The following is a 121,896-nucleotide window of genomic DNA, read 5'->3' as shown; positions in this document are numbered from 1 at the left end:
TCTGTCTGTCCATTTCACACGTTGCATTCTTATCCATATACGCATTTAAAATGCTTCTCTTCACTTCGTCGTAATGTCCATGTTTCTACCCCATACAATGCTACTTTCCACATAAAGCACTTCACTAGAGTCTTCTTTAGTTCTTTCTCCAGAGGTCCGCAGAAGATACTCCTATATTAGTCTTATATCCTTGTGAATATTGGTTATAAATTTTTTCAATTGTGATCCCTTTATGTCATAATTGTTGACTCTTGTTTTTGTAATTTCTGCTACTTTAGCCTATTGCTTATATTAATTGTTTATTTTGTCTTCTTCTTTCAGCTTATCTACAGCGCGGTTTTGATCTCCCGACCATGAGCATTTGCTCATACGAGAGACAAATTCTTTAATTTATATATCTGTTTTTTTTTTTTTTTTTTTAAATATTTGACACGTACATTTTTGTTCGACGATGTAATAGCTCTTTTAATGAATTTTTGTCTTTTGTATTTAACACCTATTTTTGTAGTTTCCTGGTTCCAATAATTGTAATCGTTATTGTAACATGATTGTATCCCAAATAAATTGAAAAAAATTACAAAAATATAATAATAATAATAATAATAATAATAATAATAATAATAATAATAGTAATAATAATAATAATAATAATAATAATAATAATAATAATAATAATAATATTCAAGGAACCCGCAGTTTCATTGCCGCCCTCACATAAACCCGCCATCGGTTCCTATCCTGTGCTAGATTAATCCAGTCTCTATCATCATATCCTACCTCCTTTAAATCCATTTTAATATTATTCTCCCATCTATGTCTCGGCCCTCCCAAAAGTCTTTTTCCCTCCGGCCTCCCAACTAACACTCTATATGCATTTCTGGATTCGCCCATACGTGCTATGTGCCCTGCTCATCTCAAACGTCTGGATTTAATGTTCCTAATTATGTCAGGTGAAGAATACAATGCATGCAGTTCTGTGTTGTGTAACTTTCTCCATTCTCCTGTAACTTCATCCCTCTTAGCCCCAAATATTTTCCTAAGCACCTTATTCTCAAACACCCTTAACCTATGTTCCTCTCTCAAAGTGAGAATCCAAGTTTCACAACCATAAAGAACAACCGGTAATATAACTGTTTTATAAATTCTAACTTTCAGTTTTTTTGACAGCAGACTGGATGATAAAAGCTTCGCAACCCAATGATAACAGGAATTTCCCATATTTATTCTGTGTTTAATTTCCTCCCGAGTATCATTTATATTTGTTACTGTAGCTCCAAGATATTTGAACTTCTCCACCTCTTCAAAAGATAAATTTCCAATTTTTATATTTCCATTTCATATAATAATCTCGTCACGAGTCATAATCATATACTTTGTCTTTTCGGGATTTACTTCCAAACCTATCTCTTTACTTGCTTCATGTAAAATTCCCGTGTTTTCCCTAATCGTTTGTGAATTTTCTCCTAATATATTCACGTCATCCGCATAGACAAGCAACTGATGTAACCCATTCAATTCCAAACCCTCTCTGTTATCCTTGACTTTCCTAATGGCATATTCTAGAGCAAAGTCAAAAAGTAAAGGTGATAGTGCATCTCCTTGCTTTAGCCCTCAGTGATTTGGAAATGCATCTGACAGAAACTGACCTATACGAACTCTGCTGTTTGTTTCACTGAGACACACTTTAATTAATCGAACTAGTTTCTTGGGAATACCAAATTCAATAAGAATATCATATAAAACTTCTCTCTTAGCCGAGTCATATGCCTTTTTGAAATCTATGAATAACTGATGCACTGTACCCTTATACTCCCTTTTTTTCTCTATTATCTGCCGAATACAAAATATCTGGTCAATAGTTGATCTATTACGCCTAAAACCACACTGATGATCCCCAATAATTTCATCTACATATGGAGTTAATCCTCGATTAAATCTTTAAAATTCATTATTCCACATTTCTGAAATTTTCTAGGAACATCAGGAGCCCATGCAGTTGGAAGGCATCGACGCCAAGGAGGACATGCAGCCCATGGAGTGGCAGTCTGCAACTAACCCAGTCGAACATCTGGCTACAACAGAATACCAGACAATGGAATGGGACACCCAGTGGAAGTAATGCTAGTGAACTAATCGTTTCGCCAACAAGGTAAGACCTTGCGGCTTTCATCTTTTTTATTACGTCACATAACTTAATTAGCATGAACTATTACTCCAGCAGTATTTCTGCTCCGCATTGCACTAGCGGGAAACTGAGGGTTTAAGGTTATTTACCTACAGAAATATAAGGCTTTTGTTTTGAGAATTATTCTAATTCAGTGGTGGGCAAAATGAACGCAACCCACAAGACAGGATTTAAATGGCAACTATATACTGTGGGAGGGGTTGCACTCTACAGTGCAGTGACGGATTTACAGACAGTTGCGCCACTACACTCCTACCTACCATACGTAGTTAGAATAGTCCATTCACTTGATATTTAATTAATCATTTTTCAAAGTAATTTCTTCGAAATTGGGATTTATACCTGTGTATGCTATTTTCAGTTGCGCAAGAAGATGAGCATCGCTTAAGGGGAGTCTGTACTGCCTATCCCAAGAATGTAAATTTCATCTAATTTAGGTGCACTTTTCTCAGGACTTACATAAGATACACATTTGAAATTTTTAGGAGTTATTCTTCAAGTATTATTGTATGTAACAGGCTAAAATTACGGTCTTTATCTTTTATTACTCTGCTTTACATTGATGGGATGGCAGTACAGACTCCCCTTAAGCGGGATCTGTGGCTGGACTTTATAAATTTCATTTTAGAAAACAGCTGTTCGCACTGGTAGGTTGATGAATACATACCGTCATTTCCCATAACTATGGTCCTGGAACACAACTATGGTCCACGATACAACCATTCAAAGATCAATTTAGAAGTAACATAGACCGTTCGTAGATAGCTGCAGTGACTTGAATTCGAACTACAGTACAACAAGAATATAGATAAACGGGGTACTATGTTATGGAGTACAAAGTTTGAATAGTTGTATCGTGGACAATAGTTATGTTCTAGGACCATAGTTATGGGAAATGACGGTACTCATTATTTTTGAAGCAAACTGTCTGAGCAGTGGACATGTAGTACTGGACATCTTTTAAAAAAATTTAGCCTTCAGTAGACCTTCACATTCTGCTTTCAAGAAGCTATTATTCTGCAAATCCAGTACCTCTAACTGCAATTCTGGGATAACATTTTCAATTTAAACATGAAAACGAGCGGCAAAAATATTGAAATCTTTCTCCATCCTTTGAAAATCACTGATTCTGTGTTCTTTGAACTCGTATAACAGGTGATCTATTTTAAGAATGTACATATTTAAGTTCGCGTCCTGAATATTTGTGACTAATCCTAAACATGAGAAATGAAAGAACCGCCTTTCTTGCAAGTGTGATATCCTCTCCATTCATATGATTCTGCGAAAGACATTGTATCACTAATGAAGCTCCGAAGTACAGCAGTCCAGTATAATCCGCCACGTACATGCGCAGTATTTTCATGGATTGGGGGAAGGGGAAGGTAGGGGATAAGTTTGATGTTTCGCTGAGATCTGACGTCACTGCGGCAGTGCCGCAGGAATGCCCACCATTGTTCTAGTTAAATGATTGCATTTTCATAACGTCTTGAACGGGCAATTTTAACGAAGTTAGAACACTATGTTTTTTCGTATAGGTTTTGTGTCTTTTGGGATTTAGGCAAAACCAACTGTTACAGATGGCATACAAAAGTATCAATCACAGATCTACGAGTATGTACTGTATAGATATGGAAAAAGATTTGGAGCTCCCTTATTGTTCAAGTTTCGCTTACAACACACTGCACATGTGCAGTAAACAAGTGCCCCTGTAATATGCTACTTGTGGACAGTCGTGCGAAACTGTTGCCTACTTACCAGTGGACTTCCATCAAGACTCGCTCCATGAAAGAATTTCGAGAAAGATAAGTAGTCAGCGCGTATGAGAATGCGCAGCATTTCTGTTTCATTACAATTTTATTGAGACGGGCTGTTCGCTCTTAGCAGCGCCTGTTCGGTCTGCTTAACTATGCTTTTTCTACTTGAATCATCAGAGGACTGAAAGCAAGTAATGGTCTCTTAAACCAAATTATAGTAATTTAGCAATTCCTTCTGATGAGAAAACATAGGAACTTTACCAATTTTAATACCTTGCATAGTATGTATTGAAACAATTAGAAACATAATTCAACCTGGTGTGTACAACAAATACAGAAAGGCGGGAGTAAGATTATTCCAATATTCATGTTAAACAGTGTGACGTACACAAATTTACAATATGAATAACACTGGGCAATTCTGTAAAGCATAGCCCAGTGATGTCAAAGCAAGCGCATTTTTCTGAACTTGATGTCGTGCACGGGCAGCAAGCGCTAAGTATGGAAAGAGGAAGGGTTGTGTATATGAAGCAACCTGTTGGATTAAGAAAACAGTGGTGCACAAACTTCAAACGGAACGTGAAATTTTATGTCGTTATTTTTATATGGCTTCTTTCTGTTTAATGTTATCTATATTGTCTGTGAAACAGAAGTACTAACACTGATTTCTTAATATTGTACTTGTGTCTTACATCTTAATAACATAATAGAGAGTTAAGAAGGAATATTCACTTAAATTCCTTTGTAGTATACTGTATTAAGTGGATGAAACACATCATTCATAAAGAAAGTGATATTCCAAAGAAAGAGACTGAGTATGACATGATAAGTTGGAATTTATATTGATTGTATCTTTAGCCTTACAAAAGTAATCAATAAACTAATCATGTTCAATTTATATTGTGATGAGTAGTCAGACCAAATGAAAAAAATACTGAAGCTCCACTGGCAGTACCTCAGTCTGGTAAGATACTGATTTTACTGCATCTACAAAGTCTGCAAAATCATATACTTTATATCCACGTCTTTTCACTGACTGTTCTACTTTGTGATGAAAGGATCAGAAGCCATTAACGAATGGCCTGGTTCAAAATATCTCATCAAAACTTCATTAGTATTTACTTCATTTGAATTAACAATGTAAATCAAAAATGAAAAGAATGTCCAATTTTTGTTGTGGACCGTGCAGTTGTCCAACCATAGAGTAATTTTGAACAATCTCTCTTGTACTTGAAAAAATTGTAGAAAGTACTTACTATTTCTTCTTTGCTCCTTTTAAAGAGAGCCTCGTGCCGGACAGCTGCAAATGGCTTGCACATTTTTTTCCCCCAACAGGAACGAAGCTCTCATGTAGACAGTCAAACACTTGTGAATATAGCTACCTTAAATGTATCCAGTCTTGGCAACAAGATAACTTTTTGAAGATCTGCATAATAAATTTGTTTGTTAACCTCTTCAATATTTTCAGCATCTTCTCTGTATTTGGCCCGAGATTTTGATGCTTTCTCAATATGTTTTCCACATTTTACAAGTTTAAAAATTAGTGTCCAAATTTTCCTTTGTGTGGCATTGAAGATTTCACAGTTTATCAAAAGATATGTCCAGTTCACTGGCTACCGTTCTGTACTTTTCATATGAACATTTTTAATTAACATTCTGAGTAATAAAATCATGGTGCATGGCAGTTAGATTTATATCACTTGGTAAATAAAGACAATTAGATGCATGTTCCCTCCGGTAATGTACTAATGTAATATGGTAGGATTAAATGAATGTATGTATCTACGAATAAATTCATTGTCCATTTCATTGTCTCTGAACATATGTGCATATGAACTATCGGTCCAATAGTGATAAAAATATATATTATTTTACTTACATGATGATTATAATGGTGTTTCTAAAATAAGGTTGAGTAGAATCAATATTCTGCGTCTTGGCTACATAACAACTAAGAAGCAAATGAAAATTGACATGTTTTCAATAATAAGCTAGAAAAATTAATCGGAAAACACCTTGCATATTAATTTTCATGATCAACAATGAATTAATTATAAGAACTATGTTTAAACTATGGGAACTGAGCATTCGGGTAGTGGCGATTACATGCTGAGAACGGATTAAAACACGAAGGATTTGTCACTAATACAGTTACGTCTAATTTGACTAGAATGGTAAATAGGAAATACTAAGCGAAATGAACGTATGCCTGAGAAACGGCCTTTTTGCTTAGAAAAATGAACTTCCGCCAAATTCGCTTAGGAATTCATATTAATTTTGAGATACGGCTTTCATTAAATCACATCTTAAAGGCACAATTTATTGAGAAACGGCCATTTCCTTTAGGAAATATATATATATATATATATATATATATATATATATATATATATATATATATATATATATATATATTAGCATCAGAACTATCCAATTATTTCAAAAACTGATTTTCAGAAAATCCTTGAGATACGCCCTTTTGGCTTGGGAGGGCAGAATATGCAAGCTTAATAATGAACTGATGGTGTGGCTGTGTTTTCTTTGGGATATGGGATTGAAATTGAAGTAACAATATGTATACTTATTACTAATTTCGGAAGTTTCCTAGTACCCGGTTCACGTTGCATAAGCCATTAAGTCAGCCATTGTTGTATATTCATAAAAAGATGTATATTTTCCCTGGACCAAAAATATTTTACAAACTGACTAAAATCACATCTAGTAACAAACTATTAAAATTCTTTTCAGGAGAAACATTAAATAAATTAGGCGTTACATAAACCCTGATATGAATCCGAAAATTAACCTACAACAAAACTGTTTTATGTGGAAAATGAAGATACTATGTGCTACGTTAGACTTTAATCTCTGAGTATTATGATAATAATAAATCTCTTTTATTAAACCCTTTCATACTCGTAATATGACGGTCTTTCCCCAGTAATTGGGAGATCATTTTAGGTGAATTAAAGGCAAAGCTTTCATTTTATTAGAGTGTAATTATTTTATTTTTTCAGAAAGTAAAATAATTTAATTTGTGACGGTTTTCCACATAAAATTAAAATTATGGGAAAATAAAATATGATGATTTTTGAGTTGTGACTATCTTATTCCAAGGCAACGATTTGTCACCAACAGATGTTTATAACGGTCATTATGAAAATTGTTTATAATTTACATTATCGTTATTTTAAATGTTATGTATTATTATTATTATTATTATTATTATTATTATTATTATTATTATTATTATTATGTTACAGTATTATTTATTTTTATTATTTAGCACTTATGGCCGAATCCAGAAATGCATATAGTGTGTTAGTTGGGAAACCGAAGGAATAAGACCTTTGGGGAGGCCGAGACGTAGAGGGGATGAACTTGAGGGAGGTGGGATATGATGGTAGAGACTGGATTAATCTTGCTCAGGATAGGGATCGATGGCGGGCTTATGCGAAGGCGGCAATGAACCTCCGGGTTATTTAAAAGCCATAAGTAAGTAAGGTATTTATTTATTAATATTGTACTGTTTTAATAGAACATATTCTTGAATATCCTTATAAAATCTTTGAATCGTAATTTTTTCACAGTTATCTAATTTTTAACAAATTTCACCTTCTGTTTAATTTTTATAATAAAAATACTTGTGTTATTATTACACTTACATAAAAAGTTTAAATTAAAGATATGAACTGTCAAATGCACAAAACGTTAAACGAACGTTTCACAGTAAAGTCAGAACTCTAACTAACGAAGGGGTGAATACCACTCTTAAGATTAATTTAAAATCGGCAATGCACAATATTTAAAATCTGCACTGTAAAACTGACAAAACAAGCTTTTCAATATGTTTCACAAGAAGTTAGATTTCATATTGTGTTGGCTTTATTTTATTAGGCTGTAGGTCTCTTTATAATAAAGATAGCATTATTATAATTCGTACGTGCCGCGGCATCAAGCACAGGGATTATATTGAACAAAGGTTAGGAGGGCTATGTCTTATGTCGATGTAGATTTTGTTACTCTGGCAGTGAAAAATTAGACAAAAGAAAACGATTATGGATACAAAAAATACTCAAATCTAAATATGCCATTTTTTAAGTTCAAGGGGGGGGGGGGTTAAAATCCCATAACCCCCTCTTACGTACGGCCGTGTTAGGACCTGATGATGCTCGACATAAGTGAAGACGTTAGTTCAAATGATATAACATTGTATTAAACATGAGTTATTGACGGAAATAAAAACTTGTAAGTAAGATTATTTAAGTTATCGGAACCACAATATCATCAAACTATGACTCATTCATTCATTCATTCATTGTTCTGTCCAAGGGCAGATCTTTCACTGCAAACCCAGCTTTCTCCAATTGTTCCTATTTTCTGCCTTACTCTTAGTCTCCACATATGATCCACATATCTTAATGTCGTCTATCATCTGATATCTTCTTCTGCCCCGAACTCTTCTCCCGTTCACTATTCCTTCCAGTACATCCTTTAGCAGACAGTTTGTTCTCAGCCAGTGACTCAACCAATTCCTTTTTCTCTTCCTGATCAGTTTCAGTATCATTCATTCTTCACCCACTCTTTCCAACACAACTTCATTTCTTATACTGTTTGTCCATTTCACACGCTCCATTCTTCTCCATATCCACATTTGAAATGGTTCTATTCACTTCTCTTCACTTCGTCGTAATGTCCATGTTTCTGCCTCGTACAATGCCATCTCCATGTAAAGCACTTCACTAGTCTCTTCCTTAGTTATTTTTCCAGGGATCTGCAGAAGATGCTCCTTTTTCTATTAAAAGCTTCCTGAGCCATTATTATCCTTCTTCTGACCTCGTGGCAGCAGTTCATATTACTACTTATAGTAGCCTACACTCCAAGTATTTGAAGCTGTTCACTTACTGTACTGCCTCATTTAGAATTTGAAAGTTTACCTTTTTTATTTTTCTTCATTGGTATTTTAAATTTTGTGTTTTGTTGTTATTATTATTATTATTATTATTATTGTTATTGTTATTATTATTATTATTATTATTATTATTATGTTGGTATTATTTATTAATATTGTACTATTCTAATAGAACATATTCATGAATATCTTTATAAAATCTCTGTAACGTCATTTTTTCATAGTCAATTGTTAACAAATTTTAACTTCTGTTTAATTTTGTATAATAAATATACTTGTGTCATTATTATACTTACATAAGAAGTTTATACTGTATTAAAGATATGAACTGTCAAATGCACAAAATGTTAAACGAACTTTTTATAATAACTAAGGAACAGATGAATACCGCTCTGAAAATGATTTTAAAATCGACAATGCACAATATTGAACGTCTGCACTGCAGAACTGTCAAAACAACCTTTTCAGTATGTTTAACGAGTTAAATTTCATATTGTGTCAGATTCATTGTATTACAAGGTCGGTACTAGTCGGTATAATAAGAATAGCATTGTTATAATTCGAACGTGCCGAAGCATCAGCACAGGGATTATATTGAAGGAGGGGTAGGAGGACTATACCTTACGTCGATGTAGTTTTTGTTACTCTGACGTGAAAAATTGGAGGGAAAACGATTATGGATTAAAAATACTCAGACCTAAATATGTCTTTTTCTTTAGTTTAAATGGGGTTCGAACCCTCTCCACTCTTTGCGTACGTCTCTGATAGGACCTAATAATAATGACATCAGTGAAAACGTTAGTTCAAATATAAATTTGTATTAAACATAAGTTATGAAGGAAATAAAAACTTGTAAGTAAAATTATTTAAGCTATCGGAACCACAAAGTTAATCAAGCTTTGATTAAAGAGTGTTTATTGGTGTAATGGAAGCGAGAGGATTACAGGATGATGACTGGGAAGGTAAATTGAATGTAGGAAGAAAATTTCAATAGTAGTATAACAATAAGGCACAGGGAGATGATATATCTGTATATATAATTTGAACTGGTAATGGAAATTACGGGAAAACGGCTGAACGGATTTTAATGAATGACCCCTCATTTGAAGCTTGGAACCCAAAGTTTTTCAGAAAAATATTAGTTTTCAGTGAAATTTCAATTTTCCTACATCATTTTCCTATTTTCAAAAATCAATCTTTCGTCAGTTTTGAGAACTAATTAATTGCATATTAGAATGAAACAAAACACACACTACAATAAACAATAGACTATTACACGGAGGCCATGACCTACAGGATTGCTGACATAGAGTTCAGATGGCTCAGATTATTTCACATCATAATTCAATATGTCTATCTTCATTTGTGTAATTTTTTGATAACCTATAAAAAATAATTTACAGGTCTGATTTTCTGGTCTGTAGTTTTCTGAGTACAGCTGTGTATTGGATATTAAGAACTACAAAACTTAAGAATGTTTTATGACATTATTACCATTAAAATGAAATATTATTATAGTTAATGCAACACATAATGATATACTGATAATATGAAAGTGAATCCTTTTGGGGCTTTAAGTAAGTAGACGCAGAGAGAATATTTTATATTAGATCTTCATTTTTATAATTTACAGAGTAACGGCTATATATGTTACTGAAAACTATAAAACTTACGTAAGGTAACTATATTGTTATTAAAAATGAAATACTTTTATAGTTATTAATCAAGTAGTGTGGGTTTTTTTCATATACAGTGTTTAATGGCAGTGTGGTATAGATATGTATAATTATGATGTCTGATTCTCTAATTTTCCTTGGTAGCTGCATCTTTAAACTGCATAAAAATTAATTTAATATTTCTTTGGTTTAATAGATTAGATTTGTGATCGCTGCCAAGCATATTTTGTTATAGGGAAAATAGAATGCCATTTCACTTCTTGCTACCGTGATGAGTAAGTTTATTTCCCGCAACCAGCAACGAATGAAACACTGAAACTGCTAACGATTTACGATGGACAATTTTATTTAGGGCGCATATAAGATTCTACAACTCTGACATATCATTCGCCTCATTTTCCGCATCTCAGCAATAGATTCCTCACAACAGCCTATATTACAGAAAATATACGGGATAACATTCATTGTTACACAAATTAATCCAGCAGTATTTGGTAGATCAGTATTGTCTGGAGGAAGCGCAAAAATTACAATTCCTAAGAAAAGACCAAAAGGTATTACTTACTGGTAAAATAAGAGGCCTACAAGATTTTATAGTCTCTTGATCACCTCAGCAAGATCTCTTAGTGGGAAAAAGTGATTCTGCTCTCTACATTTCAGGGTAGTTCACGAAACATGCAGTAGCTATACCAAGATGCTAAGTCTTTTGTTCTAAGCATGACAAACCTTACATTTTCTTAAGTTTCACCTACAATCCACAATGACCTGAAACAGCTACTTCATTACTCCCACATGAAAAACTCGCTGATCGTCCTGACATTGTTACTTGCGATTTCGCATTGAAACTCAAGAACTGGAGACGGATAAGTTCAAGAAAAAGTATTTGGTATAAAAAGAAACATTCAGAGGGAGAATGTTTCACTATTATGGAAGGAAATAACTTTCAAAATGTCAAGTATTCTTCACTGAAAATAAATCTGAAAAAAATTTATATGAACGTCTCACGAACTTAGTTTGCAGCAGCATTTGCTGCACAAGCCACTAGTTTACATTTAAACCCGTGTAATGCTGTTTAACATTGACGGTAGTGCAACGACGTGCACTTTCGGGTGGAAAATACATTTGTGTCGACATTTCTTACAATTTCGTAACGTGGCGAAGGGTCGACGACTGCACAGGAAATATACGCTGCAGTCTCGAGTTATCACGGCACTGCAGCTGCTCACACCACGAATCGATTATTTGTGTAATTGTGCGCCAATGCGATATTAGGATGACACATATCTATTCAAAAATCTGTTTTCTATTTATCAGTTTCAACGTTAAAATCTTGCGCTATTTTACATGATTTCATGCAGTCAAAATAAAACTGGAGTTTTTGTTCAGAGGTTCTGCAGTAATACGGAGGTTTGAGAGACACTGGGACTGAGTTTTGAAGCTTTTAATGTTTTTGATTAATTTATTTCAAATTCGGCGGGTTTGTTGTGTCTGTACATTTAAATAACAGTACCAAATTTCATCAAGTTTTATTCATTAGTTACTAAGGGTGCTATGCACAGACATTTCGCTAGCTCGCGCTACGAACATGCTAAACTAGCCCCGGCTATCGACTGGTTACTTGTACAGGATTCATATCATATCATATCCTATCGCTAACACTGGTTTATGAATACGAAAAACATTAGTTCGCTGATCATACACCGGAAGTCCGCGCTAAGAATGTCTATGAATATGACCCATAGACATTAATTTTCATTTATTTTAATAATATTAAATTAATATTAAATATGACTCGGTTAAGAGAGAAGTTTTATATGATACTCTTATTGAATTTGGTATTCCCAAGAAACTAGTTCGATTAATTAAAATGTGCCTCAGTGAAACTTACAGCAGAGTCCGTATAGGCCAGCTTCTGCCCGATGCTTTTTCAATTCACTGCGGGCTAAATCATTGTCACCTTTACTTTTTAACTTCGCTTTAGAATATGCCATTAGAAAAGTTCAGGATAACAGAGAGGGTTTGGAATTGAACGGGATACATCAGCTTCTTGTCTATGCGGATGATGTGAATATGTTAGGATAAAATCCAGAAACTATTAGGGAAAACACGGAAATTTTACTTGAGAAAGTAAAGAGACAGGTTTGGAAGTAACTCCAGAAAAAAAAAAAAGTATATGATTATGTACGAAATGGAAATATAAAAATTGGAGGTGGAAAAATTCAAATATCTTGGAGCAACAGTAACAAATATAAATGATACTCGGGAGGAAATTAAACGCTCAATAAATATGGGAAATGCCTGTTATTATTCGGTTGAAAGGCTTTTGTCATCTAGTCTGCTGTCAAAAAATCATAAAGTTAGTATTTATAAAAGTTATATTACTGGTTGTTCTGTATGGTTGTGAAACTAGGACTCTCACTTTGAGAGAGGAATAGAGATTAAGGGTGTTTGAGAACAAGGTTCTTAGGAAAATATTTGGGGCAAAGAGGAATGAAGTTATAGGAAAATGGAGAAAGTTACACAACACAGAACTGAACGCATTGTATTCTTCACTTGACGTATTTAGGAATATTAAATCCAGATGTTTGGGATGGGCAGAGCATTTAGCATGTGTGAGCGAATCCAGAAATGCATATAGAGTGTTATTTAGGAGGCCAGAGGGAATAAGACTTTTGGGGAGGCGGAGACGTAGATGGAAGGATAATATAAAAATGTATTTGATGAAGGTGGGATATGAAGATAGAGACTGGCTTAATCTTGCACAGAATAAAGACCGATGGCGGGCTTATGTGAGGGCGGCAATGAACCTGCAGGTTCCTTAAAAGATATTTGTAAATAAGTAAGTAATTTTAAATTATGCGTAAATCCTAGCTGACGGCTTCAGAATTGTTTTTGCTTTTAAACATTTTCTGTGAGGGACTTACATTCCATGATAAAGAAAACTGCATATGGATTTTTAAATCTGAGAATTGGTTCACGAGATAAACACTTTCTTACAAATAATAATTTTTGCTTAATAATTTTCTTCAATTTTTTTAAAGTTAAAAATTCATGTTATGAAAAGTTTTCGGTAAAAAACTCATTCCATACACAGCTTTGTGTATTAGACTAAGCTGAGTATTCTTGCATAGTTTCATGTAGATCGGAGCAAACGGAAACCTTCAACATAAATGATCGCATTAAGTTATGCAACTCCTGAAATAATAGCCATTCTATGTTGACCAAAGCCCTAGTTTTGAGAAAACTTTATTTTTAGTGGGTGTGGTAGGTTTAAGAGAGCTGCGCATAGCATCTTAAAAATGGTCGCCAGAGCTTTAAAATTTGTAGGTGGGGGTTAAATATAGGACAGAATGTTAAACAAATTATGTTGTTGTTTAGTCAACTGTTCGAAGACAGGTTTTAACCTCAAGGCACTGAGGCAACTAGACCAGGAGATAATGGGGTAGAGTGGTCAGTTACTTTTCCCCTCCATTGCATACATATTACACTAGTCAGACTTCAGATGCATACAAACAATTATTTTTCCTCTGACACATATCAAGTGAGATGTACTGCCTGATCACTGGTCAACAAAATTTAAACTTTTGTCTGTTAAATGGGAAACATGGGTGATTCTAAGTGACTTTTTTGTGCTGGTTTCAAATCTTTTTACAGAACTTTTCCATCACCCAGAGTTTTAGAGTAATCACATGAAAAACATTTTTCGTATCTATACAATATAGTATTACGATATCTTAGCTGAAATTACATTTATTGACCTAAAATGTATGTGAAGCATATTTTCGGCTGTACTTTGCTTGAGGAAAATCTCTCTCCATTATCCAACAATAGTCTGCCAACATATTTGGACATCATTTACCCTGGTAGCACCTTTCCATTTCCATGATGTCCTGGTGGAAATGCTCCCCGTGTTCGTCGCTCACAGCCCTAGGTTTTCAGGGGAAGAATTCGATATGTGATGCAGAAAGTGTATTTTTAAGATATATTACGTCGCATGATCTTGTAGTTCTCAATCATCTCACTGACAAGTTCTCTATAGTTCTCAGACCTGAAGTTTCCTAATAAGTTCGTGACAACATTTTTTAAATACAACCATGCAGCTGCTTATTGCATATTTAACTGGTTTTCAAATTGCGTATCTTTCATCAGTTTCCTTTTTGAGGCCAACAAATATTCCTTCTTTTAGTTCAGCTTCAGTGATTCTTGGGAATTTATCACAAAATTCTTAATCAAGCCTAGTTTGATATGCAGTGGAGGGAATAAGATTTTTTTTAGAACTTACAAGTTGTGGTTGGTGAAGAACATTAACTTGTCCTGGATTAAATTGACTCTCTCTTTGGCCAGTTCTTTTTTATGTAATGATTACTTTTATGATTGCTATCCAACTTGCACAAGAAGCAGCAAAATTTAGTATAGCCAAGCTGTAACCCAAATGAGATAGCTATTACTTTCAAATCCCCACATATCTGCCAAGAAAAATTGTCACACTTGATAGTGGATAGTAAGAGCTTCATATTATCATAATTTTCCCTCATACCAACTGCATGACCTAAAAGAATGGATAGATATACATTTTTTTCATTATGTAGTAACGCTCCTTTGAAACTTGTTTTTGAGAAGTCTATGAATAAACGCCAATCCTCAGGTTTATGCTCAACACCCAGTGACTCGAACAAATTCTCAACATCATTGCAGAAAACTAGGTCTTCCTCTTTAGAAAACAAATGCTCAAATTCCTTTTGGCATTGGCGAAAGTAATATACTTTGGTGTTACCTGCAGCAGCTTCCAGCCTTTCAATCATGAGACGAGTAATTCTGCCTTGCTTTTACTTAAACCAAGATCCCGAACCAAATCATTTAAATCCTCCTGTGTTAGAAAGTGAGGTTCATTTATAGTATCATCTTCCACAAAATCTGAATCATTTTGTAATTCATTCTGAACGTCAGGAACACTTTGAATTACTTCAGTCAAAGTTATATCATCTGGTGCAGTTGGTATGGGAAGTCCTGGCTCATGAAGCACCGGCCGAATTGCAGAAATTAAAGATTGATATTTAACAGTGTCTGGACTACAAAACTTATTCCAGATATATTTGTCAATCAGAAGTAGCAGTCTGTCAAATGATCATTAGGTTCGCGCCATATCATAGGGACTGCAAAAGACATATGACAGGATCCTTTTAACCAACTAGTTAATAGTGTTACACATTTAGCACAACAGATTTCCAGGGCCCATATCTTGTTCTGGTCTATTTTGTTGTTAAAATAACAGTCATAAGCTCTTCTAACTAGAGGAGTAAAATTTTGCCTCTGCGGTTTTGAAGTGAGCTCACCACAGACTTAACAGAAGTTGTTTCTATCAATAAGACACTTTCAAGACATGTTTCTTATACATTATACTCTTACACACTACTCCTTACAATGCACTATTAGGTATGGTATTATACACTTCTATCACAATTCAATTGACAATGGAAGAGAGCACAGAATAAGTTTACTCATATGTCTTTAAAGAAAGCGCCTATTCATCTGGAAAATTTACCTTACAATCACAATGTTGTGAGGGAAATATTATTGTTGTTATTCTTGAATTCACAGGCAACAATATCAAACGTTACAAGTCAATTTTTGACACAATGTAATGAAATATAAATGTAAAATACGCCTTCTAATCAGCATGTTATATACCACAAATGCTAATAAACAGGAACAATTTTATTTTCAAAATAAAAAAAAATGGTGGGTGATGGAAAATTTCTGACTTCATTTTTGGAATCAGCAGATGGCAATACATAAGAAACAACCGAAATTATTTATTTAACAAAATCATTGTTGACCAGTGTAATAGATAGGCTATACATATCAGCAAAAAATTCAGTCAGAGGATATAAACAATTGTATAAGATAATTATTTATGGAAAGAAACAAAAATGTTTATTTTTACTATTTTGGCCAAAAATTCAGTCCTAGTGTCCCTCAAGGAGGAGTTTTCATGTAGATCCTAAATAAAAAAATAGTGCAATAAATAGTTAAAATATTTTGTATATTTGTTTCATTTCAGTAAGAAATCTTTACCAATATTCCTCTCATAAAACATAGAAAAATTTGTACGGAAGTGTGTTTAAAAATATCCTAATTTAGTCTATTTATATTTTGGTTATAATAAGATTTTCTGTAAGTTATAGAATTGGGAAATTTTGAGAATTGAACTTGGTTCAATTTTTCTATATCTGAGGGAATCTCCTTATATGAACGATATCATGTTTTAATATGCTTATGTACTTTTTGTTTTACACTGAGCTATCCGATGCGCAATATGCTATATTGAATTAACATGATATTAGTGCTATAAAGCAGAATTGATATATCTAAAAGAATATTTGTCTACCTTACACAGCCCTATCGGAAGATAGGCAGAGGTACCTTCAAGCGGCACGTGATGTGTAAGAGATGAATGCCTTGTAACAATATTCGAGGAGAAGAAACAAACCAACTCTTGACTTTCGGTACTTGAAAAGCAATCCTACAAAAAACAATTGCACTTTATCTACGTGGTTGTCACCTGGTTCAAGAATTGTAAATTTGTTTTGTTGGGTTTTTAGCTTTTCAAAGTGTAGGTAAAATGGAAGCTGTTTTGGTTACATTAATCATTTTCAGAAAGAGTGTTGTTTTATTGGAGAGATTATGGATGACTAAAAGGGGAATTTTGAGGAATTTTGAATGAAATTAGAAGAAAATTAGGTGGAAATAATGAAAAACTTCTCATAAAAAGAAAGTGCGGCCGTTTGCAGTAACGACGAAAAAAACACACTATCGTGTAAAAACATCATTTACAGGACATTTCTTTCATAAACGGTGTCAGTGTCCATATAACGATATAAGACCATATGTCCACATCTGTGGAGTAACGGTTAGCGCGTCTAGCCGCGAAACCAGGTGACCCGGGTTCGATTCCCGGTCGGGGCAAGTTACCTGATTGAGGTTTTATCCGGGATTTTCCCTCAACCCAATATGACCATTTGCTGGGTGACTATCGGTGCTGGACCCCGGACTCATTTCACCAGCATTATCACTTTCATCTCATTCAGAAGCTAAATAACCTAAGATGTCGATAAAACGTCGTAAAATGACCTACTAAAAATTAAAAAAATCAATTTAAATATGTAGGTTTGTAGAGCAGGTACATCCAGTAAATATATAAGTGCACTTGTACAAGGTGGAGATAATTATTTTTCTCAGCTAAGAGGTGTAGGGCTCATCAGTAAGGTCTACATTGTGTTACGTTACATAAAGCATTGAAGATTTTACACTATTTTGAATATGGCAAATGTGATACCTTGGGGACAAGAGATGACTACAACAATATAGCCTATCACAAAATTACGATATTCAAATTGTACATTCATTCATTCATTCATAGTGTTCTGTCCAAGGACAGGTCTTTCACTGCAGACTTAGCTTTCCCTAACCTTTTCTATTTTCTGCCTTCTCTTTGTTTCCACATATGTCCATATATCTTAATCATCTGATATCTTCTTCTGCCCCGAACTCTTTTCTCGTTTACCATTCATTCCAATGCATCATCCAGTAGGCAGTTTCTTCTTAGCAAGTGACCCAACCAATTGCTTTTCCTCTTCCTGATCAGTTTCAGCATCATTCTTTCTTCACCCACTCTTTCCAACACAGCTTCATTTCTTATTCTGTCTGGCCACTTCAACCTTCCATTCTTTTCCATATCCACATTTCAAATGCTTCTATTCACTTCTCTTCACTTCGTCGTAACGTCTATGTTTCTGCCGTCAAACAATGCTACACTCCACACAAAGCACTTCACTGGTCTCTTCCTTAGTTCGTTTTCCAGAGGTCTGCAGAAGATGCTCCTTTTTCTATTAAAAGCTTCCTTGGCCATTGCTATCCTCCTTTTGACTTCCTGGCAGCAGCTTTTACTTTAATATGTACAAATTATTTACCGAGTGACAGATTTGTTCCGGTTGTCAAACTGCATGCTGCGTGCCGTTCAGTTTTGCGTCCACTCTGATGTTTTATGAATGAATCAAAAACCTATTTCGTTATTTCATTCAGCTGTGCCCTCCGCTGAGTTGCTGTACAGGAGAAGCTCGCAGTCGCTCCGTTGGCGACTGTAAACTTCCCAAGTTTCCTAGTTTTCACGTTATGAAGTATACACGAATGTGATGTTCATGAAACCTAATGCATTTCCTCAAAGTTTCGTGGTACGGACAAGAGACTTTCACACGGATAGTAGCAGTGCTGATGCCTCTATTCGGTGCTCAGAGTTAATTGGCCTGATACTTGGGAAATACTACAGGCTTTCCTGCAAACATTGCTTTTGGCAGAAAATTGCGGTTAAATAAATAAGAATGTGTGAAATAGTACGTACTTTCTTCTTAAATATTTGGCGAAGTAACTAAAAGTAGCTCTTTAAATAAAATTTTGGTAAATTAATTTTTCACGATAATTTCTACATGCTCTTCTTAGAAGGACAATAATTGTGTGCTATGTATGAGAAGGAACTAGATACATAGGGAACCTATTACAATATTCACAGAGATAATAAATCAAGTCATGCGAACCAGTTTTGACAGATAATTTTCTTGATACGTCAACAGTTTTGGGAGTACGAAACGTAACGCTCCTTGAGGTCATTGCTCCGCAGTGGGGACGAGTGTAACTCCAAGACTTGCGAGAGGAGAATGTAAACAAAAACCTCTCATCACATACGTTTCGATCAAATTACTGTACTATCGTAACACTTAACACATTATTTAACAATACTGTAAACTTAATTTCTTTTCTACGTTAATTTATTTTTAATTCCTTCAAAGATAATAACTTCAATGAAGGTTGAGCTATAGGATGTGTATTCGTAATAATGTTATTTTGAGTTTACATCTAATGCAAAGGAATCTTTAATGGAAATAGAAACAGTGAATGTTAAATTAAGTTTCATGGCACTAAACTTAAAGTTAAAGTGGTTATAGCGTCATAAAGAATATTATTTTGATGTACCGAAGTACGTGCTGTTGGTGACTGGTAAATCCGGCCCTGTAACGAATTTCACCCGCTCCACTTCTAACAGTCCGCAAGCTGTCAACAAACACGTGACAAAACCTAGGTAGAAGGTAGAGAAGAGACTGCCCTGCTACTGCTACTATTGATAAAGAAAACATATTACTCACTGGTGAATCATAATGCTGTTGCTTCAATTACATTAGCCTCAGAAACCCTTTTAGCTGTATTTGATAACAGCCATCCCATTAAACTGAACACATTCACCTGTTCAAATATTATTTACTATTACATATTACATGCTTATTTTCTGTTACAAAATAGGGCGCTGTTTAAAAAAAAACAGCACTATATGAACGGTTGGATACACTTAGATAAATCACACGAGAAATGCCGAAATTCACACATTAACCAAAATGACATATTGCAACAAAGGGATGAATTCGCATTGCATATTTCTGACAACAAAATCAGAAGGAAAATAAGTTTGAGAAGATTTCTGGTAAATTACTACGTGCATTAGTTCGCCGAAATTAACTATTTCATCAAACATTTGTGACCAATGGTAATTAAAACATTATTGGAAACTTAGGACTGCAGTGTCCTAAATGTAATACATCAAATAGCAAATACACATTAAAGCGATCTGAGGGTATTCTGAAAATGACTATAACTACATCTAAATAGTAAATACTAGTTCGCTATTATGTAGTTTAATTAGTAATGGGAAAACGTTTTGCCTATCCAGTCGCAGTCCTTTCAACAGCTGTAAATGAATTAACATACTCCTTTAATAAATTGCGAGTTAATCACACTCTTCAGTAATTTCAAAATTGTTTCGATAAGCTAACTGCAAATTAAGAGAAAGTGCCAGCCAGCACTTTGCTGTAAAAATAGAATAAAATAATACTTTTAAGAAGTCGCGTTGTGAAAGTAGCTAGCAATAAATTTTCACAGGAAAGAAGTGTAGGATCCGCAGTTACGACAGCGTGTGCTTCACAACTAGGCAGTCCGTGGTTCCATTCCTGACGTGGGGTGAAATTTATCTCTATGCCACAGGACTCGGTAGGTCTTGCACTTGTCCTGTAATGTCTCCACTATGGTCCTGTATTGTGAAAGATATGCCATCCCCTACATCTCGTTGGCTTGTTAAGGTGGAGATAAAACAAGACAAAGAAAGAAGTTGTGTACGAAGGCCTGCCAAAGGACAGCGAGACTCCCTCGAATCGTTAAGAAGTGGACAAAGGGCTAAAGTAACGAAGAAGTTCATTACCCATCATCATAAGTAATTATCAAATCAGGCTTGGCATTGAAATCAGATTCCCGCTTTCAAACTAGGCACAGGGAGTCGGATGTTAACACCGAATGAGTAAGTCCAAGGCGACATTTATTATAACTAAAAACTTGAAACAATTATAAAGAAGAACACACTAACTAAACTAAAATGTTATAACAAAAACTAAAGAACTAGTAATATATTACAGAACGCGAAAGCGAAAGATCATCAAACCAAATGTTTTCAACACGTACAACACACAGGCAGGCAGGATGTGACCACCTGACAACCATAAACTGACTGACAAACTCTTGCTACTGAAGCGTGTGGTGGGTGGGGAGCAATTTTCACCCCTAACTTCTCCAAGTTCTAGGGTCGGATTTACCAGTCACTAACAGTATGATATTTCCGTGCAGAAATTCTGCGTTACCACATGATAAAGGATGGATAGAACAGAGAAAAATTCTCTCCGGCACCAGGACTCGAATCTGCGTTTTCAGTTCTACGTGCTGACGCTTTATCTACTAAGCCACACCGGATTATAGTTCCGATGCCTGATCGAATCCGTCTCAGTTAAGTTCTACCTCTCAGTTTTCCATTGGTGGCCTACCCTCATGTACTGTGTCACAGAATATGTGACATTGACATAATGTCCAACGCACTGTGTACAGAGGTGCACTCATTACGAGTGACTAAGTGGCTGGAATCCAATGGGATGAACGCCATCTTGAATCACTAAGTGATTACTTACGCATAACATATTATTATGATGTACTGAAGTACATAATGGTATTTCCATGCAGGAATTCTGCGTTACCATGTGATTAAGTAATAAAGAATGCTAAAACCAAACAATTTGCGTACTTAATTGATTAAATACTTTGTTTTCATCTACAGTAATTTTATTGAAATGTATTTGATGAGACGTTTTTGTTTACATTCTCCTCTCGCAAGTCTTGCGGAGTGGATGACTGCAGTTACACTCACCCACCCATACTGCATAGCAATGACCTCAAGGAGCGTTGCAACATCTCACATTTCTTATTCTCAAAACTATTGGACGTATCAAAAACTTATTTGACAAAACTGGTTCGCATTGACTTCATCTATTACCACTGTGATTTAGTACAATAGGTTCCCTTCCACCCTGTATAATGGTATAATTCGTTCCATGTATGCGAAATATGTATTTTATTAGATGGAATTAGATTTAAATACTACAAATACAGCAGTGTTGCCACTTTTAGGGTAATTCTGTACTACATAGAGTAATTCTAAGGTAAGGTTACTCTTAGGGTAATTTTAGGGTAATAATGAAAAAACTAGAAGCTTTGATATGGAAAAAGAAATTGCTTATTAAAGCATTATTTTACTATTAATATTGAACTATATCGGTCTTATTTCCAGTTCTGCTGTAACAGTTTTTTGCGGGTTCAAATTTAACACAGTCCTGAACACCATTTTTGGTACACATAATTTCACTCATCGTGTCTGTTTTTAGCTGATTTCTGTGACGAGTTTTTATTAGCTTTAGCTGGCTAAAAACTCTCTCTACTGATGCATTTGACGATGGCAGACAGAAAATAGTCTTCAGATTCGGGAACACCTGATGGTCTGCAGCATTTTGCAGAGAAAAAAAAACATTTTCCAATAATCTAAAACACTTATATCAGGGTTTAAACCTAAAGATTTAGGATCAATAAGGCTATGTTGCCTCAATTCATTGAAAGTATTTTGTAATTTGACATCACGCAAATACCGATAAGTGTGAAACTGAGATGAAATTATTCTCTTGTTTTAATATTCATGTATTTCTTTTAATATAGGGTAATTTAGGATAAATCTTTGATAATGTCGGATTACAAGCAAAACAATTTAAGTAAAAAATATTTATTAATTTTGAGAAACGGCGTTTGTATGTTCTTGGAAAAACTGAATCCTCAAAGTATTATTTTTAGTAAGTTGTTCTCTTTATGTGTATATGATTGTTCAATTCTAAGTTTATACACACAGACTGCATTGTGCACATTATATACGCCGTTTTCTCAGAAGTTATATTTTTTACTTAATGTGTTTTATTATTTCAATGTACCGAAGTACATATGATATTTCCATGCAGATATTCTGCGTCATCATACGATGAAAGAGTAATGGAACGGAGAAAAATTCTCTCCGGCGCCGGGATTTGAACCCGGGTTTTCAGCTCTACGTGCTGATGCTTTATCCACTAAGCCACACCGGATACAACCCCGACGTCGGACAGAATTGTCTCTGATTGAGTTCCAACTCTTGGGTTCCCTCTAGTGGCCGCCCTCTGCACTGCCGCCCTCTGCATAGAGGTCTATGAAAATAGGACCGAAGTCCACACATGTGCTGAGGTGCACTTTTTATGAGTGACTAGTTGGCCGGGATCCGACGGAATAAGCGCCGTCTTAAATCACTTCGTGATTTACGCATATCATATATTATTTCAATGTACCGAAGTACATATGATATTTCCATGCAGATATTCTGCGTCATCATACGATGAAAGGGTAATGGAACAGAGAAAAATTCTCTCCGGCGCCGGGATTTGAACCTGGGTTTTCAGCTCTACGTGCTGATGCTTTATCCACTAAGCCACACCGGATACACGTAGAGCTGAAAACCCGGGTTCAAATCCCGGCGCTGGAGAGAATTTTTCTCCGTTCCATTACTCTTTCATCGTTTAATGTGTTTTGCTTCTAAACCGACGATATAAAGAAAACGAATCAGGAAGGTTGTTCTTTCACACATTGTTAATATGATTCTGTAACCCAGTTATGTCAGATTGCATTACTTTCTTACAATATCGGATTGGCACTGCTCCAACCCCACATAATATGAGATTTGCAATATCTGAATTGAATTGCCTCCTTCCAAGACAATTACTTGATTAAATTACGTTAACGCGTCAACCTATAGCCCTAGTACATAGCCTAACACAGCGATCATCAGAACACTGCACTCTCTGGCTAGCGTCTCTTACCCGCGGACAGACACTGCCCTAGCGTGCAATCGTCGCTGCTGGCGGGTATGCTGTCTCCCTATTCCTTGTGCACGACAGAGCAGAGTTCCTTACCCTCCATGCACTCTACCCATTTCAGCGAGTGCTGACGACCACTGGCCTAACAGAATTGGAAAGCCTATACTGTTTGTGCAGCAACATTTAATGGCATCCCTTTGATGATGCGGTTGTTTGTAAATTTAACTGCATTATTTCTCGATATAAGTACTGAATTTTATGATCTTCGAAAATATTCTCGTGTGTTCCACAGTTGTAGTTTGAGTGTTCTGGTTTGAAAAACACTCGTTTTTTTATAATTTCAATATTAGTCTATTATTATTATTATTATTATTATTATTATTATTATTATTATTATTACCTATATACTGTATTTTAATTGGCCAACGGGTGTTGACCAGCACATAAATATAAATAAATAAACAAATAAATAAATAAATAAATAAATAAATAAATAAATAAATAAATAAATAAATAAGTAAATAAGTAAATAAATAAATAAAACAGACGAACGAACGAACCAAGGAACCAACGAACGAGCGAGTGAGCAAGCATTGAGAATATCCCTCACTACAGAGGTTCTTCTCCTGCCAGAACAGTATGACATTACAGCCACACAAGCTTCACTCTTTTTTTTCCATTTATTAACTGCCTCCATCAATCTCTATCTTTAGCATGATCCTCTGTGATCTCAATATTCCTCATAGGTTGCTGCATATTCTGTTTCCAGTAAGTCTGTGGTCGTTGTCTTCTTCTTCCCTCCCACTTCCATTCATACACCATCTTAGGAGTACATGTCTCATCCATTCTGCATAAATGTCCATACCTACCACTTAAATCGTCCTCTTTCAATTTCCACCATTATATCCTCTTCATTTTCATATTTCTCCTTATCTCAGTATTCCTGATGTATTTTTAACAGTGGTTTCCTGCTGATTTTCTCCAGAAGTCCATTTCAACCGTAATTGACTCATCAAAATATTTCTTCAGCATCGTCCAGCTCTCTGTCCTATACAGGGTGAGGCTTATTACAGTATTATTATTATTATTATTATTATTATTATTATTATTATTATTATTATTAGAGATGGGTCGGCACCACAATTTCTCGAAACTCGATATATATATATATATATATATATATATATATTAGAGCTTCCATATACGAAACTCGATAGAACTTTAAAAGTTGGGGGGATTAAAGAACTACAAACAGCATTAGAATTGAATTAAATCCTATTTTTTTAGGTTACTTGTATTGTGAGGTTTTCTCGTCAAAATATTGTTGAATCTACTATCAGCTCGGTTCATATCGTTCGAATCCACTTGAAAAAAACTAGAACGTACTGAATAGCTCTGTCACTTAAAAGCGAAAACTGCAGAAGGATTCTTTAAGCCACAAGTACTTGTTTAAGAATTACTTTATTATTGTTTTCTTTAAATTTTCATTAGTCCCGCATTCAAAGCAACGAAAGGACTTTGCTCGGCGTAATAATAATAATAATAATAATAATAATAATAATAGTAATAATAATAATAATAATTAGGGGGCGGATGTTGATGACCTCAAAATTTACATAAAATGATCATTAAAATGCCCTTCAACTAATGGAAAAATGACATGAAATTAAAAGAAAATGACATTTAAATATTATTCACCGTACTCACACCACAACTTCTTAAAAATTAGTCACTTTGTTTCAATGACTGCCCTGAAAATCTCGGAGAGAGGAGGCAACTTCCTGCAATTTGGCTAAGATAAAGGAAAAGAACATGCAACAAAATGAAAGTTTCAAGGGAAAACTATAGATTTTAATGAGGGTTTACACTGTGTTTCAATCAGGGGTGGTCCATGCCAGTGACTTCATTCTGTCTCCTCCTCCTTCCGCACTTCACTTTTGTTACCAGATCTTCCAGATGAGGGAGTATGAATGACGAAACAAATTGTGGCGCAGCGTGCATTCTTGCAATCTTTGTTTTAAAAATACTGTCTACTACAGTAGACATTCCTTCCGAACCATGTTGAAGACACAGCGTCTTGTTCAGGACATGGTGGAAGTGTCCCCCGTTCCAAACATAAATTCTAAAGACACCCTCGTACCGACAAAAGAACAGTAGCGATCAAAGTCCTCACTTAAACTAAGCTGCTATCAAGCATTTGATATTACTTCCGTGGTGTGAGGTGAAGCCTTCAGTGGAATGAGGGATGGACTTTAGAGTCTGTTCCAAACTATAAAACTCAAACTCCATTGTTATTCACTTATTCAGTAGGTAATTGCTACTGATCTATTTGATTAGAAAATGATATAACAGACTTATCGGTAAAGAAGAAAGTAAAATGTATTCCAAATGATCTCAAAGTTCTTCAAAGTATTAAAAATGACCAAAAATGCCGAAAAAATATAAAAATGACCTGTTAGTTAAAATGGTAAAAAAATGTAAAAAAAATGTAATACAAGAAATTACTTTTTTACGTTGATATTAACATAGTAAGGATTTCTATATTAATAGGTATCGTCCTAATGTGAAAATAAGAAGATGACTTTTCATAACATCGCCCGCCAATAATAATAATAATAATAATAATAATAATAATAATAATAATAATTCTAAACTTACATTAGACATTCACAAATAGAGCCACTCCCTGACGAGGATTGAACCCGTGTCTGCTAGACTTTAGTGAACATACTGTCAATTTAATCATGGCAAAAGAATTCTAATGTGATAGAAGTTCACACTTGACTAAAGACTCGCGTTAAGCAAATGACTGACATCGACTTCCCAAGTCGTTGGAAAGATGAGTTCGTCATACAGCAATAAAACCAAAGACGTTGTAGTTATATATCATAAACTAAGATTCGGCACCTGCGACTATTGTATGTGAACAGATAAGCTATTCTTCTTGCGAGATAGACAGTCATGCTCCACTCCCTGCAGAGATTTTCCACGGAACGTGCCATCCAGAACGACTTAGGAATTCTAACGGATCAAGAGACGATGCTGAGTGACCTCGTTAAATAACAGACTTACAAGCTGCCGGAAAGAAAGAAAAAAGTGGATACATTTTATCTTTCCACGTTCGAATGTAGAAAGTTGCACTGTCTGTACTGCATTTTAGGCACTGCCTCTGAGAGCGTGGAAACAAAATATAGGTTATGCACATAATTATAATCAATCAGACGGAGTGTAATCTAACTCACATCCCAGTACACGAGTCTCTTTCCTAGTCCATCGATGCCGATTGTCACTAGCTGTATTACATTAAATTAAAAATTTTAGGCGGCTTTTACAAGTCTTTCAGAACTTTCGAAACAATTCCAGGAATTTTCAAGTAATTCACTGATTCGATTATTATCGAAGTTACTTGCAGTATTGTAGGTTTACAGAGATATCTGCTTGCGACAGAGAACATTTTCAGACAAAGTGAACTCTAAATCTTCCATAGAATCCTCTCATTTAGGTGAGACTAGTCTAATGTAATTGCGTCAATCTAAATCATGGGACACATCACTTTACTTTTGTTCTAAAGTGAGACAAATTACGCCGTTTATAGTCTTTAAAACTTCACCATCGTCGATTAAAATTTTAACATTTATTATTCCACATTTCTGAAATTTTCTAGGAACAACAGGAGCCCATGCAGTGGGAAGGCATCGACGCCGACAGTGACATGCAGCCCATGGAGTGGGACCCTTTAACTAACCCTGTCGAACATCAGGATAACAGACAATGGAATTAATGATGGTGGACTAAACGTTTCGCCAACAAAGTAAGGCCTTGCGACTTTCATCTTCTTTATTACGTCAAACAATTGAATTAGCATGAACTATTGCTCAAGAAATATTCCTGGTCCGCATTGCAGTAGCAGGAACCTGAGGGTTTAAGATTATTTACCTCTAGAAATGTAAGGCTTTTGCTTTGAGAAATATACACGTTAAATTATTGCATGTTCATAACGTATTGAACGGGCAATTCTTCTTAATTCTTGAAATTAGTTTGTAGAGATTTTTTGATAGCTTCTATGTTCAAATGTGTGAAAACATGTCCATTTCAACGACGATAAAAGAGTATGTTCTTCCTTATAGCGTTTTGTGTCTTTTAGGGTTTAGGCAATACCAAGACTCAAGGGGTTTTAGTAGCACAATAAAAATTATCTCATGCATACCTGTGTGTCCGCCACTCCACAAGAATATGAAAATTAAAATTAAAACTTTTTTTTTAGAATTATATCAATCCTATAGTTATTAATTTAATAAATTGTATTCAGTTCACGATTTTTCCTTTGTATGTTTCACAACTTTTCTTATCACTGCATAAATGAATAATATTGAAGTGTTAGTTTGCTTAATCTTGATAGACATTTGACTTCATCTTGTTTCTGCTTCGCATCTAGGTAATGAGCAAACTAAAAATTCATTAATAGTATTTGTGAACTTAAAAATGGTGTCGTTCTAATAACAAATAAATTATGTTTTATTTAACGACGCTCGCACTTGCAGAGGTTATATCAGCGTCGCCGGTGTGCTGGAATTATGCCCCGCAGGAGTTCTTTTACATGCCAGTAAATTTACTGACATGAGCCTGTCGCATTTAAGCACATTAAATGCCATCGACCTGGGCCAAGATCAAACCCGCAACCTCGGGCACAGAAGGCCAGCGCCATACCTATACCGCTTGCGCCACGCAGGTCGACCGTTCTAGTAATCTTACCTATTAATGTAGACAGAACTTCACGTTTATTTCTTAGTATGTATGTATTTAATGTCTACCCACTTCACTTTACGTGATTCGGGTTTCACATATTGCGGATAGATGGCAGAACTGTGTCCCATTTTCTAGTTGCACACCACTTCGGCGGGTCACGCTGTACATGATGTGTATCTGTTGAGAGTTATGTCTTGTACTAGGGTGAGTGTATATGTAAGTATAGTATATGGAATGAGTGATAATGATGAAGATGAGAAAGAGAGAAGGAGAATCCCGGTGCCGGCACGTAGCCTACTCCTGTCAAATAGCACTAAGAGGGCCGTCAAGCTTAACGCCCCTATCCGACAGATGAATCCCTAACAACAGTGACATATGCCTTCTCTTCATATGCACTGCGGAGAGATTTGAGATTTAAGATTTATTTCTTGTAATAATGTTAATTTTACATTCAATGTTGTAACTTTAATCTTAAATCCTGGAACACTAACTTTCTTGGTGTTATGTTCGATAAGTATCTTAGTTATTCTTTCGCATGGATGACCTTTATGGGGGGCAAAGGCTAATTGGGATTTCCTGGTCTCTGATCGGGTCAAAAACCCTGATGGAACTGATATTTAACCCTTGTGGAAAATTTCGGTGAAGTCCGGAGGGCCTAATTAGTCAAATCCACTCTCCTCACCTTCACGCTGGGGCCCCCTGGGATCTTTTAAGATGCGAAAGAGAGAGTGGTGTGCGGATAGCAATGGGAGGCTACCGCATTTATACATATCCCAAGAAGATAGTTTATGATATGATAAAAATGCCATGATGAGTCTTTCCCTGGTAAAAAATTCCGGACGTAAACTATCCCCCCAATCGGATGTCCGGGTGGGGGATACTGGGGAAGGACATGTCATGACGAAATCCAACGGAGAGAAGAAAAGAAGATGGACAAGAAGATGGACAAGATGGACAAGAAGATTGACAAGAAGATCGACTACAACCTGGCATGTGAAGACTCCTCCTGTACCAGGTAAGTTGGAAAACTTGAAGGAAACAGTGAGAGGAATCAGAATGGATGTGATGGGAATATCAGAAGTGAGGTGGGAAAATAGTGGTGAGTTGATGAGTGATGAATAGGGCTTGGAGTTATGAAATATCATATTTTTCCTTAGACATCACAAACAATGCAGGATACAGTATAAACTCGTTTCACGTCAACATAAACCAATATACTCTACTTTTACTTGCGTTTATTTGTATTTTTTTGGTCTTTAAATGTTTACTGGCCATATTTACGAAATGTTATACTTTTTGTTACATTAGTGCCATTTTCTTCTTTTTAACGGACTTTTTTACGATATAATCATAGTCTACATTCCAGAATCGAATCAATTTCATTTTTTAATACAAGTCTAAACTTGATTTCAGTTCCCTGAATTTATCTTTCTTTGAGGTTATACCTATATTAGAAGTAACCGTTACTACGTGCTTCATCTTTTGATTCGTTTTCAGACTTTACTCTTATGATTAAATTTGAAAGGCATTTGGTCCGACAAGTTAACACATTTAAAGAAACAAATATCAAAAGTCCTTCAATAACTGTCTATTCAAAATACAAAATATTACATAGGTTACATGAACATATTCTGACTAGTGCTTTCGCTATTATAATAGCATCTTCAGGTCAGACTTGCGTGATATTAAGCTTTTCATATAAAGACATAGATGGACAAGTAACGTCGAAATGTGTTAAGGTACATGACGTGAAGATATAAAAAATACAATGGTAAGAAAAACAAGAAAAATTTGACTTATGAACAGTCTAATATATATATATATATATGACAGTAAAACCTTCATGAGGTCTCAAAAATTAATACATAAAAGTTTTTGACATGAGTGCAGCTTATAGATCAAAATTTGTTTAAAAATTGAGGTCTGCAAGATATATATGCAGCTTAAAATAGAGACACAGACAGATTAAGTTTTATTGTTAATAGCTTGGTGACGTACATGTTGTCATGCTACTGTCCGTCCGATTGGTTATGTCACATGGCCGTCAAAACTAGGAAAATCATATGACAGGCCTACTTGTTTAACGGGGCCCTTTTCTTTAAATTATTTAAAACAGTTGTATAATATTACGTAAACTTCCAATTCCGTAGAGCAAATATTTTGTAGAGAAGAGCCCAACACCTCAGCAACTAGCCCTTACAGAGGGGACAGGAGGAACGAGTGTTACAAACCGGGATGCGATTTAACCATTTGGCTGGACAGTAACAAATATAAATTATACTCGGAAGGAAATTAAACACAGAATAAATATGGGAAATGGCTGTTATTGTTCGGTTGAGAAGGTCTTATCATCCAGTCTGCTGTCGAAAAATCTGAAAGTTAGAATTTATAAAACAGTTATATAATCGGTTGTTCTTTATGGTTGTGAAACTTGGACTCTCACTTCGAGAGAGGAACATAGGTTATGGGTGTTTGAGAATAAGGTGCTTAGGATAATATTTGGGGCTAAGAGGGATGAAGTTACAGGAGAATGGAGAAAGTTATACAACACAGAACTGCACGCATTGTATTCTTCACGTGACATAATTAGGAACATTAAATCCAGACGTTTGAGATGGGCAGGGCATGTAGCACGTATGGGTGAATCCAGAAATGCATATAGAGTGTTAGTTGGGAGGCCGGAGGGAAAAATACCTTTAGGGAGACCGAGACGTAGATGGGAGGATAATATTAAAATGGATTTGAGGGAGGTGGGATATGATGATAGAGAATGGATTAATCTTGCTCAGGATAGGGACCAATGGCGGGCTTATGTGGGGACGGCAATGAACCTCCGGGTTCCTTAAAAGCCAGTAAGTAGTAAGTAAGTAGTATATTTGTTTTATATACAAACTGAATACGTTGGTAGAAGGGGAACTACACCTTAAGGGTGTGTATTTAGAGAAAAATAAATAACTTTTCTTCTATCTAACAGATTTTCATGAAAAGTTGTACAGTAGTTATAGGCTGTACAATTGGTTTTGTATACAGACTCCGATTATGCTTGTATAAAGGAAACTGCCCTTTATAGGGGCTAAATTTATAGAAAAATTAACAACTACTCGTATTATTAATTTTTCTCCTATTTAAGAGATTTTCATGAAACTTTGTACAGTAGTTACAGGTAGTATATTTGTTTTGTACAGCAACTCTTGTTACGTTTGACGGAAACTACCCCTTATAAGGGGCGCATTTAGAGGAAATTAATAACGTTTCTTCTATCTAACATATTTTCGTTAAAATTTACACAGCAGATATAGGCAGTATATTTGTTTTATATGCAAACTCTAACTATACTTGTGTAAAAGAAACTGTCACATTGTAGGGGTGAATTTAGATAAAATTAGTACCTTTTCTCATACGAAACAGATTTTCATCAAAATTGTACTATAATTAAGGGTAACATACTTGTTTTGTATACAAGCTCTAATTATATTTGTGTAAAGCAAACTACCCCATTATAGGGGTGAAATTAGATAAATTTAATAAGTTTCCTTCTATCTATCAGATTATGATCAAACTTTGTGCAGTAGTTAGAGGTAAAATATTTATTTTGTAACAAGAGGCAAAAGTTAGTGGAATAGACTTTATGGCAGCTGACATGTACGCTCTTTTTATTTTGTGGCATGTTTCGGTGTAGTAATTGTAATTTTCTTGACAAAATTAGCAGTGTCTCTCTTTCTCTGATCTGTCAAGCTTATCTGTGTAAGAAAGAGAAGTTACTCCGTTTTTGGGACTGCAGTGTATGTGGTAATTTAACGACGCTGTATCAACCACGAAGTAATTTAGCGTCGATGGGATTGGTGGTAGCGAGATATTATTTCACGAGATGAGACCAAGGATTCGCCATAGATTACCTAACATTCGCCTTACGGTTGAAAAACCTCGGAAAAAATCCAACCAGGTAATCAGTCCAAGCGGAAATCGAATCCAGGCCCAAGTGCAACTCCAGATCGACAGGCGAGCACCTCAGTCGACTGACGCCTGGTCACTTTTTCCAACAGATGATCGAATGATAACCCTGACATTCTGAAATAGTGAAAAAAATTATCTCCATAGGCACGAAGCTCGTGAAAAATACAGTGAAATTGGCCATACTGCGCTCAATGAATGAGAATCCGATGTATCCTATATTTTCTATGTTTAACAGGTATTTTTCTAGGACGGATAAGAAATAATAAAAGTAGTTCTTCCTCGGCGTGCATTATTATAATGCGAGTGAAAATGACACACCTTTTGCAGTTCGACTGCCGCCGGAACCGACGACACACAACGCCCGTATCGACTGTAGAGTTGCTCATGTCAACTGTGTCTGCCGTCGAAGAACAGCTCATGTCGGCGGCAAACCCACTGCTTTTTGCAGTCGACCTTGGTGGCTAAAAGTCGCTCGTGTGTAAGGGCCCTAAGGAACGATCAAGGGATAAACACTTAGCTCAGTTGCCAATTCTTGAAGTTATTGTCATATTTCATTTCTGCCACGTGCCTAAGACTTGAGGAGAAGACGGGAATTTACCAATTTCAGGAAGAAAGGCCGTCATGTTTTGGAGCAAGATATCCCTCATCATTATTAAAATCTAAAAAGCGTCACATTCCAGTAAAATGCCCCGAAATTTTCGCATATTATGCATCGTGTGAATATTGGATGAAAGAGTTATAAGAGTTATAGTGACAAAATTTTCTCCGAAGAACTTTTAATTGCACAACTGAACAACACTGCACAACACAGCATGTCTTAGTAGTCTACTGTAGTGTAACGTTTATTGTTATAATTGTTAGTGTAACGTTTATTGTTATAATTGCAACTAGCAAACAATAAAATTACAAGAAATGGATAAGAAATAAAGAAAACTGAGCGACTTGGCTCAAACGGTGGTGTTTGAAACTAGTATTCGGAAGGCCCCGGGTTCAAATCCCGTGCTCAGTCAATCGTTTTTCATGCTTTTCCCTCCGTCACGAAGGCACATGCCAGATTGGAAATTTACATAGGCCTGCCATGATTCATGATCTCCTTAATCACTAATATTATCAACATTAAAACAAAATGTAAATCAGTTACATGAACATAAGCCATCTATAACACACGACAATAAAAACAGACACAGAACAAAAATCCACGAGCTACTGATATAGCCAAACATCCTACACACGCGATATGACGAAATTAACACAGGAGTAAAACAGGATTGCGGCCTTTCCCACCTTCTGTTTATAATGCACAAGAATGAAATTCTTCAGGAATGGAGACAAATGCGACATGATCAGTTGCAGATACACAGGAATTTAAAAATAGGTTCATTGATATTTGCAGTATTTGCAGATGACCTGGTTTCAATAGCACCTACAGAAAATGATTTACAGTATTCAGTGCATAATTTAAATATAATTGCAAAACAATATAACATGGAAATAAATACAGAAGAAAAGCAACAAAATTATGGCCTTCTGGGAAAAATATTCTCTTCCACGTAAAATACGTTTAGAAGGCAAAATGTTAGAAAGACTTAAGGATTTTACATATCTTGGCTACAAATTAATATTTGATATTGGTTTGAATATGACCAAATTTGTAAAATACTCCAAAAGTATGGGAATAATCAACAGGGTAATGAAACCTTCCATGGCACAGAAAATCACTAGAATACGCCTTTAATAAACCTTGTGCTCTGATATAGCAGTGAGGCATGGGTATTAAGGTGGGTGGCTGAAAGCAGAATAACAGTAACTAAATTAGGCTTATGCGAAGAACAGCCTGATGTACAAAATGGAACCATAAACGCAACGACAAAGTATGGAATAACTCGGTCTGGAATCAGTATTCCATTTCATACAGAAATAACAGAGCTGGATGAGCCATTTGCGATGAATGAGAGCCACAGAATGCGAAAAGCTATACTTCACTATCAGTCCCATGAGAAGAGATCTCTGAGACGTCCCAAAGAGTTGAAGAGGAAATTCCTGTTTATTATGAGATCGTAATAGGCCACATGGCCTAATAGGCTAAATTTTTGGATGAATATGATGATGATGATGATGAAGTCAGGTAGGTAGTGGTGTTTGGGAATGTTTCTTGTTGTACAGTAACTAAATGGAACAAAAGCATAGTGTGATTGTTTCGGTTTTTCCACACCCACATTGCATATGCAAGGAATTTCCCGTCATCGGGTACGGTTAAGAGAAAAAATATTATGTGATTACAAATAATTTAGAATATTGTTGTTTTTACAAAATATTCTAATTTGAGGCTTCATGCCACAAAAATCTAAAAATACGTTACATTGCATGCTCATTAGTGTATTATATACAAGATCGCCTGAAATATGCAAAAATATGTACAATTAATTTGGAATATTCGTCATTACAATCGTTCAAAATGTGTATAAATTGATTTTGTATTACTTCCAAACGAACAGCAAAAATATACAGTTGCATACGAATCCTCGTCCTATTAATAAGCCATTCACTGAAAGCCTGTGAATACATTGACACATGCTTAACGATCACATTTATTTTGCTTCTTGCAGAGATGAAGGACGCCACGGATGACTATCGAAATATCTCCATCCTGAAGGCCATACCATCCATGCCAAATCTCATGGCAGCTCGCATGCCAGCACTATCATTGGAACACCTACCAGCAGAAGAAGAAAAAGAAGAAGTAGAAGCTGAGGAAGGAAAAACGAAGATTGGCTGCTGGTCCTTTTTAAGAAATGTATTTCGGAGACTTCGTCTTTTTAGGCGTAAGTAAATATGAATTTTATGTCTCAGAGCCATTTTCAGATTGATCGCCCTCGGTGTCTTCCTTTGTTTCCCTTATCACTTGTTCACAGTGAAGCAATTCTGTTACAGTAATAGTACTTACATTATGTGCACTCCTTAAAGTTACCAACAATTAAAACTTTCATTTTGTTTGAATATATGAGTCATTCCACGTCAAATCGCACAGCCATAAAACACTACCTTCTCGGAAATGGTCGAATTTTTTTTCATGAATTCCAGACATCAAATAAAGAGACCCGTATTGTTTTATTTTCACAATTATTAATTATTTGTGTAGTTATGACTATCTGAAATTACGCAAATTATGCGCGCACTGTTACATAAACTCACTTGGAACTCTGTGTCTACAAAAAATTGAGATTTGCGGTTTGGCGCATTTTAAAGACTAAATACAACACTTTTTATTACTTTAGGCCTATCACTAATAAATTTAAAATTTGGCGTATTTTTTTAATCATTTCTTTTTCAAAGCATAATTACTATATTAAATAGCCAAGTTAAAAATCTGAAAAAATTATAGACTTTTCCCCTGATGTATTATCTGTAAACTACTGCATTTAGAAATGTGGGATCTCCACACATACATTTGTAACAATTTATTTTCGCGAGCATGCACGCGCTCGCGATTCCCAGCTAATGTACTACTTGCAGCCATACATAGACTAGAAGGCTGTTGGCGGAAATTTTTACGAAATCCCCCGTTGGATGTAATATCTGATCTCGCAACACTACGAAAGAAATGCATTCATTCATCAAATGATCAATACCTTAAAGGAGCAGTCCGCGATAAAATTAAGTTGGCTTTAATCAAACACATTTTTCAATCTAAGTAGAATGTAATTTGCCGTATGTCAATGCGAGGCATGGTTCTTGACTTACTGACTCCGCACAAAAACTTATGACGTCACAGCCACTGAACTGGTGTGATTGCGTAATAGACCGAGAACATTGGAGAGTGCAGCGCAGTGCTTTGTATTAAAATAAATAATCCTCTCTCGCCGTAGTAGACGTGAACAGAATTTCGGACTTAATTATGATTGTGTGAAGTCATGTTTTGCTTTTCATTTAATCATAAAACCAGCACATACCAATGTTGTAGTTTTATGTAGACGTATTTTCTTTTATATGAACGATATTGAACTACAGTAGACTAAACAGAAGAAATTGTATCGTAATACAGTTTAAAATGCCGTGGTGTTGTATTTTTTCGTGTTCAGAGGGAACAACAAAAACAGAACATGAAGAAGGGGTATCATTTCATGTATTTCCGAACAGAGAAAAGTTACTGCAAAGATTTAAAATATGGGTGAAGAAAATCAACAGAAAAGGTTTTACACTATCGAAAACTACTGTTGTGTGTTCCAGTGATTTCCGTGAAACTGATTTTGAAGAATCGTCTTTACTAAAAAGACGTTTAATGAAAGACAATAGAACCCCTGTGAAAATTGAGAAAACTTCTGTCCCTTTCCTATTTTTGAAAGGAGAATCTCCCCAAGACAATTCTGATCTACGCGCTCCTCTGCTTATAAATGAAAGAAGGTCGTTGAAGAAGCAATAGCAAGTTGCAGTGATGCACCTATAGCTGAAAATATTGACGTGTGTAGTTCTTGATGAGGCTGAAAATTCACAGGAACCTAATATAAACAAAGCTGTGCAGTGTGAGATAGGGTGCGAGACGCTAAGAAATGTGTGTAGTGAATCAGATGTGGGGGAGCAGAAACTGACTTGGAGACATATTTTCAAATAGAAGAAGAAACTTCAAATTCTAATTCATCAGGTTCCGAGGACGCTGCACATGAAACAGAAAGTAAATAGGAAGTCAAAAAGTTTTTTTTTTCCTGGTCAGCGTTACAAATTTTGTTTTTCTTCTGTAATATTTGTCATTCCTCTTTTACAAATATTTGGTAGAAACAATAGGATCATTGCTGAAAGTTAATTCAGTGTGCCAGAATGCCCGTAATTGGGAGTGGAAGTCCTAACAGACGTGAAGCATAGCAGTGAGTTCTGTGTTATACTTGTGCGATATAAGATACAAATTGTTTGAAAAATTTTCAAAAACTTTACAACTATGTTTCATCGGCAAGACAACATTTTATAAAATAATTTCAAAATTCGTAGAACCAACAGTCAGATGTACTTGTTTTCAGATTCATGAACAACTTATCAATTCCCTAAAAGATAAAAACGTGCGAATCGCAGTGATGGCCAATTTGACTCACCAATTACAGTGCAAAATATGTGACTTACAGTGTAATGGACCTCGATTCAGATAAGATTATAGACTTCGTAGTTCTGCAAAAAGGTCTAATTGTAGGCGAAGCAGCATGCGAAAAAGTTCTAGATCGCCTAAAAGAAAAAATTAACATTACCCTCTTTCTATCGGACCGCCATAGAGGAATTAGGAAATTGATAAGGACCAAATATGAATGGATGGGCTATCAATTTGACATTTGGCACATAGCAAAAAGCTTAAAGCCGCCGCACAAATGTGGAAAGAGAGCATCATAAATCACCTATGTGGTCTTGTGCTACATGTGAAGGTGATTCTGATGACTTAGAAGACAGATTCATTTCTGTATTAAATCATGTTTGTAATATACACTAATGGGGAGAAACAGAGACATAATACAAAATGTGCACACATTCACCCATGCAATAGTGAGAGGGAATAGATCGAACCTGGATCCAGCGATTACAATGCTCTGAAAAAAGTTGTATGTAACCCTGACCTAAATCAGACTAATCAATTTTGTCACACCAGCAAATTTGATCATACCATAACGAGAGATTGCTTTACACTCCTAAGAGAAAACACTTTCCATATGGTGGAATGGTAACAAGAACTATGATTGCGATAATGGACCATAATTACAACGTGAAAAGAGATGTAACTGGCTCCAGACTCCAGTACTCTAGAGCCACTAAACGATGGGTGGAAGACAAAACATACAGCTGGAAGAAAAATGCGTGGAGAGAAGATACTATACAGAAAAATATCTTGGAAGTAGTTCTGGTTATCAACTGCCGCAATTCGATGATCCACATGTTTTAGAGGTTCCCCCAAACATAGCTTCGTGCCTAAACCGTGTGACTCAACAACTATGACGCAATAGAATAATATAAACCCTGTACTAATTTATTGCTGACGTGAGATAAACACGTATTTACAGTCCATTTATAACGAATATTTCACGTCTCACATACATTCACTCACGCAGTGAAGGCGTTGAATTAGGTTATAATGGATCGACATATTAAACCTTTTCAGCTTGAACCCTTGCCAGACCCAAGTTGTTCTAATCACTATGAGTACGAAATTCAAAATGGGTAAGTTATTATTATTATTATTATTATTATTATTATTATTATTGTTATTATTGTTACAGTATATGCATGTGATAGGTCCTAAGTGTGTAATAACTGACTGTAACGTATGAATATATATTTACTTGTTCTGCGCTGTATATCAAACTGAACTACAACGCAGTCTTATGAAGCGATCAGTGGTTATGACGTCAGAGCCTGCTGTAAGACCTTTAATATTTCGCAAACTAAAAGGCGTAGAGCGATGCGACAAACGCCGTTAATCCAAGGATTACTTTGGTAAACATCCTATAATATAATCGAAATATGGAATTTTATCGCGGACTGCTCCTTTAAGGAACAGTAAATATCTAAAGTTATCTTATTATTGTCAGAACAGATAAGAGGGGGTGCCCTTCACAATGCTGTATGTTTATACTGTAATATAGCGAAGTGTTTAAAGATAGCAAGGCTGGGTAAGGCAGTAAACTTTGTGGCAGTAAGCAGATGGCAGGAGACAAAATATAGAAGAGAAAAATAATCAGTCAGGCTTTGAATTTCACGGAGTAACGTGACTTCTATACAACACCAGTGACGGTAAAGAATGCGTAATATATAACAAGTGTTTAAATCCATTTGACCTTTCTAATCACGCTTTTAAAAAGAAAACACTAAGACGCATAAGTCGCGATTTATTGATAAAGCTCAATTTAAAGGAGTCTTTGAATGTGCGAATATGTGATTCGTTCGGTAAAAAATCTATCAACTTCCAGATAGGTCAGATGAAATTATATGTGAAGCCGGTAGTTCTTGTGATATTATTAAACATGAATCAAATAAAAGTGCGGGTAGAGAGAGTGATTATCCCAGTTCTTATTCTAGCAGATCTATGGATACAGCGCTAGAAATCACCAATATTGAGGAATTAAACAAGAGTTTGATGTCAATAGAATCCCCTATCAAGAAAAGAAAACTACAACGAAAACGATACCCCCATGAAAAGTTTAAAAAAATAAAAGGCTTCCAAGCAAGTAAAGTTTTTCATGTAGAAGAAGCATCGTCATCCCTTCAAAAGTCGCCATATTTTATTTTTGACGGAATGCAAAGAAAATGTACAACCTGAAAATTACATAGTTAGGCCTATTGCAGACTTTTCTGAAAATTATTCATTTGTAATACAAGATTGAGTACAAGGTGTGCATTGGAAAAAATGCCAAGACACAATACATCCTTTCGTAGTATATTTAAAAGAAGATACAGAAATTCGTCACAAAAATATTGTCATCTCAGAAAGCATGAAACAAGACACCGATTCCTTTAATTGTTTTCAATCCGAAGCAATCAACTTCTTAAAGCAAGAATTCAACGATATGAAAAAAATCATTTACTTTTCCGTAGGATCAAGTTAACAATACAAAAACAAAAAGAATTTTTAAAATATAATTGCTTACATGAAGACGATCATGGAATTAGTGCTGAATGACACTTCTTTGCAGCGTCGCATGGTAAAAGTCCATGTGGTGACATTGGGGGAACTGTTAAAAGACTTGCAACGAGAGCAGTCTATACAAGATCCTATAAAACAACATCAACAAAAAAAAAAATTTGATTGGTCACAAAAAACATTTCTAACGTGTCATTTATATTTTGTCCATTGAATAAGCACAGAAACCACACTGAAAATTTGCAGGCCAGGTACCACAATCTTAAACCAATAACTGGTACATTAAAATTACATTCTTTCATTCCGTTGTCAAAAACTGAAGATTTAGGCCTAGTAAAACAATTTTCTTTCAAGAAAGAAAGTAGGCGAATGAAAATTTAAAGTGTAGTGTGAATGAAAACAAACGTTTAAAAAGCATAATCTACAAATATTTGAGGATATCATAATAAGTAAATTAGCAGTGTTTTCTCGAGTGACTTGATCCGTACTGTGTGTAATCTTGCAACGTTCAGTCGATCATCCAGCGCCGATAAACCTCCCACCGCGCTTCAACGCTTCCCGTCCACTGCTGCTGCACCGACCGCTACACATTGCGTCGTAAGTAATTAAATTTCCATTAAACTATTGGAGATCCCATTGTGATTTTTTCTGGAATTATTAAGAATACTTCAGTGCACCTAGTAGGCATTTTTTTTTTTTTTAGATTTTTAATACGGCTATTTCACATTGATATCTAACTTTTAAAAATTGAATCATAAAAAAATATTTGTAATAATTATATTAAAATTAGTTAGTAAATATTTAACAAAAGACAGTACTTTAAGCTTTTAAATGCATTTTTTTTTTAAATTTAACATAAATATCCTCGGATATATGACGCTTTAAATGTTGAATTGTGCGACATTTTTAACGAATTTTAACATGCAATATTTTAAAATAATGTGGACTTAGAAGGAAATAAAAATACACTTGTTGGTTTATTATACCCATAGAGTGGTAAAAAAATATAAACGCAAACAGAAATATGAAGGTCAAAATTTGTATAATTTTGTGCGATTTGACGTGGAATGACTCATATCTGAATCTCACACTCGGTCCCTTCATTTCACTCAATGTGGCGACAATTAAGCACGTGTGGTTGTAATTTTCATTTAATTCATTCGTTTCCAAACAAGTACATCATGCTTAGAAATATTTGGAGCTGTATATTGTGAATTAATCATATTTTTATTGCTAAGCAACAGGAAAGGGATGTTCTTTCTTCTGTTCTTATTTTTTGACACTTTCGTCGCAACAAATCTCTCGTAAAATGTTTAGACGGTAAAATTTTAGAAAGACTTAATGATTTTACATATCTTGGCTAGAAATTAATATTTCATTTGAATATGAGCAAATTTGTAAAATACTCCAAAATTATGGGAATAATCAACAGGATAATGAAAACTTCCATTTTACGAAAGTCCCTATAACACGCCTTTAATAAACCTTGTTCACTGTTATGCTAGTGAGGCATGAACATTAAGGCGGGTGGATGAAAGCAGAATAACAATAACGAAATTAGATTTATGCGATGAAAAGGTTGCTGTAGAAAATGGAACCACAAACACAACGACGAAGTATGAAAGAGCTTGATCTGGAATCAGTATTCCATTTCATTCAGAAACATCAGAACAATTGGAAGAGCCATTTGCGACGTATGAGATCCCACAGAATCCTGAAAGATACACTTCACTACAAGTCTATGGGAAGAGATCTCTGGGACGACCCAAAAAGAGGGGGAGGGGGGAATTCATCTTTATTGTGAGATCGTAATAGGACACTTGGCCTAATCGGCTATTTGTATAGCTGCTGATGATGATTAATTGAGGTAAGTAGAGGTGTTTGGGAATGCTTCTTGTTGTGCAGTAAAAAAGCAGTGCGGTTGTTTTGATTTTTCCACACCAACATTGCATATTCAAGGAATTTCCCGCCACCGAGTACAGTTAAGATGAAAATATGTGTTAAACATTTCAGAATATTTTTTTTACAAAATATGCGAATTTGGGGCTTTGTGCCACAAAATACTAAAAATATTGTTTGCTTATCAGTCTATTGTGTACAACAACGCCTGAAATATGCAAAAATATGCACAATTAATTTGGAATATTCGTCATTACAGTAGTTCAAAATGTGTATAAAATTATTTTGTATTACTTCCAAATGGTCAGTAAAACTATGTAATTGCATACGAATCGTGGCCGTATTAATGTTATTCCTGAAAGCCAGTGAATGCAATGACACATGCTTAACGATCAAGTTTATTTTTATGTTGCAGGGTTCTCGAAAGCCAGACCAGCTCCCATACCACCCATGCCAGCTGTCACACCACACCCACGAATTACATTTAAAAAATTCCATCTATTTCCCAAAAATTCTCCCATGCCAACTGGCCAGCATTATATCATGCCAGATAGCATTCCACCTCCCGTGCCAGATCGCGTGCCATATCCTTTGCCAGATCGCATTCCACCTCCCGTGCCAGATCGCGTGCCATACCCAGTGCCACATCCAATGTCAGTCCCAATTGCAAAACCCACCTCAGCTCCCATACCAGATCGCATTGCCAGCTCCCATTCCAGATCCCATGCCATTAATCCCATGCGAGCTCCCAATGCCATATCCTTCGCTTGCGCTCCCATGTTAGATCCCATTCCAGATTCCTTGCCTGCTCCCATATCAAATCCAATATTAGCTCCCATGCAAGCTCTCACTGCTAGGTCCCATGTTAGCCCCCATGTCACCGATGTAAGTTCGCATGACAGCTTCCATGCCAGATCACTTTCAAAGTCTCAAGCGAGCTCCCATGCGAAATCCCTTGCGAGCTGCCATGACAGCACACCCGTGCCAGCTCCCATGTCAGATTCCTTGACAGCTCCCATGCCAGATTCCTTGCAATCTCCCATGCAAGCTCTCATTTCCGGCTCTCTTGCCAGTGATCCCAAAGTAGATGGCTTATCAGATTCTATACCACCTCCCATTGCCAGTTCCCATGCCTTATCCCATGCCAACGATCCAATGCCAGATCCTATGCCTGATTCCAAGCCACGTCCCATTACCCGTTCCTATGCCAGATATATTGGGAGGAACCATGCCAGATCCTTTGCAAGTTGTCATGCGAGATCTCATGCCAGCGATTCCATGTCACCTACCGTGCTAGGTCTCATGCCAGCTCCCTTTCCAGCTGACATGCCACCTGCCACAAAATGTATCATGCTAGATAACACACCACCAGCCATGCTTGATGCCATGCCAGCTGACATACTAGCTGCCATTCTAGTTAACATACCAGCCTCGAAACTAGATGCCGTGGCTGCTCCCATGCTAGCCCCCATGCCACCTTCCATGTTAGCCCTCATGCCAGCTATCATGGCAGCTCCCACGCCAGCCCCTATTCCAGCTCCAATGCTAGCCCTCCTGCCAGGTCCCACACCAGCCCCAATGCCACGTCCAATGAAAGCTAATCTGCCACTTGACATTCAATTTGCCATGTTTCGTGTCAGGATAAGTGCCTGTATCAGTACCTTAGATGTCATGCGTGGTCCCAAGCCATCCCCCCTTTCAGCTCCCATGCCACCCTCCCTGCCAGCTCCCATGCCAGCCCCCATGGTAGCACGCCTGCCAAGTCCCATGCAAGCCCACTTGCTAGGTCCCATGCCTGGCCCCCTGCCACTTGAAATTCAATTTGCCATGCTTCGTGCCAGGATAAGTGAGTGTATAGGTGCCTTAGATGTCATGCTAGGTCCCATGTCAGCTCCCATTCCATCTATTATGCAAGTCCGCACGCCAGGTTCCATGCCAGCCCACATTCGAGCTCCTATGTCAGCTCCCATGCCAGATAAATTACCACCAGCAATGCTGGATGACATGCCAGCTGACACAACAGCTGCCATTCTAGTTAACATGCCTGCGTCGATCCTAGCTGACGTGCCAGCTTCCACGCCAGCAGCCATGCCAGCCCCCCTGCCAGGACCCACACCAGCCCTCATGCCAGCTCCCACGCCAGACACCATGCCACTTCCCATGAGAGAACTCATGTCTGCCCCCATCACAGGGCGCAGGCCAGCAACCCAGCCAGGTCCCACAACAGCCCCCTTGCCAGCTCCCACGCCAGTTCCCATGCCAGATAACATACCACCTGCCATGCCAGATCCCATTGCCAGCTACCATTCCAGACACCTTGCCATTGCTCCCATGCGTCCTCCCAGTGCCATTACCTTCGCTTGCGCTACTATGTTACATCACATTCCACATTCCTTGCCAGCTCCCATATCAGGTCCAAAATTAGCTCCCATGCAAGCTCTCACTGCTAGGTCCCATGCTAGCCCACTTGTCACCAATATTATTTCGCATGACAGTTTCCAAGCCAGATACCCTAAAATGTCACATGCGAGCTACCATGCGAAATCCCTTGCCAGACGCCATGCCATCACACCCGTGCCAGCTGCCATGTCAGATTCCTTGACTGCTCCCATGCCAGATACCTTGCAATCTTCCATGCAAGCTCTCATTTCCGGCTCTCTTGCCAGTGATCCCAAGGTAGATCCCTTATCAGCTCCCACGTCAGATCCTATACTTCCTCCCATTGCTAATTCCCATGCCAGCGATTCCAGGCCAGTTCCCATGCCTGATTCCATGCCACGTCACAATGCCCGTTCCTATGCCAGATATATTGGGAGAAACCTTACCAGATCCCTTGCAAGTTGTCATGCGAGTTCTCATGCCAGCGATTCCATGTCACCTACCATGGTAGATCTCATGTCAGTTCTAATTGCCAGCTTCCATGCCAGATCCGATGTTAGATCGCATGACAGATCCCATGCTAGAACGCGTGCCAGATATCATTCCAGTTCGGATGACAGCTTCCATGCCATTTCTCTTAAAAGGTCTCATGCCAGCTCCCATGCGAAACCCTTTGCCAGATGCCATGCCAGCACACCCTTGACAGCTCCCATGCCAGATTCCTTGCAATCTCCAATGCAAGCTCTCATTTCCGGCTCTCTTGCCAGTGATCCCAAGGTAGATCCCTTACCTGCTCCCACGTCAGATCCCATACTACCTCCAATTCCCAGTTCCCATGCCAGCTATTCCATGGCTGTTCCCATTCCTGAATCCATACCACGTCCCTTTGCCCGTTCCTATGCCAGATATATTAGGAGGAACCATACCAGATCCCTTGCAAGTTGTCAAGGGAGCTCTCATGCCAGCGATTCCATGTCACCTACCATGCCAGAACTCATGTCAGTTCTAATTGCCAGCTTCCATGCCAGATCCGATGTTAGATCGCATGCCAGATATGGTAGATCGCATGACAGATGCCATGCCAGATCGCAAGCCAGCTCCCTTGCCAGATGCCATGCCAGCGGTCCCATGCGAAATCCCATGACACCTTCCATCCGAGATGCCTTAACAGCTTCCATAGCCACCTCCCATGCTAGCACCCATGCAAGATTCCTTGCAAGATCCCATGCCAGTGCCCCCATGCGTGGTCCCATTGTCATATCCTTCGCTTGCGCTCTGATGCTAGATCCCATTCCGGATTCCTTGCTAGATGCCATACCAGTTCCAATATTAACTCCCATGCAGGCTCTCACTGCTAGATCTCATATTAGCCCCCATGTCACCGATGTTAGTTCGCATGACAACTTCCATGCCAGATCCCTTACAAGGTCTCATGCGAGATGCCATGTGAAATCCCTTGCCAGACGCCATGCCAGCACACCCGTGCCAGCTCCCATTTCAGATTCCTTGACAGTACCCATGCCAGATTCCTTGCAATCTCCCATGCAAGCTCTCATTTCCGGCTCTCGTGCCAGTGATCCCAAGGTAGATCCCTTATCAGCTCCCACGTCATATCCTATACTACCTCCCATTGCCAGTTCCCATGCCAGCGATCCCATGGCAGATACCATACCTGATTCCATGCCACGTCCTATTACCCCGTCCTATGCCAGATATATTGGGGGGAACCTTACCAGATCCCTTGCAAGTTGTCATGCGAACTCTCATGCCAGCGATTCTATGTCACCTACCATGCTAGATCTCATGCCAGCTCCCATTCCAGCTCACATGCCACCTGCCACAAATTGTATCATGCTAGATAACACACCACCAGCCATGCTGGATGCCATTCCAGCTGACATACTAGCTGCCATTCTAGTTAACATACCAGCCTCGAAACTAGATGCCGTGGCTGCTCCCATGCTAGCCCCCATGCCACCTTCCATGTTAGCCCTCATGCCAGCTATCATGGCAGCTCCCACGCCAGCCCATATTCCAGCTCCAATGCTAGCCCTCCTGCCAGGTCCCACACCAGCCCCCGTGCCACGTCCAATGACAGCCAATCTACCACTTGACATTCAAATTGCCATGTTTCGTGTCAGGATAAGTGCCTGTATCAGTACCTTAGATGTCATGCGTGGTCCCAAGCCATCCCCCCTTTCAGCTCCCATGCCAGTCTCCCTGCCAGCTCCCATGCCAGCCCCCATGGCAGCACTCCTGCCAAGTCCCATGCAAGCCCACTTGCTAGGTCCCATGCCTGGCCCCCTGCCGCTTGAAATTCAATTTGCCATGCTTCGTGCCAGGATAAGTGCGTGTATAGGTGCCTTAGATGTCATGCTAGGTCCCATGTCAGCTCCCATTCCATCTGATATGCAATCCCCCACGCCAGCTTCCATGCCAGCCCACATTCGAGCTCCTATGTCAGCTCCCATGCCAGATAAATTACCACCAGCAATTCTGGATGACATGCCAGCTGACACAACAGCTGCCGTTCTAGTTAACATGCCTGCGTCGATCCTAGCTGCCGTGCCAGCTTCCACGCCAGCTGCCATGCCAGCCCCCCTGCCAGGACCCACACCAGCCCCCATGCCAGCTCCCACGCCAGACACCATACCACTTCCCATGACAGATCCCATGCCTGCCCCCATCACAGGTCGCAAACCAGCAACCCTGCCAGTTCCCACATCAGCCCCCTTGCCAGCTCCCACGCCAGTTCCCATGCCAGATAACATACCACCTGCCATGCCAGATCCCATTGCCAGCTACCATTCCAGACACCTTGCCATTTCTCCCATGCGTCCTCCCAGTGCCATTACCTTCGCTTGCGCTACTATGTTACATCACATTCCACATTCCTTGCCAGCTCCCATATCAGGTCCAAAATTAGCTCCCATGCAAGCTCTCACTGCTAGGTCCCATGCTAGCCCACTTGTCACCAATGTTATTTCGCGTGACAGTGTCCAAGCCAGATACCCTAAAAGGTCTCATGCGAGCTACCATGCGAAATCCCTTGCCAGGCGCCATGCCATCACACCCGTGCCAGCTGCCATGTCAGATTCCTTGACTGCTCCCATGCCAGATACCTTGCAATCTTCCATGCAAGCTCTCATTTCGGGCTCTCTTGCCAGTGATCCCGAGGTAGATCCCTTATCAGCTCCCACGTCAGATCCTATACTTCCTCCCATTGCTAATTCCCATGCCAGCGATTCCAGGCCAGTTCCCATGCCTGATTCCATGCCACGTCACAATGCCCGTTCCTATGCCAGATATATTGGGAGAAACCTTACCAGATCCCTTGCAAGTTGTCATGCGAGTTCTCATGCCAGCGATTCCATGTCACCTACCATGGTAGATCTCATGTCAGTTCTAATTGCCAGCTTCCATGCCAGATCCGATGTTAGATCGCATGACAGATCCCATGCTAGAACGCGTGCCAGATATCATTCCAGTTCGGATGACAGCTTCCATGCCATTTCTCTTAAAAGGTCTCATGCCAGCTCCCATGCGAAACCCTTTGCCAGATGCCATGCCAGCACACCCTTGACAGCTCCCATGCCAGATTCCTTGCAATCTCCAATGCAAGCTCTCATTTCCGGCTCTCTTGCCAGTGATCCCAAGGTAGATCCCTTACCTGCTCCCACGTCAGATCCCATACTACCTCCAATTCCCAGTTCCCATGCCAGCTATTCCATGGCTGTTCCCATTCCTGAATCCATACCACGTCCCTTTGCCCGTTCCTATGCCAGATATATTAGGAGGAACCATACCAGATCCCTTGCAAGTTGTCAAGGGAGCTCTCATGCCAGCGATTCCATGTCACCTACCATGCCAGAACTCATGTCAGTTCTAATTGCCAGCTTCCATGCCAGATCCGATGTTAGATCGCATGCCAGATATGGTAGATCGCATGACAGATGCCATGCCAGATCGCAAGCCAGCTCCCTTGCCAGATGCCATGCCAGCGGTCCCATGCGAAATCCCATGACACCTTCCATCCGAGATGCCTTAACAGCTTCCATAGCCACCTCCCATGCTAGCACCCATGCAAGATTCCTTGCAAGATCCCATGCCAGTGCCCCCATGCGTGGTCCCATTGTCATATCCTTCGCTTGCGCTCTGATGCTAGATCCCATTCCGGATTCCTTGCTAGATGCCATACCAGTTCCAATATTAACTCCCATGCAGGCTCTCACTGCTAGATCTCATATTAGCCCCCATGTCACCGATGTTAGTTCGCATGACAACTTCCATGCCAGATCCCTTACAAGGTCTCATGCGAGATGCCATGTGAAATCCCTTGCCAGACGCCATGCCAGCACACCCGTGCCAGCTCCCATTTCAGATTCCTTGACAGTACCCATGCCAGATTCCTTGCAATCTCCCATGCAAGCTCTCATTTCCGGCTCTCGTGCCAGTGATCCCAAGGTAGATCCCTTATCAGCTCCCACGTCATATCCTATACTACCTCCCATTGCCAGTTCCCATGCCAGCGATCCCATGGCAGATACCATACCTGATTCCATGCCACGTCCTATTACCCCGTCCTATGCCAGATATATTGGGGGGAACCTTACCAGATCCCTTGCAAGTTGTCATGCGAACTCTCATGCCAGCGATTCTATGTCACCTACCATGCTAGATCTCATGCCAGCTCCCATTCCAGCTCACATGCCACCTGCCACAAATTGTATCATGCTAGATAACACACCACCAGCCATGCTGGATGCCATTCCAGCTGACATACTAGCTGCCATTCTAGTTAACATACCAGCCTCGAAACTAGATGCCGTGGCTGCTCCCATGCTAGCCCCCATGCCACCTTCCATGTTAGCCCTCATGCCAGCTATCATGGCAGCTCCCACGCCAGCCCATATTCCAGCTCCAATGCTAGCCCTCCTGCCAGGTCCCACACCAGCCCCCGTGCCACGTCCAATGACAGCCAATCTACCACTTGACATTCAAATTGCCATGTTTCGTGTCAGGATAAGTGCCTGTATCAGTACCTTAGATGTCATGCGTGGTCCCAAGCCATCCCCCCTTTCAGCTCCCATGCCAGTCTCCCTGCCAGCTCCCATGCCAGCCCCCATGGCAGCACTCCTGCCAAGTCCCATGCAAGCCCACTTGCTAGGTCCCATGCCTGGCCCCCTGCCGCTTGAAATTCAATTTGCCATGCTTCGTGCCAGGATAAGTGCGTGTATAGGTGCCTTAGATGTCATGCTAGGTCCCATGTCAGCTCCCATTCCATCTGATATGCAATCCCCCACGCCAGCTTCCATGCCAGCCCACATTCGAGCTCCTATGTCAGCTCCCATGCCAGATAAATTACCACCAGCAATTCTGGATGACATGCCAGCTGACACAACAGCTGCCGTTCTAGTTAACATGCCTGCGTCGATCCTAGCTGCCGTGCCAGCTTCCACGCCAGCTGCCATGCCAGCCCCCCTGCCAGGACCCACACCAGCCCCCATGCCAGCTCCCACGCCAGACACCATACCACTTCCCATGACAGATCCCATGCCTGCCCCCATCACAGGTCGCAAACCAGCAACCCTGCCAGTTCCCACATCAGCCCCCTTGCCAGCTCCCACGCCAGTTCCCATGCCAGATAACATACCACCTGCCATGCCAGATCCCATTGCCAGCTACCATTCCAGACACCTTGCCATTTCTCCCATGCGTCCTCCCAGTGCCATTACCTTCGCTTGCGCTACTATGTTACATCACATTCCACATTCCTTGCCAGCTCCCATATCAGGTCCAAAATTAGCTCCCATGCAAGCTCTCACTGCTAGGTCCCATGCTAGCCCACTTGTCACCAATGTTATTTCGCGTGACAGTGTCCAAGCCAGATACCCTAAAAGGTCTCATGCGAGCTACCATGCGAAATCCCTTGCCAGGCGCCATGCCATCACACCCGTGCCAGCTGCCATGTCAGATTCCTTGACTGCTCCCATGCCAGATACCTTGCAATCTTCCATGCAAGCTCTCATTTCGGGCTCTCTTGCCAGTGATCCCGAGGTAGATCCCTTATCAGCTCCCACGTCAGATCCTATACTTCCTCCCATTGCTAATTCCCATGCCAGCGATTCCAGGCCAGTTCCCATGCCTGATTCCATGCCACGTCACAATGCCCGTTCCTATGCCAGATATATTGGGAGAAACCTTACCAGATCCCTTGCAAGTTGTCATGCGAGTTCTCATGCCAGCGATTCCATGTCACCTACCATGGTAGATCTCATGTCAGTTCTAATTGCCAGCTTCCATGCCAGATCCGATGTTAGATCGCATGACAGATCCCATGCTAGAACGCGTGCCAGATATCATTCCAGTTCGGATGACAGCTTCCATGCCATTTCTCTTAAAAGGTCTCATGCCAGCTCCCATGCGAAACCCTTTGCCAGATGCCATGCCAGCACACCCTTGACAGCTCCCATGCCAGATTCCTTGCAATCTCCAATGCAAGCTCTCATTTCCGGCTCTCTTGCCAGTGATCCCAAGGTAGATCCCTTACCTGCTCCCACGTCAGATCCCATACTACCTCCAATTCCCAGTTCCCATGCCAGCTATTCCATGGCTGTTCCCATTCCTGAATCCATGCCACGTCCCTTTGCCCGTTCTTATGCCAGATATATTAGGAGGAACCATACCAGATCCCTTGCAAGTTGTCAAGGGAGCTCTCATGCCAGCGATTCCATGTCACTTACCATGCCAGAACTCATGTCAGTTCTAATTGCCAGCTTCCATGCCAGATCCGATGTTAGATCGCATGCCAGATATGGTAGATCGCATGACAGATCCCATGGCAGATCGCAAGCCAGCTCCCTTGCCATATGCCATGCCTGCGGTCCCATGCGAAATCCCATGACACCTTCCATCCGAGATGCCATAACAGCTTCCATAGCCACCTCCCATGCTAGCACCCATGCAAGATTCCTTGGAAGATCCCATGCCAGTGCCCCCATGCGAGGTCCCATTGTCATATCCTTCGCTTGCGCTCTGATGCTAGATCCCATTCCGGATTCCTTGCTAGCTGCCATACCAGATCCAATATTAACTCCCATGCAGGCTCTCACTGCTAGATCTCATATTAGCCCCCATGTCACCGATGTTAGTTCGCATGACAACTTCCATGCCAGATCCCTTACAAGGTCTCATGCGAGATGCCATGTGAAATCCCTTGCCAGACGCCATGCCAGCACACCCGTGCCAGCTCCCATTTCAGATTCCTTGACAGTACCCATGCCAGATTCCTTGCAATCTCCCATGCAAGCTCTCATTTCCGGCTCTCGTGCCAGTGATCCCAAGGTAGATCCCTTATCAGCTCCCACGTCATATCCTATACTACCTCCCATTGCCAGTTCCCATGCCAGCGATCCCATGGCAGATACCATACCTGATTCCATGCCACGTCCTATTACCCCGTCCTATGCCAGATATATTGGGGGGAACCTTACCAGATCCCTTGCAAGTTGTCATGCGAACTCTCATGCCAGCGATTCTATGTCACCTACCATGCTAGATCTCATGCCAGCTCCCATTCCAGCTCACATGCCACCTGCCACAAATTGTATCATGCTAGATAACACACCACCAGCCATGCTGGATGCCATTCCAGCTGACATACTAGCTGCCATTCTAGTTAACATACCAGCCTCGAAACTAGATGCCGTGGCTGCTCCCATGCTAGCCCCCATGCCACCTTCCATGTTAGCCCTCATGCCAGCTATCATGGCAGCTCCCACGCCAGCCCCTATTCCAGCTCCAATGCTAGCCCTCCTGCCAGGTCCCACACCAGCCCCCGTGCCACGTCCAATGACAGCCAATCTACCACTTGACATTCAATTTGCCATGTTTCGTCTCAGGATAAGTGCCTGTATCAGTACCTTAGATGTCATGCGTGGTCCCAAGCCATCCCCCCTTTCAGCTCCCATGCCAGCCTCCCTGCCAGCTTCCATGCCAGCCCCCATGGCAGCACTCCTGCCAAGTCCCATGCAAGCCCACTTGCTAGGTCCCATGCCTGGCCCCCTGCCGCTTGAAATTCAATTTGCCATGCTTCGTGCCAGGATAAGTGCGTGTATAGGTGCCTTAGATGTCATGCTAGGTCCCATGTCAGCTCCCATTCCACCTGATATGCAATCCCCCACGCCAGCTTCCATGCCAGCCCACATTCGAGTTCCTATGTCAGCTCCCATGCCAGATAAATTACCACCAGCAATTCTGGATGACATGCCAGCTGACACAACAGCTGCCGTTCTAGTTAACATGCCTGCGTCGATCCTAGCTGCCGTGCCAGCTTCCACGCCAGCAGCCATGCCAGCCCCCCTGCCAGGACCCACACCAGCCCCCATGCCAGCTCCCACGCCAGACTCCATACCACTTCCCATGACAGACCCCATGCCTGCCCCCATCACAGGTCGCAAACCAGCAACCCTGCCAGTTCCCACATCAGCCCCCTTGCCAGCTCCCACGCCAGTTCCCATGCCAGATAACATACCACCTGCCATGCCAGATCCCATTGCCAGCTACCATTCCAGACACCTTGCCATTGCTCCCATGCGTCCTCCCAGTGCCATTACCTTCGCTTGCGCTACTATGTTACATCACATTCCACATTCCTTGCCAGCTCCCATATCAGGTCCAAAATTAGCTCCCATGCAAGCTCTCACTGCTAGGTCCCATGCTAGCCCACTTGTCACCAATGTTATTTCGCGTGACAGTGTCCAAGCCAGATACCCTAAAAGGTCTCATGCGAGCTACCATGCGAAATCCCTTGCCAGGCGCCATGCCATCACACCCGTGCCAGCTGCCATGTCAGATTCCTTGACTGCTCCCATGCCAGATACCTTGCAATCTTCCATGCAAGCTCTCATTTCGGGCTCTCTTGCCAGTGATCCCGAGGTAGATCCCTTATCAGCTCCCACGTCAGATCCTATACTTCCTCCCATTGCTAATTCCCATGCCAGCGATTCCAGGCCAGTTCCCATGCCTGATTCCATGCCACGTCACAATGCCCGTTCCTATGCCAGATATATTGGGAGAAACCTTACCAGATCCCTTGCAAGTTGTCATGCGAGTTCTCATGCCAGCGATTCCATGTCACCTACCATGGTAGATCTCATGTCAGTTCTAATTGCCAGCTTCCATGCCAGATCCGATGTTAGATCGCATGACAGATCCCATGCTAGAACGCGTGCCAGATATCATTCCAGTTCGGATGACAGCTTCCATGCCATTTCTCTTAAAAGGTCTCATGCCAGCTCCCATGCGAAACCCTTTGCCAGATGCCATGCCAGCACACCCTTGACAGCTCCCATGCCAGATTCCTTGCAATCTCCAATGCAAGCTCTCATTTCCGGCTCTCTTGCCAGTGATCCCAAGGTAGATCCCTTACCTGCTCCCACGTCAGATCCCATACTACCTCCAATTGCCAGTTCCCATGCCAGCTATTCCATGGCTGTTCCCATTCCTGAATCCATGCCACGTCCCTTTGCCCGTTCTTATGCCAGATATATTAGGAGGAACCATACCAGATCCCTTGCAAGTTGTCAAGGGAGCTCTCATGCCAGCGATTCCATGTCACTTACCATGCCAGAACTCATGTCAGTTCTAATTGCCAGCTTCCATGCCAGATCCGATGTTAGATCGCATGCCAGATATGGTAGATCGCATGACAGATCCCATGGCAGATCGCAAGCCAGCTCCCTTGCCATATGCCATGCCAGCGGTCCCATGCGAAATCCCATGACACCTTCCATCCGAGATGCCATAACAGCTTCCATAGCCACCTCCCATGCTAGCACCCATGCAAGATTCCTTGGAAGATCCCATGCCAGTGCCCCCATGCGAGGTCCCATTGTCATATCCTTCGCTTGCGCTCTGATGCTAGATCCCATTCCGGATTCCTTGCTAGCTGCCATACCAGATCCAATATTAACTCCCATGCAGGCTCTCACTGCTAGATCTCATATTAGCCCCCATGTCACCGATGTTAGTTCGCATGACAACTTCCATGCCAGATCCCTTACAAGGTCTCATGCGAGATGCCATGTGAAATCCCTTGCCAGACGCCATGCCAGCACACCCGTGCCAGCTCCCATTTCAGATTCCTTGACAGTACCCATGCCAGATTCCTTGCAATCTCCCATGCAAGCTCTCATTTCCGGCTCTCGTGCCAGTGATCCCAAGGTAGATCCCTTATCAGCTCCCACGTCATATCCTATACTACCTCCCATTGCCAGTTCCCATGCCAGCGATCCCATGGCAGATACCATACCTGATTCCATGCCACGTCCTATTACCCCGTCCTATGCCAGATATATTGGGGGGAACCTTACCAGATCCCTTGCAAGTTGTCATGCGAACTCTCATGCCAGCGATTCTATGTCACCTACCATGCTAGATCTCATGCCAGCTCCCATTCCAGCTCACATGCCACCTGCCACAAATTGTATCATGCTAGATAACACACCACCAGCCATGCTGGATGCCATTCCAGCTGACATACTAGCTGCCATTCTAGTTAACATACCAGCCTCGAAACTAGATGCCGTGGCTGCTCCCATGCTAGCCCCCATGCCACCTTCCATGTTAGCCCTCATGCCAGCTATCATGGCAGCTCCCACGCCAGCCCCTATTCCAGCTCCAATGCTAGCCCTCCTGCCAGGTCCCACACCAGCCCCCGTGCCACGTCCAATGACAGCCAATCTACCACTTGACATTCAATTTGCCATGTTTCGTGTCAGGATAAGTGCCTGTATCAGTACCTTAGATGTCATGCGTGGTCCCAAGCCATCCCCCCTTTCAGCTCCCATGCCAGCCTCCCTGCCAGCTTCCATGCCAGCCCCCATGGCAGCACTCCTGCCAAGTCCCATGCAAGCCCACTTGCTAGGTCCCATGCCTGGCCCCCTGCCGCTTGAAATTCAATTTGCCATGCTTCGTGCCAGGATAAGTGCGTGTATAGGTGCCTTAGATGTCATGCTAGGTCCCATGTCAGCTCCCATTCCACCTGATATGCAATCCCCCACGCCAGCTTCCATGCCAGCCCACATTCGAGTTCCTATGTCAGCTCCCATGCCAGATAAATTACCACCAGCAATTCTGGATGACATGCCAGCTGACACAACCGCTGCCGTTCTAGTTAACATGCCTGCGTCGATCCTAGCTGCCGTGCCAGCTTCCACGCCAGCAGCCATGCCAGCCCCCCTGCCAGGACCCATACCAGCCCCCATGCCAGCTCCCACGCCAGACACCATACCACTTCCCATGACAGACCCCATGCCTGCCCCCATCACAGGTCGCAAACCAGCAACCCTGCCAGTTCCCACATCAGCCCCCTTGCCAGCTCCCACTCCAGTTCCCATGCCAGATAACATACCACCTGCCATGCCAGATCCCATTGCCAGCTACCATTCCAGACACCTTGCCATTGCTCCCATGCGTCCTCCCAGTGCCATTACCTTCGCTTGCGCTACTATGTTACATCACATTCCACATTCCTTGCCAGCTCCCATATCAGGTCCAAAATTAGCTCCCATGCAAGCTCTCACTGCTAGGTCCCATGCTAGCCCACTTGTCACCAATGTTATTTCGCATGACAGTTTCCAAGCCAGATACCCTAAAAGGTCTCATGCGAGCTACCATGCGAAATCCCTTGCCAGGAGCCATGCCATCACACCCGTGCAGGCTGCCATGTCAGATTCCTTGACTGCTCCCATGCCAGATACCTTGCAATCTTCCATGCAAGCTCTCATTTCCGGCTCTCTTGCCAGTGATCCCAAGGTAGATCCCTTATCAGCTCCCACGTCAGATCCTATACTTCCTCCCATTGCTAATTCCCATGCCAGCGATTCCAGGCCAGTTCCCATGCCTGATTCCATGCCACGTCACAATGCCCGTTCCTATGCCAGATATATTGGGAGAAACCTTACCAGATCCCTTGCAAGTTGTCATGCGAGTTCTCATGCCAGCGATTCCATGTCACCTACCATGGTAGATCTCATGTCAGTTCTAATTGCCAGCTTCCATGCCAGATCCGATGTTAGATCGCATGACAGATCCCATGCTAGAACGCGTGCCAGATATCATTCCAGTTCGGATGACAGCTTCCATGCCATTTCTCTTAAAAGGTCTCATGCCAGCTCCCATGCGAAACCCTTTGCCAGATGCCATGCCAGCACACCCTTGACAGCTCCCATGCCAGATTCCTTGCAATCTCCAATGCAAGCTCTCATTTCCGGCTCTCTTGCCAGTGATCCCAAGGTAGATCCCTTACCTGCTCCCACGTCAGATCCCATACTAACTCCAATTCCCAGTTCCCATTCCAGCTATTCCATGGCTGTTCCCATTCCTGAATCCATGCCACGTCCCTTTGCCCGTTCCTATGCCAGATATATTAGGAGGAACCATACCAGATCCCTTGCAAGTTGTCAAGGGAGCTCTCATGCCAGCGATTCCATGTCACCTACCATGCCAGAACTCATGTCAGTTCTAATTGCCAGCTTCCATGCCAGATCCGATGTTAGATCGCATGCCAGATATGGTAGATCGCATGACAGATCCCATGCCAGATCGCAAGCCAGCTCCCTTGCCAGATGCCATGCCAGCGGTCCCATGCGAAATCCCATGACACCTTCCATCCGAGATGCCATAACAGCTTCCATAGCCACCTCCCATGCTAGCACCCATGCAAGATTCCTTGCAAGATCCCATGCCAGTGCCCCCATGAGAGGTCCCATTGTCATATCCTTCGCTTGCGCTCTGATGCTAGATCCCATTCCGGATTCCTTGCTAGCTGCCATACCAGATCCAATATTAACTCCCATGCAGGCTCTCACTGCTAGATCTCATATTAGCCCCCATGTCACCGATGTTAGTTCGCATGACAACTTCCATGCCAGATCCCTTACAAGGTCTCATGCGAGATGCCATGTGAAATCCCTTGCCAGACGCCATGCCAGCACACCCGTGCCAGCTCCCATTTCAGATTCCTTGACAGTACCCATGCCAGATTCCTTGCAATCTCCCATGCAAGCTCTCATTTCCGGCTCTCGTGCCAGTGATCCCAAGGTAGATCCCTTATCAGCTCCCACGTCATATCCTATACTACCTCCCATTGCCAGTTCCCATGCCAGCGATCCCATGGCAGATACCATACCTGATTCCATGCCACGTCCTATTACCCCGTCCTATGCCAGATATATTGGGGGGAACCTTACCAGATCCCTTGCAAGTTGTCATGCGAACTCTCATGCCAGCGATTCTATGTCACCTACCATGCTAGATCTCATGCCAGCTCCCATTCCAGCTCACATGCCACCTGCCACAAATTGTATCATGCTAGATAACACACCACCAGCCATGCTGGATGCCATTCCAGCTGACATACTAGCTGCCATTCTAGTTAACATACCAGCCTCGAAACTAGATGCCGTGGCTGCTCCCATGCTAGCCCCCATGCCACCTTCCATGTTAGCCCTCATGCCAGCTATCATGGCAGCTCCCACGCCAGCCCCTATTCCAGCTCCAATGCTAGCCCTCCTGCCAGGTCCCACACCAGCCCCCGTGCCACGTCCAATGACAGCCAATCTACCACTTGAAATTCAATTTGCCATGCTTCGTGCCAGGATAAGTGCGTGTATAGGTGCCTTAGATGTCATGCTAGGTCCCATGTCAGCTCCCATTCCATCTGATATGCAATCCCCCACGCCAGCTTCCATGCCAGCCCACATTCGAGCTCCTATGTCAGCTCCCATGCCAGATAAATTACCACCAGCAATTCTGGATGACATGCCAGCTGACACAACAGCTGCCGTTCTAGTTAACATGCCTGCGTCGATCCTAGCTGCCGTGCCAGCTTCCACGCCAGCTGCCATGCCAGCCCCCCTGCCAGGACCCACACCAGCCCCCATGCCAGCTCCCACGCCAGACACCATACCACTTCCCATGACAGACCCCATGCCTGCCCCCATCACAGGTCGCAAACCAGCAACCCTGCCAGTTCCCACATCAGCCCCCTTGCCAGCTCCCACGCCAGTTCCCATGCCAGATAACATACCACCTGCCATGCCAGATCCCATTGCCAGCTACCATTCCAGACACCTTGCCATTGCTCCCATGCGTCCTCCCAGTGCCATTACCTTCGCTTGCGCTACTATGTTACATCACATTCCACATTCCTTGCCAGCTCCCATATCAGGTCCAAAATTAGCTCCCATGCAAGCTCTCACTGCTAGGTCCCATGCTAGCCCACTTGTCACCAATGTTATTTCGCATGACAGTTTCCAAGCCAGATACCCTAAAAGGTCTCATGCGAGCTACCATGCGAAATCCCTTGCCAGGCGCCATGCCATCACACCCGTGCCAGCTGCCATGTCAGATTCCTTGACTGCTCCCATGCCAGATACCTTGCAATCTTCCATGCAAGCTCTCATTTCCGGCTCTCTTGCCAGTGATCCCAAGGTAGATCCCTTATCAGCTCCCACGTCAGATCCTATACTTCCTCCCATTGCTAATTCCCATGCCAGCGATTCCAGGCCAGTTCCCATGCCTGATTCCATGCCACGTCACAATGCCCGTTCCTATGCCAGATATATTGGGAGAAACCTTACCAGATCCCTTGCAAGTTGTCATGCGAGTTCTCATGCCAGCGATTCCATGTCACCTACCATGGTAGATCTCATGTCAGTTCTAATTGCCAGCTTCCATACCAGATCCGATGTTAGATCGCATGACAGATCCCATGCTAGAACGCGTGCCAGATATCATTCCAGTTCGGATGACAGCTTCCATGCCATTTCTCTTAAAAGGTCTCATGCCAGCTCCCATGCGAAACCCTTTGCCAGATGCCATGCCAGCACACCCTTGACAGCTCCCATGCCAGATTCCTTGCAATCTCCAATGCAAGCTCTCATTTCCGGCTCTCTTGCCAGTGATCCCAAGGTAGATCCCTTACCTGCTCCCACGTCAGATCCCATACTACCTCCAATTGCCAGTTCCCATGCCAGCTATTCCATGGCTGTTCCCATTCCTGAATCCATGCCACGTCCCTTTGCCCGTTCCTATGCCAGATATATTAGGAGGAACCATACCAGATCCCTTGCAAGTTGTCAAGGGAGCTCTCATGCCAGCGATTCCATGTCACCTACCATGCCAGAACTCATGTCAGTTCTAATTGCCAGCTTCCATGCCAGATCCGATGTTAGATCGCATGCAAGGATATGCTAAATCCCATGAAAGGTCCTACGCCAGCTCCCAAGCCATCTCCATTGCCAGATGCCATGCCAGCGATCCCATGCGAAATCCCATGATACCTCCTATCCGAGATGCCATAACGGCTTCCATTGCCAACTCCCATGCTAGCACCCATGCAAGTTTCCTTGCAAGATCCCATGCCAGTCCCCCATGCGAGGTTTCTTTTGTCATATCCTTCGCTTGCGCTCTGATGCTAGATCCCATTCCGGATTCCTTGCTAGCTGCCATACCAGATCTAATATTGACTCCCATGCAGGCTCTCACTGCTAGATCTCATGTTAGCCCACATGTCACCGATGTTAGTTCGCATGACAACTTCCATGCAAGATCCCTTACAAGGACTCATGAGAGATACCATGTGAAATCCCTTGCCAGACGCCATGCCAGCACACCCTTGCCAGCTACCATTTCAGATTCCTTGCCAGCTCACATATCAGGTCCAAAATTAGCTCCCATGCAAGCTTTCACTGCTAGGTCCCATGCTAGCCCACTTGTCACCAATGTTATTTCGCATGACAATTTCCAAGCCAGATACTCTAAAAGGTCTCATGCGAGCTACCATGCGAAATCCATTGCCAGGCGCCATGCCATCACACCCGTGCCAGCTCGCATGTCAGATTCCTTGATTGCTCCCATGCCAGATACCTTGCAAATTCCATTCAAGCTCTCATTTCCGGCTCTCTTGCCAGTGATCCCAAGGTAGATCCCTTATCAGGTCCCAATTCAGATCCTCTACTACCTCCCATTGCCAGTTCCCATGCCAGCGATCCCAGGGCATTTCCCATGCCTGATTCCATGCCATTTCACAATGCCCGTTCTTATGCCACATATATAGGGAGAAACCTTACCAGATCCCTTGCAAGTTGCCATGCGAGCTCTCATGCCAGCGATTCCATGTCATCCACCATGCTAGATCTCATGTCAGTTCTAATTGCCAGCATCCATGACAGATCCGATGTTAGATTGCATGACAGATCCCATGCTAAATCGCACGCCAGATATCATGCTAGTTCCCATGAAAGCTTCCATTGCAGATCCCTTAAATGTCTCATACGAGCTCCCATGCGAAATCCTTTGCCAGATGGTATTCCTGCACACCCTTGACAACTCCCAAGACAGATTGCTTGCAATCTCCCATGCAAGCTCTCATTTCCGGCTCTCTTGACAGTGATCCCAAGGTAGATCCTTTATCAGCTCCCACGTCAGATCCTATACTACCTCACATTGCCAGTTTCCATGCCAGCGATTCCATGACAGTTCCCATGCATGATTCAATGTCACGGCCCAATACACGTTCCTATGCCAGATATATTAGGAGGAACCTTACCAGATCCCTTGCAAGTTGTCAAGGGAGCTCTCATGCCAGCAATTCCATGTCACATAACATGCTAGAACTCATGTCAGTTCTAATATACCAATTCCATGCCAGATCCGATGTTAGATCGCATGCCAGATATCATGCTAGATCGCATGACAGATCCCATGCCAGATTGCAAGCCAGGTCCCTTGCCAGATGCCATGCCAGCTATCCCATGCGAACTCCCATGATACATTCCATCCGAGGTGCCATAACAGCTTCCATTGCCACCTCCCATGCTATCACCCAAGCTAGATTCCTTGCAAGATCCCATGCCAGTGCTCCCTTGCTAGCTCCCAAATTCATATCCTTGGCTTGCGCTCTTATGCTAGATCCCATTCCAGACTCCTTGCGAGCTCCCATACCAGATACAATATTGACTCCCATGCAGGTTCTCACAGCTAAATTTCATGTTAGCCCCCATGTCACCGATGTTAGTTCGTATGACAGCTTCCATGCCTGATACCTTACAAATCTTATGCTAGCTCCCATGTGAAATCCTTGGCAGTCGCCATGCCAGCACACCCGTGCCAGTTCCCATGTCAGATTCCTTCATAGCTCCAATGACAGATTCGTTGCAATCTCTCATACAAGCTCACATTTCCCTTCTCTCTTGCCAGTGATCCCAAGGTAGATTCCTTATCAGCTCCCACGTCAGATCCTAAACTACCTCCCATTGCCCGTTCCCATGCCTTATCCCATGCCAGCTATCCCATGGCAGTTCCCATGGCTGATTCCATGCCACGTCCCATTACCCGTTCATATGCCAGATATATAGAATGGATCCATGCCAGATCCCTTGCAAGTTGTCATGCGAGCTCTCATGCCAGCGATTCATTGACATTTACCATGCTAGATCTCATGCCAGCTCCCATTCCAGCTGACATGCCACTTGCCACACTAGGAATCATGCTAGATAACATACCACCAGCCATGCTGTATGCCATGCCAGCTAACATACTAGCTGCTAATCTATTTAAAATGCCAGACTCGATCTTATCTTCCGTGGCAGCTCTCATGCTAGCCCCCATGCCAGCTCCCATGCTAGCTCTCATGCCAGCTCCCACGCCAGCCCTTTATTTCAGCTCCCATGCTAGCGCTCCTGCCAGGTCCCACACCAGCCCCCATGCCACGTCCCATGCTAGCCAATCTGCCACTTGACATTCAATTTACCATACGTCGTGCCAGAATAAGTGCCTGTATATGTGCCTTGGATGTCATGCGAGATCCCAAGCCAGCCCCACTTCCAGCTCCCATGCCCGCCCCCCTGCCAGCTCCCATGCCAACCCCCATGGCAGCATTCCTGCCAAGTTTCATGCCAGGCCCCTTGCCAGTTGATATTCAATTTGCCATGCTTCGTGCCAGAATAAGTGCGTGTATACGTGCCTTAGATGTCATGCTATTTCCCTTTCCTGCTCCCATTCCAAATGATATGCCAGCCCCCACGCCAGCTTCCTTGCCATTCCCCATTCGAGCTCTATGTCAGCTCCGATGCCAGATAAATAACCACCAGGAATGTTGGATGACATGCCAGCTGACGTACCAGCTGCCGTTCTAGTTAACATGCCTGCGTCGATCCTGGCTGCCTGCCAACTTCCACGCCAGCTGCCATGACAGACCCCTGCCAAGTCTTACACCATCCTCCATGCCAGCTCCCACGACATTTCCCATGACAATCCCCATGTCTACGCCCATCACAGGTCGCACGCCAGCTCCCATGCCAGCCACCCTGCCAGGTCCTACACCAGCCCCCATGCCAGCTCCTACGCCAGTTTTCATGCCAGATAGCATAACACTTGCCATGCCATTGCTCCCATGCGTGCTCCCATTGCCATATTCTTCGCTTGCGCTCCCATGTTACATCCTATTCCAGATTGCTTTCCAACTCCCATATCAGGTCCAATATTAGCTCCCATTCAAAGCTCTCACTGCTATTGTCCCATGCTAGCCCCCATGTCACCGATGTCGGTTAGCATGACAGCTTCCATGCCAGATCCCTAAAAACTCTCATGCGAGCTCCCATGCGAAATCCCTTGCCAGATGCAATGCCAGCACACCCGTGCCAGCTCCCATGTCAGATTCCTTGACAGCTCCCATTCCAGATTCGTTGCAATCTCCCATGCAAGCTCTCATTTCCGGCTCTCTTGCCAGTGAACTCAAGGTAGATCCCTTATCAGCTCCCACGTCAGATCCTGTACTACCTCCCATTGCCAGTTCCCATGCCAGCGATCCCATGGCATTTCCCATGCCTGATTCAATGCCACGTCCCATTGCCCGATCCTATGCCACATATATTGGGAGGAACGTTACCAGTTCCTTTGCAAGTTGTCACGCGAGCTCTCATGCCAGCGATTCCATGTCACCTACCATGCTAGATCTCATGTCATTTCTAATTGCCAGCCTTCATGCCTGATCCGATGTTAGATCGCATGACAGATTCCATGCTATATCGCTTGCCAGATATGCTAGTTCGCATGATAGCTTCCATGCCAGATCCCTTAAAAGGTCTCATGAGAGGTCCCATGCCAAATCCCTTGCCAGATGCCTTGCCAGCACACCCTTGTGAGCTCCCATGCCAGATTCCTTGCAATCTCCTATGCAAGCTCTCATTTCCGTCTCTCTTGCCAGTGATCCCAAGGAAGAGCGCTTATCAGCTTCCACGTCAGATCCTATACTACCTCCCATTGCCAGTTCCCATGCTAGCGATTCCAAGGCTGTTCCCATGCCTAATTCCATGCCACGTCCCATTGCCCGTTCCTATGCCAGATATATTGGGAGGAATCTTACCAGATCCCTTGCAAGTTGTCATGCGAGCTCTCCTGCCAGCGATTCCATGTCACCTACCATGCTAGATATTATGTCAGTTCTAATTGCCAGCTTCCATGCCAGATCCGATGTTAGATCGCATGCCAGATATCATGCTAGATCGCATGACAAATTCCATGCTAGATCGCAAGCCAAATCCCTTGGCAGATGCCATGCCAGCGATCCCATTCGAACTCCCATGATTCCTTCCATCCGAGATGCCATAACATCTTCCATTGCCACCTCCCATGCTAGCACCCATGCAAGATTCCTTGCAAGATCCCATGCCAGTGCTCCCGTGCGAGCTCCCATTGTCATATCCTTCGCTTGCGCTCCAATGCTAGAGCCCATTCCAGATTCCTTGCGAGCTCCCATACCAGATCCAATATTACCTCCCATGTAAGCTTTCACTGCTAGATCCCATGTTGGCCCCCATGTCACCGATGTTAGTTCGCATGACAGCTTCCATGCCAGATCCCTTACAAGGTCTCATGCGAGCTCCCATGCAAAATCCCTTGCCAGATACTATGCCAGAACACCCGTGCCATCTCCCATGTCAAATTCCTTGCCACCTCCCATGCCATATTCCTTGCAATATCCCATGCTACATTCCACGCTAGCTCTTATTTCCGGCTCGCTTGCCAGTCATCCCATGATAGATCCCTTATCAGCTCCCACGTCAGATCCAATAACAGCTCCCATTGCTAGTTCCCATGACTTGTCCCATGCCAGCGATCCCAAGGCAGTTCCCAGGCCTGAATCAATGCCACGTGCCATTACCCGCACCCATGCCAGATATATTGCGGGGTCCCATGCCAGAGCCCTTGCAAGGTACCATGCGAGCTCTCATGGCAGAGATTCCATGTCAGCTACCATGCTAGTTCTCATGTCAGCTTCAATGCCAGATCCCATGTCAGATTCCATGCTAGATCGCATGATAGATCTCATTCAGTGTTGCATTCCAAATCCCTTGTCAGATGCTATGCCAGCGATCCTGTGCGAACTCCCATGGTAGCTTCTATCCGAGATGCCATACCAGCTTCCATTGCCAGCTCCCATGATAGCACCCATGCAAATTTCCTTGCAAGATTCCATGCCAGTGCTCCCATTGCCATATCCGTCGCTTGCGCTCCTATACTAAATCCCATTCCAGATTCCATGCCAGATCCCGTACCATATCGCATTTGCAGCTCCCATGCTAGAACCCGTATCAGCTCCCATGCCAATTTCCTTGTTAGCTCCAATGCCAACGCCATTGCCAGCTCCCATGCGAGATCCCATGCCAGCGCTGCAATGCTATATACCATATTAGCTCCCATGCCAGTTCGCTTGTTAAATCCCATGCTAGCTCCCATTGCTAGATCCCATATTAGCTCCCATATCAGTTTCCTTGTTAAAGCCCATGCTAGCTCCCATTGCTATATCCCATATTAGCTCCTATGCCAGTTTCCTTGTTATATTGAATGCTAGCTCCCATTGCTATATCCCATATTAGCTCCCATGACAGTTTCCTTTTTAAATCCCATGCTAGCTCCCATTGCTATATCCCATATTAGCTCCCATGACAGTTTGCCTGTTAAATCCCATGCTAGCTCCCATTGCTATATCCCAAATTAGCTCCCATTACAGTTTCCTTTTTAAATCCCATGCTAGCTCCCATTGCTATATCCCATATTAGCTCCCATGCCACTTTCCTTGTTAAATCCCATTCTAGATCCCATATTAGCTCCCATGACTGTTTCCTTGTTAAATCCCATGCTAGCTCCCATTGCTAGATCCCATATTAGCTCCCATGACAGTTTCCCTGTTAAATCCCATGCTTGCTCCATTGCTAAATCCCACATTAGCTCCTATGCCTGTTTCCTTGTTAAATCCCATGCTAGCTCCCATTTCTATATCCCATATTAGCTCCCATGTCAGTTTCTTTGTTAGTTCCCATGCCAACGACCATTGCCAGCTCCCATGCTTTATCCCATGCCAACGCTTCAATGCTATATCCCATATTAGCTCTCATGCCACTTTCCTTGTTAAATCCCATGCTAGCGCTCCCATGCTTGATCCCATAATACCTCCAATTTCAGTTTCCTTGTTAGCTCCCATTGCAACGTCCATTGCCAGCTCCCATGCGAGATTCCATGCCAGCGCTGCAATGGTATATCATATTAGCTTTCATGCCAGTTTCCATATTAAATCCCATGCTAGCTCCCATTGCTACATCCCATGCCAGAACCATTGTAGACCTACCAGCAGAAGAAGACGAAGAAAATGTGGAAATTATAACGAAGATTGGCCGCTGGTCTTTTGTGGGGTTCGCCTTTTTAGGCGTAAGTAGATATAAATGTTATATCTCAGAGCCATTTTCAGATAGAGCGTTCTCGGTATGTTCCTACGTTTCCCTCACCACTTGTTCACAGTTAAGCAATTCTGTTACAGTTTTTTTACTTGGTTTTTTAACGACGCTGTATCAACTACGAGATTATTTAGCGTCGATGGATTTTGGTGATAATGAGATGATATTTGACGAGATGAGGCCGAGGATTCGCTATAGATTACATGACATTTGCCTTAAAGTTGGGGAAAATCTCGGAAAAACCCAACCAGGTAATCGGGAATCGAATCCGCGCCCGAGCGCAACTCCGGAACGGCAGGCAACGCCTTAACCGATCGAGCTACACCTGTGGTTCTCTGTTACAGTAATATTGTAGTAGACTACTTATATGTGCGCACTCAACGTTACAAACAATGAAAACTTTCTCTCTTTTTTTAAATTGAATAGGGAACAATATTATTCCATTATATGACTTATTTTTAATGAAAATTGTACACTTATCAATTTGCGTTATATTATTAAAAATGTTAACGTTTTCACCATACAGTATGACATCTTCAGATACGAGTTAGAGATATCTAATGAAAAACAACATAATGCAACACAAAATGTGAAGAAAATACGTGTTACAGTGTGGTTTAGGATTGTCAAGATTAAAATGTTAAAAACCGTGAAACACTTAAGCATACTTGAACAATCAAAATGTTGTAAATTTGCATATTTAATTGAACTAACGATGTTAAATATGTTGAAGTGTGTGTGCGTAAATGCTACTAGGCAAATAGTTATATTTCATAAAAGGACATATGGAAACCTTGAACAAGGTGTAGTAATTTTGTGATACTGAGATAGTATTAACCATAGACAAGTAAATAGAAGTATTAATATAAAACGTATTAAATATGCATATTTAACAAATATATGACACATTAAAAACAACAATAATGTTATTTGAAAAATATGTGATTATACTGTGATGTGAGTGCAATGAGCGATGAAGAAATTTATTTAAACATTATATTAATTTTTCGCAAAATAATCTGCCCTCAATGAGGGTGACCATAAATATCCAGAATAAAAGCACTACAGAATAATTTAGAAAGAAAAAAAGATTAAATACACGCATTGTTCAGTATAAAAAAATCCAGAAAAATATAAACCCAATAGGATCATCAATGGCCAAAATATAAATGGTAATGTAATATTTGGATTGAATCCTTAAAAATATTCAATAAAATTTTTTGAAGATCAAGAAATCGAAGACGGAGTGTTTTCAAAATACTACATGTGAATTTAGGAAGTGTGCTACGTGCTCAATAATTAATTAAAAGTGATCATAAATACTGCATTTGAATATATATTGTGTAATTGAATTTGGTTACCATTTTTTGTAATACGTTGTAATAGGCTATAATGGACATCAACTTAATATGTACATGCAAGAAAATGATTAAGTTTGTTATGCCTATTTCATTTTTTATGTAATTTGATGTATAAATGTATATGCCGAGGGTTGTTTAATGTAAATTGAATAACCAGTAATATAGATTATAAAGTATTGTTTAATATGCCATTACACAAATGAGTGAATGCACTAAATATTATTTTGTATTGCATAAATATCAAATATTTAGTTGAACTCGATACATTACTTACATACGTTGAAGATATTTAGAATTTGCCAGTTACTATTATGATGTGCTTGAAGCTTAGTGAGACTGTTCAAAGGTAAAGTTGAAGATGTACACACGAACTTATAAGAAGCAATTAATTATGTTGATATATTTGATATTGATGTATATCGTCGTTGAGATTGAAACTTTATTATGTATCATAAGCAGGCTTCGAGACTTTGGACCCGATACAATAAGTTTACTGTGCATGCACTATAGGTTGTTGACTCGCTGCAGGTAGATAGAGATGTGTTGAGGTAACAACGTTGCTATTTAGAGTAGAGTACGGTAGTATGGGGAAACACACATATGTACATTCTGTAAGTAAATATACATTAAACAATGATAATGTCAAAAGAATGTGAAAAGCATTTATTCTCCTGTCTTTTATAAGCATTTGTTTAATTATACACAGTGTTAATGGTGGAAATAAGCATGTAGGAATTTCAATTTTTTCATTTATCCTATTGTTCGTCTTTAGGAAGTGCAGTTACGGTACCGAATTGCAATGTACCTACTACAAGATACATTATCAGTGTCTCTAACGCAAATCTTTTTCGGCTATCTGCCAAAGTTTGTACTGTAGAAAGCTGCGCTCTACGTCGCAATGCGTGATAGGAGCAAAGCGAAAAAACCTAACATCATTGCAGTCTCTAAGAGACAGTCCTTTACTGTCGGGTGACTCTATGTCCACTAATTTGCTGTTCATGTTACACAATGTTCCATATCCGTTATTTTTACATAAAATTGATTTCCACTTCTGTTTTAAACGTTCAGTACCGCTGTACTTGATGTCTCATTAATTCTCTGCATTATTTTCTAAATTAATTTGTGGGCTTCCGGCATCTCTTGCTCTGACTTTTCTAACCGTGTAATAGTTCCAGACACAGTTTGTATGAAAACCAAATTATTCGTCAGAACCTTCAAATCCAGAGCGTTTTCCTTTGCGTATTTGTTGGCATTCATTCTACAGTACCCCCACCCACTGTTTGCTTTATCACTATACTCAGTACGCCGTTATGCGGATTTCCCACTGAGCTGCTCTATTGGGTCCGAAGTCTCGAAGCCTGATCATAAGTGATGTGTGTAGCAATGTGTTTCGCGATGTATTTTAAAAGTATAAAATTAATACTTTCCTAATTCTACACATTATATCCATAACTGGATCGAAGAAGATGTATAATTATATACTCCTCACGGAAGTTCATGTAAGTCATGTAGTATCGAATTGGGTTGTCTTGAGAGGCAATGTATGTTGTTACGACGTAACATACGCAATTGTTATATTCTGGATTCAGGATTCTGTAAATATTATATAAAACTAATGAAAAAACTATACCGTTTAAGAAAGAGTGTGTGCTATGTGAAGTTAAGAAAAGTGAAAACGAAGCGAAAATAAAAGCCAGAAATAGGACTACTTTAATTAATCAAAAGAAATTTACATAAAAAATTAATCATATGATGGAATAATATTCTTCTCGTTTTAATTTGATACTTGACGTATTGGAATTCCGAAAAAATGAACTCAAAATCTCAATTTGCTTTGCGGCCTCTTTCGTTATGTGCATAGAAATATGTATCAATCTCACTCTCGGTCCCTTGGTTCCACTCAATTTGGCGACAATTAAGCTGCATTTTCCATTTAATTCTTTCATTTCCCTTTAGGTAAATCATGCTTAGGAATATTTAGAGCTGTATATTATGCATTAATCATATTTTTATGGCCAAACATGAGGAAAGAAGTGTACGTTCTTTTTTGTTTCTATTTTTTTCACACTTCCGTTCCACAAATGTCTTTTTCTCTTGCTGCCACTAGACTGCACTGAAATTAATGTGGGAATGGCAACAGACTTGGTGCAAGCTAAGCTCATGCATTTGATTCGCATGTTGAATGTAGTTAGCAATTAAGGCCAATGCAACTGATTCTGTGAGAATATCAATTCAGTTCCGGAGAGAGACGGAGATGAGAATCACAACTCAAAAGTGGAAATTAAAAAAAAATATATGTTATTAAATACACAGTTGGTGAGTATTTGTGTAAGCGCTTTCGGAAATCACAGCGTAATTAAATTTTAAGCAGAGTGCAGGAAAACGTGTTATTTTAATATACTGATACTTCTTTTAGTTTGGAATATTGAAATTGTTAACTATCTGAATGTGGCTCCTGAGTCGTTTCATTGTAAAAACTAATAGAAAGCAGCAACAATTCATAGTACAGCATAGTATAGTATAGTAATAATAATAGTAATACTAATAGTTATACTTGTAGTTATACTTATAGTTACAGTTACAGTAACAGTAACAGTAATTACTATAGTAATAGTATAGTATAATATAGTAGCCTATAGTGTATAGTATATAGTATAGGCCTACTGTATGGTATGGTATAGTATAGCATACAGTATAGTATAGCATGGCATACAGTATAGAATAGTATAGAATGACATACCGTGTAGAATAGTATAATATGACATATAGCCTGGTATAGTATATGGTATAGAATAGTATATACTATGGTACACAGTACAGTATATAGTAGATTATACATTATAGTATATGGTATAGTATATAGTACAGTATATAGTATAATATATAATATGATATGGTGTAGTATATAGTATGGTATACAGTATGGTAGGCCTATAAGGTATAGTACATAGTATAGTATATGGTGTAGTATATGGTATAGTATATGGAAGAGTACATAGTATAGTATATGGTATAGTATACAGTGTAGTATATGGTATAGCATGCAGTATAGTATAGTATATAATATAGTATACAGTATAGTATATGGTACAGTATATAGTATATTATACAGTATAGTATATGGTATATTACTTAGTATAGTATACAGTATGGTATATGGTATAGTATATAGTATAGTATACATTATATTATATGGTATAGTATATAGTATACATTATAGTATATGTTATAGTATATATTATAGTATACAGTATAGTATATGGTATAGTATATAGTATAGTATATGGTACAGCATATAGCATAGTATACAGTATATAATATGGTATAGTATATAGAGTATAGTAATAGTAATAGTTATAGTTATACTCATAGTTATAGTTACAGTTATAGTTATAGTTACAGTAACAGTAACAGTAGTTAGTATAGCAATAGTATAGTATAGTAGAGTGAACTATAGTGTATAGTATAGGCCTACTGTATAGTATGGTATAGTATAGTATACAGTATAGTACAGTATGGCATTCAGTATAAAATAGTATAGAATGACATACAGTGTAGAATAGTATAATGTGAAAAGTATAATATAGTATATAGTATAGTATAGTATACATAATATTATATGGTATAGTATATGGTATAGTATATAGTATAGTACATGGTATAGTATATAGTATAGTATATGGTATAGAATATATTGTAGTATACAGTATAGTATATGTGATAGTACATGGTATAGTATATAGTATAGTATATGGTATAGTGTACAGTATAGTATATAATATACTATACAGTATAGAATATAGTGTAGTATATGGTATATTATACGGTATAGTATACAGTATAACATATAGTATAGCATACAGTATAGTATATGGTATAGTATATGGAATAGCATACAGTATGTAGTATTGTATATGGTATAGTATTTAGTATAGTATACAGTGTAGTATGTAGTACAGTATATAATATGTTATACTGTATAATATTTGGTATAGTTTATATTATAGTATAGAGTATAGTATATGGTATAGTATATAGTATAGTATATATTATAGTATATAGTATAGTATATGGTGTAGTATATAATATAGTATACAGTATAGTATATGGTATAGTATATATTATAGTATACAATATAGTATATAATATAGTATACAGTATAGTATTTGGTAAAGTATATGGTATAGTATACAGTATAATATACAATATAATATATAGTATAGTATACAGCATAGTATATGGAATAGTATATTGCATATAGTTTTGTATATGGTGTAGTATTTAGTACAGTAAACAGTATACTATGTAATATAGTATATAGTATAGTATATGGTATAGTATATAATATGGTATACAGTATAGTGTACAGTAAGGTATACTGTATAGTATTTGGTATAGTATATATTATAGTGTACATTATAGTATATGGTATAGTATATAGTATAGTATATGGTATAGTATATAGTATAGTATATAGTATAGTATACAGTATAGTATATGGTATAGTATATATTATAGTAATTGGTATAGTATACACTGTAGTATATAGTATAGTATATGTTATAGTATATGGTATAGTATACAGTATAGCATATGGTATATTATATGGTATAATATGTAGTATAGTATACAGGATATTATATAGTATACTATACAGTATTGTATATGGTATAGCATATAGTATAGTATACAGTATAGTATATAGCATAGTATACAGTTTAGTATATGGTATAGTATATTGTATACGTTGTAGTATATGGTATAGTATTTAGTATAGTATACATTATAGTCTATGGTAGAATACAAGATAATATATGATATATAGTATTTGGTATATAGTAAAGCATAGTGTACAGTATAGTATAGTATAGAGTATCGTATAGAATATATAGTATATTATACAGTATAGTATATAGTATAGTATGGTATAGTATAGTATAGTATAGAGTATCGTATAGTATATGTAGTAAAGTATACAGTATAGTATATAGTGTAATATAGTATAGTATAGTGCAGTATAGTATAGTATACTATAGAATATTATAGTACAGTGTAGTGCAGCATAATATAGAGTATCGTATAGTATATATTGTATGGTATACAGTATAGTATAGTATATAATAGATTATAGTATGGTATGGTATAGCATACTATATATAATATATTATACAGTATATTATAGTATAGAATATCGTATAATATATAGTCTAGTATACAGTATAGTATATAGTATAGTATAGTATAGTGTAGTAGAGTATAGTATAGTATAGTATAGTTTAGTATAGTATAGTATAGTGTATCGTATAGTGTATCGTATAGTTTATATAGTATAGTATACAGTATATAGTATAGTATATAACATAGCATAGTATAATATAGTATAGTATAGATTATCATATGTACAGTATATTATCGTATACAGTGTAGTATAGTATATAATATAGTATAGTATAGAGTATCGTATAGTTTATATGGTATAGTATACAGTATAGTATAGTATAGTATAGTATAGTATAGTGTAGTATAGTATAGTATAGTATAGTCTAGTATAGTATAGTATAGTACAGTATTGTATATGGTACACTATAGTATTTAGTACAGTGTAGTATATAGTATATGGTACAGTATAGTATATAGGACAATATAGTGTAGTGTAATGTAGTGTAGTGTAGTGTAGTGCAGTGTAGTGTAGTGTAGTGTAGTCCATGTATTGTGGGTCCCTATCACCACGGCATGGCGCGTCCTCAGGTTGCGGATAGAGGAGACGGCCTCCAGATATGGAGGGTAGCTGCGAATATATTGAATAAGCAGTCGTGGACAGCCGATAAGGGGTGGTCCTCCAGCTTGGGGGTTGGACGAAGGGCTAACAACCCATGTCCGTAAAATCCAGCTTGTTACGAAACCATACAATAAGCCTCGGAAATGAACCTCCAGGTTTTTAAAAGCCATTTGTAAGGAAGCATATTTTTGCATAGTATAAAATAGTTCAGTACAGTATAAAGTATGGTACAGTGTATAGTATAGCATGTTATAGTATATAGTATAATATATTATAGTATATTTTATTATACAGTATGGTATATTATAGTATAGTAGTATAATGTACAGTAATATATAGTATAGTGTGGTATTGTATAACATATATATATATATATATATATATATATATATATATATATATATTGTAGTATTGTATTATAATTAGACATCGGATTTTTAGGCACTAAAAATTGCAGTTTTAGGCGCCTAAAATAAGCTCAAAATTTGTAAAATTAGGCTCTATTTTAATGAAAATAGGCATTTTAGGCACATCAAGGTATCATACTTATTTCTTTCACTGAAATTTTTAGTTATACACTAAAATACGCACAAAAAAGTATGTTTAAACATTAAAAAAGAATACTATATTATATTTATAAACAGAGCTGCACAAATTTAATATATTGAAACTAATGAAATAATGATTATTGATATCAAGATTACTCATTTTAAGTTATTGAAATTCAGTTCCATGCTCAGACTTTATTATAATTATCTGCACAGTACACCACCAGAATTTTTTCTAAATTCTCCACAGTTAACCTTTGCCTTTTGTCACTGAGAATCATTTTGAAAGCAGAAAAACTTCTTTCAACCGAAACTGATGTGAGAGGCGCAAATTTTAAATTAGGTACAATAGAAACATCAATACTTACTGGAACATTTACACTTTCCCCCGATATCACTCTTGATACTTTTTCCAACAATGAAAATCCTACATTCTTATTTAATACGTTGTCCCACTTATTTTTAACTTTTTTCCCAGTTTCGCCCAAAGCAGAATGTATGTTCACTTGGGCTTCCTTTACTATTGCTATTTGGATACAAAGAGATTGTTCTTCACGTTCTAACTGTTCAATGCTTGCAGGTATGAAAGAAAAGTTTGATGTTATGTAGGCAATATCGTTTTTCACTCGTGAGTCATTCAGACAATCTTTCACTGCTTTCACACACGCTGCACTATCAGTTTCAGGTAATTTATCAATAACTGTGACCACTTCTTTAAAATACTTAGAATAATACACCACTGACTGAATCCAGGTTCCCCATCGTGTAACAACCGGCTGAGGTGGGAGTGGGATATCTGGAAAGTTCTCTCTGAATATTGAAATCCTGGATGGGGCTTTACAAAAACATTTTTTTGTGTTAGAAATAAACGAATTGACAAGAGGAAATTCATTCCGGATTGTTTCAGAAACCCTGTGAGGGCCATGTGCTAGACAGGTTACATGCGTGAGGTTAGGATAAAATGTTTTAAGAAGTGGAGCTGCAGCAACCATGTATGAGGCAGCATCAGTACAAAACAACAGAACTTTAGAATCGTCTATATTACCTGAGTATAAAGACTGTAGGCCTTTATTTACAAAATAAGCAATGGCTTGGCTATTCACTTTCGAAAGTTCCTTAACACATACGAGGTGTGGAATCGAAGGTCCATCAGGACTAAGTTTTCCTACTACCATATTTGCTATATACCTATTCATAGGATCTGAGGTTTCATCCACAGAGACCCATATGTAAGAATCACCTATATCCTCCCGAATGGAAGCTAAAGTTTCATTGTATATTCTGTCTAAGTAATTTTTCTTAGGGTCGACTCAGATGGGATATTTTGTTTGCAGTATTTTTGTAAAAACTGTCTTAAAACCGGATTTTCAATTGCATTCCAGGGAATGTTAGCAGCAACAAACGCTCTGGTTAAATCAGCATAGAAATTGCTGCTGATATTGGATGAAGTAGGCTGTGTCAGTAAAGTTTGTTGCAGTTGTTTTTTCTGCTGAGCTTTAGCCTTATGAGCCGCTCCTTGCACATGCTGCTTTAGGTGGCACTTCTTTTCTTGCGAAATCTAAAAATGTAAAGTAAACTGAATTAAAATAAAATTCTAATTGTTGTATTGCCGTATTTCTATCATAAAGTTAGTGGGTTCGAACAATCAAAATTTTAATGACCTGCAAATACTTTAACTATCGGAAAAAAGGTTAAAGTGTAGTGGTCTTAAAAAGAATTATACCTCAGGATAGCTCAGTCAATTTATAAATATTATAGGCCTACTCATTAAAATTAATAGAATTTATATATTTCAACTACTGTTACATACCTGTTTGCTACAAATCTTGCAGAATATTATTTTTCCATCATAAGTGAATTCTGAATATTCTGTTAGCCAGTGCCGGATCAATGTAGATTTTGCACTTATATTTTTCGGCATCATCGCCTTAAACTTCACAGGAAAACGTCCTACCGCTCAAAACTTCTCAACACAAATAAGGTGAGGGAAAGAGCAACTGTTAACGAGCATTCAAATAAACCGTTGTTATTGAGATTCAATTGGACAAAAATACAAATTTCCACTTATTGTTGCATTTCCTGGTAGTGTTAACACTAGGAGGGCCATTCTTTTAAATATTTTGTAACGGTTTACCCTACTAATTCGCAGTTTTACGACTTTTCATAAATATTTCAAAAACACTCTTTCTCCAAAAATTGTGATTTTATGACACTCTGAAGGGCAGTACAGCTAATCGGTTTCAGACCGAAAACAGTCATTTTTATAGTATAGTATATCTCTGAATCGGTAGCAGCACATGTTGTGATTGTTGCCTGCTTCAAAACTAAGGTTGGTTCTTTGTCGGCATTTATGCCTCCAAACATGTTAAATTCGGTGAAATCTATTGCGAGTGTCGTGAGATTCAAAACATTTTGTTTCCTTTATCAGTGGTTTCATGGCCGGTGTGAAGCAAACTTTCCACTTTTTAAATGCCTTAAATTTCGCAGTGAATGCATGTATAAATTATAAAAAGTAAGAGTAAAATGCGAAACTTTACAGTGAATTAGGCATTTTTAGGCGAATATTAACCAATTAGGCTCTAATAACCGTTTTAGGGCATTTTAGGGCACTATAAAACTCTTTGAATACCTTTCAATTTCCATGAAACACAAATATTAATAATTATTTTTACTTTTCTCCTAAAGAAACAAAATAGGCATTTGCCCTAGAATCCGATGTCTGATTATAATATATAGTATAATATAGTACTGCATAGTATAATATAATATAGTATAGGGTAGGATATAGTGTAGCAGTGGCCTCCGCTAATATTTTACCAGGACACAATATGGCAGTAATAATTTCAGCTGAATTAAGATCACATTCAAGTTACAGAAAATGACGAACATTTTTCCTTTTATATTAATTTTACTATTCACTACGACTAAGATGTACTGTAAGTTACGTAAAACCGAACACATCCCGTTGGTGATGCCCGTTCGCTATACTGTAGATAGTACAAATAATTCGTACTGAAAAATAACAGATAGCGCTGTAACCTGTATAGTCGACATCTAGCAGCCTGCTGTGTCTATGCGAGAGCGGGAGAGAGGTGTCGGCTACATGACGCTACTCCCCGGTAACTATGACAACAGCAGTTCAACCAATAAGATAGCTGGTTAGAAGGGTGTTTAAACTTAATAGAACGCGCGAGGGAGCCGATTTGGAGACGTCCTACCCACCGCTGACAACTGTACTGCTTATAGTTACGGCCGGTTTCGACTGTATTGGGAAGCTCTCTCTCTTTCTCTCTTCTTGGTTTTAGAAAATGAGTCACGTGTTGTTAGTTTTCTCCCCTTGCGTAAAAGTTTTCATTTATGTTGTTAGATTTTCTCTTGTTTGTGGGTGTTCTTGTTATTTTATTCTTTTGTGTTACGAGACGTATTTACTTATACAGTATTTTAAATATATCGAGAGTTTAGAAACAAATTCAGATTTGGCTCTAGCTTCTTCTAGTAGCAGTTATTCAGTATATTGTGACCTATTTGATCGGTTGGCGAAGAAAGAGGAACGTCCAGTTAATTTGCTGTAAAATTAGACTATGTAATAGTATTGAGCAAGCCCTGATTCTTAGGTTCGAATCAATTTTGTTGCTATCTACTTACTCTCGAAATATTGCTTTTCTTATTCGTTTTATGTAGCAAAGCCTAACATTCTCAAATTCAAGTCGACCTGGTTGGCGAGTTGGTATGGCGCTGGCCTTCTATGCCCAAGGTTGCGGGTTCGATCCCGGGCCAGGTCGATGGCATTTAAGTGTGCTTAAATGCGACAGGCTCATGTCAGTAGATTTACTGGCATGTAAAAGAACTCCTGCGGGACAAAATTCCGGCACATCCGGGGACGCTGATATAACCTCTGCAGTTGCGAGCGTCGTTAAATAAAACATAACATAACATTCTCAAATTCAATATTACGTAATTGGTAGGTTAGGACTTGGAGTGCCCTAAAGAGAGGCAATCTTTACCAAGCCGTTGTAATATATTAACAGTATGTTGTTTATTTTTATTTTTTTTTCCCGTAAAATCAAATAAATTCCTAAACATAAGATTTAATATCCTAAAGCATAAATTGGAAAACCTAATTTTAATTTCTTAAAATCTATAAATTCTGCGCTTGGTAATGAGGTATGTCACAGGCCTTATATTTTATATTCTCATCAATCACGTCTTGGCCTCCTCAACTTTCAAACCCACCGTCCGCTACTGCTAGTTGATACATTCTGTAGCGCAAAATAAAGTAACAAAATATCTCTCTTCGTACTGTAAAGTTCCGTCACTGAGCTTGTCTTTCAAGAAACTGAGTTCCGGTAGCCTGTACAATAACAAGATTTTGAAAGGAATCCTGAAAATTTACAACACTCCTATAATCTCCACCCTCATTTGAAGGGACTTGGTTTTATTGCTACCGAGACAAGATAAACCTTACCAGGTATACCTCCGAGATCGTGGAAAGATAAAAATATACGCACATCATAATCTATCAGCCGGAGTGTAATCATCCCCAGCACACGAGTCCCTTTCCCCACTCCATCTACTCCAGTTATCACTAGCTGTGTTAAAATAAATTCCAAGCGTTCCGAAAATTTTGGAGGCCTTTTACAAATCTTTCAGAACTTTCGAAACAATTTCAGGAATTACAGGCCTATGTATGAAAGTAATGTAGGCTATGCAGTTTCTTCCAGTATTGTAGGTTTACAGAGACATTTACCTGCGACAGAGAAAATTTTCAGAGAAAGTGACCTCTAAATGTTTCATAGAATCCACTCATTTAGGAATAAGACTAATTTAAACGCGTCAATCTACATCTTGGGACACACAACTTTAGTTCTGTTCTGTAGTGAGGCAAATTACGGCATTTATAGCCCTTAAAACTTCTCCATCCTCGATTTAAACTTTAAAATTCATTATTCCACATTTCTGAAATTTTCTAGGGACATCAGGAGCCCATGCAGTTGGAAGGCATCATTTCAAAATGACATGCAGCCCATGGAGTGGGAGTCTGCAACAAACCCAGTCGAACATTTGGCTACAACAGAATACCAGACAATGGAATGGGATACCCAATGGAAGTAATGCTAGTGAACTAATCGTTTCGCCAACAAGGTAAGATCTTGCGGCTTTCATCTTCTTTATTAGGTCACATAACTTAATTAGCATGAACTATTACTGCAGCAGTATTTCTGGTCCGCACTGCACTACCAGGAAACTGAGGGTTTAAGATTATTTACCTCCAGAAATATAAGGCTTTTGTTTTGAGAATTATTATAGTTAAATGATTGCGTAATAGATCAACTATTGACCAGATATTTTGTATTCGACAGATAATGGAGGGTACAGTGCATCAGTTATTCATAGATTTCAAAAAGGTATATGACTCGATCAAGAGAGAAGTTTAATATGATATTCTTATTGAATTTTGTATTTCCAAGAAACTAGTTCGATTAATTAAAATGTGTCTCAGTGAAACATAAGCAGAGTTCGTATACGTCAGTTTCTGTCAGATGCGTTTCCAATTCACTGTGGGCTAAAGCAAGGAGATGCACTATCACCTTTACTTTTTAACTTTGCTCTAGAGTATGTCATTAGGAAAGTCCAGGATAACAGAGAGGGTTTGGAATTGAACGGGTTACATCAGCTGTTTGTCTATGCGGATGACGTGAATATGTTAGGAGAAAATCCGCAAACGATTAGGGAAAACACGGGAATTTTACTGGAAGCAAGTAAAGAGATAGGTTTGGAAGTACATCTCTAAAATACAAAGTATATGATTATGTCTCGTGACGAGAATATTGTACGAAATGGAAATATAAAAATTGGAAATTTATCTTTTGAAGAGGTGGAGAAGTTCAAATATCTGGGAGCATCAGTAACAAATATAAATGATACTCGGGAGGAAATTAAACACAGAATAAATATAAATGCCTGTTATTATTGGGTTGAGAAGCTTTTATCATCTAGTCTGCTGTGAAAAAAGTCTGAAAGTTAGAATTTATAAAACAGTTATATTGCCGGTTGTTCTTTATGATTGTGGAACTTGGACTCTCACTTTGAGAGAGGAACATAGGTTAAGGGTGTTTGAGAATAAGGTGCTTAGGAAAATATTTGGGGCGAAGAGGATGAAGTTACAGGAGAATGGAGAAAGTTACATAACACAGAACTGCACGCATTGTATTCTTCACCTGACATAATTAAGAACATTAAATCCAGACGTTTGAGATGGGCAGGGCATATAGCACGTATGGGCGATTCCAGAAATGCATTAGTTAGGAGGCCGGAGGGAAAAAGACCTTTAGGGAGGCCGAGACGTAGATGGGAAGATAATATAAAAATGGATTTGAAGGAGGTGGGATATGATGGTAGAGAATGGATTAATCTTGCTCAGGATAGGGACCAATGGCGGGCTTATGTGAGGCCGGCAATGAACTTCCGGGTTCCTTAAAAGCCAGTATGTAATAAGTAAGTAAGTAAGTATGTAAGTAAATAAGTAAGTAAATGATTGCATTTTCCTAACGTCTTGAACGGGCAATTTTAACGACGATAGAACACTATGTTCCTTCGTATAGGTTAATGTTATGTTTTATTTAACGACGCTCGCAACTGCGGAGGTTATATCGGCGTCGCCGGATGTGTCGGAATTTTGTCCCGCAGGAGTTCTTTTACATGCCAGTAAATCTACTGACATTAGCCTGTAGCATTTAAGCACACTTAAATACCATCGACCTGGCCCGGGATCGAACCCGTAACCTTGGGCATAGAAGGCCAGCGCTATACCAACTCGCCAATCAGGTCGACTTTCGTATAAGTTTTGTGTCTTTTGGGATTTAGGCAAAACCAACTGTTACAGGTAGCGTACAAAATTATCAATCACAGATCTAAGAGTATGTACTGTATAGATATGGAAAAAAATTTGGAGCTCCCTTATTGTTCAAGTTTCGGTTACAACACACTGCGCATGTGCAGTAAACGAGTGCCCCTGTAATATGCTACTTGTGGACAGTCGTGCGAAACTGTTGCCTACTTGCCAGTGGACTTCCATCAAGACTCGCTCCATGAAAGAATTTCGAGAAGAATAAGTACTCAGCGCGTATGAGAATGCGTAGCACTTCTGTTTCATTACGATTTTATTGAGACGGGCTGTTCGCTCCTAGTAGCGCCTGTTCGGTCTGCTTAGCTATGCTTTTTCTACGTGAATCATCAGAGGACTGAAAGCAAGTAATGGTCTCTTAAGGTACGTTTTCCTCGGTGCGACTATTTGCGATGATCGTTCAACGATGATCGTGCAACGATGATCGTGCAACGATAATCGTTGAGCACTATTTCTTTGTATTCTCTATGGAGCTGTTTTCCTCCGAGCGACTGCCGCGACTCTAGAAAATACAAAGAAATAGTGCTCAACGATTATCGTTGCACGATCATCGTTGAACGATCATCACAATAGTCGTACCGAGGAAAACGTACCTTAAAACCAAATTATTGTAATTTAGCAATTCCTTCTGATGAGAAAACATAGGAACTCCACCAATTTTAATACCTTTCATAGTATGTATTGAAACAATTATAAACATAATTCGACCTGGTGTGTACAACAAATACAGAAAGGCGGGAGTAAAATTATTCCAATATTTATGTTAAACAGTGTGACGTATACACATTTACAATATGAATAACACTGGGCAATTTTGTAAAGCATAGCCCAGTGATGTTAAAGCAAGCGCATTTTTCTGACCTTGGAAGATGATGTGCGTACTGGTCGGCCACAAACAATTCGAACTGAACGCAAGATCCAAGAAGTTGCAACGTTGGTGCGTGCTAACCGCTCCCAATCGGTAGACGATATCGCTGCAACAGTAGGGGTCAGCCATGGTACTTGCTACAAAATTCTGTCTGATGACCTGAACATGTCTCGTGTTACCCAGCATAGTGTGCCACGAATCCTGTCGCAAGACCAACGTGATGTTCGCATGACGATTTGTGGTGACCTCATCAGTAGTGCTGACGATGATCCGACGTTTCTCAACCGGATAATAACTGGAGAAGAAACTTGGTGTTTCCTTTACGATCCGCAACAACATCAGTTTAAAACTAACCAAAAGATATAATATTTGTTAGATTTCGTAATAATTTATTAGAACAAATGTTACTTAAAGAAACCTCACAAGTGGTACCAAGAAGGCACCAATTATGAGACAACTACGCCAGGAGATAATAGTGTAGGGTGGCCAGTTCCTTTCCCCGTCCATTGCATACATCACCGATTAGCTACATATTACCCTAATCAGACTTCAGATGCATACAAACAATTATTGTTCTTGCCCCTGAAACATCAATGTCCAATATTTTTTTTATTCACAAAAATCATCATTTCAAGTGACGTAATTGTCAGCGTAAATTTACATTAGCCGTCCGCGGTGGTGTACCTATTACCAAGATAGGAGCCGAGGCGGTAGATTTTAAAAGGTGACAAAATCGTAATAATAACTTTTTCTAGAAGGAGAACAAACGCGGAAGATGTATAATAGTAGCTCGTAAGCGAACCCTGCCCTTGTGAAGAGGGCGCCAGACAAAATTAGTGCGTCATTTTCCACTCACACAGAAATGTGAAAGCTGCATAATGACCGATACCAGAAGCCTCAGTTCACATGATTTCTCCCACTCTTCACCTCTCAATGTATTCATTTATAATACAAATTCCTTGAGTGGTTGGCTTAGACTTAACAATATTGTGTTTATGTCAAATGTTTCCCAACCTATAATAATGAGATGCTGTGTACTAAGGTTCGTGACTATCTGGCTTGTTTTGGTTAGAGGTGTCTTTGTTGTGATTTTGGGGAAAATATGCAAAGAAAATAGATGTAATTTTGCTCATAAAAATTTACTTCCCCGAAACGTTGTGTCTATGGCATTGAGGGTAGCTTATTTTAAAACTTGGTACACAAACACTTGGTAAGGTTCATAAATTATGTGTCTATTATTTTATATTCACTACTTGAATGTCCATGAAAAGAGGCCTACCAAGAACGTCCAAATATAGAAATCCCACAAAAGAAATTGGCGGAATTAGGATGTACCAGTTATAACCTATATTTTAATAAGGGTATGATACAATGTATTATATAATATTAACGTACTTATGGAAGTGCAGTAGATTTTATTCAATGTATACAACTTGATGTTCTCTAGCAGTCCACATAAGCGGAAATACTGAAACATTAGTGTCGCCATGAATCGCATAATTAAATCTCTGTATCTTCTATACCCCTATTCCAATTTGTTGTGACGTACCATTCATCACTTTTCTCCTAAGATCAACCTTCCATACAATATCTCTATAGTATCGTTGCAGTTAACTTATTCTATCGGACATAACTTTTAAACCATAGTCATAACATCAAAGTCCCCTCCCGATGCAGTAAGAATCTGCAGCTTTGACCTGTAGACTATATCGCCCACTACTCAGCCGATGCAGAGAATTTGCCGGCACATCAGGGGTTTAGACTATAATATTCCTTCGTCCAGATTACGTTAAAATATTGTGTGAAAGAAGACACCTTTGACCATCTATGTGGTGTATCGTTCAGCATGCTGGTGTCTTACGCAGAGGATCCGGATTCGATTCCCGGACGGGTTGAATTTCCTGCTTGAGGTTTTCCAGGGTTTTCCCTCAACCGTAGGCAAATGCCATGAAATTCAGGCCAAGACATGCCTGAATGTCACCGGTTTCATTATTCACCAAAATCATATTCATTACAAATCAGTAATACATCTACAGACGCCATCTAGTTCACAACAATAGAACCAGACTCAACAGTAGTACACAGGTCTTCGGATTTCACCCAAAAGATTAACTCGCGATTTGATCAGAGAATCTAAAGCGACTAGAAATAACAGCAAAAAGAAAAAAAGCCTATAATCCAATTCACTCTTTTATTTATATTATCTCACTTTCATCATTGAGAATTGAGGGGCTTAGAACAAAAACGAGGTAAGTGACATTATTTAAAAAATGAGGTAAGTGCGTGTTGTGATAGCCCAAAAGGATGTTTCTTTGGGATAAAATCAGGTCAGTGATCACACTGTGCACTGCTGCTATATGGGCATCATTTCACCAAACTAGTGTATAATATTCCATTGCATGTAGAACTTTCACTGTAATTTCCTCAAAACTAGGTTTCGTCACATACCTGCTCTTTGTTCTAAGCCCCTCATTTGTAACCACCGTTTCATTGTTTTAGTAAAGGATATGTATAACATTCAGATGGAATCCCACGATTTATGACTATGACTATTTTTGACTACTAAAAAGTGAGGGTCCTTGCATGCACATTACAAGTCTATCTGCGTCGATATCCATTTATAATCCAATTGGAAAATGCTCGTAATTACAATGTAAGAATAAAATTATACTACTGAACATAACCCAATAGTGTTTGTGTTTCTTTATTAATTTACTAGCCGTACTCGTGCGCTCCGCTGCACCCGTTAGAAATAAATATAAAGTAATTACATAATTGAAATAGGACATTTGATCCAGGGAGCATTCGCGTTTGATGTAATGATAAATCGTTTATTAGGCCTATGTTACTTAATTTAAATTGTATTTGCATAATTAAAATGCGATCATTTTGATCCAGAGACCACTCATTTGGTCATAAAAATTATTTTAGGAAATACAGGAAACGAATGTACAGAATAGCCTATCAACTTTTCTGTGCATAAGAAGATATTTTAATCTTGCCTGTCCTCGATTCACTCAGAAGTTACTGTAATAACATTATAGCATTATGTCCATCTAGAGAAACTACACTTTCCAATGGTGAATTAATAATTAATCGGTTAATTTAGCTTGCGATATTACTTCATACAAACACAGAAACATTATCTGTAGGCTATCTTTCATAGCTTTCGATTGTTGCTGTCCAAGGCCCCTTATAGACGAAGTCATTTGTTTTTTAATTCATTACACGGCCTTAGATGGCAGTTATTTTAATTTTAAAACTCATTTATCTCATTAAATATCAGTCCTATCAAAATGTTTCAAGGAATACAACTTATCGCGAATTATTTTTAAAGAAACTTTTGTTATGTAACATTTTTCACAAAAATCAATAATAAGCGATATATTTCGATTTATTTAATTCAGGCCCCCTTATAGCCCCCCTTTCAAATAAGATATTTTGAATGCCATATAGCCTAAAATCTAAGTTACAACGAATATAATTTATATTCCAATTTTCGTCGAAATCCGTTCAGCCATTATCGCGTGAAAAGGTAACAAACATACAGACAGACAGACAGACAGACATACAAACAAAAATTTCAAAAAAGCGATTTTCGGTTTCAGGGTGATTAATTATATATGTTAGAACCAATTATTTTTGGAAAATCAAAAATTACCAGAAAAATTTCGGCTACAGATTTATTATTAGTATAGATTACAATCTTTTGTTGAGTTTATTTACACACGCTTTAACATCTGTGGCCACATCGCGTGTGTAGGATCTTTGGGTAATAATTTGGTCGTTTTTACTATTGTTGAGTTCCTGTTTCTATTGTCGTGTGTTAATAATGTAGATGACTTGTGTTCGTGTGACTGAATTTAGATTTTGATTAATATTTATGATATTGATGATTGAGACGGTGATAAATCATAGTATTTAATTTTCAATTCGACATTGGCGTTTGTGAGGGAAACCATGAAAAACATCAGTCAATTTGGCTGGTTACGGGGTTTGAACCCGGACCTGCCTGTTGCGAGTCTCAGACGTTAATGTCTGAGCCAACTCGCTTGGTCTAATTTATTATTGTTTTGCATAAAGAATTAACAAAATTGAGGGGTCCAGTCAGATATGAGAATAAACCACAATTAAAATCTATACTAATAATAAATCTGTAGCCAAAATTTTTCTGGTAATTTTCGATTTTCCAAAAATAATTGGTCCTAACATATATGATTAACCACCCTGAAACCGAAAATCGCTTTTTTGAAATTTTTGTTTGTATGTCTGTCTGTCTGTATGTTTGTTACCTTTTCACGCGATAATGGCTGAACGGATTTCGATGAAAATTGGAATATAAATTATATTCGTTGTAACTTAGATTTTAGGCTATATGGCATTCAAAATATCTTATTTGAAATGGGGGCTATAAGGGGGCCTGAATTAAATAAATCGAAATATATCGCTTATTATTGATTTTTGTGAAAAATGTTACATAACAAAAGTTTCTTTAAAAATAATTGGCGATAAGTTGTATTCCTTGAAACATTTTGATAGGACTGATATTTAATGAGATAAATGAGTTTTAAAATTAAAATAACTGCCATCTAAGGCCGTGTAATGAATTAAAAAACAAATGACTTCGTCTATAAGGGGCCTTGGACACAACAATCGAAAGCTGTGAAACATAGCCTACAGACAATGTTTCTGTGTTTGTATGAAGTAATATCAGAAGCTAAATTAACCGATTTGTATAATTAATTATTATTTCATCATTGGAAATTGTAGTTTCTCTGGATGGACATAATGCTATAATGTTATTACAGTAACTTGTGAGTGAATTGAGGACAGGTAAGATTAAAATAGCTTCTTATGCACAGAAAACTTGATAGGTTATTCTGTATATTCATTTCCTGTATTTCTTATAATAATGTTTATGAACATATTCATTTTTATCTCAGAGAATTAACGAACAAGGGGAGTGTATTGATTTAGTATGCAGTAATAGTGCGTTAGCTTAGCAATCCATTATTTTATAATTCAAATTTTAACTATGCTCAATTGAATCGTGTTAAAATACATAAAATACATATGCAATAAATGTAATACAAAAAATTGGGTAATGAGCCAAGCAGATTATGTTGCGCTGTTGTAAAAGTTATTCCTCCTGAGATTCAAAAGCTCCCACAACAAATTAAAAACTTTCTAATTCGAGTACATCCGTTATCAACACACTTTTTCATAATATAATATAATATAAACATAATAATAAATCTGTAGCCAAAATTTTTCTGTTAATTTTCGCTTTTCCAAAAATAATTGGTAATAGCAATTGTCATTGCACCAAATGAGTGGTCTCTGGATCAAAATGATCGCATTTTAATATTTTAAATACAATTTAAATTAAGTAACATATTAAACGATTTATCCTTCTATCAAACACGAATGTTCCGTGGATCAAATGTCCTATTTTAATTATGTAATTACTTTATATTTATTTCTAACGGGTGCAGCGGGGCGCACGGGTACGGCTAGTATTTACATAAATTTAAATATTCTGCCGTCTGTGCTCATAAATTCCAAATTTTACAGATTTTAAATATAAGCTATCATTAGAATAATATATTGTCATAGAATTTAGTCCGGAGAAATTATTTCCTCACATTCAATGAATGTGGCTTTGTGGCTTGTCTCCTCCTTTGACTGGACTTTACGATTTCAGAAGTAACTTTTTTTTAAAGTTATTGGCATTAAAACGGATATCCTGAGTATTTATTAACTGTGTAAAATATGCTTACTTAAATACACATCGGATGCTTCATTACACTGTTAGTACTATTGAATTCCACTGAGTTACGTAATTTATGGTACGAACGAAAAGCCGCCACTGAAATATTGCTTACCCGTCCGCTCCTATAAATGCACTAGCGGGCTCGAGGGTAAGAGACGCTAGCACGAGCGTGCACCCTCCTGACGACCCCTGCGTTAATCGATACCTATCCTCATACGAAACGATACTGAGAATACGAACAATATAGCATGTCAAGCATCCCGTAGGGAGGGGATAGTTTTCAAGATTCGAATCGTGTGCGACGTCTGGCCATACCTGGTGTAGTCTCAAGTTTCGTTCGCGGAGAACACGATTGGACATATTCTCATTCTGCGCATGCGTGAACTCTGCCGTCTGCTAACTCACTGATTTGCAGTATGTCCTGTGTGCGTTATATTCAATGGTAGTATAATATTCTTAAATTGTATATTCGTGTATTTTGTAAGTGAATTTAAAATTTATTTAGACGCAGATACACTTGTTGTTTATGTGCATGCAAGGCATGGAAGGGACAGCATAAGAAGGGCCTAGTACAGAGAGTTCTGTTACATAATATAGCTTGACCGTGTGGCGCGTAACTTGCACGAAGATCATGCAACACGCGACAAACCGTCTTAAGCATTCTCGACAGTCCAGTTGAGTTTCTCTGTAGAGTGGTTGTGTTGACGTTACTTTCCGTGTAATTCTTCTGCTGTGTTGGTGAAGTGTTTAGATTTAGGAGTGGTGTGTTGCATGGCCTTCGTGCCACGTGGAAAACTGGAGAAAGACGGGATAAAAACCCAAACTGCAGTCTTTTCCGCGACAAGAGTTACTATATGAATTTTTCACATGAAATTTCCAAGCCTTACCGGGACTCGAACACCATGACAGGCGGATCTTTAACCACTCAGCTACCTGAGTGTCTGTCTGCACAGGCCGGCCGCCTGCTTGCCGTGAGCTCTATACCAAACTGGGAAAACCACTGCAATGTTCTTTCTGTCTGAAAGCGTGATTGTAGAATCACTGCGACGCCATGTTGGAAGTGGTATTTCTCTCTCTTTCTAACTAATTTGTATCAATCAGTCTTTCATGGAGTTCATGTTTTATAGGCGCAATAAAGATAACAAAAATGCATAGAAGTTGTGTGATATTTGGTTCTTCGGAAAAACAAAGAATCCATTTCCATAGTTAGACCTAAGTTTATTCTGCTTGTGTTACGAGAAAACCGAAAGTAAACGAAGCGATACTGTAGGCCTAGGCTAGTCATAGTTCGTTTAAGTAATTCTGACCAGGTAATATATTCATTCTACGAGGTGTAATTAAGTAAAAGTTTGTCCTGTGAAACTGCCGTTAACTGAGGGAGTAAGAACTTGCCACCTTGCGACATTTTATAAATGCACGAACACTATAAATAGCGTTAGAAATACTTACACAGCTAAATTAAATTTAAAACTAAGCTCAAAATAATTCTACCTCCATCAAAACAAAATAACTACGAAAAGAATAGCCTGACAGAACACCAATAATTGCTGTACCACAGTAATGACGATTCAATTCTTCCGAACAAAACAGCTGCCTACCACTGATAATGTGAAAAAGTCGCTACTTGTCAGGATGTACTCTGGGTGCTGTTTCAGCGGTTGCCATGGTGACGACTTGAAGCTGTTGCAGTAGATCTATACTGTATCCACAAAAACCTGGTTTCTATTCACAAAAACTTGAGGTTTACAATGGGGGTCGAAACACTTCTCTGTACCAACGAAAGTTTTATGAACGCTGTCCTACTTTTCTACGGATCGCATGAAGATTTATTAAGGGTAACTATCTCGTAACAAACACTGTAGCATAGAATCTAAATATTTATACTTCATAATTAGTATAAAATACTAACCAAAAGATAAAATTTAAATAGCTAATAGGCCATCCCCTTTTATAAATAAATAATAAATAAACAGTTCAATAGCTAAATGACAACTGTGAGCAGTTTGAGATGAATATAAATGCAAATAAGACAAAGACCACGGTCGTAGGAATAAAAATAAAGAAGGTAAACCTGCGAATTCTAAATGAGGCAGTAGAGCAAGTGGACAGCTTCAAATAATAGGGGTGTACTACGAGAGATAAGCTGTGTTGGAAAGAGTGGGTGAAGAAAGAATGTGCTGAAACTGATCAGGAAGAGGAAAAGGAATTGGTTGGGTCACTAGCTGAGAAGAAACTGCCTACTAAATGATTCACTGAAAGGAATGGTGAAGAGGAGAAGAGTTCGGAGCAGAAGAAGATATCAGATGACAGACGACGTTAAGATATAGATCATAATATGAGAAGATAAAGAGGAAGACAGAAAACAGGAAATTTTTGAAAAAGCTGGGTTTGCAGTGAAAGACCTGCCCTTGGGCAGAACATTGAATGAATGAAAGAGTTCAATTTGAAATAGACCTTGCATTGCGAGGAATGACGCTTAGTACATTTAAACGAAGTACTTTACTAAGGCAGGTTACCTCTGAGGTACCCTCGGATGTCGAATAACTATTGTATATTTTACAACTGGAATGTTAACTTTATACACGAGTAGTAGGTCAATACCACAAAAAGTATGATAAACTCGTTTGAATTAATGTGTATGTTTTAAAAATATAACAAGATGAAAACGAGTACAAAATAGAGGCCTAATTTTATTATGGCTCCTCTATTTTCGTGATCCAAAAAGATTCCATCACAATCTATCTGAGGAAGCCAAATTGGAACAAAGTGACCAATTAACTAGTATTTCATAATATTATTATCTCTCTTACACAAACGCAGAACGGGTTAACGAAAATTCTTAAACATTTGGTCTGACTGGTTTCTTCCGAAGATGTCCTCAGACGTGGGGCGGAAGCCGAGTGATCTATGGCCTCACCTCACTTCATCCCCGTTTGGTCTGATTACGTGGTTGGATTTTTCCGAGGTTTTCCCCAACCATAAGGCAAATGCCAGGTAACCTGTTTGCGAATCCTCGGCCTCATCTCACATCTCGCCAAAAATAATTGTAATCTTGTAAAATTTTGACTTGTTCCACATCTTATAGCTTCATTTCTAATGTAAGATCCATGAAATAATATATACATACATACATACATACATACATACATACATACATACATACATACATACATACATACATACATACATACATACATACATACATACATACATACATATATGAATGCATGAATGAATGCCACATTTGTATCAGTAACTTAAGCGGTGTGAAAGCTACACTATGAAAACATGGACTGCTATGATCTTATAACCCAACTTTATGCTTTGCAGAATATAGTTTCCAGGCAACTGTACCCACTCAATGTAGTCCTACTTATGTTTGGTTTTGGAAATAACCCAGGCAACTGTACGCACTCAATGTAGTCCTACTTATCTTTGGTTTTGGAAATAACCCAGTCATACCACGTTGCATTTTACCATACACACCCATACATACGCACGCACACGCAGACACGTATCCATGCATAAAATCTGAAACTAGTAAAAATTCGAAGATAAATAAATTTAAAAAATTTACTGTATTATACCTCTTTATTTAACTTCAAAGAGCTTTATTTTTAAACTGTTGTGTTACATGCAAAGAAATGCATACATGATACTGAACTAACATTCTTGTTCTATCATTTATCATAGTTTTAAATAGCTAAACTAGAGCTGAAGTAGTTTTCTTCGTACTCGCGATTAGGCCTATACACTTTGCATATATGAATCTGTGACAAGTTACGTTTGGTTAGTTTATGCTTTTGTTATGTAGTATATACCATCAACCAAATATCCACAAAAATCCCTTCTAAATTCAACGATTTTCACTTCTGAAATCGCGGGTTCAACCTCAACCCTAGTTTCACCTTTAAAATTACCAACGCAAGATTTTGACAAACCATCTAGCCTATAGAAAATGTCAAATATAGTCTAGGCTATAATAAAAGTGCGTAACTAACCTTTCAACTCGTGAAGATATTCTCAGGCCGTACATTTATCCAAAATCTCAATATCCAACACAAAAATTAATTCACGCACACAACACTTCACCGGTTACAAACAACCATGAACTGCACATCTGCGATCCCCACTCGAAATTAAAATGAGAAGCGTTCGGTACCAATAGTGGCATGTTTCTATAAAATAATAAAATTGCACTGCTATGCGCTTAGTACGTCCATGTGAAGCAAATTGGTATATTTAGAACAGTTAATTCCATTTATGTATGTTCCTATTCCTTTACTTATTAAATATTCAAGAAAACTTGAAAATTTACTAAGTGTCTGAATTGTTTTCAAATACATTAAGTTGGGCATATCTTTCCACCCCCTCTACTCCATTCCATCAACCAATGAGGACCAACTTTATACTCGCTCTGTGTTCTTTTTCTTGCAAATAAAACCGTCGCGTTGCGTACGAATAATCTCGTAAGCAACGGGTAAAAACATACACAATGCAATATTAGAAGTGAAGCTTTAGCAAATAATTAACAGATTAACAATATAAATACACAACTTTTTAATGAAAATGTATTTGCTGGGCATTTATTCATTACATTTAGAAATTTAAAAATAAAATTGTTTCGTGGATACAATGAATAACAGAATTATTCGGACACTTAATATTCCAAATTTTTATGTGTATGTTACTAAACATGTTTGCAAAAACGCAGAAATTACGTTTGCGATTACGTCAAATAAATCAATTTGCATAACATGGACATAATAAGAGCTTGCTAATGAAATGGTATATTAATATATTTATACAAAAATAAAAAAATATACAATTTACTAAGTAACATAAATATTCGGACAGCCCTGTTGGGAAAAGCACAGAAAAGTCCCCACAGACAGAGAAGAATCTCTTATTATCAGACAGATTAAAAAGAACCCTCGTATAAGTGCCCCGAAGTTAGCTTCTGAAATTGAATCGGCTACGGGTAAAAAAGTGCATGCCCAAACAATTAGAAGGGCATTACATAAACGGGGCTACAACGGAAGAATAGCACGAAAAAAGTCTTATGTTTGTGAAAGGAACAGACGTAAACGACTTCAGTTTGCTAAGGAATATGAAAATAAAGGCGAAGATTAGTGGGAAAAAGCTCTTTTTTCTGATGAGAGAAAATTCAATGTTTTTGGCAGCGATGGTAGACAAATGGTGTGAAGAAAGCCTAAGGAGAAAATGAAAACCAAGAATTTGCGAGCTACTGTTAAACACGGTGGAGGAAATGTGATGATATGGGGGTGCATGTCAGCTTCTGGGGTTGGTGAATTGGTGTTCATCGAGGATATCATGAAGAAGGAAGACTATCTACACCTCCTGCAACATAATTTAGTGAAAAGTGCAGAAAAGCTCGGAATTGAAAAGGAATTTATGTTTTACCAGAACAACGATCCCAAGCATAACTCCTATATTGTACAAGAATTTCTGCTCTACAAATGCCTTAAAGTGCTTCATCCTCCTCCACAATCGCCGGATTTGAACCCTATTGAACATTTATGGGAAGAACTTGACAGGAGGGTTGGATCAAGGTCTATTTCTTCTAAAGAAGAGCTAAAAGCAAGACTTCAAGAAGAATGGGTGAACATTCCTATAGACATAACAAAAAAATTAGTACATAGCATGCCATGCCGAGTGAAAGAGGTTATTAAGCAGAAAGGTGGTCCTACAATGTACTAATAATGAGCTGGAATAGTATTCTTTGTTTTCAAAAAGTGCCCGAATATTTTTGTTAGTATTAGAAATCAAATATTTTCCTTTATGTTTTAATAATTAGAAGAAAATTAAGTTAATTGGAATTGTTGTGTTGAAAATGTTTATATGAAATGCGATGCTTTTAGGAAAAAGTAAGAAAAGCTTATTTTTATATATTTGTATGATAATATATTATGTCACTGAATTGTTAGTTGACGGATGTCCGAATATTTTTGTTACTCACTGTACCAAAACAAACAAAATAATAAGATTAGTTTAATTCAGAAATTACAGAATACTTAACATATGAAGACCAATTCTCTAGACTACAAAAAATTCCATGAGATTAGACTACGTGCGTGTCTGTGCTATGGGACATGAAGTAACTGGACATGCAGACTTACAAAATAAATAATAAAAATATCAGGCACGTAAACAATGCCAGCACGACAAGATTACAGAACGCCGGCATCTCAAATGGCCAACATTACTCGTCTGACTTGCTGAACATTATTATCATCGCAACTATTAATAATAACGAAATAATATCAGTATTATTATTATTACTATTACTACTCAGAATTAAACTTTCCTCGTTTAAGGAGGCTACCCCAAGATCTTCAAGCCCACTGCTGTGGAGTAACTGTTAGCATGTCTGACCGCGAAACGAGCGAACCCTAGTTCAAATCCTGGTTGAGAAAGGTATCTGGATGAGATTTTTTCCACAGTTTTCTCTCAACCCATTAAGAACGAATGCTGGTAACTCTGGGCGCTGGACCCTGGTCTCATTTCGCTGGTATTATCATCTTCATCTCACTCAGACGCTAGATAATCATAGCAGTGATAAAGCCTTGTAAAATAAACCAATTAAATAAACAGATCCTGAGTCATTTTATACGACCCTCTTCTACTACCAAATCATACATATTAGCATGTTTATTTTTATAGTGGCGCTCCACATTATATTGGCCATGAAGTACCACGTATCATTTATCTCGATCGTTCATCTATTTTAAGAAAGGATTTTTTTCCAATCTATATCCTGGGTAAAGGAACTTGCGCGTCTCCTCTCCAATCTGGACTGTTCGAATCCATGTTATTAGAGCGATCGGTGTTTAGAAAAGACCATTGGGTAATTATATACTCTAGGCGTTTTCTTAGCCAACATCCGCCTCTTTCTATATTTCTATAATTTAAATAAGTTATTTGCGTACTTTCTAACGTTATAAAATGTCATAAGTAAATCTGTTTCATTTATTCGGTTATTGGAAGTACAAATAAAGTAACATATAGGCCCAAGTATATTTATGAACATTATTAAGCGTTTATATTTGAAGCAATGCTTAGAATGTATTAGGTTTACTTCTGTTGTTTTATATAAGTTAGAAATCTCTCAATTAATATCACTCAATAAAACAATTGTATTCCAATGGATACCATCCCATTGTGGAATCCTGGGAAACGAGAATGCGGATGCTTTAGCAAAGAAGGGCAGCACTGCTACTTACAGACCTGTTACTAAATCTACGTATTACTCTGTGAAAAGATTTATTAAATCTACATACTTAGACTTCAACAAACAACATTTGATAACACAATCTCAAGGGAAAAATGGAATTCTCTGCATCATAATCCACAGTTAATTCCCGATTTACCATGAAAATCGTCTGTAGCTGCATTTAGATTGGCAACAGGCCATGATTGTTTGGCCAAACACCTGCATAGAATTGGAATATATCAGTCCCCTAACTGCCCATTGTGCAACTCAAACCAAGAAATGGATTCGGAACACCTCAAAATCTGTGCTTCAGTGGCTGACCATGATAATATATTTGAAAAATATTGGAGTGCAAGAGGTCAAATGACTTTATTGTCAAACGCCTGGCATTAGAAAACAACAACAACAACAACATATACGTTAGAAAATACTTAATCAACTTTTTTAGTTATATATTACAAAAAGAGGGAAAGTCCGTAATGTACTACGTCCGCCACATCACGAATCTCTCTATATTCCCTGGGAGCTGAATGCCCCCAGTAAGCAAGCTTGTTTTAAGGCAGTAGTGTCAGATTTGTAAGCTCCGAAACCGGTAGTGGAGCTAGAGACGTCCAGTCGGAGCGTGAACTTGCTTATGTCTGTGGAAGCACCGGAGCTCTCAACGAGTTATAGTGGAGCGTCCGCTCCGTTTAGGCTGTGTCTGACAACGCTGTTCTAAGGCATCATGCCTGAACTCGCGTTACGGAATGAGCGCTGCGTAGTCATGAAATTTCGGCCAGTGTATGGGACCGGTGCTACCCTGCAACGTGATGTGTTTTGGGAGCAACGAAAATTATCGAAATCCAACTGGTTACGGAAATCAATTATAACAGCTGGTTGAATCTGTGAATTTGGGGACCTATGATAGGTAGCGAAATCCGGTTGCGGAAACTAGCTATAATTGCTGGAGAGATCATTAAGGTAACCACACGACACCTCCGTACTGGTTGCATGATCATCAAGCTGAAGTATGTGTACGTGAGGTCAGCTATCTGCTGATCAGCCTTGGTCCTTCATGGACTATCGCGCCCAGCATAATTTTTTTAAATTTTAATAGAGATATAGGCAAAGTATGTAATAAATAGACTTCAAAACTGAGGTACATTATCTCTTAAGTTATATGCACACAGGATAGAACAGTGTTTACAAAGCAACTGGTAAGGCAGTCATCTGATCTCATAATAGCTATACATACCATGTCAGCTGGAGTTGGTGCAATACGTAATACAGGACACCAAGAGGAAAAAATAAACTTTCGCATAAATATTATGTTGGAGAGAATACGATCCATTATCGTTTGTCAGGTCTAGAAAAATAACATTCTGCTTAGGTCTATAAACAGTTATCTAGAACAATACTATTTAAAATAAATGGTACTTCGTAATAATAATAATAATAATAATAATAATAATAATAATAATTATAGTAATACTTCATTATCTAACAAAATATTAGAACATGCATTTATAATGCACATGAAATGTTAAAAAGATTGTACTATTAAAAACCATGTAATGTTTAAAATAATAATAATAATAATAATAATAATAATAATAATAATAATAATAATAATAATAATAATAACACTTCATTATCTAACAAAATATCACAACATGCATTCATAATGCACATGAAATGTTAAAAGATTGTACTATTAAAAACCATGTAATGTTTAAGAAAAAATGAACAAAGAACAGAGTGCTGAGACTAGTTAAAGTCTAATAGAATTATTAACCATGTCACAAAAGTAGTATACACGACAAGCTCGCCTGGATTGGCTCACCAAGCGAGTACACTTGAGCCATCCCTGTCGAGGGGGTTCTAACCCCATCACAGGAGGCCTGTGCCACTGCCATCGTGATCTAAACCAGGCCGTAATGCAGGATATGTGACGTCACTCGATGGGTCGGGCTTTTCTATTTGAGTATACGGAGCTGAGTGAAATATATTACTTTAATGCGTGTCGGTGCTCAATTTTATTTAGTGTAATGTGTGTATAAGATACGTCCACTTCTTACTGCATAATATGTTGCAGAAATAATTACAAAACTGTGTTATTTTAATGTGAACGGAGTTTTACATGTTAACATAACCTGTTTGCATCAACATTTTAAGTTTGGAATGGAAGCTATTTTGAGATTTAATAAAGAAGAATTATTTATATTGTGATTTTAATTTAGCACATCTATCTTCCTTACTTGTAGGTAGAAAATTTACCACAGTCCCTCCTATGAAATTAGTGTAGGTACGTACGGTTGTGTGTTCCTTCAGCTGGTAGGTTAGATAAATAGAATTCAATACGACCCAGTATAGTAGGGAACAAATAAATAATACAATTAAATTGTTATTCAATGTAATGTGTGCATAAGTTCCGCCTAGTTCCATTTATTTGTTGCATAATGTGGCAGGAATAATTATAAAACTGTGTTATTTTTATGTGAAGAGAATTCACCATGTTAACATAACCTATTTGCGCCAACATTTTAAGTTGAGAACGAAAGCTATTGTGAGATTTAATAAAGAAAAATATATTTAGGATAAACTTCAGAACACGGTTATCTTCCTTACTTATAAGTAGAAAATTCACCACAGTCCCTCCTATGAAATGTACATACGATTATGTTACTTAACTGGGGTTAAACGAGCGCTGAGGTATAATTCCGGTAACTTCTGAACTGAAAACAGTTGAATTTATTTTTGTGGAGATGCATTTCATCCTCTAAGCAAGGCATAATAAAAGCCTGAACTAACCGAACTAATTAATATATGCAAGGTGTATGAATACGAAGGGAACTACCTCAACGCTAGTTTAGCCCTGGTAACATATTAAACTAATCAGACTGGAGTACCGTATGAAACGAATAAATACAATTGAAGTGTAGACAAATTGCATTTACAAGCTATACGTAGCGTTATGCTTAATTATTATGCATAATTGCGAATATAGAAATAAGGCAAGTACTGATAGAGTAAACATAACCTATAATGTCAGTAAACATAACCTATAATGTCAACACATCAAAATATGCGTGCGATGCAACTGAAAATTGTTGAATCGTGCTTAAATGAATGTGAAAGAATTTCGTAATGAAGCCAGCGTACTTTATTTCAATTAATTACAATACTAGATACTGTAAAAATAATGAAAACTATAAGGTATAATTTTTCATAATATACTATATGTATCTCGCTTTTAGTTCAAATTGTGTATATTATCAAACGTATTATTTATAATGTAGATTATTCACACATAAGAAGGGCGCAATAATTTAAATTTAATAAAACAAATACGGTAAACTAACAAAAATGGATTAGACAAGAGTAACATCAGTAACGCTGCACTTAGGCCTAATCATAATTTACTTTACATCCCAGTCAATGTTTCACTTTCACGTGTATATTAGTACAAATATTTACTGTTTATAACACCAAAAATTCACTTAACCGCATAAGGGCGCAACATTTAATCGAAATAAAGGCAGGTATTACACATAGGAACTTTGCCTGCAACAAAGTAATTTTCACACCAAAAATATTATTATACCTTACGTTGCAAGTGAATTGTGTCTCACAGTCACTGTTTAAAATTTTACTGACGCGATTACACTGCATTTCAGAGAAATATATGTTATTTTTCATGTACTACAACTAATTGATATGGTTGAAAGACCGCCCTACGCGATCAGCTGTTAAGCGAGTCACGTGGTCTGCCTGTATTAGATCACGACGGCAGTGCCTGTGCCCAACATGGGACATCATGGCTAACATTCATTCATTCAATGTTTAAAATAATAATAATAAAAAATAATAATATTAATAATAATAATCATAATAATATAATAATAATAATAATAATAATAATATTATTAATATCACGAGGAAATCTTCAAGCAAAAATCAGTAAGTTGAGCTTAGTAACACAGTATTTTCAGCAGAGCGGTCTACTTAATCACATGCGTCTCCTCATGTCATAATACGAATGCGCCTTCTTCCGGGTGTAACGCTGCCAATAGAATTATTTTTAAATTCTGCATATTTATATCATAGAAGTGAATCAGAATAAGGAAAGGAGGCATTGCTGGAGAGACGGCTGCAAATATAATCAATTGTTAACAGAAATTTGAAATTGTTAACTTGTATCTAACTACACGAGAGTTTGCGGGATGAATTTCTATTCGCCGCGCAAGAGTCACTGGAAATGAAATGTAGCCAACATACTTAGCACAAATTGAAACCGGAGCAGCCGTCCAAAGGTTAATCTGAATACAATGTAGCCAACATATCTTGCACCAATCAAATTTCTAATCGCCGCGAAAGTGTTGCCGGGAATACAATGTATCCAACATTCAATACACCAATCAAATTTATAATCACACAATATATATCAGACATATTCCATTAATCAAATTTGTAATCGCCACGCAAATGTTACTGGAAATAAAATGTAGCTAAGATAACTTGCACCAATCAATATTTTTGTAATCGCCGCGGAAGTGTTACTGGGAATACAATGTAGCCAACATACCTTCCACAAATAAATTTTTTAACATAGACTTACTAAATAACAGCTAAAACCGCTCACTGGCGCTAGTGTTATGCTCCCAAATTGAACAGCCGACGAGTGGCCATTTGTTTGGTAGAGCTGAATAAATATGGTTATTTCGTGTGCTGCTTTTAATTACAGCAATGCACACGGATGTAAAGATAAAGAAGGAAGGACTGCTATATTTTACTGATTAGTTAATCCATAATTTCTACGACGAATTTTTCTCCATATTATATCCATATATTTTTCTGACAGAGGAAACTTGAAGCATGAAGAGTCGCATGGCAAGTAGGATAATAGTTGTCTTCTGTAACATAATATGGAGAAAAATTCGTCGTAGAAATTATGGATTAACTAACCAGTTAAATATAACAGTCCTTCCTTCTTTATCTTTACATCCGTGTGCATTGCTTATGAGTAAAGATTAACCGAAAGTGGATAGGTGCAAACCGCAGATAGAACTTCTACTCTACAATGAATCATTCAAAATAGTTGTTACCTTTCAAACTACGTTGTTACACATTATTATTATACTTCATTCACTCCATATCATTCATTTTCTTCAAACAGCTGTTGTTTCAGTGCATACATGAACAATTATTCACCGAATTTAAAGATACCGAAACTGCATGAATTATAAAATGGTATTTTTTTTAATATAATGGTTGAAAGTAATTCTTGTTAGTAGCTAATGGATTAATGAAACATTTTCTTTAACTGCTGCTGCTGCTGTTGTTGCTACTGCTACTCTACTACTACTACTACTACTACTACTACTACTACTACTACTAATAATAATAATAGCAATAATAATAATAATAATAATAATAATAATACGTTTTTAACTTCATACAGCAGTTTAACCTACAGACTAAATTAAAAAGTTTACATAGTAATTCTTTTATTAACCGTGTTTATGAATGTGATACTAATAATAATAATAATAATAACAACAACAACAACAACAATAATAATAATAATAATAATAATAATTTTATTTTTTTTTATTTTATTTATTTATTTATTTATTTATTTATTTATTTATTTATTTATTTATTTAATGTGCTGTACAACAGCCAGTGGCCAATTACAGTTCAGCACAAATATAACAAAAACATAAAACAGAACATAACAACAAATGATGATGAGAATGAATGATAGAAAATGGCAATGAGATGAAATACAAACAATATAATAGTCTACATCAATCATTGATAAATAATAATTATAAAATTATAAATTTAGTACAATGAGATAATTGAAATAATGGAATTGTCTACATTAATCAATTGACCAAATGCAAGAAATAAAATGGACAAATAATTATAAAATTAGATCAGTGAGTTAAAAACTCAAAGATATACTACACATTAAATGGATCCAAGTTGAATCCATGCAAATTAGCTTATTTAATGCATCTGCAGACCGGAGAGAGAGATTTAGGATTCTTATTATAAAACAATTTATGAAATCTTAAACCATTAGCAGGAATACGAAGACTGATATTGCTTATGAAAGATTCACAATCAATATCACCCTTAATGACTTTACAAAAAAATAAATAATCAAGATCCTGACGTCTGGTGAACAAACTACCGCAATTGAAATAATTGCATTTAATCTCATAGTTATAATCGGAATTTGGTAAAAATCTATAAGAACACAAGGAAATAAATTTTCTTTGAATATTCTCCAATTTAGCCGAGTCAGTGGAAGTAATGGAGTTCCATACAACAGATGCATATTCAAGCTTGGATCTAACCAACGTATAGTACAAAATTAATAAACACATAGGAGTGGAAAAAGAATAAGTTATAGACCTAATTAGACCAAGCATTCTTAACGAATGGGTATAAATATATTGCACATGATCATGGAAATATAATTTTGAATCAAGTAGGACACCAAGATCTCTAATACAATCTTTCCTAGTAATTACGACATTACTGAGAGAATAGTTAAATTTTAGGGAGATAGTTTTCCGTGAAAAGGAAATAACAAAAGTTTTGGATTGATTAATTTTCATTCCATTTTCAACAGACCATTGTGAAATTGAATTAATGTCATTTTTAAGAATTTGACAATCGACCAAACTATTAATTTTGCGAAAGATTTATAATAATAATAGTAATAATAATAATAATAATAATAATACTAATAATAATAATAATAATAATAATAATAATAATAATAATAATAATGCTTTTTACTTCATACAGCAGTTTAACCTACAGACTAAATTGAAAAGTTTGCATAGTAATTCTTTTATTAACCATGTTTATGAATATTCACATTCAGAGTTCCTATGAAAATGATGCAAGTCTGACTGCCAGGATTGCCGGTTATCCCTATTTAGGCGGGATTCTCCCAATTTCCCTGTTGGATCCCAATTAAAGAGAGTTGGGATTGACAAAAATCCCGATTTTAAAAATATCAGTCTAGAACATATTTAAATTATTTATATTTCCCATTAACCGATATTTTTATTTATATATTGACTCAGATGATAACATTGTAAACATAGAGATAACCCGCGGATATTTAGTAAGTGTATGAGGTAGCCCAGCTGATTCCCGTAAGGCAACTAAACTCGCAAAATAATACTTCTCTTATTTCTACCGCATTGTTTATTAATCCGTTTCGATCCCTAGTCACTGCTCTCGCAATTAGTAAACATTGTGTCTTTTAAGTGTGTTGAGTGGCAAGAAAGACAGCGTTTTGATATCATATTTTTCGCTAGTAACAGACACATACAGTTGCAGCGTTTTATAGTCTAGTGATGTTTAAACATGGATTCGTCGTCAGATAGGCTACTGAAACTGTTGCAGTACCGGTTCCGCAAAAGAAAAGTTGCAAAATTAATTTAGTAGAAAATGGTTAAAACATATTCGTGGTTAATAAAAGAAATAAATTGTTACAGTGTTCACTGTACTGTGTGTTCTTCGTATTTGAGTGTTTCTCACGAAGGCGAATAGGCCTATTAGCCTACAATAAAAAGCACGCAAACACTGCTTTACAGAAAACTGTTATAAATCTTATAATAAAGTGTTGATAAGTCTAATGTCTTAAGCTAGCTTCTGATATCCTGATTTCCCTCGCAGAAAACCTAGCAACTCTGCTCACAGCAGAAACACAGTATTAAAGGTATCTCGCAAAGGAAGTATTGTTCCTTTAAACATAAACATTTAGCTTTTGGATACGCAATACAGCACGTGTTCAAATAGCGGTTTCAAAATCACGCGCGTTTTCGTCCAAACAAATAGCGGCTTTCCGCTGCTTCAATTTGGGAACATAGGCCTATTCCTCGCTTCTCAGCTACGGCGTGGTAGAGGCTCGATTTTTAATCGTCACGCAAGTGTTTCTGGGCGTGAAATGTAGCCAATATACCATGCACCAAACATATTTTGTAATCGCCGCACAAGTGTTGCTGGGAATACAATGTATCAAACATAGCGTTCACCAGTCAAATTTGAAATCACCGCGCAAGTGTTGCTGGGAATACAATGGATCAAATCTCTGCCATCCTTATATAATAAAGGCCGTAAAGCAGACCACGTGGCTCTCTTAAGAGCGACTTATGATATGATATTATTTTGGTGTGAAAATTACGTTGATGCAGGCAAAGTTTTTTTACGTGTATACCTATCTAAATTTCGATTAATTATTACGCACTTTTACGTGGTTAAGTAAAGTTTTGGTGTTATAAACTGTAAATATGTGTAATAATGTACTTTTGAAAGTGGAAACATTGACTGGCATATAAATGAAGATGTGATTAGGCCTAGGTGGAGCGTTACTGATGTTACTCTTGTGTAATCAGACCATTATTGTTTACTGCATCTATTTTATTACATTTAAATTATTGGGTCCTTCTTATGTGAGAATACCCTATATTATAAATAATACGATGTTTGATAATATACACAATTTCAACAAAACAGAGCTAGAAATATTTATACTAAAAATTATAAAATGATACCGCATAATTTTCGTTAGTGTTACAGTACATAATCTCGTAATTAATTTAAATAAAGCACGCCTCATTACGAAATTTTTACACATTCATTTAGGCTATGCACCATTCAATAATTTTAGTTGCATCGTACGGATATTTTAATATCTTGAAATTACAGGTTAAGTTATGTTTACTAATTATACATACCTCATTTCTAAATTCGCAATTATCCATTATAATTAAACATTACAAATTCAATTTGCCTATACTGTACTTCAATTTTTTTATTCGTTTCTTACGATACTGCAATCTGAACTGTGATTCGTCTAATACGTTACTAGGGCTAAACTAGCGCTGAGGTACACCTTGCATATAGGAATCTGTGGCAAGTTAATTTGGTTTTGGCTTTTATTATGCCATGCGTAAACGATCAACTGCATCTTCACAAAAAATATATATATTTCTTATAAATTCATCTAATTTCACTTACGAAATCACAGGAATTATCTCAGCGCTGGTTTCACCTGTTACTAATCAACAATGTATGCAGTGGAGGAGGGAAAGAACATGGCCAGCCTAACCCATTATCTCTTGAATTAGTTGCCTTATGAGCGTTGCCTCATGGGCTTTCGAACACTTGACTAAGCAACAGATGTACTGTAGTGTACTGATATAGGGTACTGTAACCTCAAAGCGCTGAGCAACTAGATTTTTTGTCCACCGCTGTGGAGCAATGGTCTGCGTTCTTGGCTTGAAACTAGCGGGCCCGGGTTCAATATCCTGGTTGGGACAGGTTACCTCGTTGGGTGTTTTGTAGTTTTTCATCAGTTACTCGAAGCAGAATTGCCGAGTAACTTTCGGCGTTGCACCTCGGACTCATTTCGTCTTAATTAATCATCTCAATATAGTTACAGGTTACCAGCAAGACATGGCGGACGTGATTCCAAGATCTGCATATAGGCAGCATCTGTCTGCGGGAGCTGCATATATCCAGCGAAGCAGCAGAGGCTTTTCAGTGGACTGGGGCAGATGGCGCCTTAGTGAGTCACGGAATCAACTGTGACATGTTCTTATGGTTAAGGATGCAGCAGATTCAAGCACATAAATTGCGAACAGATGTCATCGATCTGAGGAGAACGCAGGATAACATCACAGGAAGGCGGAGGATCAGGTCTCCAGTCAGGACTGGATGCTATGGCTGAATCGATACAATGACACCATGCGGTGAATCATGCGCTTGAAGAGCGATCTTAATAGACTTCAACAATCATCCCAATATAAAGAAGCTGCACAATAAGGCTAAGGCTACTGTACTTCCCAGCGGGTCGTCCTCCGAAAAGAAAAAAGAAACTAGATTTACAAGGTTATTATGTCGAATGTGAATGTGGTAGCACAATTACTGAAATTTCAGACCACTGTGTTAATATATTAATAAATATGTTGCTAAATAATTGAATAGCCGCCCAGAACAAGGATATAAACCTCTTTTCTCATAAGGAGACTTTTTCTTGAATAATGATTGACAATGATCCGCTATGTGCTATGTATAATGCTTGTACCTACCCATATTAATATCAGCACACGTCTGATTCTCAACCTCGCTCTAAAAATTAAAAGTATGTAGCCTACAGCATTCTGCGTTTTTTCCCCATTTTTTTTTAATTTTTGATATTCTGGTTACAACCTTGTTCTGGGCGGCTATTCTTATTATATCACAGTCAAAGCAAACATTTGAGAATAGAAATTTTCACACAAACTAGTCGTAGGTACTGATAAAAAAAATTCAGCACAAAGATCAAGAATGCTTAATGTATTCAGTTCAAATTAAGAAGCAGTTATATAATATAACACTTTCTGTCTACTTTTAATGTTCTCCAATGCACTGCCATTAGGATGCCATATAGGAATTATAGGTTATGTTTAGTGTATTCACCTTATATCCCTATATTCGCAAGTTATACCTACATTATAATTAAGTGTAATTTTTGTATGAATCCAACACATGCAATTTGCATTTATTTCAATCGTATTTATTTCTTTCTATGTTGGGTCGCATTGAATTATATTTATTGACTATCTACTACTAGAGCTGATAATATAACCATATGCACATTTCATAGTAGGGACTGGTGAATTTTCTACCCACTAATAAGGAAGGTAACTGAGTTCTAAACTTTATTTTAAATTCTTCTTCATTAAATATAAAAAATATACCTTCATTCTCATCTTTATCTGTTGATTCAAACATGTTAACTTGGTGAATTCTCTTCACGTTAAATAAGTAGGCACACTTTTATAAGTATTCCTGTAACACCTGTAACATATTATAAAAGAAGTTAATAGAACTCATGTACATACTACACTAAATGGAATTTTAATTGTACCATTTACTTCTTTCTTTTTATAATGGCTTGTATTTATCTATTAGGCCTATCTAACAGAGGAAGTAACATACAAACGTACGTACAGCTAATGTCATAGAAGGGAGTGTGATGAATTTTCTACCTAGAAGTAACGAAAGTAGAGAGATGTGTAAAATTAAAATCACAACATAAATTCTACTTTATTAAATCACAAAATAGCTCCCATTCTAAACTGCAAAAGGTTGAAGCAAACAGGTTATGATAACATGTAAACCTATGTTCACATTAAAATATCACAGTTTTGTAATTATTTCTACAAAATATTATGCAATAAAAAGTGAACAGATTTTATGCACACTTTACACTAAATAAAATTGAGCACTATTACGCAATTAAGTAATTTATTGCACGCGCTTCATACACTCAAATAGAAAAGCCGACACACAAATTACATTACGACCATGTCTAGATCCAGAAGGTATTACTCCAATACACCTTGCACCAAACAAATTTGTAATCGCCGCGCAAGTGTTGCTGGGAATAAAATGTACCCAGCAAACCTTGCGTCAATGAAATTTGTAGACGCCGCGCAAGTGTTGCTGGGAATAAAATGCACTCAACAAACCTTGCACGAATGAAATTTGTAGACGCCGCGCAAGTGTTGCTGGGAATAAAATATACCCAACAAACCTTGCACCAATGAAATTTGTAGACGCCGCGCAAGTGTTGCTGGGAATAAAATGTACCCAACAAACCTTGCACCAATGAAATTTGTAGACGCCGCGCAAGTGTTGCTGGGAATAAAATACACCCAACAAACCTTGCACCAATGAAATTTGTAATCGCCGCGCAAGTGTTGCTGGGAATAAAATGTAGCCAACATATATTGCACCAATCAAATTTGTAGTCGCCGCGCAAGTGTTGCTGGGAATTCAATATTATTATACAACAAATACCAATCAAAATTAAATATTCGCCGCGCAAGCCTTTCTGGGAATAAAATTTAGCCAACATACTTTGCACATGACCTACGAAAAATAATTTTAAATGATTTAAAAAAATTAGTAGAATACTAAATGCCACTCGCAAATCCTTCACTGTCAATGTTGATTTCCTTTATTTTATTAATTTTTGTCTCTTCCCTCTCTAATAATTACCGATGTTAGTTGGTTAAAATTTTATTTGGTATCTTTACAATTACCTTTTATTCTTGATAATATTAGGCCTATTTTTACTGTAAACGTAAAACTGGAATTACATAAATATATGGAAAGATTCGGTAATTTAATTATCACAATAGTTAATCTATTCAGTAATAATAACGTGGAAGTTCAATAGGTACGTGAAATCACTCCAACAAACTATTAAAGGCACTTCGGGACCTATGTTCATCTTTCCGACCAAAGTCTGTCCTTTATTATAATTAAATGAAGAATAGATCAGCAGTGAGATTGTTGATTGATTGATTTATTGATATAGTTCACAAGTACAGAACTTAATAATATAACAAAAGATCTATAAACAAATGTAGTTCTACATACTAAATATACAATTTCCTAGACTCATTATTTTAACGCAAATCCAGTGAGATTGTTACGCGGTAATAAAATAAATATTCGGACAAACTGGGATGCCTTTCCACAGCTGTAAAGCAAATTCCACAATGCGATTACTTACTGTGCAAAGCTGGTGCGGTTTGCGTAACAATTCATGGCTGCATTTCAGACAAAGCTAGCGAACATGTCACTACGGACACGAAAAATGCTTTTCTATAACCACTGCCTGCTGAATCGCATCCTATAGCTGCGTAAACTGCCTACTCAATCAAACTTCTTTTGCCGCTAGGTGGAAGGCAGTACCCACCGCTATTAACATTATCAGTATATGGAAAAAGTGACTACCTGCCACCTAGTGGCTACTCGCGCATAACCGTTGATTGGGCAGGCAGTTTAAATAGCCATAGGTTGTGATCCAGCAGGCAGTGTTTATAACACGCAACACTGAAACTTCCAACTTTAACTTTGTAAGTTCTCTGGTGCGAGAATCGGTAACAGGTTAAGATACATTAGCTTAGTTTAGGCGTTTTGTATGCATTGCATATACTAAGTGAAGTGAAATGTGTGTTTGCGTTATATTTTGAAGTGTTTTATATCTTTATTTCAAGTGAAAAATAATCACTTTTAGGTTACTTGCAGCGATCAATTCTTTCACATTTTTAGCCATTTTGTAATGTTTTCAAATCAATTCACGTCCTATACGAATTCTCTATATTCCAAACGACTTGAAAATTAGTTTCTTTTACTTTTTTCGTCAATAATACCTTCAGTGTCGCGTCCTATGGAAAACACCTGGGAAAATATTAAGAGATAATGCTTCGACATATAGCCACTACAGAAATTCTGTGATTTCCAGGCAAATGTGATGAATCAATTTTTTTCGAAAATGAGATTTTTCTGTAGGCTATGTTGTGCATCCTAATGTTAGGCCTATCTTTATTGTGGCAGAATATGATAATGTATCGCATTTCCATGATTTTCTAACCATATTGTAAGAAACATGATAATATGATTTTAAACAAGTCGTTCAAACTTGTAATTCTCGCTCCTGAAAGACTGCAAAAATGACGTTTTGTCTTGGAGCAACAATATTAGTCTCTAAGAAAATGTATTTGTAACATATTATATTCCCTGGCTGATATAAGAAGTATGTAGCCGGTTATTTAACGACGTTGTATCAGCCACAAGATTATTTAACATCGATGGGATTAGTCACAATGAGATGTCTTTTGAAGAATATGAGGTCGAAGATTCGCCATATGATTATCTGACATTCTGCTTACAGTTCGGGATAACTTGAGAAAACAAAGTCAGTTAATCAGCCGAAGCGGGAATCGAAACCACGCTCAAGCGCAGCTCCACATCGAAGGGAAGAGAACGTGTGATTGAAGCAGTGTTATAGTAGTCTCTAAGAATGGATGTAATACTCTTGCTGATCACAATGATGCTGTTCTACAATAAGGGTGTAACCACAGGACCAAGAACCCTAGCTAATGAAGTCAAAGATAACCTAGACCTACAGGAACAACCGTGTTAAGCAAGACGCGCAGTTGCAGTATGAGTGTGTAGTCCTAACTTACACTAAATAGCTATAAAACAAACACTCAACATTTACTTTTACACATAATTTTTAAAGAAGAATTCTCTGGAATAGTCCGAATTCACGTTAGAAATATGAACTAAATCATTTACGTGTAACGCATGAAACGTGTATAGCCTATACAATAGGCCTACTTATTTCTTCCCAAATGCGTTGGTATTTTTGCCCTGTTGTAAATAAAAATAGACATAGGTGTGCCTGTAACAAATTTTTAAAATAACAACAAATATACATAATACACAGAAAGCTTCAGCTTGTAGCTTGAATGTATAGCTGTCAAAGGAAAAAGTGACCGCTCTCCTGAAACAAAGTTCCCTTCGGGTATCTTCGCTACAATTCGGAGACAGGCGATGTTACATGTTGTTGGACCACTTTTCCTGATATATACAGTTATAATTGAAGTATACTGTATGTTATTCCATAGCATAATGGTAGCGTTCAGGCTTCTTATTCATGAGATCCTGCGTTCGACTACAACCTCGTGCTTTTTATGTCCTTTTTTGTTCTGTTTTTGAGAGAGACAAACTATACATAATGGCTCCTTTCTCTTTTACGATTACTTTAGTAATTAACATCAGGTTCATTAATATATTATGCCATGACTTTATCATTATGCTGTGGCTGCAAATGGAAAGAAAAAAGATTTTATTCTCAATAAAATATATTTCGTGGCATAAACAAAACAAATTTACTGGCGTCGGCCTTAAAACATTCAAACAATTAAGCGTTCAAAAAACAAAACAAAAAGCCACCATTCAATATTTAGTCTATCTTCCTCTTATCTCGATCATCTTGCAGTCGAGTGGGCATGGAATTGACTAGTCTTTGCAAATAGCGACTGTTCTTAGACAAGATATTCCAGGCATTCTGCACATACATACATACATAAGTGTTCTGTCCATGGGCAGGTCTTTCATTGCAAACCCAGCAATTTATAATCTTTCCTATTTTCTGCGTTCCTCTTAGTCTCCGCATATGATCCACATATCCTAATGTCGTCTATTATTCTTTTCAACCAGAGACCCAACCAATTCCTTTTTCTCTTTCTAATCAGTTTCAGCATCATTCTTTCTTTACTCACTTTTTCAAACACAATTTTCTTTCTTATTCTGTCTGTTCACTTCACACGCACCGTTCTTCTCCAAATCCACATTTCAAATGCTTCAATTCATTTCTCTTCATTTCGTCGTAATGTCCATGTTCTTTCCCCATACAATGCCACACTCCACACAAAACACTTCACTAGTCTCTTCCTTAGTTCTTTTTCCAGAGGTCCGCAGAAGATCCTTCTTCTTCTATTAAAAGCTTCCTTTGTTCATGTTTGCAGTTTTTCTTGGGAAGGATAGGCCTAAATACGGTAACATCCCGTTGCTTTCCGCACACCACTATCTCTTTCGCATCTTATTAAATTCCAGGGGGCCCAAGCGTGGAGATGAGGAGAGTAGATTTGACTAATTGGGCCCTCCGGACTTCACCGAAAGTCACGGCAAGGGTTAAATATTAATTGTATCAGGATGTTTGACCCTATCAGAGACCGGGAAATCTCAATTAGCCTTTGCCCCCCGCATCCTGGACTAGCTTCTACGAATCATCAGAAAATCTTAGAGTGTGATTGGGCCAATTTTTCCGAAAATGTTTCCACACTTTTGCCCTCGTAGCTCAGCGGACGAAAGTCGGAATTTAGATGTCAACGTCTCAGGTTCAATTCCTCGTTACTCCTTTTCATTTTATTGTGGTTCAAGATAGTATAATGTAATAATACAAAAAGAAAAACTAATACCAGTATTATGCAACTGGATTTTTCCAAACCTAATATTAAATTTATGTTATTTATATCGCTAAAGAACGATTACAATATAAATAACTTGAATATTATTTAGCCTATACAGCATCACTAAAGAACGATAACAGAATATAAATGATAAATATCGGTTTGTTTAATTAATATAAGATATTATATAATACGTATTTAATTATCTAAATAAAATAACCTATTTTACAAAGAAAGATGGTTATTTGTGTTATAATAATTACTTACATAAAATACAGATTATTTATATTGCGAAAGAACAATAACAATATAAATAACTTGAATATTGTTTTCTAATGCTAATGAAGGAAAACAGAATATAAATCATAGCTTGAATATTATTTATATCGCTAAAGAACGATAACAATATAAAAAACGTGATTATTATTCATATCGGAATTTCACAGATTTATTACAGATGTATTTAAGAAATTGTAGAAGAAAAGTAATTAGTAACAGTGTCCTATTTATTCTTCTTGGAGCCAAATTTGTAACTTTTAAAAGTGTGGTTACTATGTTGAAGTGTATGTGTTGTAACGGATGCTTGATTTGTTATGTATATGAGTCTGTTATGGGATGCTTGATGTCGTCGCAATGTCGTAATTACAGTTTGATTGTGTTTGTGTGACTATTGTGTATTAATTTATGATGTATGGTATGGAAAGCTGCATATTTGTGTTATAGAAGTGTTACGTATGTGTGTTGTTAATGTTTTTTATGTTTCAAATTGATACCTGATATTTGTTTTGCAATCGCAATGCCTAATTTACGGATTGTTTATGTTTTGTTTACATCGCGTAAGCTAATTTAATTTTCTTTTCCATTTCTCTTTATGCTTATGTTTTTTGTGTATAAAACTATGGCCCTAACATACATATGTAAAATAGGGCTAACCCCCATTGGAGATACAATAATAATAATTATTATTCATATCGTTATAAAACGATAACAGAATACAAATGATGACTTGAATTTTATTCATATCTCTAAAGAACGATAACAAAATATAAATAACGTGATATCCATAAAGAACGATAATGATAATTTGAATATCATTTACATCGCTAAAGAACGATTAAAAAATGAAATAAAAACTTGAAAAAGGCCCGAATCCACGACCTTTGAATCATTAAACAAGCACTCTACCGCTGGTCTACGAGGCGCAGATATGGAACAGTTTCATAGTTCCGGAACTGCTTGTAAAATCACATGCATCGTGTAACATCGCCACGACCCGAAGTGGATTTTGAAAATATTCGCTGTTCACGAGTGCGGCCACTTTTTTTTTGACAACTGTACAGTACGTATTACAATGATAAACGTACAATAAAATGGTGATTTTTCAATTTGGAGGTTAAACGTGATAAAATACAGAACTTCTTTATATACAGTACATAACTTTTTTAAGTATCTAAACTGTCTCTGCTGTAAATCATCAGTATATAACTTACCGTTATGTTCCACCGTTCCCATCGTAATCTGTTCCCATATCTTCAGGTTTACACTGAACTTTAATTAAACTCTGTACACAGAAACTACTTACGTGGACACAAACAGATTCCAACGAAGAAATACTGTCAAGGAAAATTATGCACTACACAATAATACTGGTGAACTCAATCTTGAAAATAGATGGTCTTGATTTTAGCGCATCAACGTAACTACTTAAATCAATTTACAACTCTTGGAAATATAAATTCAGTACCATAATATGAGGCGTCTAGAATCAAAACCCTCCAAGTTCATAAAACAAAATTTGTGGGAAAATGGAAAAAACCTTTTCCATAAAAGTAAACATTCTTGAGATATAAAAAAATGCTTTTATCAGGTATTTTATTATCATTAGATACGTTCAAACAAATTGTAGGATTGCCCCTTCATTGAAACTAAAAATTCGTGAGGTTAAATTAGCACCTAACTGATTTTGAAACTGAAAGGTGTATTTGGAGGCTTCTGAAAGTAAGAGAATTAGTTCTAAGGATAAAAATGATTCAAAAAGGAAAACATTTTAACTTACACATTACAAATTATGTAGGCAATGAAACCCAGACATGAAGTATGATTATGCACATGCTTTAAACATAACAGCAGTATAAATTTGAATATATGTTACACTTTTTAAGTTCATACAAATTTTACACAATATTGTCACATTCCTCTTCCTCCAGCTTAACAGTTTCTTCTTCGTCTTCTTATTCTTCACGTTCAATTCTATTGTTTTTTCTTGTTACTACCTTTGCAACAACGGTGTCAGTTCTATAGTTCAACTCATCTTGCACTGTTATCTGTTCTTTCAATGCAGATCGTCTTAAAATAAATCTTTTACAGGGACTCAACTTAAAATAGCAGGAGATGTTAAAATTATGTCTGCCTCTTTCTTCCAGTCTTGAAGAGGTAAGCCTACATCTTCATTTTCAAGATTAAAGACTCTTCCATGTTTGCCAATAATATCTTTATATTCTTGGGGATCTACAATCACTTCCTTATTTCTTTTTCGATTACTTCAAATATGCGATCGGGAGGGAGAAATGAATGCCCAACCACAGGAAATGTAATTTACACTTTTTTAATAGAGATGCTTCAGTGAGTAGCCATTTAGAGCACATTCCAATCATTGTTGTATTTTTATTTTGTGCATTAATAAAATTGTCTTATTGCTGATTATCTGGTGAAGAGTAGAAAACGGAATGGAACTTCTTTATGTCCAACAAACTTAAACTGTTGGATTTCCATTTAGTCGCAACAGCATGATTACAAGGTGGTATAGCAGGAGGGCACAAGAGGAGTGCCGACAAAATTATGTAATTAATTATTAATTGGTAAGAATAGGCCTACAGCATGTTATAATAATTTAATACTGTACATAATATTTATTTTCATCATATTATGTTTTCTATGTGATGAAAATATAATTTCAACCACACATACCTTTCTTTCCTTTTCATTTCTCTTTTCCATTTCTCCCTATTTAATTTTTTTATAGGAGCTTTTCTTTGTGAACATTTTTGTAACTCACAGATCATTCTATCCACCATTTCACTGAATATTATTAGAGTAGAAATTAAACTTAATAAGGTTTAACAAGAGCTTAACCACACAAATAATAAATCAACATCGCACAGCTGAGGAATGCTGGGTAAAGCAGTCCCACAACCTGATTGGCAAAAAAGGGACTTGGAGGTTTTTGAAACTAACAATGGCCGAAATTCAGTTGGATCTAGCGGATATTGAAACTAACCCTAACTTTTGTCCAGCATTTTCAGAGGAATCCAGCGGATATTGCAGAAAAATAATGCCAGCATCGGATTGGTCATGCGAAGATACACAGAAAAATAACTTTATCTCATTTTTTTTTCTTCGATGGATTTGGCGGGTTTTGATTCTAGACGCCTCATATACGGCAATAATATTTACATTACAGCAGATTCTTCAATCGAATGCAAAGAAACCACTCATGAGTTGTGCGACAGGCGAAATACTGTAAGCTAGGAAGTCGCTGTGTAGAGATGGCGTTGACATCAGTTTACCAATAGACATACGAATTCACAGGCTGTTTCAAAAGTCGTTAAACTCGAAAAAAGTCATTAAACTCTAAATATTAACTACTGAAATTTATATTATATCAATTGCATAGGCGCCCTGGGTGGCAAAGTTGGTATAGCGCTGTCCTGTGCCAGAGGTTGCGGGTTCGATCCCGGCCCACATCGATGGTATAAGTGTGTTTAAGTGCGCCGCTTATGTCGCTGGATTTTGTGACATGTAAAAAAACTCCTGAGGAACAAAAATTCTGGCACACCGGCGACCCTGATAAAACCTCTGCATTTGCGAGTGTCGTTAAATAAACCATAATTTAAAATTTTCAATTGCCTGTCATTTGATAACCACTGATCAGAATAACGTCAATATTGTTTTACTATCTGTACTGATATGAGAGTAAACAGAGAAGTAGGGAAGAACTAGCGGCTCCACACAATTAACAACCCGACTTCTGACTCACTCGCAGAATAATCTTAGCGGCAATTTAAAATTTATATGTAGTAATGTCACGAGAGGTCTGAGATCTGCCGATAAATCCACGAGCGAAGCGAGTGGATTTATCTGGCAAATCTCAGACCTCGAGTGACATTTATTAAGACTATTTCGTGAATAAAATAAAAATTTAAATAATATATCCCTAAAATTCGATCACAAAATGTTAATAATTGTATATTAACGAAGACTTAACCTATTCAGACATTGTGAAGTTGAAATACTCGTAGATGAATATCGATTACTGCAATAAAGAAATTCGATGTTATTATTCAGTAATGCCAATTGCGAAAAGCGAAATACAGGTTTAACAATGTTAATTACATGTACTGCACTTTTCTCTTATTATTATAACAAATACATTTTCATTATCTGCTGAAATCATAATTTAATTTAACAGTAACAGTGGGGACAGCTATATACCAATGCTTATGTATTCACAGCGAGACATGTTGCTACACAGTGAAGCCATATCTGTATAGATAGGCCTAATTAAAACACGAATTTTATTACGCCATACGAAAGGCAGTTTGATCAAAGACCTTATTATTAATATGCAAGGTCATTCAGTTTGATATGCGATGATGTTACATAAATTTGAACGTCTATTAATTGTTTAATTTCAATACAAATGTTATAGGCTACAATTTTATAGGTTATGTTACCTGTGGAAGCAGGACCAATGTCAGCTGTGCCTTGTTTCGACCGTTACTTACAATGAGTGCTACACGAAAGCATTTTTTATAGCTCGACAAACGTATTCTCGCTGTAGTGTGTAACGGAACTAAAGCTGCATCTACACAGTTCAATATTCCAATCGCGTATGCGTGCAATCTGGGAAGAATATTGAAAGAATGAAGTTTAAAAGATACGTTCAATTAAGATGCATAAAGATTTTGTGTCTACATGGTGCGCCGTTTTGAACGTGGTCTTCACTGCGTAAATATATTAATTAATATTAAATATCAATCTTGCATTCATTGCTTTAAAGTTGAAAGAAAAGTTTAACCGTGTAGTTGCTTCTTAATGTACCTATTCATGATCATCAATTTACGGGGAAACAGTTGGCGACAACGACTAAACAAAAGAATGACCATGCGATAAATTGATAGCGATAAATCTAGCTGCATAAATTATCGCAAAGTCTGACTGTGATTGGTTGGAATTCAAAATTTCATTACACTTCATTGGTCGAAAATGGAATGACGTCATATAAACGAAATAGTCATAATGATTTGTCTAGCCCAATCACTTGTACCTGCTTATCACGGAATTCTGTTGCGTCACAGAAGTAATTCGCCTACTTGCCTCTCACACCCATGTAAATGTTGACTTAAACGGCTTACTGCGCACAATAGAAATCAAATAATGAAGTTATAATTAACTTAACATCGTTAATAACTTTTGACGTTAATACGTCTGTAATTTCGGTCAGTAGGCTACTAGGATGTCTTCTCTGAAAGTATACCAACACATTTTCAAATCAGCTTTGTCGCGCATATAATTCCTAAACTGCACGATATATTCCAATGAGGTAAACGGCGATCGATAGCCGAAGAATCAATGTATCCAACGTGGCCTTGAGTTTGAGAGGGTGACGTCATCTAGTAGCCTAATACGCGGAAGCAACGAAATTCAGGCATGAATTGGCGGATCGTAGGCTACCGAGGCAGTGTAACTCGAGAATGCGAAGTGGTAGGACGTTCGCAGTGATGTCAAACCAATCGTAACGAAGCAGGTTAGAATAACAATTCAGCCATCGGCGTAGCTCAGTCGGCTAAGGCGCTTGCCTGCCGATCAGAAATTGCTCTGGGGCACGGGTTCAATTTCCACTTGGGTTTTTTCCTACGTTTTCACCAACCGTATATAAATGTCTGGTAATGCATGATGAATCCTCGGCATCATCTGGCTGTCACCAATTCCATCGACACTAAATAATCTCGTAGTTGATACAGCGCTGTTAAATAACAAATTATAAATATAATAACAATTCATTAACTATCAGCAGTCGACAGGATGGACTGGATAAATTCGCGAGTGAAATGCAGAGAAGGGAGAAAACTAAAAATTTCGAGGCATATGCATCGAAAATGGAAGCAGGCGTATAAGCAGCAAGTAGTAAAAGATAGAGCACGATGGTTACTATAGCAACCGATGACAATCCATATAAGATGGCTACTCCCAGGAGCCTCAGCCGCGAAGATATACCGAGTTTTTAGAGTTAAATGTCATTGCTGACGTTTACCTCAAGAGCACGTGCTTCCCTCCTATGAGGTCTGTCCATGACATGTCTTTAAAAAATACCTGATGTTCTTGTTTGGACATGTTTGCTTAACTTGACGGGATAGGCTTTGATGTTCGGCAGATTAAAAGTCACGTTTTCAAGAGATTTTCTCGTTGCTTCAGACATTAAAATATACACGTGTGGTAGAAGAGTTCCGGTCACTGGCATTATCGTGTAGAAATGTGTTGTTGCAGAACTAACACCTGTTGAACCAAAGATGCGTTTCATTCCTTTCACAGCAAGGGAGTTCCTTCTCGAAGCTCCACTGGTCAGCACATCCTAATCCCTTATCTGGTGCGTTGCTATAGCCTAAACGTCCGCACATTACCGACAAAATCTTTATGATCGAGGAATCAGACTTCTTAAACTACAATTGATTATTGATATTAACGTGCTCCTTTAATTATTTATTATTATTTTTTTTTAAATTTAGGTCGGCCAGATGCCTTTTACTATAGTTATCTTTGTTTTTTGTTTTCGTTTTCATTTGTTTCCTTTGTTTTACTTACGCTAATACAAACACAACACCCATGCCCGAGGCGGGACTCGAACCCACAACCCTTCGGACCAAGCGACAGGGACATGCCTTGCCCCTACCGCTTGAGCCATCCAGGCCGGCAAGTTTATTTGAACTGTCCGGTCATGGATAATAGCATGTTGTCCACACATTTGGATAAAATAATCAAACAATTCGCTCTTCAACTTTCACATCAGATATGTTTTATACATGGACAGGGGCGTATTCAGACTTTGTTCAAACTTTCGGAGGACTGTTTTGTTCTTTATTATTCCCTTTAGGGCCATAACCAAACTGCGGCCTAGCGTCACCAATTCACGAGACTGAAGTTCGAAACTCTTGGAGTATACATGATGTCATGACGAAAGGGGTAGGATAGTACTATGAGAGTACAGTTAATTTCGTGAGAAATTACATTAGCGCCTTTCTAATTCTGCTTGGGATGTGTCCTTGCAATCACCACACGTACTTGAGATTCTGTGAGTAAACAAGTATATTCTATTTCTTTTCATTTATTTATTTGGTTATTTGTACATGATTATTTGTGTTAGTGTTAATTTTGCTGTTTTATAATTCACACAACTGAGGAATATTTTGAAAATTAAGCGCACCAAGAGTTTCCTTAAAAAGGAACTTATAGAGAAGTTCGAGAAAGAATATTTCCTTATGAGAGGAAAATAAAAACACTAAATATTGCGAATTGTTAAAAAGTATGAGGACAGATAGAACTCTATTCTTCAAAAGCAGTGCAATAGCAAAATATACATGCAAATACTTAATTACACAGTCAAAGTTGGCATTCAGCACCAAAATCAGACATAAAACTTAATCCAGATTTGTGTAATAGTGTCTTAATTTAAATGAGGTTAAGTAAGCCACCAAATACGTGGCTCACCTTAAACGAAAACATAGTAATTATCCAGTCAAATAGTCTTAACATTTATGTGAAAATTATTTTTTCTAAGGTAAGTATTCATTTGGAATTAATATGGTAGAATTTTTTGTTGTACTGTATTCAAGGAATAGCCTGTTAAAATATGCAAGTTTTATTTCTTTGTCTAGAATGGAAATTTATTTATTCGAACTAGCTTTATTGTATTGTATCCACCCTGTATAGAATGTACTTAAGTTGACCTCCTGTCTAACGTGAACCTTGACCACAGTTACGCTATATTTATGCACTTTTCACCACTTTAAGAATAGGTAATTTAACAGTTGGTAATTATTTGTAGTGCTGTACACAATTTTTTTTATAATATACTACCAAGAATTTTTTTTAAATTTCACCCACTCCCTTATGCTTAGAAGTAACAATAGCTACCAGAGACAGGCAAACTGTCGAGCAGGCTTGCCCATGACTGTGAGCGGGCTTACGCTTCGTATCGTTCGCCAGCCTGCTACCTTCCCTCTCAAGCAGGCAGGCACTGTGGTTGCACATGACACCCAAACAGCCCTACTAGTGACCTGAAAGGACTGTTGGGTTCCGCCGACCTGCGCCAGACTGCTGCTTTCAGATGCATGATAAATATGAACCAAGTCATTCAAACCTAACAAGAAGCCTATAGACATAGACAAACTACTGAAAACTTAATTTGTTGTCTTCTGAAACGTACCGTTAATAAAGACAAAGAAAACTATTTCTCGTCAACATAATATCCATTAAATGTAAACAGTTATTATAAATTACTTGCACTTTCCTTTTCATCATAGTAATATAAATTTAATACAAACCATTGAAACTTTGAGCTTCATAAATAAAAAGAAATCTGTCCCTCATAAGTTAAATATCAAATGAATAATCTGAAGAACGAAGAACTTTTATACATTTTACAGGTATCCATGAGGCTTTTAATTGCTGCTAAGGAAAAAGTTAAAATGAAATATTTTTCTATAATAGTCGTTGATATTCATAATAATTGTTACCAATATCTTTTCAACATATTTCCTCCTCTCCTCTCCTCTCCTCTCCCCCTCTCCCTCCTCTCTCCTCTTCTCTCCCCTCCCCACGCCCCCCTCCTCTCCTCTCTTCTCTTCAACATAATATCCATTAAATTCCAACAGTTATTATAAATTACTTGCACTTTCCTTTTCACCGTAGTAATATACATTTAATGCAAATCTTTCAAACTTTTAGCTTCATAAATAAATAGAAATCTGTCCCTCAGAAGTTGAATAGTAAATCAATATTCTGAAGAACGAAAAACTTTTTCACATTTTTACAGGTATTCATGAGGTTTTAATTGTTGATAAGGAAAAAGTTAAAATGAAATATTTTTATATATTCCCTTCCCTTCCCTTCCCTTCCCTTCCCTTCCCTTCCCTTCCCTTCCCTTCCCTTCCCTTCCCTTCCCTTCCCTTCTCAACTAGTCACAAGTTACGAAATGTTACTATTTGTTGAGTCAGATACACTTTGCAGGAATATGATATATATAATATTGTCTTATTACTTTATGAATTCTGTAGCGCAATAAATCGTAAAACTGTGTTTCTTTAATCAAGAATTTTCTGCCGTGTTGGAGCATAAAATAAAGATTTTTTGAAGTGACTAAATAGCCAAAGAACTTAGATTTCAAACTAGTACGGTTTCATTTTAACCAGCGTAGACTGGCTTTCGTTAATGCAAGTCATTCTACCTTATAATACGAGCAAACGGGCAGGCTTTCGTGGTTCCCGCCTGGACTGAACTTATAAAACCCGGGCTCAATGGGTTCAGGCTGAAAGTTAACTTGCTTTGTAGCGTCACCGGAACCCAAGCCTGACGGCGTGAGTCTTGTCTGATTTGCCGGTCTCTAGTAGTTACTACGTACTGTACCTGCAAGCTATTGTAAGTGGTCGTACTCTCTTTCCTTCTGTAAAATAATATAGCCTATAAGCTAATTGTGATGGTCCAGAAGCTGAAAAAATTTAATGAAAATGTTGGGGAAGAAGAACACAATGATAACTGTAGAGGAAAGTGCCCTAAACCGGACTCCTCCCCCTAAAGTGGACCCCCGGTCTCCTGGCTCTGCATTCTCTTGAACTCTAGCAGAACTAAGTGTAAATAGTAGTTTAGGCTTCTACCACTCTGTAGCGGAGCACACATGTCGCCCGCTTCACTTGTTGCTTATCAGTCCGCAATTAAGTGTTTTGACAGTGGAAAAAGTTTTTACACTGTGCTACATTTTTTGTTTTTTCTCCTACATATTGGCAGGTAAACCATTCGATCTATATATATATATATATATATATATATATATATATCCTTAAATGGTAAGGTTTAAGGTTACTGCTTGTCATTAAACCGTTTAATTTAGATGTTTGGTTAAAAATCTATTGAGTTAACAAAATGTTGGCTATAGTCGCGTAAACCGGACCCCCTTCAGTTGCCTAAACCGGACCCCTTATTTTTTCATGTTTAAAGTCTACCTGTATTAGTACACACTCTTATTCTCTTGGAATTCTGCTCCAAATTTGAAGAGGATAATAGGGAAGGAAGGAACAAACTTTACAGCGTACAATTCAGGGTGGATCCAAATGAACTTCTTCACGCAGTGGTTTCGACACTTCATCGAGTTTGCCAATCCTACGAAGGAAAAACCTGTGCTGTTGCTTTTGAATGGCCACTTTAGCCACACACAGAATATTGATCTGATCAACTTGGCAAAAGCAAATCATGTTACAATTGTGTCGCTGCCACCTCACTCTTCACACAAACTACAATCTTTGGACAAAACTTTCATGGTTCCCCTGAAAGTTTACTACAGCAAGGAAATCAGGCAGTGGTTAAGGCACAATGAGCGTGCTGTCAGTGCTTTTGATGCGATGGATCTGTTTGGCAAAGCATATATTAGATGCCAAACAGCTCAAATAGCAATCAATGGATTTAAAGCAACCCTTGAACAAGAAGCTGTTTTCAGATGCCGAATACATTGAAGAGGAAACAGAAAACAAGATTTCTCTTTCTATGAATCTGTGTTAAAGAAACGAACAGCAGAAAATCAGAGCTTTCCAGAGAACGGAGAAGAATGTGATGTGAACGAACCACAAGTTATTGTAGAGTTTGACCCAAATCAACCATCAACATCTTCGGCAGGTCAGGGTGTTTCTCTATCATCAGCTACACTTGAGGATCCTCAGGGTTCCACATCTTCTAAGACAAGCCCGTTTGACATCACTCCCATTCCAAAATTAAAAAAGAGGTTCTCGAATAGGGGGCGAAAGATCTGCAGTTCTACTATCATCACATCTACATCTTATGAAGCCCAATTGGTGGAAGCTAAGAAAGCTAAAGAACCCATGGAAGCTGAACAACAAGCACGGAATCTTGCTCAAGGACGCAAAAGCAATCACGGGTAGGGACGTGGTTCAGAAGTACAGCCTTCAAGAAAAGGGAAAGGGCTCGTGAAACATTGTCTAAATTTTGTGAAAAATGTGAGAATCAAGCACTGAAGATGAAAACAATGTGACCTCTGGAATATCTGAATTGGATCTCTTCTAAAAAGTTTTGCCATCCAAAGATGATGCTTGGTA

The 121,896-nt window shown here is 38.2% G+C and overlaps 1 long non-coding RNA gene across 2 annotated transcripts; it reads left to right on the top strand.

The window, feature by feature from the left end:
• Positions 1–705: 705 nt before the first annotated feature.
• On the top strand, positions 706–106,633 carry LOC138715573 (uncharacterized). 2 transcript variants are annotated; one of them, XR_011336472.1, is made up of 5 exons: positions 706–2,149; positions 27,499–27,645; positions 35,141–35,356; positions 78,880–79,051; positions 104,137–106,633. It is a non-coding gene; the product is annotated as an uncharacterized lncRNA (long non-coding RNA). The 2 variants fall into 2 exon arrangements; XR_011336473.1 differs by lacking the exon at positions 35,141–35,356 and having other exon boundaries at positions 787–2,149.
• Positions 106,634–121,896: the final 15,263 nt, after the last annotated feature.

The sequence above is a fragment of the Periplaneta americana genome, chromosome 15 (assembly GCF_040183065.1).
Source record: "Periplaneta americana isolate PAMFEO1 chromosome 15, P.americana_PAMFEO1_priV1, whole genome shotgun sequence".
NCBI classification, from domain to species: domain Eukaryota; kingdom Metazoa; phylum Arthropoda; class Insecta; order Blattodea; family Blattidae; genus Periplaneta; species Periplaneta americana.
This window is presented reverse-complemented; position numbering and strand designations above follow the sequence as displayed.